This window comes from Lotus japonicus, chromosome 3 (assembly GCF_012489685.1).
Source record: "Lotus japonicus ecotype B-129 chromosome 3, LjGifu_v1.2".
Classification (NCBI taxonomy): domain Eukaryota; kingdom Viridiplantae; phylum Streptophyta; class Magnoliopsida; order Fabales; family Fabaceae; genus Lotus; species Lotus japonicus.
Genome location: NC_080043.1, coordinates 88,423,369 through 88,556,697, shown reverse-complemented (window position 1 = coordinate 88,556,697; position 133,329 = coordinate 88,423,369). Strand labels below are relative to the sequence as shown.

The 133,329-nt window shown below is 37.0% G+C and overlaps 16 protein-coding genes across 19 annotated transcripts; 7 read left to right on the top strand and 9 right to left on the bottom strand.

The window, feature by feature from the left end:
- Positions 1-12,263: 12,263 nt before the first annotated feature.
- Positions 12,264-12,587, bottom strand: LOC130744963 (uncharacterized mitochondrial protein AtMg00820-like). The gene has a single exon (XM_057597120.1). The coding sequence runs from the start codon at positions 12,585-12,587 to the stop codon at positions 12,264-12,266; it is 324 nt and encodes a 107-aa protein (XP_057453103.1).
- A 16,517-nt stretch (positions 12,588-29,104) lies between these two features.
- LOC130747065 (uncharacterized) lies at positions 29,105-30,136 on the bottom strand. The gene has a single exon (XM_057599884.1). The coding sequence runs from the start codon at positions 29,919-29,921 to the stop codon at positions 29,487-29,489; it is 435 nt and encodes a 144-aa protein (XP_057455867.1). The 5' UTR covers positions 29,922-30,136; the 3' UTR covers positions 29,105-29,486.
- Positions 30,137-41,196: 11,060 nt separating this feature from the next.
- LOC130747064 (ATP-dependent helicase rhp16-like) lies at positions 41,197-48,306 on the top strand. The gene is made up of 15 exons (XM_057599883.1): positions 41,197-41,338; positions 41,471-42,219; positions 42,542-42,664; positions 42,759-42,835; positions 43,467-43,527; positions 43,825-43,938; positions 44,059-44,144; positions 44,970-45,039; positions 45,980-46,108; positions 46,251-46,481; positions 46,982-47,086; positions 47,161-47,313; positions 47,442-47,530; positions 47,618-47,698; positions 47,938-48,306. Exons 1-15 carry the CDS (start codon positions 41,323-41,325, stop codon positions 48,008-48,010), a joined length of 2,157 nt encoding a protein of 718 aa, XP_057455866.1. The 5' UTR covers positions 41,197-41,322; the 3' UTR covers positions 48,011-48,306.
- Positions 48,307-50,119: 1,813 nt separating this feature from the next.
- LOC130747063 (outer envelope protein 61) lies at positions 50,120-55,198 on the bottom strand. The gene is made up of 11 exons (XM_057599882.1): positions 54,739-55,198; positions 54,156-54,386; positions 53,552-53,608; positions 53,285-53,413; positions 52,941-53,018; positions 52,783-52,853; positions 52,356-52,405; positions 52,045-52,243; positions 51,370-51,934; positions 50,936-51,079; positions 50,120-50,645 (listed from the first exon to the last, which is right to left on the bottom strand). Exons 1-11 carry the CDS (start codon positions 54,832-54,834, stop codon positions 50,499-50,501), a joined length of 1,767 nt encoding a protein of 588 aa, XP_057455865.1. The 5' UTR covers positions 54,835-55,198; the 3' UTR covers positions 50,120-50,498.
- A 1,261-nt stretch (positions 55,199-56,459) lies between these two features.
- On the top strand, positions 56,460-60,785 carry LOC130747062 (uncharacterized). The gene is made up of 5 exons (XM_057599880.1): positions 56,460-56,875; positions 57,370-57,526; positions 58,734-58,784; positions 58,924-59,016; positions 60,252-60,785. Exons 1-5 carry the CDS (start codon positions 56,727-56,729, stop codon positions 60,309-60,311), a joined length of 510 nt encoding a protein of 169 aa, XP_057455863.1. The 5' UTR covers positions 56,460-56,726; the 3' UTR covers positions 60,312-60,785.
- A 1,875-nt stretch (positions 60,786-62,660) lies between these two features.
- LOC130747061 (condensin complex subunit 2) lies at positions 62,661-67,212 on the top strand. Its single transcript, XM_057599879.1, has 14 exons — positions 62,661-63,036; positions 63,155-63,256; positions 63,423-63,540; positions 63,821-63,888; positions 63,975-64,035; positions 64,128-64,328; positions 64,424-64,710; positions 64,841-64,985; positions 65,070-65,326; positions 65,420-65,450; positions 65,576-65,721; positions 65,894-66,004; positions 66,308-66,573; positions 66,995-67,212. The coding sequence occupies exons 1-13, from the start codon at positions 62,767-62,769 to the stop codon at positions 66,524-66,526; spliced, it is 2,016 nt and encodes a 671-aa protein (XP_057455862.1). The 5' UTR covers positions 62,661-62,766; the 3' UTR covers positions 66,527-66,573; positions 66,995-67,212.
- Positions 67,213-68,460: 1,248 nt separating this feature from the next.
- LOC130747060 (uncharacterized) lies at positions 68,461-74,971 on the bottom strand. The gene is made up of 3 exons (XM_057599878.1): positions 74,592-74,971; positions 73,634-73,657; positions 68,461-69,159 (listed from the first exon to the last, which is right to left on the bottom strand). Exons 1-3 carry the CDS (start codon positions 74,785-74,787, stop codon positions 68,819-68,821), a joined length of 561 nt encoding a protein of 186 aa, XP_057455861.1. The 5' UTR covers positions 74,788-74,971; the 3' UTR covers positions 68,461-68,818.
- Positions 74,972-76,500: 1,529 nt separating this feature from the next.
- Positions 76,501-77,136, bottom strand: LOC130744962 (uncharacterized). Its single transcript, XM_057597118.1, has one exon. It carries the CDS (start codon positions 77,134-77,136, stop codon positions 76,501-76,503), a length of 636 nt encoding a protein of 211 aa, XP_057453101.1.
- Positions 77,137-81,123: 3,987 nt separating this feature from the next.
- On the bottom strand, positions 81,124-89,390 carry LOC130747058 (cellulose synthase-like protein H1). 2 transcript variants are annotated; one of them, XM_057599877.1, is made up of 10 exons: positions 89,096-89,390; positions 88,062-88,395; positions 87,665-87,784; positions 86,441-86,557; positions 85,939-86,151; positions 85,248-85,356; positions 83,434-83,621; positions 82,978-83,197; positions 82,847-82,908; positions 81,124-81,803 (listed from the first exon to the last, which is right to left on the bottom strand). In XM_057599877.1, exons 1-10 carry the CDS (start codon positions 89,350-89,352, stop codon positions 81,243-81,245), a joined length of 2,181 nt encoding a protein of 726 aa, XP_057455860.1. In that variant the 5' UTR covers positions 89,353-89,390; the 3' UTR covers positions 81,124-81,242. The 2 variants fall into 2 exon arrangements, with proteins under 2 accessions (XP_057455860.1, XP_057455859.1); XM_057599876.1 differs by having other exon boundaries at positions 81,153-81,803; positions 82,847-83,197.
- Positions 89,391-94,172: 4,782 nt separating this feature from the next.
- Positions 94,173-103,468, bottom strand: LOC130744961 (cellulose synthase-like protein H1; the record flags this gene model as incomplete). Its single annotated transcript, XM_057597117.1, has 9 exons — positions 94,173-94,778; positions 95,713-96,063; positions 96,226-96,413; positions 97,079-97,187; positions 97,374-97,586; positions 97,984-98,100; positions 100,016-100,135; positions 100,944-101,027; positions 103,439-103,468. Coding segments are annotated over 9 exons (1,767 nt in total), but the record flags the coding sequence as incomplete, so codon positions are not given.
- LOC130747056 (ribonuclease 2-like) lies at positions 101,813-102,943 on the top strand. Its single transcript, XM_057599874.1, has 2 exons — positions 101,813-102,338; positions 102,417-102,943. Exons 1-2 carry the CDS (start codon positions 102,039-102,041, stop codon positions 102,795-102,797), a joined length of 681 nt encoding a protein of 226 aa, XP_057455857.1. The 5' UTR covers positions 101,813-102,038; the 3' UTR covers positions 102,798-102,943.
- Positions 103,469-103,470: 2 nt separating the features above from the next.
- LOC130747057 (S-type anion channel SLAH4-like) lies at positions 103,471-104,997 on the top strand (the record flags this gene model as incomplete). The annotated part of the gene is made up of 2 exons (XM_057599875.1): positions 103,471-103,683; positions 104,507-104,997. Coding segments are annotated over 2 exons (477 nt in total), but the record flags the coding sequence as incomplete, so codon positions are not given.
- A 344-nt stretch (positions 104,998-105,341) lies between these two features.
- Positions 105,342-113,243, bottom strand: LOC130747055 (isoleucine--tRNA ligase, cytoplasmic-like). Of its 3 annotated transcripts, none has more exons than XM_057599873.1 (6): positions 112,367-113,243; positions 112,121-112,256; positions 111,640-111,818; positions 109,706-109,818; positions 109,545-109,608; positions 105,342-108,486 (listed from the first exon to the last, which is right to left on the bottom strand). In XM_057599873.1, exons 3-6 carry the CDS (start codon positions 111,808-111,810, stop codon positions 108,457-108,459), a joined length of 378 nt encoding a protein of 125 aa, XP_057455856.1. In that variant the 5' UTR covers positions 111,811-111,818; positions 112,121-112,256; positions 112,367-113,243; the 3' UTR covers positions 105,342-108,456. The 3 variants fall into 3 exon arrangements, with proteins under 3 accessions (XP_057455856.1, XP_057455855.1, XP_057455854.1); XM_057599872.1 differs by having other exon boundaries at positions 105,342-106,137; XM_057599871.1 differs by lacking the exon at positions 105,342-108,486 and adding an exon at positions 108,518-108,752.
- A 148-nt stretch (positions 113,244-113,391) lies between these two features.
- LOC130747054 (F-box/kelch-repeat protein At3g06240-like) lies at positions 113,392-114,903 on the bottom strand. The gene is made up of 2 exons (XM_057599870.1): positions 114,777-114,903; positions 113,392-114,663 (listed from the first exon to the last, which is right to left on the bottom strand). Exons 1-2 carry the CDS (start codon positions 114,780-114,782, stop codon positions 113,524-113,526), a joined length of 1,146 nt encoding a protein of 381 aa, XP_057455853.1. The 5' UTR covers positions 114,783-114,903; the 3' UTR covers positions 113,392-113,523.
- A 1,625-nt stretch (positions 114,904-116,528) lies between these two features.
- LOC130747053 (uncharacterized) lies at positions 116,529-119,698 on the top strand. Its single transcript, XM_057599868.1, has 5 exons — positions 116,529-116,696; positions 116,902-117,044; positions 117,140-117,269; positions 117,523-117,714; positions 119,288-119,698. The coding sequence occupies exons 2-5, from the start codon at positions 117,001-117,003 to the stop codon at positions 119,495-119,497; spliced, it is 576 nt and encodes a 191-aa protein (XP_057455851.1). The 5' UTR covers positions 116,529-116,696; positions 116,902-117,000; the 3' UTR covers positions 119,498-119,698.
- A 5,025-nt stretch (positions 119,699-124,723) lies between these two features.
- Positions 124,724-128,330, top strand: LOC130747052 (probable WRKY transcription factor 31). Its single transcript, XM_057599867.1, has 5 exons — positions 124,724-125,249; positions 125,374-125,484; positions 125,696-126,220; positions 126,448-126,561; positions 127,371-128,330. The coding sequence occupies exons 1-5, from the start codon at positions 124,908-124,910 to the stop codon at positions 128,025-128,027; spliced, it is 1,749 nt and encodes a 582-aa protein (XP_057455850.1). The 5' UTR covers positions 124,724-124,907; the 3' UTR covers positions 128,028-128,330.
- The last annotated feature ends 4,999 nt before the right edge of the window (positions 128,331-133,329 follow it).

The window sequence follows — 133,329 nt, the reverse complement described above, 5'->3', positions numbered from 1 at the left end:
TGTGAGTAGACTTGTGCCACCATTCTGTAATACAACTTAAAGCAGTGGTAGACAATTTTGATAATAATTAATTGTTGAATATATTTGAGCATGTGATACTATTTTGTAATATGGGCAAGTGACCATCACATTTTACCCTGAAACATATTGTTTTATATATCACTTCTTAGTGTTTTGAAACGTTAAAGCACAAAGATTATTTTCTGATATATTTGTAGCCAACAAAATTATTTTTTCTGAGGACAAATTCTTCCTAGGCCTTGCTCAGTGCACCCAAACCTCTCCAAGGACAACTGCAAGCAGTGCCTTAGAAGTGTTGTGTATCCAAGTTGTATCATTACTTTATTAGATATGATTTCCATTAGTCAGATATAGAGAGACAAACAAAAAGGACAGAGTCAAAGAGGGCATTCTTTGTAGGTAGGAAGAAATTCATGAATAATATTTTATTTTTTGTTGCAGCACCAAAATTTATCTTATTCTTTTTATATAGTCCAAATCCCCTGATATATCAAATGCATTTGGACTCAACTTCTACTCATCATTTCATTCTTTACTCAATTTTTCTTGCTGCGCAACGCGCGGGTCTAAGTCTAGTATAAATAGAATTCAGAATTTTCTACTGTTGTTTTGTCCTTCTCAATTAATGAATGTGAGTCATTGAAGAGTCACAAAATAAAGTGGCTCTGAAGGACAAATAAACAAAGATGACTGTGAAATGTGTTTTGGACATGGTATACCAAATTGTTATGATTCAATCACATCAAACCCAGTGGTAAGTTTTTCCACTTGATAAAAGTTACTTACAATATATCCCTTCAACATGATTTTAGTAATTCAATGTAATTTTATGGCATAGTTCATAAACTTAAATCTTATCTCAGTAGCAAATTACATCAACCACAACTTCGAACAATAAGTAAGACATGTCGAAGATTGATGGTGTTGATAACTCATTCATTAAAGATATGACTAAGATAATTTTTATTGGTGAAATGAAACTCTTACCTTGCTGGAATGGGAGCGAGATTGCAATGCCTTTTTGTTGATTTAGTTTCTCCTCCTGGAGATGTTTTACCTCTTTCTCATAAGGATTTAGCTGCCTTATAGTGTCGCTTTTAATTTTCCTATGTAATGAAAAAAAAACTAGTTTTTAAAGTAGAGTTAAGTCTCGCAAATTCTAATATAGTATAAGAACTTATCATTAATCCGTTAAGTGGAAGTCATGTGTTATGAGCCAAGCACATATATTTATTTTTACATATTTTACGTTTCAAATGTGCTGAGAAATCTTACATTATCTAAAGATAGGGTGAAAATAACTCTTAGATATAAAAAGACAATCATCACCACTAAACTATCTTTTGACTTTTGAGGTAGAATTAACTTTTTCACGTTCAAATAAATAGAAGGACAGGTGCAAGTGATTATTGAAACAGAGTTAAGTATTTTAAATTCTAATAAATAGTATAAATATGCCATGAAATAAAATGAGTGTGAACTGTGAAGGATGGCAATGGAACAACTGCCTTGCACTAATGAAGTCATACAAAATTGAATTGACTTTAGATTTGGCACATTAAAGAAGATTTTGCAAGTGATTATAGGAACGTGATTCTATAACCAGCATTCGGTGGGACTTGGGAGTGTGGTAGGAGAATCCATTATTGAAAATTTAATAAACAATGACTTTTGTCACAATATCAAATCGCTTTTAGGCCTTAAGACCAGAAGACCCTGATTTGCTTCCTATCCTTCGGAACGTTCCTCTTGGAATTTTGTCGGTAGCACTAATCATTTAGCTACAATTATTTTAGTTTTTGGTGTTCATAATTATATAAATCTTTGGCAATATCTTCTGGTAGGGAATAAGATCATACATGATTTAATTACTTGATTAATTTTTATTAATAAAGAAATTATACATTCATTTTTTCTCTAATATTATTTTGCTTAGTCGTTAGCTTTTTATACTAAAGTGCCATTTGCATCTTGTTAAAATAGTGTGCGGTTTCCTTTTGTTTTTGTCCACTTATAATTAAAAAAAAATCAACCTCTTATTTTCTTTGATATGTATTTTATATCTTTGTAAGAATGGACAACTAACTTATTTTATATATGGATTTGTTTAGGTGTGCTCTTCTTCCAAAATCTAAATCCGGTGCAACTCAGGTCCTCCGTTGCGGTGCAAGGCGGGTGAATGTGACTAAGAATACATTGAGCAATGAAAATCCACGACGAATGAGACACTGTAAAAAGCGTTTTAGCATTTTAATCATCTCAAGATCAGAGAGAAATTCAAAATTTAACAGAGCAATAAAAGAGTAAAATGAGTAAAGTTTAGCTTACAGTGTGGTCAAACTTGTATTTCTGGTGGTTAGTGGTCACATTGATTAACGATTGAGATCTACTATCGTTTTATTTACAGCTGATAGAATAGGATATTTAATATTTATTGTTAGTCAACTAGGTAAGTTGTATATATAGGGTATTTCATTATCAATAATACTCACGGAATTGATTTCCTTCATGGTATCAGAGCAGGTTCAGATCCTTTCCTATCTGACCTAATTATTTACTTTACTGTTATTTCCCTTTCTCCTTCCCTCCTTACAAGCCGACGCAGCCTATCTCACATAGTGCAGCCGCCGCCGCTCGTCCACCCGCGCCTCCTCCGTCGCGCCGCCGGACCTCGCCAGCCACCGCGCTACTCCTCCCAGCGCCGTCACTCTCTGCAGCACCACGGGTTTTCGTTCCCAAACGAACCTGTACCGCCGTCTCCCCTCGCGATCAGCCAGATCAGGCCGCTCACAACCGCGCCTGCCCCGTCGCTGACCGCCACCGCCTCGCGCGCGCTGCCCTTCGTTCAGAACAGCCAGCGCCGCCGCCGCACCTAGGGTTTGCACCATCCTTGCACCCACGGCCCAGGACCCGACCCGTGTCCTCCCCCGGACCGGTTCATCAGCAGCCAGCTCGACCGGACCGGTTCCCCCCAACCCGGTTCAACCGTATCTGTAAAAAAAAAAAAAAAAAAAAAAAAAAAATCAGTTTTTATTATTAGTCCATTCCTTTTTCTTTTGCAGATTCAATGGCTGATACTGATTCTACCACTGGCTCTCCCACCGGTGACACCACAATGGTTTCCACGCCCACGACGCCATCGTCCTCCTCTGCCAAGCCGGATTTTCATCCGGCCCTTGCCGTCACCAATATCAAAAACAACATTCCTTTCAAACTCGAGTTAGACAAGGATCATTATGCTATGTGGGCTGAATTGTTTGAAACTCATGCCCACGCCACCCAGGTGCTCCACCATATCATTCCTCAAGCTGGCTTGGAGCCTCCTGCGCGCACCGATGCTTCCTATGCCCGGTGGGCCACTCTTGACTCTACTGTCAAACAGTGGATTTATTCCACCATATCCTTTGATCTTCTCGCCACTGTTATGGAGAAAGGTTCTACTGCTATGGCTACTTGGAACCGTATAGCTTCTATGTTTGAGGACAATCAGAACTCCCGTGCTGTCGCCCTCGACCAGGATTTCATCTCCACTCGCATGGAGGATTTTCCTAATGTTTCGGCCTATTGTCAGCGTCTGAAACATAACTCTGATCAGTTGAGGAATGTTGGTGCCCCAGTCAGTGATCATCGTCTTGTTCTCCAGTTAGTCTCTGGTCTCACTGAGCCTTTCCGTGGTGTTGCCACCCTGATCCGTCAGAGCGAGCCTTTGCCTCCATTCCTCAAGGTCCGCTCCATGCTGATTTTAGAGGAATCCGGTCTCGCTAGGATGTCAGGTCCGGCCTCTCAGACTGCTTTGCACACCTCTGCTTCCCGTCCACAAGCCTCCGTTGACTCCTCTCAGCAGCGCCCCACCTACCGCAGCGATCAGGGTCACTCCAATCATCGTTATGGGTCAGGGCCCCATCGCAATTATCAGGGTGGTTCTGGTAAACCTAAGAAGAAAGGTGGCTCCCGTTATCCTGGATCATCTGGCTCCTCTGGTTCCTCTGCTGCATCTCCTCCACCCTGGCGCCCACCACCGCAGGCATCCTGGAATCTCTGGGGTTGGGCTCCTCCCCCTGGTTGGGCTCCTTCCCCTTGGGGCATGCCTCCTTGCCCTTACCCCACATCTCAGTGGTCGCGTCCCATGGGTGCTCCGCCGCAACCCGGCGTTTTAGGTCCGCGTCCTCAGGCCTACACCGCTACTGCTTCTCCAGCACCCACTGATATCGCTGCTGCCATGCACACCATGTCCTTGACTCCTCCAGACACCACGTGGTACATGGACACCGGCGCCTCATCCCATACTGCGGCATCTCAAGGTACTCTCACGTCTTATTCTAATTTACGTCATTTAAATCAGAAACTGATAGTTGGTAGTGGTCAGGGCATTCCAATTCAGGGTTCGGGACACACTTCTATTCCTACCCCTCACAAACCTTTAGCACTCAATCATGTCTTGCACACTCCGCGAATTATTAAAAACTTAATTTCTGTGCGACAACTCACTACTGACAATAATGTTTCTGTTTCTTTTGATCCATTTGGATTCTCGGTGTCTGACTTCCAGACGGGGATGCCTCTCCTGAGATGTAACAGCCTCGGCGACCTCTACCCAGTCACTCGTTCCTCTCCCTTTGCTGGTCTTGCTTCTAGTGTCTGGCACAATCGACTTGGTCATCCAGCTTCCTCAGCTTTAAACCATCTTAGGAATACTAAACTTATTTTTTGTGAACCTTCGTGTTCTAGTTCTGTTTGTGATTCTTGTGTTTTAGGCAAACATGTCCGGTTGCCTTTTAGTTCATCTGAAACTATTACTTTGAGACCATTTGATATTTTGCATAGTGATTTATGGACGTCTCCTGTTTTAAGTACTGCTGGTCATCGTTATTACGTTTTGTTTTTGGATGATCACACTGATTTTTTATGGACGTTTCCGATTAGCAAGAAATCTCAGGTTTATGAAATGTTTACTACTCTTGCTTCACTTATTAAAACCCAATTTTCAGCAAATATTAAATGTCTTCAATGTGATAATGGACGTGAATATGACAATGAATCCTTTCATCGGTATTGTGATGCTAATGGCCTTATTTTTCGCTTCTCTTGCCCTCACACTTCTTCTCAAAACGGCAAAGCAGAACGGAAGATTCGCACCATTAACAACATGATCCGCACCCTCCTAGCTCATTCGTCCGTTCCTCCTTCATTTTGGCATCATGCCCTTCAAATGGCAACGTACCTTCTGAACATTTTGCCCCGCAAGACTCTTCAGAATGATTCTCCTACTCAGCTGTTGTATCATTGCGACCCTTCCTACTCACACTTACGTGTCTTTGGTTGTCTATGTTTTCCTCTATTTCCTTCCGCTACAATAAACAAACTGCAACCACGATCGACTCCGTGTGTTTTTCTGGGGTATCCGATGAATCACAGAGGTTATAAATGTTATGATTTGTCACACAGAAAAATTATAATATCGCGGCATGTCATTTTTGATGAAACCCGATTCCCCTTTGCTGACCCATCCTTGACTCCTGCCCCTTCTTATGAGTGCTTCACCGAGGACCTTCCTCCTTCTTTGCTCCACCATTGGCAAACCGTATCATCCCGACCACCTGACCCTCCGGTCCCGCCGTCGAGTCCCACTGACTCTTCGCCTCCCTTCCCGGCTCCCGTCTCCCCTCCTGCTTCTCCCTCGCCTTTGCTTTTGCCTCCGGTCCCACCTGCCCCACCCATACGGACCATGACTACCCGTAGCATGCACGGCATCTCCAAACCTAAAAAGCCTTTTAGCCTTTCGGTCTCTATTGATGACCCGTCCATCTCCCCCTTGCCTCGTAACCCAAAACAAGCCTTATCCGATCCCAATTGGAAGTCCGCTATGCAGTCTGAATTTAATGCACTTATTAGAAATAATACGTGGGAGTTGGTTCCCCGTCCTTGTGATGATGTTAATGTTATTCGCTGTATGTGGATTTTTCGCCATAAAAAGCAGTCTAATGGTTTGTTTGAGCGTTATAAGGCTCGTCTTGTAGGTGATGGCAGGTCTCAGATTGCAGGTGTGGATTGTGACGAGACATTCAGCCCCGTGGTGAAACCGGCTACCATCCGGACAGTTCTCAGCATTGCTCTCTCCAGATCCTGGCCCATACATCAGTTGGATGTCCAGAATGCTTTCCTGCATGGTGATCTCCATGAGACTGTCTACATGCATCAGCCTTTGGGTTTCCGCGACCCTCACCACCCGGACTATGTCTGTCGTCTGAAGAAGTCCCTTTATGGTCTGAAACAGGCGCCTCGTGCTTGGTATCAGCGATTTGCTGATTATGTTTCCTCTATTGGATTCCGGCACAGCACTTCCGATCATTCTCTTTTCATCTTCCGGCAGGGTTCTGATATTGCCTACATACTTCTCTATGTTGATGACATCATCCTGGTTGCATCATCGCATGATCTCCGCAAATCCTTTATGGAACTTCTTGCATCCGAGTTTGCTATGAAGGATCTTGGTCCTCTGAGTTACTTTCTTGGCATCGCTGTCACTAGACATGCAGGTGGCCTTTTCCTCAGTCAGAGCACTTATGCTACTGAGATTATTGCTCGCGCCGGCATGACCTCATGCAACCCTTCTGCTACACCAGTTGACACCAAGCAGAAGCTCAGTTCTTCCTCTGGGACTCCTTGTGAGGATGCCACCCTATATCGGAGTCTTGCTGGTGCCCTACAGTACCTCACATTTACTCGTCCTGACATTTCCTATGCTGTTCAGCAGGTTTGCTTACATATGCATGCACCCCACACCGAGCACATGCTTGCCCTCAAGCGGGTTCTCCGCTATGTTCGTGGCACATTGACTTATGGGCTACATTTGTATCCCTCCCCGGTTGAAAAGCTTGTTTCTTACACTGATGCTGACTGGGGGGGCTGTCCTGACACCAGACGCTCCACTTCTGGTTACTGTGTTTTCCTCGGTGACAACCTCATATCTTGGTCCTCCAAGCGGCAACCCACTCTCTCTCGCTCTAGTGCTGAAGCTGAATATCGAGGTGTTGCTAATGTTGTCTCCGAGTCCTGCTGGATCCGCAATTTACTTCTGGAGCTTCATTTTCCTCTCTCTCTGGCAACATTGGTCCACTGTGACAATGTTAGTGCCATCTACCTCTCTGGGAATCCAGTGCATCATCAGCGTACCAAACATATTGAGATGGATATCCACTTTGTTCGGGAAAAGGTCGCGCGTGGCCAGGCTCGCGTCCTTCATGTTCCTTCCCGTCATCAGATTGCGGACATTTTTACCAAGGGCCTACCTCGGGTTCTTTTTGATGATTTTCGTTCCAGTCTCAGCGTCGGTGAACCTCCCGCTTCGACTGCGGGGGTGTGATAGAATAGGATATTATTTATTCTCTTTGTAATTACGCCTGTAATTAGGGTTTAATATTTATTGTTAGTCAACTAGGTAAGTTGTATATATAGGGTATTTCATTATCAATAATACTCACGGAATTGATTTCCTTCAACAGCATGTCATGCAGATGACATTAAGACTATGTTTAGATTGATAGAACATAATGGAATATAACAAAATACAATATACTGGAATTGATATAACATAATGCACGTGACACTATGATGTGGAATGCACTTGAAACTCCATGAATCTTTTAGTTATGTTGGATCTAGCACCTTGAATCTTCAAGAACAAGTAAGAGAATGTGAAATTTTCTGAAAAAACTAGAAGATGATGATGAAGGTGGCGCCAAACTGATAAGTCATATAGTGAAGAAGAGTCACAGGGAAGTATCTTTGATAATCTCCACGGGAATTCTCTTTGGAGAGAAACTTTTAGGAGACATACTTCTTCACAAAGTTCAAATACAATATTATGATTAAACATTGGAGGGATAATACCAAGCTCCACCCTTTTTTTTTGGTCAATAATGTTTGGAATTAAAACCCGAAGGATTGTCAAACGACACTTACAACATGTGAGACTAAATCTTAAGGAGTGCTATTAGCAATGTACAAAAACATAAGACCATGAAGATCAAACATGCACATTGTTGGAATTGATTATTTCAGAAAGCAAGAAAATGGAAGGAAAAGAGAGAGAGAATCAAAATTGGGGAAAACTCAATTCTTATTATTTCTGTAATCAATAGAGTCAATGCAGTTAATGACTCTCTCACCTATTTATACTATTACAACCAATCAAGGGTAATTAACCCCACTAACCATTTAGACAGTAGTTATTTCTAATCACACTTTAATTACATTACATTTAATACTCCCCCATAATGCAATTACCATGAGAAAACTATCAAAACCCAAATCGACCAAAAGTAGAACATGGGAAACAAAAAACCACATTATAATTGTGTAAAAAAAACTCCTAGGTCTTCAATTCAGTCAGGCTTGTAACTCCAATAAGTCTTCTCATTTCTTTGAACTTTTCAATCTTCAGTCCCTTGGTTAGTATATCAGCAAGTTGTGAATCAGTTGGACAGTACTCAATCTTGATCTTTCCAGAATCTACTTGCTGTCTCAAGTAGTGAAATTTGGTTTCTATATGTTTGCTCCTGCCGTGTGACACAGAATTTTTAGCCAAATCTATTGCAGATTTGTTGTCAACCAGAAGCTCAATCTTACTTCCAAAACCAGCCTTCAATTCTTCTAACAATGATGATAACCAAACTGCTTGGCAAGCAGCAAAACAAGCTGAAATATATTCAGCTTCACATGTAGACAAGGCTACCATAGGCTGTTTCTTACTACACCAGAACACTGGTGCATCACCAAGAAGGAAAATGTTTCCCATTGTACTCTTTATGTCCATGATGTCACTACACCAATCAGAATCTGAATAAGACACCAGCTTCATGTTGCAATTACTCTTCTGGTGAGGAAATAGAATACCAAGGTCTAGAGTACCTCTCGAATACCTCATAATCTTCTTGATGGCTAACAAGTGTGACTGTCTAGGGTCACTCATGAACCTGCTAACCACACCTACACTGAATGAGATTTCAGGTCTTGTGTGACAAATGTATCTAAGACTTCCCACCATTTTTCTGAACTGAGTACCATCAACTGCAAGTTCATCTTCACACTTGTCTAGCTTCAAATTAGATTCAGAAGGAGTTTCAGTAGCATTGCATCCCCACATGTTAAATCTTTTCAAAACTTCTGAGATATACTTCTTCTGTCTCATGAATAAACCTTTGTCAGTTTGGATTACTTCCAATCCAAGAAAATAGGATAAAGTGCCCAAGTCAGTCATTTCAAATTCACCTTTCAGCAGATTCTTCAGCTTCTCAATTTCACTCACATTACTTCCAGTTATGAGAAGATCATCTACATATAAGCATATGTAGAGTACAATGTTGTCAGCAAGGAACTTCACATATACTTGTTGAAAGAGTTTTTACCACATTACTCTTGAATCCCTTTCAAGACTCAATTGTAGTATAGTAAAGGGTTTTGTCGTATCCACTGGGAGGTGTAATACTTATGCCCTTCAATAGCTAACAAACTCAAATGATGGTTAACAGAGATATTAGGGGTTTGTTTAAGAACATGAAAATATAAAGAAAGCAGATAAAGTAATTGGATTCACCAAGGTAGATAGTTTTGCTGGGATTAGAGTTTCGTTGTTTGACCTCTATGTATTCTATTGATTCATATACAAATATCGTTCTATGCAATTGATTCCTCCCACCATTTCTTATCTTACTACCCAGTCCCCCGGTGTAGAAGATTATCAACTCCCTATATTAACCTTCAATCCCTTGATCGATTAACAATAGTGAGTAGCATTAAACATGGATGTTTGAATAGACTAATGATCTAACCCTATCCCTAGACCTTAGAATCATTAGATGATTTTACCTAATTCAGATTTAAATAGTTAGTTCCCACCATCCTATTAAATCTAAATTCATGTTCTAGGTGATCAATCCAAAACAAGCATGAAGCACAAGGTAAAAATCATTGAATCATGGAAAAGAAACATATGATTAACTCTAGTTCAGACTCAAGATCATGTGAGTTCCCTACACAAGTTTGAATCAATCAAAATACCCAAGGGGATCAACCTAAGATATAGCTTGAAGCATAAGAGAAAACCATTGATTCTTTAACATAGAAACATGAAATTTGCATGAAAGGAAATCAAATAGATTACATGAGCATTAAAACAACTAGTTCTAATCCCAACAAATGAGAAATTAGCTATCCATTTCCATGGATAGCTTTACAATCATAAAAGAGAAGAAGAACGATGAAAAACCGAATCTGTGACGGTTCCCCGACGATGAAATCGGCTCCAAAGCCTTCTCTCTAGCCTCCTAGGTCACCCTTGATGATCTCCTTTGAGTTCTCCCTTTCCCCAAGTGATGGGTTTGTGTATTTATCTCTGATTTTCGTGAACTCCTGTTTCTGTGCTGAACTTAGAGTTTTATAGCATTGCAGATCTGTTACAGGGTGCTTAGCACTCCACTTTTGGTGCTTAGCGCCTTGTTTCTTCATGCTAAAGGATTCCCCACCGCCAGATGATGCTTAGCATTCCATTTTAAACGCTTAGCACTCTGTTACTTCATGCTGAAGGAGTCTCCATTGCCAGATGATGCTTAGCACCCTTTGGCTGATGCTTAGCACCTTTGGACCAGAAACCTTGAAAACCCTCATTACCTCACCAAATCTTGCATATTTCTTTGGATATTCATCCCTACAACAAAACCCAAATATTCATCATGATTTAGACTATATTTAAAGCATAATACTAGTAAAATCTAAATATTTACAAACATATGAAAATGGAGATATTTGAATGATAATTCACATGTTTAGAATAGATAAGTGTCAATTATAATATGATAATTTAAGTAAATTTGACACTTATCAATACTCCATGTTCCACAGTACACCTTTTGAATCCAGAGCTAGCAAGGAAACCATCTATTCTCTTGTTCCATGCCCTTGGAGCTTGTTTAAGCCCATATAGAGCTTTCTTAAGTCTTAGAACTTTATCCTCTTGACCTTTGACTGCAAAACCAGGTGGTTGTGACACATAGACCTCATCCTCAAGAGGTCCATTTAGGAAAGCAGATTTAACATCTAATTGTGACACAAGATTTGTGAGAATAACACTTAACTCCATTCTTATCCAAAATATGCACTCCACCCCAATAATAATCTCACAATTACACTTAACTCATTTCTTCTCTAAATTCTACACTCCACCCCACCCCCTTTAACACCATCCAAAAGAGGCTAACAAAATATTCTTTTAACTCAAAATTAATTAATTTAAATATAAATACATTACATTATCTTCTAACTAAATAATAAATATACTTTTTTTTAAAAAAAAAAGTAGCACGAGATAATCATTGCTCATTCAAGTAAAAAAATCATTGTTATTTGGAGGGCAGCACAAATGATTTACAATAAAGCATGTTATGGCCTTTTTGGTGTAATTCCAAATTCATAGAACTAGAACATTTCTTAAACGAGAACAACTTCTGTTTTACTTCTTCCGGATCTGAGTTACGTAGCTTCCAGCTAAGTTTGAGATCATCCTCTTCAAGGCAACAACATTTTCCATCACAAATTTAGCAAAACTTAACTCAATGTGAGAACCATCAAAACTCAAAAACTTTACCACTAAGTTTACTAAAAAAATTTGTCAATAAGTTTACTAAACTTTCAAAATATAATTGTGTTATGACGATATGTGATTACCTTAGCTATTAGGTTGTATGAGCACTTAAACACATGGCATTTTAAGTTCTAAAATATAAGTTGTTTAAGGTTATACACAGGTATTATAACTCATCATTTGATAAATATTTTGACTGAAATACTCCATATTTAAATTTGAGTTATATTAGAGAGAGAAATATTTTGACCATAATAAACATCAAGTTTAATTATTATTTTTCATTTGGAGGTATTTAAAATATTTTATAAATATTTAGAATATTTACAAAATTATAGTACAATTATTATTTGGTTAGAGGATAATGTAATTTATTTATCATTTATATTTTAATTAATTAATTTGAGTTAAAAGAATATTCCGTTAGCATCTTTTGGATGGTGTTAAAGGGGTGGGGTGGAGTGAAGATTTCAGAGAAGAATTGAGCTAAGTGTAATTATGAGATTATTATTGGGGTGAAGTGTATATTTTGGATAAGAATGGAGTTAAGTGTTATTCTCACAAACCTTGAGGGGGGTGAGTGTATTTTACTCTTCCACTTATGCTAGCTAGCAATAGCTATGATGATCCTCACAGTCTCAAGTCTGGCCACAGGAGCAAAGACCTCTGAGTAGTCTAAGCCCTCTTTCTGCATGAAACCTTTGGCAACAAGCCTAGCTTTGTGCTTGGCAATTGTTCCATCAGGTTTAAGCTTCACCTTAAACACCCATTTAACTGCAATGGGAACCTTTTCAGGTGGCAAAACAGCAATCTCCCAAGTCTTATTCTTTTCTATGGAGCTAAGTTCTTCCTTCATTGCAAGCTTCCATATGTCATTGGTAATTGCTTCATCAAAGCTAACAGGTTCACTCTCAGCTAGAAGAGCCATATGCTGAACAATATCACCATCTTCTCCAATTATGTCATCTGAGAACAGTTGATAATCTCAGTCTTGGAGGCAAATTTCTAAGCCTTGAAGGCCTATTATTTGCTGTCTGTGGTGTGTATACCACTGGTGACCTCTCCCCCAGATTTCTGACTTGGTTTGGTTCGGTAGATGAGTCTTCAATTAACTCTAGATGCACTGAGTTAGGCTTTGAGGCTTTATCTTTCATTTCATGCCATGTGGAAGTCTCATCAAAGAAGACATCCCTACTGAATAAGACCTTCTGTAAGACCCAAGTTTTTCAGTTTATACCAAGTAAATAAATTCTATTCACGATTAGGGTTGATGTATCGTGAAGGGAAAACCTGAACGAGAGTTTACTAAATGAAATAAATTTGTGAAGGAGAAAGTTCAGGAAAAGTCTAAGGATTTCATCAAAGTCGATTAAAGGCATAGCACGATCGTTATACGCTTAAACCTAGGGCAGAAACCCTAGTAAATAGCTAGTTTTCACTTAAAGGCACGATGGAAGCTAATTCCAAAAATCTTCAGAGAACTGTTAGAACTTCTCTTAATCCATATATAACAAGCGTTTCAAGGCGAAACCCTAGGATCTACGAACGTCCGATTCCAATCCTCGGAAGTTTGCCGAAACTAAAACCCTGATAGTTCAAGAACCCTAGAATCAACCGACGATGAGGACTTTTTCTATTCGGAGCTTCTAATGAAGATTCCACACGCTTACACCCATTTCTCTTGATGATTTCAATCTTTCTTCAGAAGGAAGTTTTCTATTCCGACATCCACTGCAAAAAGTAACTTATCGGGTAAAATAGTTTTACACCGACTTTGTATTAGTCACCTAAAATACAAGGAAACCTCTTTTTAGTTTTGGAATTATGTCGCCAAAACCTATCTTAGAATTCACGGAGAATGAAGCCGGAAAAATCAGAATCGCGAAACTTTCATTTTCCCGCGTTTTTCCAACCTCTATATATAGCATGAAAATGAGAAAAAATCACAAAACTTACCCATTTTCATCCAAGAAGGCCGCGAGCTTCACAAGGGGAGGAGGAGAAGAGATTTTCTTCATTTCTTGCTTGATCGTTGATTCAACAGTTGCTGCTTGAAGGTATCGAGGTATAGTCGCTAATCATTACCTCTGATCGTCTTTTCCATAGATTTCACTATGTCTTTCTGTGCTCATAGTTTTGAGGTTTTTGCAAAACTATCCTGATAACTTCATTTTTCTATCTAAACATCTTCCCTACGTGCCCAAGAGCATGTTTAGCGAATAATACTGCGCCGATTCTCGAAAAACTACCGTCGAGTTTCAATTCTGCTTAAAATACCCATTTTGGGGCAAAGTTCTGTCATTTGGACTGAAAACTATCGCCTTAGCTTAGTGCTAGTAGGATTAGTCGTCATAAACGTCATTGGTGACGTCCCCATCCAATTTGCTTTTCGAAATTTCAGTTTTGAATTTCTGAGCTAAAAATAATGACCAAAATACCCCTGCGATAGTTTTTGATCCGATAATTTTTCCGAGTTTAGAATACCCTTAGTTACGACTAATGATAACCTAGGAACCAAGTTTGATCGAAGAAAAATCGACCCACCTTATTACCAATAGTGGCCGAGACTACCCTAGGAGGAGGAAGAAAATTCTTTTTCGAAAACTTGTCCTTTCGCGCTAGATTATCGTACCTCGGAGTATATGCTACTTCGTGTAACCTTAGTGAGTATTGATTGCTGAGTTTCTGATAGATTCTGATGGAATTCTGTGGTTTTACTCTAAAGGTTCTTTTGAAGAATTTCCTGAAGAACTAGGAGCGGATTGTGAAGGAACTCTCGAAGATAACCCTGGAGAATCTACAGGTGAGGGCTACTCACTGCATCCTTAGTTAATGCTTAGGTGTCGATGCTTTCGACTTGATTTACTGTTATGCACTTGTTTGTGTTTGATTGGAAAAATGTTTTCTGAGGCTTCGGCTGACAATGTAGATGATTCATCTACTGACTGCTTTTGAGATTGACTTACATGTTATGTGCTAAGTGGTTAATCTAGGATGTGTGATATCTGCTTATATGCTAAGTGCTAAGTGGTTATGTTAGGATGTGTTGATATATATGACATGTTGGTTGACTGTGCTGATTTAACTATGTCTTTTCTTATATATTTGGGATACTGAAGAGTGAGAATAACGGGCAGGTCATGCCGATTTTATTTTGAGAGTTTTGAGGAAGTTGATAGGACGAACGAGGATTCGGGCCTTGTATTGTTTTAGTGGATCGAGACATTCTCTGAAAGTTATTTGGGATTAGGAGATCCTTAAACTCATAAGATTTGCGATAAGACAAAGTGGAAACTGTTTTATAAGGAAAATTCATAAGACATTAACCAACCTCTAAACCTTTAATTAATGATAATAATCTTGTAGGAAAAGCTTAGGAGTCAAATCTTAGTTTTGGAAAAACGAGAAGTGTCGTCGGATCTAAGTGTTGAGAAAGTTAATAAGTTCTGAGTTTTTTGATACTCTTGTGCTCTGGGAGCAGTTGTGTTGTTGGGCTATCCGAGGGATAAGCCAGGAAACGGGTAGTTTCCGAGTATGTTGATACTCTTTGCTCGTTGAGCAGTTTTGACCATCGGATGGAGATGAGTCGGATGATTGGGAGATCATCATGAGATAATGAGTTCTTGTAAAGGATTGTCTTTTGTCGCAGAATCGACTTTACCTTAGGGTAAGCTTTTAGAGACATTAACTTAGCTAGAACACGTGGCGACGTGTCGAGTGAGGTCGGAGACGTTGTGTTGGCTAATCACTGCATTGCATGCACTCATTAAGTGGTTTAAACACGGTGAGATGCCGGACCATGGCGGATTCCAAAATGGTTATAAGACCCGGATTTCCGCGTAAGAGCGCTGTTAGGTGACTCTTAGTAGCAGACCGAAATGGCAGGCCTTCGGGTTTTATGCTGATCTGACTACCGTTGTTGTTGGTATAAGAGGCACGCGAGCCGAAATGGTCCCACCGTGGCTGGTGCTAGGGCTGATCCGTTGATGTCCATCCTTTCCGGAATGCATTTGGTTAACTGGGTTAACCGTCATTTGCATTTCATGCAACATGCATACTGACTTAATTGTTGAGTGTGTTTGATATCTGTTAATCCTATTTGATGTATGCTATTTGCTATTACTGTCGTTTATATTCATTGTGGGATATGCAACCCTAGGATGCTACCTTTAACTTATAAGCCTGAGTGGCTATCTTCTATCTGTACCTATTGGGTTTACTATTTACATAATTCTTTGGAGTTGACCCTCGCGTCTTCTGTGTGTGCTTTGGCGGACTACGCCCTTTGTCAGATGTCTTTGGCGGACTGGTTCACAATGGTCCACCCTTCGGGGGGGATTAGATACGAGATGATAGACCAGGATGACCCCGGTTCGTGGGTGGTTGACCCCGCTAGCCATCGAGCGACGTACTCGGGGCGGATCATAGAGGATCATGTAGATAGAGTAGGATACTTGACGGCAGGAGTACTGCGGAGATGCACTGTCAGTTTCAACTTGCCACCCGGTGTACATTGCGGACCAGGAGTGGGAGCACCACCACCACCGTCGTCTTCGGATGATGAGGACCCCTCAGAGGAGGAGCCTGTGGGAGGGACTTCTGCAGAGTCCAGTTCACCCACCGTTGCTGTTATAGATGATCATGGTTCGAGCCCTAAGCCCGAGAGACCAGCACCGGAGCGCATCGCGGTTGCGAGAGGAGGACGGGTAGTGTATATAGACTTGGTCGTTCTGGATTCAGATTCAGACGACGATCATGCTAGCATGTAGGTTTTAGTGCTGGTGTGAGCTCCTCGAGATAGGATTAGTGTAGGAGTAGAGTCTTAGCTCTGAACATCATTTGTTCTTTGGGGACAGGGTAGTTTCCCGCCTATAGCTTTTTGTGTGGTTTCTTTACGGGAATCACAGAGAGTTGGTTGGACTTAGGAGGTCTTCTTTTAGGCCGATTGGGCTAACTTATTCTCATTTTTGAGGTTTGTGTTGCGGACACTTAACCTTTACTTTTAGTCTGTACATATTGCCTACGGGCGTTACACTTCCTACTTTCCGTCACTGGAGGTTACTCGTGACGAGGTTGTTACTTACAGCGGGGGGGCTGTAATTTATATTGTATATTAGTTCTGATTATCTTTTATTGTTGAGTTTCTATTCTTTCAGTTTATAATTCTATTATCGATGTCAAAAAATATATATTTCACGTTTTCCGCTTTGAGTTTCTTTTTGGTTATTAAAGTGACGCCACCGAAATCGGGGTGTTACACCTTCTTAGTTTGGGGATTGTACAACTTATATGAACCAGTAGGATTGTAGCCTCTGAAGATCAACATCTCACTTTTGTCATCAAGTTTCTTCCTCTTCTGGTCAGAAATATGCCTATATGCACGTGAACCAAAAATTCTGAAGTGACTCACTGAAGGTTTATGCCCTAACCATGCTTCTTCTGGAACTTTCTGGTGGAGTCTCTTTGTAGGACATCTGTTTAACACATAGACATCAGTTGTGGCTGCCTCACCCCAGTAACAATGTGGTAGGTTCTTACTTTTGAGCATGCTTCGAACCATGTTAAGAATTGTCCTATTCCTTCTTTATGCCACTCCATTATGTTGTGGAGTGTAGGGCGCAGTCACCTCATGCATAATACCATGTTCAAGACAGTAGTTCTCAAACTCCGTGGAAGTAAACTCTCATCCACCATCAGTCCTTAATATCTTCATGAACTTTCCTGATTTCTTCTCTGCCAAGTTCTTGAAGATCTTAAACCTTGTAAAAGCTTCATCCTTGGTTTGTATCACATCAAGCCAGATTTTTCTACTAAAATCATCTATAAAGGTGATGAAATACTTGCCTCCACCTAAGGAAGGTACTTCAAAAGGACCACACACATCTGAATACACCATGTGAAGAATGTCCATTGCTTTGGAAGTTGTATAGGAACTGAAAGAGTTTCGAGGTTGCTTACTGACTAAGCAACTATCACAAATCTTCTGAGGAACAGAAATGGTTGGCAATCCTGTAACAAGACCTTTGGTCTTGAGCAGTGCAAGATCCTTGAAGTTCAAGTGGCCCATTCTGAGATGCCAAAGCCAAGTGTCTCTAGTCAAAACAGAAGCTGATAAACAATGGGATTCAAGTGCTTTGACATCAACCTGGAAAGTCTTGTTCCTTGATAAAGGAGATCTAATGATCTTCTTCATGTTTCTATCATACACATCTAGGTACTTGTCCTTTATGTCAATAGAAAAGCCATTTTCTACCAACTGTCCTAGACTTATTAGATTGTTCTCCATCTTAGGAACATACAAGACTTCAGTTATGATTGCATTAATACCATTTTTCCTTCTAACACATACATCACCAGTTCCTTCAGCATGTAATATTCTCCCATCAGCAAATCTCACTGAACTTTTTCTAGTGAAATCAAGATTAACAAGCCAATCCTTACTTCCAGTCATATGATTGCTACAGCCAGAATCTAAGTACCATCTTTTTATATTTCTATCACTATCATTGGTGAGCATCATGAAAGTAAGGGGTTGATCATCACTACTTACCTCAGATCCTTCCTTCACCATGTGTGCTTCTTCATGTTGACTACCTCTGTGATCAGCTTGCTGTGGTGGTGCTTTACACTCATTCGAAAAATGCCCAATTTTGTTACAATTGTAACATTTGAGCTTCTTCCTATCAATCTTCTTTCATGTACCGCGCCAGTTCTTTTTTCCACCTTTCTTAGTGTTGTCTTGATGATTTTGATCAGATTTCTCACCACCATCTTGTTGATAATTGCTTTGAATCCCTTTTGAGCTTCCACCCTTGTAGAACTCCTTGCCCTTGCCTCTACCTTTGTAACCACTATTTCCTCCATAGCCACCCTTCTTGAAGGTTTGTGCTTGTAATGCCTGGTCACCAGACTTCTCAGTGGTCCTCTCCATGAGCCTTTTCTCATGAGCTTCCAATGATCCTTGAAGATCATCTATTGTCAAGGTTTTAAGCTTCCTGGATTCCTCAATAGCAACTACAACATGATCGAATTTCTGTGTTAAGGTTCTCAAAACCTTCTCCATCTTAGATTGATCTGTGATAGTTTCACCACATGCCTTCATTGCATTTGTGTGGCTAACTACCCGATTGCAATAATGTGCTATCTTCTCATTAGCCTCCATTTGCATCAACTCATATTGACGCCTCAGTGTCTGCAATCGAACTTTCTTTAATTGTTCCGCTCCCTCATTGCATTTTTCCAAGATTCCCCAGGCTTCTTTCGAGGATTTTGTAACACCCCGATTTCGGTGGCGTCACTTTAGTAACCAAAAGTAAACTTAATGCGGAAAAACGTGAAATATTTTTTTTTTCGATAATAACTAAGACAAGACTGAATTAAATAAAACCCAAAAGCGAAAAGCAATAGAACTAATATACAATATATAAACAGCCCCCGCTGTAAGTAGCAACCTCGTCACGAGTGAACCTCCAGTGACGGGTAATAGAAGAGTAGCGCCCGTAGGCAAAAGTACAAACCAAAAGAAAAGGTTAAGTGTCCGCAACACTATCCCTCAAAACTGAGAATCAGCTGACCCAATGGCCTGAAAATAAGACCTCCTAAGTCCAATCAACTCTCTGTGATTCCCGTAAGGAAACCACACAAAAAGCTATAGGCGGATCTACCCTGTCCCCTAAGTAACAAATGAAGCAAGACTGTCAGAGCTAAAACTCTACTCCTACACTAATCCTAACTCGAGGAGCTCATACCAACACTCAAAACTATGTGCTAGCATGATCGTCGTCTGAATCAGAATCCAGAACGACCAAGTCTACTAACCCTATCCGTCCTCCCCTCGCAACCGCAGTGCGCTCCGACGCTGGACTCACGGGCTTAGGGCCCGAACCCTGATCATCAATGATCGCAACAGAGGGTGCACTAGACCCTGCCGAAGGCACTTCCACTGGAATCTCCTCTGAGGGATCCTCCTCCTCTGAAGATGACGGTGGCGGCGGTGCTCCTCCGAATCCTGGTCCGCAGTGAACGCCCGGTGGCAAGTTGAAGCTGATAGAGCATCGCCTCAACACTCCTGACCTCAAGAGTCCTCCACTGTCCACGTGGTCCTCCATGATACGCCCCGAATACGTCGCTCGGTGGCTCGCGGGGTCAACCACCCACGACCCGGGGCCGTCCTGATCGATCATCTCATACCTAATCCCCCCCGAAGGGTGGACCATGGTGAACCAATCCGCAATATTCATCTGACAAAAGGCGTTGTCCGCCAAAACACACACAGAAGACGCGAGGGTCAACTCTAAAGAACTATGTAGATAATAAACCCAATAGGTACAAATAATAGATAGCCACTTAGGCTTATAACTAGAGATATCATTCCTAGGGTTGCATGTTCCACAAAATCATAACGACAATAATAACAATTAGCATGTTCCAAGTAAGTTTATCAAATAGCAACCACACTCATCAACTAAGTCAGTATGCATGTTGCGTGATATGTATGCAGGTTAACCCAGTCAACCAATATGCAATCCGGAACGGATGGACATCATCGGATCAGCCCTTCACCAGCCATGGTGGTGCCATTTCGGCCCGTGATGTCTCTTACTCCAACAGGGGTAGTCAGATCAGCAGTAAACCCGTAGGTCTGCCATTTCGGTCTGCTACAAGAGACGTCTACAAACGCTCTTTCACGGCATTCCGGGTCTTATGACCATTTTGGAAACCGACGAGGTCCAGAGTACGTCCTGTGTTAATACCTCATTAATGTTGCATGTATGCAAAATGATTAGTCAAACAACGTCTCCGACCTCACTCGACACGTCGCCACGTGTTCTAGGGAAGTTAAAGTCTCTAAAAGCTTACCCTAAGGTAAAGTCGATTCTGCGACCAAAAGACACACTTCATAACGACACATAGCTGCTCCAACAGCACCACCACACACGCTGCTCCAACAGCACAATAACACACGCTGCTCCAACAGCACAACAATAAACGCTGCTCCAACAGCACAACATCAAACGCTGCTCCAACAGCACAACGACAACATACTCAACACTTGGATCCGACGACACTCCTCGTTTTCCAAAATTAAGATTTCACTTCCAATGCCTTCCTTCGAGGTTGTTATCATTACTTAAAGATTTAGAGGTTATTTAAGGTCTTATGAGTTTTCTTTATAAAATAGATTCCATTTTGTCTTATCGCAAGTCTTATACATTTGCAGGATCTCCCAATCCCAAGTCGCTTCCAGAGGAGGTCTCGATCCACTAAACAAAATCAAGGCCCGAACCTCGTTCGTCCTATCAAACTTTCTCAAAACTCTCAAAATAAAATCGGCATGACCTGCCCGCTATTCTCACCATTCAGAATCTCAGATTTCCAGTGTAAAGCATATTTAAATCATCACAATCAACAACATGTCATATATCAAGAAATCTCAACATTAACACTTAGCACTTAGCATGTAAAGCATGCACCACACATCCTAGATTACCCACATAGCACATAGCATGTAAGTCAATCTTCAAAAACATTCAGTAGATGAATCATCTACATTGTCAGCCGAAGCCTCAGAAAACATTTTCCAATCACACACAATCCAGTGCATAAACAATAAACAATGTCGAAAACATCGACCCTAAGCATTAACTAGAGATTCAGTGAGAAGCCCTCACCTGAAAGTTCTCCAGAATGATCAACTAGTGCTTCCTCGCACTCAAAGTGTTGCTCCTCGGGAAATTCCTCAAAAATTCCTTTAAAACAAAATCACAGAAATACTATCAGAATCTATCGAAAACTAAGTCATCGATACGTACTAAGGTTACTCGAAGTAATCTATACTCTAAGGTACGATAATCTAGCGCGAAAGACAAGTTTTCGGAAAAGGAAATTTCTTCCTCCCCCTTAATAGGGCTCGGCCACTTTGGCTAATTATGGGGCTCGATTTTTCTTCGATCAAACTTGGTTCCTATGCTTTCATAAGCCGTAACTAAGGGTATTCTGAACTCGGAAAAATTATCGGATCAAAAACTGTCGTAGGGGTATTTTGGTCATGATTTTTAACTTAGGATTTTCAAAACTGAAATCCCAAAAATAAAATTTTGCAGGGACGTCACCAACGACGTTTATGACAACTAATCCTACTAGCACTAAGCTAAGGCGATAGTTTTCAGCCTAAAGGTTGAAGCTTTACACCAAAAACTCCAAAAATGGGTATTTTAGGCTCAAATTGATTCCGGCGACATAACGGAAAATCTAACCCGGCAGAAGTGATCTTGGGCACATATAGAAGAGGTTTAGAATCAGAAATGAAAGATTCAGGATAGTTTTGCAAAAACCCATAAACTATCAGCTCAGAAAAGTCTACAGAAAAGCTATGGAAAAAGCGATCAGAGGTAAGGATTAGCGACTATACCTCGAAACCTTGAAGCAGCAACTGATTGATCGACGATCAAGCAAGAAATGAACAAAAGCTCTTCTTCCTTCTTCCTCTTAGCAAATTCGCAGGTTTTGGAGAGAAATGGTGGAAATTTGTGATATTTTCTCATTTCTTGGCTATATATAGAGGTTGGCAAAACGCGGTAAAATGAAAGTTTCGCGAATCTGATTTTTCCGGCTTCATTCTCCATGAATTCTAAGATAGGTTTTGGCGAAAGAATTCCAAAACTAAAATGAGGTCTCCTTATATTTTAGGTGACTAATGCAAAGTCGGTGTAAAACTATTTTACCCGATAAGTTACTTTTTGCATCGAATGTCGGAATGGAAAACTTCCTTCTGAAGAAAGATTGAAATCATCAAGAGAAATGGGTGTACGCGTGTAGAATCTTCATTTGAAGCTCTGAATAGAAAAAGTCTTCATTGACGGTTGATTCTAGGGTTTTGAAAAACCAGGGATTCGGTTTCGGCAAACTTCCGATGATTGGAATCGGACGTTCGTAGATCCTAGAGTTTCGCCTCGAAATGATTGTGATATATGGAAAAAGAGAAGTTCTAATATTTCTCTAAAGATTTTTGGACTAAATTCCTACAGTGTTCCAAAGCTGGAAGTTTGTTGGAAATTATATTCCTATAGTGTTCCAAAGCTGGAACATAGTTTTGTTTCCTAAGGTTCTTGTCCTAGGTTTTAAATGCGAATATTAGTCGTGCTATACTTAAATCGACTTCGATACAATCCTTAGACTTTTGCTGAACTTTCTCCTTCATAAATATATTCCATTCGATGAACTCTTGTTCAGGTTTTCCTTCACGATACATCAAGCCTAGTCGTAAATGGAAATCTCTTCCACTTATTCTAAGCTTAAAAACTTGGGTCTTACAGATTTCGCACTTGAGATTTTCTCAAAGTGTGCATCATCTACTCCTTGATGAAGCAAGCAGATAGCCTTGAAATCTTTCCTCTTTTGCTCTTTGTACAACGTTTTCGCAGCTTCAGTAGCACCCTCTACCAGCGCTGTGAACCCTTCTTCTACAATTTCCAGAACTTCTTGAAACCCCATTACAGCTTTCATCTTGACACCCCACTTGTTCCAATTCTTACCATCAAGAATTGGGATGTTCGCGGAGAACCCTGAACCTGAATTCCCTGTGGATGTCATCGCAAGAAGATGAGAAGTGAATGGCTTCAAGATCGAGAATCAATGTTGGCGAATGATGTCAACCACCGTGTGTGGTTTGCCGAAGAAGACGATATCGTCGCGAACTTGAATCGCACCGCCCTATCGCCACCGCGCAACCTTCTTCGCCGTCGCAACCCTCGTCGCCGCCGTCGTGACCCTTAGATCGAACAATAGCTCTCGATACCAGTTTGTTGGAATTGATTATTCCAGAAAGGAAGAAAACGGAAGGAAAAGAGAGAGAGAATCAAAATTGGGGAAAACTCAATTCTTATTATTTATGATCAATAGAGTCAATGCAGTTAATGACTCTCTCACCTATTTATACTATTACAGCCAATCAAGGGTAATTAACCCCACTAACCATTTAGACAGTAGTTATTTCTAATCACACTTTAATTGCATTACTTTTAATACACACCCTGCTGAATCAATCAGCATAAGTCATGAAGTAAAAATCCTTAAGGTCATACAAAAGCTCATAATCACCCTAAATTAACATAAAGCTAAAAGGCTTCTGAGCAGAGAAAATAAATCTCTTTTTAACCAGTGCTCCCTGAGAAACAACACCATCGACTTTGCCGAGGTTGCAAACGTGCTGCTATCCGAGAAGCCCAACATGAGAGACTTCAACAACATCCATAGGGGCCAAAATAGCTATCTGAAAACACCGAAGAGCAAACTTTTGCAGATCCCAAACATAACAGCAATAAAAGCTGCAGGGACAGTGGAAGCGGCAGGGGCAGAGAAGGATGGAGGTGACAACGACGGTCGAAAATGAATAGCTTTAATTTGGGTCAAGCTCAAGTGGCCCAATCCTAATTTGTCCACATTCATGCTCACAAACCTTCATATGGTAACCTATTTGGACCACACGTGTTAGGCCGAATTCTAAATTCTCATATGGGTCATGTTTCTAGAGCAATAGCCCAATAACAAGCTCATGTCATTAATATAATTGGCTCAAATACAAGCGCAACTTAAAATACAATAAAAAGTAAGTCCTATGAAGTCCAGTATACAAGCCCAAAACAAAGAATAAACTGAAATTTGAAAAATATTTATGCTTGAGGTAAGATGTTTTGTGTGGGTAAATGAAAAAACAGAAACATCATTATTCTTGCCAAAAACTGCTCTGCTAGGGTTTGAATTACAGAGAGCCGTTCTCCTCCCCTTGGGGGCTCCTCCCCCTTGGGGAACCTCTCCTCCTCTAGGGAGGCTTTTCTCTCCTGCTTGGTAGGCTTTCTCCCACAATAGGTGGGTTCTCCTCCACATTAGGTGGATTTGTTACCCATATAAGTGGGTTTTTCTCTTCTTTTTTGTGTTGGGCTTCCCCTTTGCCTTGGCCTCCACCGTCTCCGCCCTCACCGCCACTGCCTCCACCATGGCCGCCTCTGTCGCCTCCATCAACCACCGAGAGTTGTGTTGCTGTCGCCGCTGTCGTGGTAACCGCTGCAACCCAGATCTGAGGCTATCATCACCATCGTCCCTCTCTGGCAGGGATCTAGGTTGTTGAGTAATGGCTCTGGTTTGGAAGAAGCCTAGCCGTGCCGCCGTGCTACCGCCGCCGTCGTGCCTCAGCCGCGACCCTCTCTGCATCTGTATATACTTCCACTGCCCTCCCCTTCCCTTGTTTTACTTTGCTTCTGAACAGATCTTCAGATCCCCTTTCCCTCTCACTGGTGATGTCAACTAGAGTACCCGTTGTGCCGTTGAAGTTACTTTGGACTTCTTTGAAGGCAGTTTCAGAAGGCAACTTCGGCAGAGTCGATTGAGTTGCAAAGTTGAGTGGCTGAGTATAAATGGAAGACCTACACTGCTCTAAAAATCTTTTTGACGCTCTGGTGATTGTTCTCAGGATTGTTGGGTATCTGAAGGTTTTTAGTAACTTCTGGTTCTGGCTTGAGTGAGAATGCTCTGTTTTTATTGTATTATATGATTTGCATTGTTGTATCACTCCTTGATGTTGCAAGTGAATTATCTTGAGTTCCCCCTTTAGAGCCGTAATGGCATCAGGCTGGGCTCACTTGAGCGCATCGTGGTTATGTTCGACTTGTAATTTGTCTGGGCATTTTGCCCGTTATCAATGAATCTGGAAACTATCCTCCTTTGACCCAAAAAAAAATATTTATGCTTTTGACCAAAAAAAAAAAAGAAAAATATTTATGCTAGCAATAGAGAACAATGTTTCAGTTCTTTTGTTAAATAAGGAATCTAACAAGTCTTTAACATATTGTTTGGTTGGAGGAGAATGGAGGGGAGGGGAGGGGAGGGGAGGATTTTTAAAAGCGGATTTTGTTCGGTTTAAACTTTAGGAGGGGAGGAGAGGGAAATGGAAGGGAGCAAAATCCCTCTAACCTCAATTTTTTGTTCCCCCAGAAGTGGGGGAATTAGGAGGGGAAATAAATTTCGGACAAAAATAACCCTGCACAAATTTAAAAATTCCAATTTTCTTTCTCCCCACTCCCCACAACCTCCTCTCTCTCTCTCTTCTTTTTTCACAGTGATCCACCTCTTCCCCCGCACGCATACCCATCAAAAGAAAGAGCCTCTTCTAATCGTCGAAATCAGCAACGTATGGAAAACCGCAAACCCATTTTGAATTTTTCACAGTTCTCCTTGTTAATTGCTCTCTGTTTCGTTTTACCTGTATGTACCCCACCTGTTTGATAAAATGCTTCTGTGAATCATACAACTTTGTCTGTTGTTTCATGCTATATTTTAAAACCCATATATCAAATTGGTAACACTAACACCTCTTTTTCCCATTGCCATTTGATTGAAACAACTTTACCGGTTTTAAAATTTTGATTATAAAGTTTTGATTTGTTTGACTGTAAGGTTTATAAAGTTTGATTATAAAGTTTCTTTTCATTTTTTTTTATAAAGTTTGATTATAAAGTTTTCATTTGTCTTATATATGTTTTATCAGTATGCAAGGTCTAAAAATTTCTGGTTGAATTATAAAAATGCAGGGTATCAAAATGCAGGGTATCAAAATAATTTTAATTACAAAAGCTCTTCCCTCCCCTCATGAATCAAATAAAAATAAGTTATTTTCTCTCCCTTCCCCTCCTATGAACCAAACGTAATAAGTATTAAAATTCCTCCTCTTCCTTCCCCTTCATTAAAATCTCTCCCCTCTCCTCCCCTCCTTTGAACCAAACAATGCCTTACGATATTCGGCCATTGGTTTTCGGTCAATAAATCTATATTATTGATAGTTTTGAGTTGTTGTCGAAGACTTTCGACCGTCGATTATTAGCGCGATTATTGCCGTGAAAATGAATTTTAATTTGAAGTAGATTTACCAATACGCATATCAATAAATTTACTATTGCGCGATTATGATGTAATTAAATTTTCAGAAATCGTAAATTCCAAATACACTATTGTCGTGAAATCGTAAAATTCATTTTCACGGCAATAATTGCGCGATTATGATGTAATTAAATTTTCAGAAATCGTAAATTCCAAATGAATTTCAGTTTGAAGTAGATTTACTAATACGCATATTAATAAATTTAACTATTTTAAAGTATATTAGTTTTTCTAATTTAACCCTTTTGAAGTGTGTTTTTATCGTTTCTCATCTTTCTTATAAGAGTCTTTTATGGAAAAAAAAAACTTCAACAAATGGCCCATTAAATTTCTAAGTGGGCAGAGTTTTTCTCTGAGTAAATAATTATTTTGAAATTAATGAGTAATACTACCTCCGGTCTTATTTTTAAGAATTCAAGAGAAGAAAAATCTTGATCTTTTTTATTTTTTTTGAAAATCTTAATCCTTTTTATATGAACCAAATAAAAGTTTGTGTTATATTAATTATTTTTTTCTAATGATGTCTTTATTAATTCTAACTAGTAAAATATGTTTCATTAATTATTCTCTCTCGTTGTCACTCTCCAATACTAATAACAAAAAATAATTTTGAAAGTTTATTTTAATTTAAGATAAATTTAATGCATTTTAAATTGTTTAATTACATTTCTTAAATTATGGATTTTTTTTCTTATAAATAGAGTGGAGGTAATAATATGCACTTCATTTTATGCCAGGCACCGAATCGCAAAATGTTACTAACTCGCAACAATGCTAAACCTGCTTAAATAAATGTCTTCAAAATTAAATCATGTTTTGCAACGAAAAATCAAATTCAATTGTCAATTTTCTTTTATGCCATTAATGTCAAAGCTTTGGTCACCATATGAATTTTACATGTCCCATTTTTCTAGATCATGGGACCAAAGTCTGAATGACTTAGGGCCCGTTTGGTGCGACGTATAGTATTAGGCCTGATAGTATAAGACCTGATAGTATTAGGCCTGATAGTATAAGCCCTGATAACTTTCTTATACTATCCAGCGTTTGGTCATACTCTGTATAATTTACAATATCATTTAAATTAATGCAATTTTATGTTTAGTGAAATATTGAATAATGATATAATAAAAATCAAATATGGAGGTGATTATAACGGTGGTGGCGGTGGTGATGGAAGTGGTGGTAGGTTGGTGGTGGTGGTGGCAATGGTGGTAGATTGGTGTTGGTGGCGGTGGTGGTGACAGTGGAGATAAGTTGGTGGTGGTGGTGGCAGCGATGGTGGTTGTGGTGGTGGCGATGATAGGGTGGTGATGGTGGTGGTAAGGCGGTGGCGGCTGCGGTAGGTGGCGGCTATGGTGGAGGGTGGACGCAATGGTGGTGGTGGTGGTGATAGGGTGGTGGTTGTGGTGTCGGTGGTGGCGACGATTATGGTGGTGGTGGTGTCGGTGGTGACGGTAGGGCGGTGGTGGCGACGGTGGCAGCGATGGTGGTTGTGGTGTTGGCGACGATAGTGTGGTGGTGGTGATAAGGCGGTGGCGGCTGCAGTAGCGCGGCGACGACAGTGGAGGGTGGAGGCAATGGTGGTGGTGGTGGCGATAGGGTGGCGGTTGTGGTGTCGGTGGTGGCGACATTATGGTGGTGGTGGCGATAGGGTGGTGGTTGTGGTGTCGGTGGTGGTGGCGGCAACACCGGTGGTGGCGGCGGCGGTGGTGGCAGCGATGGTGGTTGTGGTGTTGGCGACGATAGGGTGGCGGTGGCGGCTGCAGTAGCGTGGCGGCAACGGTGGAGGGTGGAGGCAACAGTGATAGTGGTGGCGATAGGGTGGTGGTTGTGGTGTCGGTGGCGGCAATAGAGTGGTGGCGGCGATTATGGTGGTGGTGGCGATATGGTGGTGGTTGTGGTGTCGGTGGTGGCGGTAGGGCGGCGGTGGTGGTGGTGACGGTTGGGCGGCGGTGGTGATCGGGTGGTGGCGGCAACACCCGGTGGTGGTGCCAATGGTGGTGTAAGTTGGCAGCAATGGAGGTGGTAGTGATGGTGACTTATACGTCACAACCTTATCATGTCTTATCCATCACTCACATGATGGATTAAATAATACGTCATTTTAACGTATAAGGGGACTTTGATGGATAAGCTTATACAATACAATGTCATCACCAAACAATGGATAAACTCATAATGTATTGTATAAGCTTATACTATCATGCCTAATACGGCGTGCCAAACGAGCCCTTAGTAAACCATGACACTCATGTAGCCTCATAATTCCACATGATGAAGTGCTATGCTGCATGTATGCCAATTGCCAAGACATGGTCAATATATACCAACTACAAATAAATAAAAAATTCACCTTGCCGTCCCAGTTAGTATTAGTGACGAGTGCTCTTTTTAACTTTCAAAAAAGCCTTGTAGCACTCGATAACTTAATTTCATATCTAGTGTATCCTCGCAGTCGATAGCAATGAAATTAATCTCTTGCCCACAATCAGTACAATAAACAGTAGAAAATTGATTCAGGAGTTGCAATATTTTTATCAAGTAATGGTAAAACAAAAACAGTATAAGAGAAAACATGCATGCTTGAGAACATTGCCCTATGTATACACATTTTATGAGAAAATATACATTCAAATCCTAAGGGTTTCTAATTGTCAAAAAAAAATCCTAATTCCTAAGAGTTCTTAATTGATAAAATGAATCCTAACAACTCTAAAGAAACAAACATTTCAATTTCAATTTCAATTTCAATTTCAATTTCAATTTCATTGTCTCATTTGTCTTTTTCCCAACCCACACGAATGGAGCTTCTGCCGAATTCATGATTCCCATTTCCCACACAACAAAACGACACCGTGTTACCGGTCCAATCCTTCCCACCGGTTCGTTACATTTACGGTTCGCGCTGCGACTCGCTCCTCCAAAACCCGGTTCCATTAAACCGGGCCCACATCTCTCGCTCCAGTTCAACGGCCTCCGTCTTTTTCTCCTCCGCATCCCGATCGTTCGCCAGATGCTCCTCCAGGAGCGTGGGAGCCACCGCCTCGAAGTGTCCGCTGGACATCCGCGTCTGCAGCAGAACCGCCTCGTTCTCCCTCCCGCCACCGGATTTCTTCACCGTCAACCGTCGCCGTCTCCGTTCCACCGCCTTCCGGAATAGCCCTTTCGGCACGGTGTAGACCGCCAGGACCACGAAATTGATCACCGCGAAGGGGCAGCAGCAGCACACGGCCGCGCACTTACCCGTCGCGCCTCCGGCCACCTCCCCCACGCGTCGGCGATGCTGGCGCCTCACCGGATTCGAAGACACGATGATCTGTCGAGTCATTTAGGATTAATTGAATATGATTATCAAGAAATGAGGGTGGGATTGTTCATAGTGAATTGTCAAAATTGAGAGAGATTTGAAGAAGGGAGAAGAAGAAGATGATGAGAATTTGGAGAGAGATTGATTATTGATATTTAGGATTTTAGATGATATGCCAAATAAGGTGGAAGATGATTAAGGTGAGATTAAGATAGAGATTAATTAGAAAGATAGATGGTAACGTAAGACGTGTTCACACACTGCACTTGTGTGTGGTCGACGCGTTTCTTAATTAGGATTAAAGATTAATATATTCTAGTGTTTGTTATTCTCTATCAAATAATATATATTATTTAGGATTCGAACTCGTGTTGACCTTACTTAGTTATCAATATACAACACTTTGTTGGTATTGAATGTGAATTCAAGTCATGTTTTGCTTTCTATTTTCTCATTTTATTTTGTTTATTAGTTTGTGTTTGAATATATATGGAAAACCACAGTAAAATTGGAGCTTAACAACAACAAAAGTTCATGAAATGTTGCTTCTATTGACTTGTCGTGATTTTTCATCAGGAAAGCAAAGGTTCTATTGACTTACTGCATTACTTGTTTTTAAATATTTCTGTAGAATCAATTATAATAATTTTTTCTTTCACTAAAAACATTATGATAACTTTTTATTGATGACAAAATGCAGAATATTGATTCTTAAAATCAGATATTCTTCTGACTAGAAATTCTTTAACAATGTAATCCAGTTTGTGATTACTGGTTTTGTAAGTTCTTAACTAGAAGTGTGATTACTGGTTTTATAAGTTTGTAACTAAAAGTACTGGGTTTTCTTACCTGTTCAAGTTCAACTGTTGCACTATTATGTAGAAGACACAATTGTGAAATGGATAGAACTATAATAGATGAACTTCTTCCCCTTTTGAATAGGACTCAGACCCAAAATCCGTGCTTAATGATAAGATTAAGGTTAATTGACTATTAGAATGAACAAAATTGATGCAGGTTACATTTACTTTAATCAACAGCGGTCATCGGTTTTTTGTAGATAAATCTCCACAATTGACAGCCTTAAGTTGTTGCCAACGACTTGTAACCGTCAATAACTAACATGTTTTTTGTAGCGAGAATGAATTCTAGTTTGAAGTAGATTTACTTTCCATTTTCTTTATAGCTGTAATTTTTTTCTCTGCCATGTGACTCACTTAAGGAGTAATGATATATACACACCTCATCTTTTAAACACTTCATTTCCACCTATTTTTGTTTCTATCTCTCTCCTCTTATCATCTATCACATCTTATACTTTCTCTCTCATACTTTTTCTTTTCTTCCTATCTCTCTTCTCCTCCACCTCCTTCCACCTCAAAATGAGGTGTGAAGAAATGATAATTCCTCACTTAAGGGTAGTTATTTATTTTCATACTAATACTGCTTACACCCTCCGGTCACTATTATAAGAAAAAGTTTGTTTTTAGATTCATTGAATAGATGATGTATATGGTCCATATTAATGACCACATACATCATTTATTCAATGAATCTAAAAAGTTCATTTTTGCTTATAATTGTGACCAGAGGGTGTATGTTGCAAGCATTCAAACATAACCTTTGTCATAAATAACGGCTTAATCCAGTTTTTGGTCCCTAACCTTTGTTATAAATATGGTTTTAGTCCCTCGTCGGAGTAAAGGTGGGCATTGGTCCCCAATTTTTGGCAAAATGATTGGTTTTGGTCCTTATGACCGGTTGGGTCAACGTCGGAGCTCCGCCATCTGGTGTAGCCTTTGCCACGTCAATTAATGAGCCTCCTTGTATTTTTTTTTCTTTTTTCATTTAATTAAAATAAAATTAAGACACACAAATTAAAACATTAATTAACTCCCTAATTAACCTTATTTTTAATTAATTAAAACCCTCACCCAGATTTCTTCTTCATCATCATCAACCCCATCATCCTTCCTCATCTTCTTCTCCTTTACACTCCCTAACCCAGAAATTTACAGACACTCCATCCCCAACCCCAAACCCATCTTCACCACTGATTTTTCACGCTCTCTCTCTGCTTCGGTTACTGTTTCTCTCCTTCTCTTTTTTTCTCTGGAACCCTAGCCACCTCTCATGCGCCGCCGGCCTCTTCTCCGTGCGTGGCTTCGGTGGATGGCCCGGAATGTACCAGATTTGGGTTCTCATGCTTCAGGTTTTTCGAACTGGTTGGTGTGTTTCGTTCTCCTGCTCACGGTTTGTGATCTGTTTTGGAGTCATGACGGGGGGATTTGAAGAGATCGACGGTGTGGCTACATCAAAGTGGGGTTTTGAAGAGAAAAGAGCATGAATAAGAGAGAGCACGGAGGAACACGGCGACAAAGAGAGAAAGAGAGAACATGCCATTTCTGGAGATGGAGGAGGGATTGATAATTTTCTGATTTTTGTTGAATTTCTTGGTTAAAGATACTGAACTTTGTTGATTTTCTGGGTCGAAGCATGAGAGGACGTGGAAGAGAAGAAGCAGTAACATAATCCTTCTGCCAAAAGTCTATTTTCAGGGTCCTATGAGCCTTAGATTTGGTGGTGGTGAGGTGCAAACTTGCAAAACTCATCTTCTCTGTCATATAATTTCCCCATTTAATCCATTCAATTACATCAATCAATATTCCTAATTCCTAATTCGATTCAGATCTTCTCTGATATGTAATCATTGATTAATGGCTTAATACATCAGAAGGCCCCTGAAATTGTAAAGGGAATCAGTTTCAGGGCCTGTAAAATTTTCGCATCAAATTGGGTCCCTAAGAAAATTTTTTTAATTCAATTAAGGTCAAAGTGTGTCTGATGCTGAAGTGACTTCAATTTTAGCCTAGTCAGCTTTTCCACGTGGCATTTGGAATTATTTTTTAATTGAAAATTTTTAAAACTTAATTTTTTAATTCCAAACCCTCTCAAATTAACCCCAAATCATCTTCTCATAACTTAAAAAAAAATAAAAAACTTAATCTAACCTAATAACTTAAAATAACCTGATCTAATCAAATACTAATCCCTAATCTAATCTGAGAATCCCCAATTAAGCCCTGACTATTCATCTTCATTCTTTATCCCCAATTTCAACCCTAGAGTGGATGAAGATAGAACCATCTTGTCCCCACCTTCATCCCCATGTGGCCAACCTCCCACTGTTTGATTCCCCTGTCCACTCAACAACCCAGATCTGCAACCCTTCCCCTTCGTGGCATTAATTTTCGCTCTCATTAACCAGATCTACAACGCGATCAAAATACAGAGAGAGGGATGGAGGTTGTGATCAGTGAGAGGGAAAGAGATCAAGGAGAAGATGGCGGTGGTGGGAGGGAAGAAGAAACCTCATTCAAGCCCTGTATTGCTTCTTCATCTCCCGGCCAGCAGCCACGATTTCTTTAAATTGAAGAAGAAGCTTCTGTTTCATGACAGAGCAGAATCGAAGAACTCAGGGAGGTGACGAACCTCACATTGGTGAATTGAATCCATGAGAACCATCTGGAGTGGCTGGGGACCAGGATTACGTTAGCGTCTGGAGTGGCGGAGGGTTTGGGTTCTAACGGTGGGGCATCGGGTTTCGCCGGCTGTGGTTGGTGAAGAGGAGGAGGAAGAGGTGGTGGAGGTGTTCCGGCGGAGGAAGACGGAGGGGTTTTCTTCCCCTGAGTACAAAGTGAACAAACAAGCATAGAGCCCAGTGAAGATTTTTCCCCATTTTTCAAAGAAAATGAACTAGCAAGTAGCGATTTCACTGCTCTGATAGTTAGTCACCAACCATGTACTTTCCCATGTGCAATAACCTCGCAAGTTCTATTTTTTCCCCATCTTTTATGATTACTGGTATATATATCCATTTCAATACTGGGTTCGTGATTAATCTGAATGCAGTGAATTAGTTATTGGTCCTCTCTCTTGTTCTTATTCCCCTATTTTTTAATCCCTAAAAGTTTAGGTTTTGTATTAGGATTTTATTTTTAATTTAGGCTTTAATATATGAGTTGGAATTAAAAAATTAAGTTTTAAAAATTTTCAATTAAAAAATAATTCCAAATGCCACGTGGAAAAGCTGACTAGGCTAAAATTGAAGCCACTTCAGCATCAGACACACTTTGGCCTTAATTGAATTAAAAAAAATTTCTTAGGGACCCAATTTGATGCGAAAATTTTACAGGCCCTGAAACTGATTCCCTTTACAATTTCAGGGGCCTTCTGATGTATTAAGCCTTGATTAATTATCTAGTTTAACAATGTTTCCCTCTGGTTTTTCTCTTTCGTTGTTGTTCATTCCTTCTTCTTGGGTTTGTAATTTAGATATTGTAGATCTGGGTTGGATTTTTTCTTTTATGTTGGATTTTTTCTTTTATGATGATGGTGGATTGAAGATGATATTGATAATGATGAAGAAGATGCAATGAATGAAGATGTTGTTAACTAATTTAATAATTTGTGTTTTAATTTTTTTTAAATGAAAAAGAAAAAAATCCAAGCGGACTCATTAAATGACGTGGCAATGCCACATGGGATTCCTGGAGCTCCGGTGTTGACTCAACCGGCCGAAGGACCAAAGCCAATCATTTTGCAAAAAACTGGGGATTAATCCCCACCTTTACTCTGGCGAGGGACTAATGTCAAAATTTATGACAAAGGTTAGGGACCAAAAACTGGATTAAGCCTTTATTTTCATATTAATACTGCTTATGTTGCAAGCATTCAAACAAAGAGGCAAGGGATGGAGAATAATCAGATGGTGTCTCCCGAAGGCAATGAAAAAGTTCGAGCAAGAGAACTTGTGTGCCTCAATGGGAAGGGCCTAACAATGTTGTTAGCGTGAAGGTGAGATTCACATTTTGCAGTAAATATTTTAGGCTTAATCCAATTTTTGGTCCCTAACCGTTGCCATATATGACTTTAGTCCCTCGTCGGAGTAAAGGTGGGGATTGGTCCCCAGTTTTTGTCAAAATGATTGGTTCTGGTCCTTCCGGCCGGTTAGGTCAACGCCGGAGCTCCGCCAGCTGACGTGGCCCTGCCACGTCAATTAATCAGCCTCGTTGGAATTTTTTCTTTTCTAATTAAATTAAAATAAAATTAAGACACGCAAAAATTAAAACATTAATTAACTATCATTAATTAACCTCATTTCTAATTAATTAAAACCTTCACCCACCCAGATTTCTTCTTCATCATCAACACCATCATCCTTCCTCATCAACAACAGGAACGGCCTCCCGACGAATCTCCGGCCACCGCTGTTCTACCGGTGCTGGCTGGACTTCCAGTGAGAAAAGGTACTCCTCTTGTGTTGTTGTTGGTAACAGTGGAATTTTGCTTAACAGTACAAGGTTGTACCGGATCTGGGTATTGTGAAAAATATTGTAGCATTGGACCGCACTATAGTTGTGTCTTTGGAACAAATAGCTTCTGATGTAGACCAAAGCAGAGGAAAAAAAGTTGGCAACAGAGGCACTGCCCGCAGGCAACACACAAAGCTCCGTACTCCCTTTCCAGCGCCGCCGCAACCTCACCCAACCACCTCCAACCCAAATCGCGACCTTCTCCTCTTCCCCAGATCCAAATCGCGAAGCCACTGTAGTTTTAGATCTGGTTGTGGTGGCGTGGTGGCTGAAGACGCGACACGATGGAGCGTTGCGGTGGCTCTGATCTGGTTGTGGCCACAGTTTTGGATTGATGAATTCGGGGTCGTGTTTTGGCTATGGTTGTTGTTTTTGGTGATGTGGGTGTTGGGTTTGGTCGATTCGAGTGTTGTGGTTGTTTGAAGATATGGTGGTTTCTTGGACTAATGAGGCTTGAAGATGATGAAGGTCTCTTGGTTTAGTGTTTATGAAGTTCATGAACTTTGTATTAATTGGTTTTCATTCTAGTTTGGTTTGATTTCAAAAATGTTTTTGATTAATGTGAAATCAAGATGAAGAATGAAGTTAAAGTGTATGTTTTTGCTTCAAGTTCGATGAGTTAATTACTTTGGATATTTGAATATGCATCTGGTTGGGTTATTTTCATGATGATGATGGTTGAAGATGTTGTTCATAATGATGAAGAAAATGCAATGAATGAATGATATTGTTAACTAAATTAATAATTTCGGTTTTAATTTTTTTTTAAATGAAAATGAAAAAACAAGCCATGCAGACTCATTAAATGACGTGGAAATGCCACATGGGATTCCCGGAGCTCCGGCGTTGACCCAACTGGCCGGAAGGACTAAAGCCAATCATTTTGCCAAAAAACTGGGGACCAATCCCCACCTTTACTCCGGCGAGGGACTAAAGTCATAGGTTAGGGACCAAAAACTGGATTAAGCCAATATTTTATAAAAGTTAATTGATTTGTCCACATAACACTTTTAATAAATTCAAGGAATTGAAATGATGTAATTAAATTTTCACGAATCTTAAACTTCTAATACATTATCCAAACACACACTTACTTCTTTCACTCTTTCAATCACATATACCACAAGTTAACTTTGTTATAACTAATTGGAGCATTTTCTTTAGAAACTACAATCAAAAATTTCAAACAAATCTAAGTCTAATGGGGAACTCTTGTTTAGAGCCGGTGCCTAGGAACAAGAATATACATCATGATTAACAGTTTTCCCTCACCAATAAATAATGTTGATACAGATGTAAATGAAGCAGCAACTATAACCGAGTTTGTGATGTCCATGGAAGATAGATTGTGATATTTCGGTGCCAGTAGCAGCAATAATGGAGGGCTCGGCTTGGCATAAGGTCTCAGTCTCACCAGAACTGAAGTCTAACTCACAGGTGAGTTGGAAGACTCAAGCAACACACATTGATGGCAAAGTAACACAAGATTAGCTTTGTGTATGTAGCTCTGAGAGGGAGACGAGTCTCAATGGTCTCACCATGAGAACTGAAGCCTAACTCACAGGTAAGTTGGAAGATTCGAGCAACACGCACTGATGGTAAAGTAGCACAAGATTCTCTCTTATTCACCTTGGTGTGGCGATCCTCATTGCCTTTGAGAGGATGTAGCTTTGTGTTTGTAGCTTTGAGAGGGAGAGGGATCTCAGACATCATGTATTTAGGTTGGTTCGTTGAGAAAGTAGAAGAAGAACTTGAGAGAACCCTCTTGAGACTAGTTTTCTCTGAACTCATAATTTTTGTGATGTTTTACTCTTTTCTTTTCATTTAGCCCAAGTAGTAGGATAAAAATGTCTATATATATATATATAAACTTTCTAGTATTGGGTATACTCCACTAGGATGAGAATGATGACTCGATCCTAATAAATGGTTTTGACTAAATACGTTAAAACCATTAATGTCTCTTTCATAACGCACAGGTGAATTATAAAGCTGACGCAACATAAGCATCAGATGAAGTCTTTTAGTACTTAGTCCACTGGGTATTCAATTTGAAACGTAGTGTTATTCAAAGAAGACATTGTTATTAATTGGATGGTATTTAGTGCTGACTCGGTTACTTAAAAACAAGTGCAAAAGTCAGAACGATGACATAAACTTAATTAATAGTTTTGACTAAATATGCTAAAATCATTAATGTTAAATTTGATGTAGTAGGGGCAATATATACATATTAATTCGTAACAAAAAAAAATTAACATATACTATTAGAAGTGATGACATTTTTTACCAAATGAGACATAAGTGAAGACATTTTTTACTAAAGAGACCATTATAAACCACATACTTTTACTATTCAAGTGATGACATTTAACAATGTGGGACACAAGTGAGGACTTTTAGCAATGTGAGACATAAGTTAGGGCATTTTTTATCAAAGAGATCATAAAAAATCACATATTTTTACTACTCAAACTTTTTTTCTAATGTTTTTTTCAAAATTAAGTGAGGGCACTTGCCCTCATACCCTAAGACATAGATCTGTCCCTGGTTAGGTTTAGTTGGAGGGAGAGGAAAGGAAAGGGAAAGAAAACACGGAAATCGAGGAGGAATCCAAATTCATTCCTCGATTTCCGTGTTTTCTTTCTCTTTCTTTTCCCCTCCCTCCAACCAAACGAAGCATAAGTCTTCCATAACGCAAAGATGAATTATAAAGTTAACGCAACATAAGCATCAAATGAAATCTTCTACTCCCGCCAATCATTTTTATAAGAAAAACTTTGATAAAATCACACAAACCAAGGAAATTAATACTCCATTCGTTCCAAAACTATTGTAGTTTAAGGTTATGTACAAAGTTTAACAGTTCATTAATTGATGTTATAAATTGACTGAAACACCCTTATTTAATGAGTTATATGAAAGAGAAAGATGCAATTCATTGGTCAACTAATTGGTGAGAATTATGATTGATGGAAATAAGAGGTGGTAGTTGAGAGATACTATACGAAATGAGAGCATGAATGGAAGAGAATGTGATAAAATGCTTTGGATATATAAAACAACAATAGTTTTGAAATGAGTAAAATACACTCACCCCCCTCAAGATTTGCAAGAATGACACTCCACCCCATTCTTTTTAAAAATCTACACTCCACCCCATTTTTTATAAAGGCAAATTTTAGTGACGAAAACAAATTCCTCACTACTAAAAACTAATTACTAATTAGTAAAAATTTAAATAAATTTAATGCATATACACTATCATACATTAATTTATGAAAATAATTTTACTGAATTAAATTTAAAAAAACCATCCACTCTGTCTGTTAAGTCCACGTCCCATCTATCTCCAAATCATATTTCTCACCACAAACGGCCACCACCAAGCCTTTACTCCCTTTAACACGGCTCCACTGTCCCACAATGTGAAACCCCATGACACCTCCATGCCTCAAAGTTTTGTTGCGACCTGAACCCCAGAACGTGAATCGCACATCCCTAAAGCCACTTGTTCAACTACTTCTTGTGAATTTCACCCCTTTAAGTTGTGAGCGAACGCTCTGTTGGTCTTAGATATTGTTGGATTTTGTTAAAAACGATGCTCCACCGCCTCGTTGGGCTCTAATAACCTCAGATCCACTTCATATTTTCATAATTTTGTTTCTCTATTTTCTTCACCCATTTGTGTTGCTTTTTTGGCCTACAACCCAATTTTGAAAATTGGAGGTATAAAGAGATTATTTTGATTAAAATTGAATTATTACCAAATATGAAAACACAAGCATGTTTCACTATGTTCGAGATATGGTTTGTAAATCGGGCAGGTGTGCTATTGCATAATTTGCATTATGAATTTACGGAGGAAAAACGCGATTGAGAGAATGAGGAGGATTGTGATGTTTTCATTTTTAAATTTATTGGATTATATTGATTTTTTTTTTTGAAATTATTGATTAACAATTTAAATAATAACTAATTATTAATGAAAAATATTTTTCGTCACTAAATTTGCCTCTATATAAAATGGGGTGGGATGTAGATTTTAGATAAGAATGGGGTGGAGTGTAATTCTAACAAACCTTAAGGGGGGTGAGTGTACTTTACTCTTTTGAAATAAAATAAAAAGCTAAAACTACAATAGTTTTCGAACGGAGGGTGTATTGATTTTATATTATTATTTGTATCACGTCTCTTTACGCAAGAATATGTTTGGACTTGAAGCGTGGACAATGCACATGTTTACGTACCATTACTATCAAAATTATGAATTCAGAAGGTTAAAGTGAGTACTGATCTTGAGATGAAAGGATTGAAGATCAAACGTTGGCCAGTTCTAGGAGTCTCGGAGAATGGTGGTAGCATGGTATAACAGGGAACCGCGAGATCAACTAAGTACAAGTCCCGAATGACAACTTAGATCAAAAGGAAAGCACTCTTAAGGCGGTTTATTTCCCTTCTAGCTCAATTTTGGAGGCGAAAAAAGGATATAGACCTAGCTATGCATGGTCTAGTATCCTAAAAGCTGAAGCTAAAATTGTAGGGGGTTTGAGATGGAGAGTGGGCGATGGCTCCCATATTAAGTTGTTGCAAGTTAAATGGCTCTCGGATTGTTCATCATTGGTGTATAGACCTGATGCTATTTCATAATTGGGGCTGGAAAAGGTGGCAGACTTGTCGTACCATGCGCGTTGAAATTTAGAGTTGTTGGAGGAGGTTTTTAGTCCCACTACAGTGCAGAAGATTTTGGCCATCCCACTTTCAAATCAAGGTAACATAGATACTATCTATTGGTTTGATACCTCTGATGATTTGTATGTGTGTAAGTCAGGTTATAATTTCATCAGAGGTTTGGTGATTCGAGATGAGGCTTCGTCCTCTTCAGGACCTTTGCTGCATGTGAGTTAGTGGCACCATTTCTGGGCTAGTCCAGCTTTTCCTCGGTGCAAGGAATTGGCTTGGAGAGCGGTGCAAGGCTTTCTTCCAGTGAGAGGAGCGTTGGCTAAGCGGGGAATCCAGCTAGACCCTTGTTGCGTTTTTTGCGAGACAGAGGAGGAGACAAGTGAGCATTTATTTCTTCAATGCCAAGCAGCGGAGAGAATCTGGTTTGCATCTAATTTAGCTATAAGGATGGAGCATTTCAGCTCCATGTAGTCGTTTATGGCTGCGATTATTCATGAAGATGATCCAGATTTCACAACGGTAGTTCAGAGGATCTTGTACGCGACTTAGGAGGGTCGAAACTCTTTGGTTTTCAAGGGCCAGCGGCTGGATGTGGTTGAAGTTTTGCGTTGGGCTTCCATGCTGCAACCAAGGGACGATGAGAGCCATGATCAGCGCGTGGAGAGGGGCACCCGAGCTGCTGTTTGGAGAAGGTCGGAGGCTGGAATTATTAAGCTCAATGTGGATGCTTCAGTGAATGACGAAACGTGTGGCTATGGAATGGTGGCCAGAGATTCGAATGGTGATGTTATGGGGGCTGCTGCTCTTTACCCAGTAAACATGTTATCTCCATTACTAGGGGAAGCGACAAGTCTCCGTTGGGCGATGCTTTTAACCGTGGAGTTTGGGTTTTGTTCAGTGTGCTTTGAGACAGATTGTCTTCAACTCTTTCAGTGGTGGAAAAAAGGGACAACTGGCTTGTCATACTTGGATGCTATTGTTAGAGATTTTCGTTCTTTAGTTTCTGCTTTTAGTTATTTTGATTTTGTTTTTGTAAGACGTTCAGGTAATTTAGTTGCAGACTTTCTAGCTAAGAATGCTTATGATTTCCCCAACTCTATTTGGGTGGATGAGGTTCCTCATGCTGTAGATCACTTGGTGATCATAATGTTTTACCGAAGGATTTAAATATAACTTGCTTACAAAATTAGTAACTAATTTAATCATTACTCATTAAAAATCTATAGTTCATTTGGCTATTTCCATAACAGCTTCATACAAAGAAGGGGTCACTCAGTTCCCGCCATTTCTTGATCTTCGAAACCCTGCTCCAATCCGAAACCCTAACTCTCTCTCTCTCTCTCTGTTCCTCTCTGCGTTCATCAATGGAGGTTCCTCCTCGTGGGTGCTTTCTTTCTTTCATTCATTTCTCTTTCGATTTCTTTCTTTCTTTCTCGCATTTCCTTTCGGTTAACGCAGAATCTCTGTGTCCGTGAACGATTTGAAAACCCTGAATTGTGTTCTTGCAAACAGCGAATGATGACCAAAATCGACGAAGAGGGAGAAAGAAGATACCCAAGCCACTGTTGCTATGGCAACAGTGGGAAAGCGAGGACCGGAAATTCGTTGAAGAGAAGATGCGAGAAGAAGAACAAGATTCCGCCGGTAATGGGAAAGAAGAATTGACGGTGGAAACCGCCGAGCCTTCCTCTGATCTCACCGTACCTCTACTCAGGTACCAGAAGGAATGGCTAGCGTGGGGTTTGAATCAAGAAAATTCTCCTGTTAGAGGTGGAATTCTCGCAGATGAAATGGGGATGGGGAAGACTATTCAAGCAATTGCCCTTGTTCTTGCCAAACGTCAAGAATTGCGACAAACGGGTCGCGAAATTGAAGACGAATGGGTACCTTCAACCTCAGGTTCTTTTGCTACATGGTTGCCTGCGATCAAAGGAACGCTTGTTGTTTGTCCCCCGGTCGCTGTCTCTCAATGGGTCAACGAAATTGATCGCTTTACTGTCAAAGGAAGCACCAAGGTGCTGGTCTATCATGGAGCTAACAGAGTGAAGAGCCGCGACCAGTTCTCGGAGTTTGATTTTGTTATAACTACTTACTCTATTGTTCAGTCTCAGTACAAGAAGGCCATGAGTGAATGTCTCTGTTGTGGAAACATGTTTTTGGAGCCTAATTCTCGTCAAGACCATGTTTGTAGGCCTCATGTTAGAGCTGAAAATCCACCACTTCTACATGCTGTAATGTGGCAGCGGATCATATTGGATGAGGTCAGGACACTGTTTTACTATTGCTAGTAGTACTTATACTTTGAGAAAAATGAAGAAAGGATCAATGGATTATATAGCTCAAACTAGGTATTTCATAACTTAAATTCTCATACTGATTTCTGTTTTATTCAAGGCATTGGTTTGTGGCTTGTGAATTCTCATATCTATTTCATTGACCATGGATTATATAGCTCAAACTAAGTATTTGATAACTTCAATTCTCATACTGATTTCTGTTTCATTGAAGGCGTTGGTTTATGGCTTGTGAGTTCTCATATCTATTTTATTCATCATTTCTTCTTAATATGTTTTAAAAAATTAGGCGCACTATATAAAAGCTATACATGGCAGCACTACTAAAGCAGTTCTTGCTTTAGAGTCTTCCTACAAATGGGCATTAAGTGGCACTCCCCTTCAGAACAATGTCGGAGAGCTGTATTCTCTGGTAGGTTTGTCATGTTTTTTATTTTTTTATGTAAATCTGAAATATATCAGGTTTGTGTCTTGAAGATATTTTAATTGCAATTTCATGTATGTAGGTGCGGTTCCTGCAAGTTACTCCTTATGCCTACTTATTGTGCAAGGACTGTGATTGTAAGATTCTTGAGAAGAAAAGGTATGATAATTGATTATAGTCAATGAGCTTGGTGGATTAGCAGTCATTACTTATTTGTCATGTATACAGACTTGATATGTGAATTTATGACTTAGGGAGAGCTCAAGTATAAACTTGTTTGTTCTGTTTTTCCCTGTCTTGACTTGCTAAGAAATGAATATAACAATGTCTCCTTTTCTCATAGTATTTCATGTTGATTAATGACCGCTTCAATGAATTAAGGTACATCCTATTTTCTTGTGAGTACCACTCATGGAGCAACTGCTATTTTCTTGAGAGAACATTTTCTTATACCTAAGAGATTTTGGAGTTTCAACACTATTTTTATATTTCTTGTTACTGATTTCATTTATCTTATTATTATGCTAATGTGTTGTTTGTGTATGACTGTATGTGTTACTGGGGGCGTATTTTCTGCCTGCTGTGCTCTTATTTTTAAGTTCTGTTTTATAAGTTTGTAAAAGGAAGTTCTTGGCATGGATGGGTTACAAGTAGCTAGTAGCATCCATTGAATATAGTGAGTGAGTGATCGGTTTAATATCCTACATGCGCATGTCAATATACATGTTCATAATGCTTGATGTTCTTGAATTGTTAATTATGTGTTTGTTATCTTGATGTCTTTATACAGAAATGAAAAATGTTCGAAATGCAGCCATGGTACTTCAAGGCATTTCTCTTGGTGGATTAAAGTAAGTTCTGCAGTTTATTAGTCTTTTTTGTCTTTACCATCTTAAATAAAAAGACAGAGAAGCCATATCTTCAATTTTCAGAAATTGTTTGAGCTGACATATTGACTTGTTCTTTGTTGATTTTTTTTTTATCTTAGTACATTTCAAGAGAGCATTAAATGATGTTTTTCCAAGAAATGCCCTTACATAAACAATAAATGAGGAAAGATAAAAACACATTTTAAAGGGTGAAATAGGAAAACAAAGAATACATTTTAATTGCACTCCTTAATGTGTGTTTCTTCTCTTCCTTGACAGTTAAATAGGAACAGAGGTAGTATGTTATTGGTTAAACACAAAATTTTGAAGAACATAATGCTAAGGCGCACTAAAATAGGCAGGGCTGCTGATCTTGCGTTTCCAGAAAAAATTGTAAGCTGTTCCCTATGTTATGTGGTTAAGTGCAATTTTTTTTAAACAGAAAGATATACATATATATATATATATATATATATATATATATTTATTTATGATCTATATTTCTCCTCGCAGATTTCAGTGAGAAGAGTCTACCTGGACGTAAAGGAGCAAGACTATTACAAGTCAACATGTATTGAATGTCTGAAATCGGTTAATACGTATGTCACATTCTTTTCCTTATCATACAATAAAAATAGTGTAAGGCCTATTATTCATAAAACGTAATTTTCCTTTGACAACTAATAAAAAGCCTATAGGGATGGGATTCCAGGAGTTAATTACCAAGCTATTCATGAAATAATCCGGAAACAGAATTTAATTATCTTCAACAGTGCCTTTTTATTAACAACGGTAATCTGGTAGGTCAAAACTTTTAAGTCTTAAGACCAGCTGGATAATTGGAACAAACGTTGGATTTGTCTCCTACAATCGACTGAGATGATGTTGTAATCTGTTGTATATCTCTTTTTTTGCGTATTTAAAACTTGTTGCTTTTGGCTACTGAAGGAAATTGTTCCCAGTGTTTCCTCATTTTCCTGGACACATCTTCAGAAAAAAAATGGATGGAACAGAGCGAAGTGAGAGCTATTTTTGCTACCTATAACATTACTATTATTGCTTTATTTCCCTTTTCATTTGGTGGGTTTTCGCTTCTTTAACTGGCGCTGTTTGTTGTCTCAGTGCTCAGTTCCTCTTATATGAACGGTTGGGGGTTTTTGTTTTGTTTTCCCCATAGGAGACATTTTTGCCATGTCTCTGTAATCTTTTTTACTGTTTTGGGCTGAAGTCCGTATACTTCTTATCAATATATTTGGCTTTCCCAAAAAAAAATCTTGCTCTAATCAATTGGAGTTGAATTTCGGTAGGGAGGTCCATATCTTGCCCATGCATAATTCTAATAGTTGTGGACGGACATATCTTCAGTTTGGAAACAGATACATCATCCCTGGGTTGGCTGTATTGATATACTTTTTCCTTTACAGATATGTTGAAGCAAATATTGTGATGAATCATTATGCTGATATATTTGGTCTCCTCACGAAGCTGCGTCAGGTTTAATAAAAAAAAATTTATTATGCTTTTTTCATCTGTGATGCATATTTTATCCCTTCTTGTCTGGATGAATATTGATGAAGAATGATATACTTTATGATCATGGACATGTTGGAAGTATTGTCCCTGCATGACAGTGTGAGAGAGAGATGTGACAGTTATTATAACAGAAATCTGGACCTATTGACCAGAATAGAAGTTAGTTTTAACTGCCTGTGTATATATATAGGGTAGTCTGGAAAAAAGAGGCATCACTTGTTTTGTATAGGTGTGTATGAGCCTCTTGAATTACTTAATATTCTTAGAATTTGTGTTGTTCTCTTTATTGACCTACATTTGGTTAGTTCTGAGTTGATTCTTCAATAACAAATTGATTCTTTCTCTAAGTTCTGTTTACCAGTTATATCAATGCATATTCTTGAAAATTTGAAATTCTTAAAAGTTCCAACATTTTAACTTCGACCATGTCTCAAATGATCTACAATAGCATTTAACATTAAAATCTTGCACAGGAAACGCTTATATTACTACTACCATTAGTAAATTTTTGTACAAATGTCATGATGATAGACTAAAAGGCTATGTAATATCAAATTATCAACAACAAAAACCTTACCCACTATATTGTTATCACGGATTCTTGAAAAAATATGATTATATACTCTTTTATTTTTCGGTCCTTGTGTTCTATGTGGGTATAGCCGTATAGGTATTTGGAAGTTTCCCTTATTTACTATCTACAAGAATTATAAAACTTTACAGGAGGCTATACACCTGTCAATCTCTCCTTTAATGTTTTCCCGCCCATTAATCTGTTAAGTACAATGACTATTTTGAATTGGATGGTTTTTTGTTTTCTTTTCTTTGCAATGCACGACTGTGGTTAAGTTTGTTAAGAAAACTTTCAGACTTACATTTGTCCTCCTGCCTAAATGCACAGGCTGTTGATCACCCATACCTTGTGGTATATTCTAAACCTGAAGCGTTAAAAGGGGCAGGTGTGGCAGCAAGTGATGGTACTGTTGAACAAGTATGTGGCATTTGTGATGAGCCAGTGGAAGACCCTGTAGTAAGTTTGTGTTTTCTTTTTTGAAAAAAAATTGTGTTGTTTTGTTTCATTTAACCTTTTTACCTAGTCTTTCTTATAGTGTATTTAGACCAATAATTATAGCTAATTTTATCATGTTAAGGACATCTAGTCATTGTTTCAGGTTACCTCTTGTGAGCATGTATTTTGTAATGCATGCCTAGTAGACTTCTCTGCTTCCATGGATCCAGTGCTATGCCCCTCATGCTCTCTACCAATAACTGTTGAGATAACTTCCAGCAAGGATGTCAGTGGCAAGTCTAATGATACAGCAATTAAGGGTTTCAGATCATCAAGCATCTTATACAAAATTGAGCTTGAGAACTTTCAGACAAGCACTAAAATAGAGGCTTTGGTATGTATCACAAATTAGTTACATGAAAACTGTTTTATGGCTTATTCATGGCTTTTAAAGGTCTGAATAGTTCATGGCTTATAATCCATGGTTTTCCTTTTTTTTTTCTTATAGCATTGTTCTCAGTGGCAACAATGGGAACATATGGATAGATAAGTGTTATACAGGCTGCCAGATCGTTTGATATAAACTCGTAGTTGATAAATGGAGTTGACAATCTGAGAAGGATGGTCTGGATTATGCATCTTTTAAATTCAAATGTAGCATGCTTGTTAGAAGAAAATTGAATGTTTGTTAAAAGAGGATGTTGCTAGCCTTTCATTTTTTACAGACACACTAGCATTTGAGTAAACAGTGAAGCTGAAAGGATTCTTCTAAAATGGCTGTCGAAAAAAATAATGCTCTTATTATTTGTTTTATTCTTCTTTATCTTCTGTTCTTTTCCTTGCCTTTTACTATCTGGCCATTCTCTTGGATCTGAACGAGTTGAATAATTGTAGAGAGAAGAAATATATTTCATGATTCAAAGAGATGGTTCTGCCAAAGGGATTGTTTTTAGCCAATTCACATCATTCTTGGATCTTATAAATTACTCTTTGGTCAAGGTAAAATTTATTGCAACTTATTGTGTTATTAATACATGTAAAATACATCAGGATGATCACATTGTTCATTGCAGTCTGGAGTATCTTGTGTTCAATTGAATGGAAGCATGTCATTGACTGCTCGGGATGCTGCCATTAAAAGATTTAATGATGATCCAGACTGCAGAATTTTTCTCTTGAGTTTGAAGGCGGCTGGTGTTGCCCTCAATTTGACTGTAGCATCTCATGTAAGAATCTCTTTCTATCATTCCTTTCGTCATTGTTAAGCTGAACCTTCGTTTGAATTTTTATTGAACTTTTGTTAAACAAATCTTTTTATTGAATTTTTGTGGCTTCATTTGTTGGGTGTGTTCAGGTTTTCCTCATGGAGCCTTGGTGGAACCCAGGCGTAGAGCAACAGGCTCAGGATAGAATTCACCGAATAGGGCAAAATAAACCTATAAGGTTTTGTGCTCTTCAACATTCTCAAAAGTTAATATAGCAGCAGATAAGTTCGTCCTTTCTTCATGATCTGACCCCACCTTTTTGTAGAGTTGTGAAGTTTATCACAGAGAACACCATCGAGGAGAGGATTCTGAAGCTGCAGCAGCAGAAGGAAGCAGTGTCTGAAGGGTAAGTGTGAACAGGGTTGAGAGTTTCTGCACATTTTCGTTGAACTCAATGTGAATCCACATTGAACTCGAATTGCCAAAATCACGTTTCTCGATCCACATTGAACCTAATGTGGCAAATTTTAAATTTTCTGTTGATATATTGCAATATGTGAAATCATGTTGTCAAACAAAACACACACTTAGCCTTGTTGATTTCTGTTTTTTTTTTTTTAATTCTCTCTCCCTCTAAATTTACAGGCTAATAGACGGCTCTTCTGAAGCTTTGGGGAGATTGAAACTGTCCGAGATGATAAACCTGTTTGGATTTTAACTGAAAAGCCAGGCAAAAATGTAAAAGTAACTCCATGCTTCATTTTCCTTAACGTGATGCAATGCATCAAAATTTTGATATTATGTTGCAGCTGACATTTGGCGAAATGCACTTGCTCACGGTAAATAGGCAATGTAGGGGCTATGAGCCCACATCCACTTTTTTTAGTTTGTTTTGTTTTCATGGATTGAACAGTAAATACAAAATGTAATTTTGCTAGAACTCTAAGAACTAACTAGAAAAAAAAGAAGCCAACTTGTTCATGCCAGATATAAAGATGATCATGGTTAGCAAGACTTTTTTTTCCTTAATCGTTTTTAGTCTTTTTATATTAGTCCATACAGTTTTAATTGAGTGGTTTAATTCTATCAGGATGAAGTCCTTTCCTTGCATCTCCATCACATCTTCTATATATATATATATATATATATATATATATATATATATAATATCAATCATTGATTTCTTACTCTTTGTGCCACAACTTTAAACTATAAACTTTCTGGAATGGAGGGAGTAGTTCCATAATTTACAATAAATTTATGCCTAAATTTACAATGCAATACATATAAATATTTTACTTAAATAATTTGTAATTTTTTATTCAAATACAATTTCTATGAGTAAGCTTAAATTATATGATAATTTTATAAATATGTAAAGGAGTGAGATGATAATTTCATAAACGAAATCTGTTCATAAATAGAAGACCTATTCTAAAAAATTGCACTTATTAAGAAAACACTTAATGTGACTAATTAGTGTATTGGTTTTTTAAAAATGCATACATTCTTTCCCTATTTACCCTTTGTCATTTTCTCTCACTAATAATCATTGCATTTATACAAAAAGTCATATTTAGTTGGATTAGTAGTAATTAATGGTAGGTGATAACTTTGGAATTGAAAACATATAATTAATGTGAGAGGTAAATATGGAAGAGTACAAAACCTTTTACTAGATTATTGTAAGAGATCTTATATTTAGGAACATGAAAATTTTGAAACTATGTCTTATATAATTAGAAACGGAGGGAGTATAAAATAAACTACTATGCTTTAATTCCAATGATGTCTTTTCCTTTTGACAAGAATAATCATGTTAATTACCATAAATGTTGACAATACTTATTGGGTGTTTGCAATTTCCCTCCAAATTTTTGCATGGGGAATAGGTTTCTTTGCATTGGAATGAATTATTTGACTTAATGTTTTGAGAGTGTTTCAAAAAGAACCAAAAAATATTTTCAAAATGTTTATTATGACCGGAGTGAGTATTCAATTTGAAATTTAGTGTTATTCAAAAAAGACATGGATTTTTTGTGTGTGGTAATTAATGTTTACTCGGTCACTTGAAAAACAAGTGCATAAGTCCTAACAATGTGTTCAAGATATTAATGTTCTGAAGTGTTTAGTTGGGCATGTTTGTCTCTACTTATTTGGTCTAATAACCACTTATTTTTTAAAATAAACAATCATTCATATATATATTAAAAATTCCTACTTCCTAACCCATCTTAAGTGAAACTAAAACTCGCAATTCAAGACACCCCTTCACTCACCAGATCCATATTTCTTTGAAATTCATGCGTCGTAACATATAAAATAGAAAGAAAAATAGAGATAGCCAAAGTTTGTTAACACTGTGTTTGTTACAAATGAAATACCAAAGAGAGAAAGAGAACAAATAGAGATAGCAAAGAGAGATAGATATACTCTTGTTTGGTTTGACATTAGAAGCGAGAGAGAAATGCATGAACATGTGGGCTAAGTCATAGGCCACTGTCAGCCCTTAGCAGCTTAGCCCGCTTTCATCCCTAGCTAATCTGATCCGACTCACTTATGCAGTAAGCCAAAGTGAGTTCCAGCAGGGTTGGTTCACCCAATCCACTTTTATTTTATATATTACTTTAAAATATAAAATTAATTAATCCTGTGATTTTCTTTAATTTTATTATATTTTAGATCATGTTCTAAATTCATAAAGAAATCAAGTGAGCCAACAATCTAACCCGCCAACCTAAGCCGGGTGGAGCCGGGTTGCATTTCATAAATAATGTGGACAGCAGAAGATGAAATTCCAGGGGGAATAGCAAAAAAAAGTAGGAAAGAGTTAAGAGTCCAACCAAACCATGAAATATGGTGGCTGGCTGTTCCAAGCATTAAAACTAGCTTATAAGAATGACAAAGTTATGGATTAACTGAATGGTTAAGCCCTCTCAATGCTAAATGATCAACTCCTCAAAAACTACTATATTACAGAAAGAAAGAAAGAAAAAAGTGCAAATCACATTCTAAATTTGGACATATCTGATGAGATGCCATTTCAGCATTGCTTTTCAAATAAGCAATGGTATGTTATGTCCTCCCCTCCTATCTTTTGTTACTTGGCAGAGACAACATGTTCAATCATCTCACCACACTAGAAGATTATGCCTGATATATTTGGAACACTGAAGAATCTCTCATAATAATGCATGCCCCTTATTCTAGCTACCAATGAAGCCAAACCGGTGAAGAATGATAGCCAAAATGAGCATGAATATTGCTAAGATCATGCCTGGTTTCCCTAGCAGCCAGTTCTTTGTCTTCTTCGCACCTTCAAATCCTCTTTGAAGCCTGTCCGCCCAAAGCATCTGCAATGACAAAGTCGAGAGGCTCATCTTAGTACTACCACCATGACCCAATCAAAGCTTAGAGTATAAACCCTTCTATTTCAAGGAATAAAACACAAATTGATGGCCAAGTTAACCATGGAACTTTCTTGCATCCAAATGGTTTAAAACACACACACACACACTCCCTTTTGCATTTATCTATATTTCCTAGCATTGGGACATCTTAACATGCTCATCTTAGTTACAGAAATTTAATTACTGTGAATACAAAGAAAAATCATATATTTAGACTTTGGAAAAGAAGATACCATTTTATCCAAGCTTTCTGGTGAGAAGGACGACATGGTTTGCTGAGCTTTTGCTGCCTCTTCAGGTGAGAGCTTGACACCAAATTGTTCTCCCATGTTTGCCATCATTTCCGGGCTCATATTTTTAATCATTGATGTGAACATCTGCCAAAACAACATAAAAATTAATAGAAGGAAAAGTACACACAAATACTGAACATGGATGGAAAAGTACACACAAATACTGAACATGGATGTTTCAAGATGTAGAATATGTATTACACTATTACTTGCCAAAAGAAAAAACAATATTAACCAGGAGAGAAGTAATATCAGAGACAATGGAGATGACAACTAAAAAGTAACATGAGAAATAGACGAGGGACTTGATTTCATTTACATTAGCCCAGGTATGAATAAAGTTATTGATCGTTTCATATTCTTTAATAATGTACCTGCCGCATAGCTGGATCTTTCATCTGGTTTCTCATCTGTTCTTGTAAATCAGCACTTGAGGAAGGGAAATTTGGCGGAGAAGCATTTCTCATATTTGAAAACAAATTTTGAGAAGAACTTGATTCTCCAAAAGCATGAGTTCCGTTACTACTTGAGGATGGGAAGTTTGACTGGGAAACATTTCTTTCATTCCTGTCTACGGCTGCTGCTGATGGAATAGATTCCTTCCCCTTAAGTACGGATGCCATTTCAAACATCTTCTTAAGGTCATCTGCTGGCATTTTACTTATCATGTCACTCGCTGTTTTAAACATGTCAGGCGTCACATTGGGAGGAATAGATCCAGGGTTCAAAGGAGAATCAGTGGAACCTCCTCTGAAAAATGGGTTGTCCCCTTGAAACGAAGACGCCATGTCAAGCATTTTTTGAAGTTCCTCAGGTGACATCTTGCTAATCATATCTGAGGAAGCTTTAATCATATCTGGAGACACATTATTGGATTGTCCCATGTTCAAAGAAGCCAGAGTGGAAGGATCGGCACTTGAAATGAAGTTTTGGAATGATCTATAGAACAAAAAACAAGAATGTGAATCCATTATATAGACCAGTGATTAAAGTGAAAACAAAGATACATAACGTGCTTAGCACTTTCTACAAAAAAAAATGCTAACTACCTGATTGCTTCTGGATCTTTTTTCAATGCATCGATACTGTCTGTGTTTGTTTTTGGATTTCCACTGTTAGCAATACTGCCACTTTTAGAGGAGCCACCAGATTTTTTTGGTTGAACCACTGTTTGTTCCAAAGAAGAGCTTTTGTTGTTTCCAGAAGGCACATCCTCTACTTCTTCAGTTATTTCTTCAATTACTAATCCTACATGCATGATGCCAAATAGGTTAAACCTGACAGTAATTGTAACCATAAAGCTCTGGTAGCTGGGGACAAATCAAAGGGAGAAAATAAAATAATTGGGGGGAGCACATACTTCTAGGTGCACAATCACTACCTCCCTTTGTCAATTCTTCCTTGGTGTCCCTGAAATAAACATTTGATGACATTAAACAGGGACCAAATTCATCATAGAATAAAAATAATATAAGTCTAATTTCTAAATAATCATAGAAGAGGAATAGAAGGAGAATATCAGCTTACTTCTAACATGCCAATTTATTTTTTTATAGGTCACAAGATTTGATCAGAAAAGGAAAACCGTAAACACGTTACAGATATACTTAATACAGCATATACTCCATCCTTTACATTGATTTATAGTAGAATTTGACCAAAATCAGTCACAATTAGAGACTCATCAATTAAAGTACAACAGTCATAAGATGTACCATATATGTTATGAGTAGATGAAATGAATAACTCTGTTCCTAAGATTGGGGAGAGTATGTAGAAGATCATACCGTAAAAGCTCTGCAATTGTATCATCATCTGGGTATACTTCAAGTGCTTTGCTCAAATCAGTAACAGCATCCTGAACAAACCAGGAATGATATTAAACATAAATAAAAATACAATCACAACTTTACTGTCAAAATATTAAGAATCACTGGAAGCTCACATTTAGCAGGCCCAGTTCCTTGTATGCTTGACCTCTTCGATAAAGTGCCTTAAGGTTCTTCGCATCATATGCCAAGACCTAGCATAGTTAAAGCACATTAATGCAATGCTAGGATGAAACGGCCAAATTTCAAATAAAGAACTTGAAATAATGGAATGTTAGAATCTAAGACAATGTTTGCACTTTTATAATTTTTACATATTACAATAACAATTTAAGTTTCTTTCAAATCTTCTTGGCTGATGAATTTCCCCATGACATCACTACTTAAATATTGCAGTTGGCTACTTAAATTTACAATTAACATCAAATTGCAATGGTAAATGAACAGGAACTATGAATACCTCAGAACCTTCTTTTATGCATTCATCATACTGCCTTGTCTTCAAGTAACAAGACATCAAGTTAAGTGAGCACGCCAAAATAAGCTTTCCACTTTGAGAAGATGGAATGTCTTTAATGTTTTCCTTAGCCTAGAGTATAAAAATGAAAACAAGGTATTAGACCAAAAAACTGATAATTTCCTTTTAAATCTCAAAAAAGGGATAAACAAGAGAAAAAGGCGCCAGGGAAATAGGGAAATAGTAAGCAGTCTCAATAAGTCCACTTACAAGCTTATACTTCTGCAAAGCATCATTGAACCTTCCTTGATTGTGAAGATCATTTCCCTGCAAATTTAATTTGGTTCATCATAAAACAAACTAGACTAGACACCAGCTAGTTTTACAGAAATAAAAAATTGCAAACAGTTTTCAGGGCAGTACTAGAGTAAAGTTTCATGTCCCATGTCTTATTATGCAATGACAGCGAATATATTTGCTGATCAGACCATTCTAAATGTGTTTTTCAAATGTAAGCGATCTCTGGATACTTCTTGGAGCCTACGTAATTCTGAAAAAGGATTGTCCTGAGGGCGTCATAATTTGGTTTTTCTGCAGACAACTTGGGTTTTAAGGACCGAGCCAGTATATGCTTCCATCAGGAAAAAACTATAATTTAATTCTCAATGACTCTTCTAAACTACATATAGGACGAACTGCGGGAAGTAGGAATTTACACCAGACTTACATTTTGGCTTCAGCCTGGAATTACCTCATATCACACATTTTTCATCAATATAAGGGGAAAAAAATGCATGTCGTTGCAAGTCTGTTGACTCATGATTCATGTTTCACAAAGACACTACCGGTTGAAGTTTCTTGCTACACTACTCACCTGCTTCTTCAACATCTCAGCTGCATTCAATTGATATTTGATCTGAGCATCAACACGAGCACGCATAGCTGCTACTTCATCCGGTGTCGCACTGGCCATCTTCTCGCCAATCTCAGCCATTTCCTCGGGACGGGTATGCTTTAACTGCTCAGCAGCACGCTTCAAGTCTTCAGGGTTCATGTTATTCATGCTTTCAGATGCCATCCTCATCAACTCCGGATTGGACATCATCTGCAACACCACAATCAACAATGAAACCACATATCTATAGACATATCTATATCTATATCTAAAAAGAACTAATCCTACATACCAAGACTCATCATCTTCAAACATCACAAAAAAAGGGCTAAACCAAAATTATGAAAAGTTACAAAATTTTCAATCTGGAAACATAAAGAATCATGAAAATCGCCAACCCAGAAGACGATTTTGACCGATTGCGTTATTTCACGATTAAAATCAATGAAATTTTTCATCTTTTTTTTCTGGGCATCTGGGAATGTTGAATTCAACGATTGAAACATAATGCGATGAATCCACATGGGCAATGAGAGAGAAAGAGAAAGAAAGAGCAAGCAACCTGTTGTTGGATCCGAGCCAATTCAGCGGGTGACATGCGACTCATCTGTTCCTGAGCGATCCTCATCAACTCAGGATCCATCATACCGTTAAACATTCTCGATAGCCCAGATGATTCGATTTGAAATTCAGGCAATTGGAGCAAACCCCACCAGATCAAAATTGAGAATGTCTATTGGGGTGTGTGTGGTTTTTTTCTTCTTTCTTTATTGTTTGTTGGTTTCGAATCTTGGAAAGGTTAAGGAATGTTCTAGTTTGTTGTGTGTGTTTTGGGAAAGGAGATTGAGGTGGATTGAGAAATAGGGAATTGGAAAGTGAAAAACAAAAGAGGAGTCTGATTTGGAGGTAGCGCCTACCAAACCTGGAAAAGAAAAGTAGAGAGAGAGAGAGATGAAATGAGATGAGAACAGAACAGAACCCAAACAAACAACACAAGGGTGGGTTGAATATGAGTCTTGCTAAATTGCAATTTCACACGTCTCTTTGTACTTGTAACTTGTAACACTTTTTACACAATCTAAGTATCTAACTCTATAGACTCTATAATAGGGCTATTTTCATTTTCAAATTTGTGGATATATTTGTCTCACTAATATTATTAATTATCCATGCCAGCCCTTTTAATGGCACGCATGAACATCATTTATACCTCTTGCTTGGCCTAGTTTCATGCGCATAATATTTGGCTTGGGATTTGCGAACAAGTTGGTTCTTCTAATAGTGCGAAGTTTGAAGCTTGTCTTTGGGAAGCTTGAAAATGGAGGAATAATGTTATTTTGGATGAGAAGCACTGGAATGTGACAAAAGCTTAGAGACGTACGTGCCATGACCACGATAAGAGTAACAAGTTCCTATATTCTCATCTCATTCAGGCTGATAGGAACGACTTGAGTTGCAGATGGAGGCTTCCACCCAAGGACCATGTTAGGATGAATGTCGATGTTAGTTACCGCGATGATAAGATATCTTGCATGAGTTTTGGTTGCATGATGAGAGATGAGACTTGCGTTTGGATGTTTAGTTTGGTTGGGCATTAGATAAGGGAAATCCCTTTATGGCAGAGGCACTAACTTTGTTCCGTGACCTCTCCCAACCATGGAGTCATGGATTCAAGATGGTGGCCTGCTAGTCGAACTGCAAAGATTTGGTAAATGATATGAAGGAGACATATTGGGCGAGGTTGGTTGCCATAGTGAGAGATATCAAGCTTCTCCTTAGGCGTGGTTGGTCGGTCACTTTCCATTAGATTTCGAGTGAGTGTAGCTTAGTTGCTGTCTAATTGGCTAAAATTGATGTTAGACTTACTAGTTCTTCTAGTACCGTAGTAGATGTTCCGAATTTTGAGTTTGAAACTCTCTTCTTAAGAGATTTAGTGTTCATTTAGTACTTGAGTCTTTGTGGGTACCTTTTCCGACGAATCAAAAAAAGTAGTTACTATGTCCGTTGGCACAACTGACACATGTTTTAAGTTTAACTTTCATCTCCTCATAGGTTGAGAGTTCAGATCTCAAACGTACAGTAAAATCTCAGTTAGTGGACAACCCTTCTCAAGAAAACCCCTTAACACTCCTACTAGGAGTGAGTCACTGTTGATATTTCCAACATACCATTAGTGCTCTACCCTATAGTTTGGAAATGTTTTCTCTTTAATCTACCAATTTTTTTAAAGTAATTACTAAAGCTTAACCCTTAAGAAATGTGTGGCATATTTCACCCCTAATTGTTAATGAATAAACAAAAACAAAATATTCCACTCGAGTTTTCAGCAAATTGTAGATTTGGTGCATAAAATACCCAAAAGCAGCCAATAAATACATCAATTAGGCCCAATCACCTTATTGGTCAGACTCTGTGCCCATCATTCTCACTTCATTGCGATTGGTGAGAGAGAGAGAGAGAAGAGAGAGAGATTCACCGGAATGAGGAAGTGAAGCTGTTTTCAGTTGCAGTTGTTGTTGTTGTTGTTGTTGCAGTGATTGGTTGGCTTCCATGGACGAAGTTGTAACAATGGCTGATGTTACAGCAAGCACGCGCTCAGCGCCTTCATCTTCCTCTTCCACCCTTCCATTCAACGCTCCTCTTCTCTCAGCTTTCCTCGCCTTCGCTATCGCTCAGATCCTCAAGATCTTCACCACCTGGTGCGTCGTCCCTCTTCTTCATCTTCCCCAATTTCCTTTTGGTTTTTTAATCGATTCCTCTCATACCCTTTTCTTGAATTGTAGCTCAATGTATTTTTCTCTCATCAAAATTTGAAATTTCCTCATCAATTAGATCCAAGTGTTAGAAAGGAGTGTGCTTTTTCATCTGGGCTGTTATCAGTTTTACTTTTTAATTTGGTGAACTCAATTATACATATGATAATAGGTGTGGTGATTTAAGCTGTTGCTTGTTTGTAATGTGAAGTGAACTCTGATATTGTTATTAGGATTGAGAATTATACTCTTATTTTCTGACTTCATAGATTGAGCTTGATGAGTGCAATATGTCTTTTGGAATTTTTAAGAACCTAATATTGCATTTTAGACTCTTCTGAACTGATCAATCTTTGCAGTGCATGTCTATGTGTGATGTGTTTTGGGAAATGTTATTATGTGAGCTCATTGTTTCCAAAATCTTTCTCCTAGATACTCAGGTATAAGGAAAAGAGATGGGATTCCAAGAGGATGCTTGATTCTGGCGGAATGCCTTCATCACATTCTGCAACGGTGTCAGCTCTTGCACTGGCTATAGGTCTCCAAGAAGGAGCAGGGTCGCCGGCTTTTGCTATTGCTGTCGTCTTGTCATGTATTGTATGTACATCGTTTGTGATCAATTGTGCTTTCCTGATCCCTGGTTGCCTTGATTTGCAGCTTATTTCAGTTTCACGCATGTTGTGTTCTTTATTAGTTTTGTTAGAGCTGTTATATTTTTACACCCCATTTTATCTTACACTACCCCTACACCCCTCTCAGTAAGAGAAAAAAGGGTGTAAAAGAAACATTAGGATGATTATATTGAATAATTTCCATTTTTTGTTTTGATATGGCTGGAATTATATCATTTATATTGATCTTCTGTTTTTGATCTTAGTAAGTCTCGTAAGTTACCAGTTAGTGGGGTTTGCTCTTATAAGTTAAGAAGCCATCAATTATTCCATTAATGAGGATCAATATTGAGATTGGATTGGAGGAAAGTTTCATTTATCTGTGATGTGATCTCTTTTGGCCTCGTGTATGAATGTTCATTTTCTTGTTGTGTAGTGAATTTCTGCTATTCCACTTGGCTTTTTAAAACTTTAAATGATCTAACCCAAATTAGCACATATTCTCCAAACTTGCTCTTTACTAGCTGATCCAGTGCTTCCATCATTTTCTTCTTGGTGCTCCCATAGATTAAGTATCAGTGTATCACAGACTACAAAGAATCTAGGTTCAAATTAATCCCATATACTTACTTTATACAGAAGTAGGCTGTAGTAGTGTGTCAAAGAAAGTTTAGGCTTTTTTTTTGTAGAACTACACTCTGGAAGCTGATATAGCATGCTGATTACTATTCTCCTTATTTACTTAAAATCAAATTGAAAAGGAAATCCTTGACTAATGAAACATGATACCTTATCTTCGTATTATTGTCCGGGTTTAAATGTTGTTCACGTAGGCCTTGAAAGTGTCTTTGTCAGTCTTTTTCTTCTACTTGTGGGTTGACATTCTTGATCTTACTCCCTTTACGCAATGGATCACATGTTTATACTTTGTAGCCCCATTTAGTAGTTCAGCTCTTGACTTTTCAACGGGGTTGTTCTTACTATCATGCAGATATATTGGGCATCCTTGATACATTTTTGAGTCTTTACATGTTTTTGTAGGATCCACTTTTCCCCTTTTAGAGGATATCTTATCCTCTCACTTGTTGCATTGCCTTTTCCTCATTTCTTTCATTTTTTTCCATTAAGTGAAAAAGTATCTGTGTTTTTACTACAAAGGTGTGGATGATTAATTTTTTGTCAAACATTCATAGGTTATGTATGATGCCTCAGGAGTAAGACTTCATGCAGGTCGGCAAGCAGAAGTAAGTTCTCTTGATGGTAGTGTTGTTTTCTTGGTTTACCATGTGCCCTTAATTTTTTATTCATCTTGTTTGGAGACAGCTGATTTAATAAAGGTTTCATATTTTGCTTCCTGTCATGTGATTTCAATGTTAACTGCAGTTGCTGAATCAAATTGTGTGTGAGCTGCCTCCAGAACATCCTTTGTCTACTGTCAGACCTCTGCGCGATTCACTTGGTCACACTCCACTTCAGGTGCATTGGGCTACTTTCTGTGCTTACTATTATTACAGTGCTTCCTTTCTATGATTTATAGGTTTAGTTTTTTGAGTATCTAGAGTCACATAACTCAGGATTACTGATCTGTTTGGATTTGCGAAGCATTTTAACATGGGAGTAATAAATTGTAAGAGTAACTGGCCGACCAGAACTGATTATTGTGGATTTCTGCACATCAAAATAAGAAAAAGGGGTGATAAAGTTATCTTTTATTTTCTTTAATTAATTTTCAAGCAAACTTTGGCATGGAAATTTATGCCACAAGTTCATCTTGGAATTAGTACTACCCAAATTATGTCCTGTTCGTGTCTATCCTCTTTATTTTATCTTTTTGTAAACAATTAATCAAATTCAATGATTGTCCAAGGCTCCAAGGGTTCCCCTCTTATTCATCTCATCTGTTATTATTACCGTGATGCCCTTTCTAATTCCTTAATGTGTATTGTTTTCCTTAAATCCTGGAGTTATATCCTCTTGAATACTGAAGCTTATCAAGTGTACTTCATATAGATTACTAAAAAAATATTCATGCTTTATTGCTCTACATTCTAGACCAAGTGGTGTTCAGCTATTTATTGTTTTTATTTCAACCAATTAGTTGGATATGCTCATGCTGGTTGGTTGGCTGGTATTAAATGATGGCAAAAAGTTAATGAAAGAACGGTAGCTGTTTGGTGCAGCATTCCATTCATTTCAAATTTTCAATGTTCATTTATATGAAATTTGCTCTTGTTGGCGTTACCTCCCAAGATCCAATTGCAAACATAATTCATGTCAAGTAGGTCCTTTGCATCATTGGTCCATTACTACCCACAAGCATGTGGCACATCAGAGCATGCTCATTGGATCACAGAAACTGTTAACCTCTTTTTATGATGGAGACATTTAGAGTTCTCTGTTTCTGTATCTTAAATATGTTGACCTTATTTGAAAGAGCTTATTTAAGCTTATCTTATAGCATAAGCACATATACAAGTGTTTTAGAGAGCTTATTAAAATAACTTATGATCTACCTATAAATTGTTTTGAGTTTATTTTCGTAAGAGTCTCAGATTAGCTTATGAATAAGTGATCATGCTTATTTATAACTTATTTTGAGCTTATTCTGATATGTTTATCAAATTAGTTTATGAATAAGCGCGCTTATATGATAAACGCCTAATTAAGTTGTTTACCCAAAAACACCCATAATGACTATTTATTTTTTACAGGTTGTTGCCGGTGGCTTATTGGGATGCATTATAGCGTTTTTGATGAGGAGCTCCAATTAGAATACCATGTGATGTAGCTGATACAAATTCTTTTACCTTATCACAAACTTCACTGCAGGGCCCAATTGGGATCATCGTGGAAACAGCATAAAAACTTGCTGTTTTCGCTATCTTGTAAAGTGGTTTGAGGGTTCAACTTAGCCCTGGAAGATCCTGCGTCCTGATTACTGGACATTCTATCTTCTATTGTGCTCATTTATTCATGGGTCTGTTAAGTTTTAGCTTTAGCTAAATTGGTTGCTGAACACACTATGATATAGCTAGTCTGTCCATTGTCCAATTGAGAGGCTTCTTGGAGATTGCCTGTCATGTTAAAGTATTTTTAATATCTAAATTCTGAAAGCTGGTTAGCTAAGACAGTGAATGGAGATGAATGTCTCTCTTGGTTGGGAAAATCGAATTGTTTACACACAAAGCTATGATATATTTCTGTATGATTTTCCTTTATAATTATACTTTTCATTTGTGGACTTATACTATGGTAGCTATAGGAATCTAAGTAGTGATTAGATTTGAAGTTCAAGGGGTGACATAATTTTAGATCTGCCAAAATAAGAGTTCGATATTGGGTTGGAGGATGTGCCTGTTGCAGTTTTGATTGTGTCTGTCTGGGTCTAAATTCGTGGCTTGCCAATGGACAAGTTAAATGCACTTTCCCAAGTTCATCGTAGCAAGCACTCTTTCTTCCTCGTTTTGCTTCTGCATTATATAGTGTTTGTTGGTTTTCAAAATTAAAGAATTGTTTTTTTCTTATAAAAAAAACCGACTTTAAATAGAAGATAAAGAAAATGGTTGGAAATAAAACATGCTCGGCAGACCTTGAGGATGAGTTGCGTTGTCTAAGGGGCTGTCCTCACTCAAGGGAATTGTGGCTTCGCATGAGAGCTATGCCGTGGCCTCACTTCCAGGTGTCAATGATAAAAGAATGGATTAGGAGACTAGCTCGTAGCAATAACAGCTCCAAATTCATTGCGTGCTTGTGGGGTACTTGAAAATGGAGAAACAATATGATCTTTGAGGACCACCCTTGGCCCCTTGATGAGGCTTGGCACCGAATTTGCCACGACCATGATTTCTTTGCTCGGGTTTTTTCCTTGTAGCAAAACCAGGTAGGTGAGTTTGGGATGTCTACCACTTGGAAGCCTCCCCCGTCGGGCTTCATCAGAGTGAATACAGATGGTAGTTTTAGATAGCAGTTTAACTGTATGGGTTGGGACGGTGTGCTGCGTGATGTGAGGAAGAGGTGGTTGTGCGGGTTTTCTTCTCATGCGGTGGGAGGTAACGCTTTCTTGGTGGAAGCAAATGCATTATACACGGGCCTTAACCTAGCTTGGAACTGAGGCTATAGAAAGGTGGTGAGTGAAGTAGATTGTGCGGAGCTTTTTTTGTCCCGGTCCTAGTGGAGATCAAGAATCTTATGTGCCGGGATCGGGAGGTCAGGTTTGCGGAGGGTACCTTGGGAGGGGAATGCTCAGCGGATTTTCTTGCTAAGCTTGGCTCCTCTCTTTCTGCTTCTAAGACACAAGTTCATGAGCAGCCTCATTAGGACTTTATTGTTCAAGGACTCCTTATGAGTGCCTTAACTTTTCCGTTTTGCTTTGTTGTAATTTTCCGATGCATCGAAAAAAAAAAGTATAAAATGTCTAAATTTTTTTGGTTGCCTCTCCAATCCGCAGTTGCACTTATATCTTTTGACTCATGTATCCCTGCTCATTATTGTCTCTAATATGTTTTCGAGACATGTTTCTTCTATACTGATGCATGTGAGATACTTAACCACAAGGTATGTACCATATCTCTGCTCGGTTGTATGTACCCTAACATGACCAGGTGAGAGGGTACACAACCCTTTACACTTGGAGTCGAGAAGCAACAAACTCATGTTGTTCTAGAGCTTTATATGGACTTGAGATACTCTAACCTAAAGATATATTCCTTAGTCCAACCAAGTGGAATCATACAACAAATATTAAATTACCACACATAAGTAGCTAAATAAAAAAAAATGATAAGTGAGAAATTATTAACAATAGAATGAATTTAGAAAAATAAAATAGAAGTTGAGGAGAGACACACGATTATAGGGAGAACCTAATATGCACCATTTTTAGGTGGTGTAATTTTACACCACCTACTTTGACTGGGTATAGTAGGTCAACACATTATATTTTTTAAGAAAAAACATCATTAAAAATTTGTCATATATTAAATATCTTTAAAAGAAGATGTGTTGACCTATTATAGTAGGTTAAAAAAAGTGATCTAAAATTAGACCACTTTAAAAGTGGTCCACATTAGGGGTCACCACGATTATAATACTTTTTGAAAAGAAAAAAAGCTCAGAAGAAATTCAAATTACAAAAATGGAGGGAAACCACCCCATTCCCTTTTCTCACAAATCTTCTCTGTAATTCAATTCCATTCGAACGGTTCTCTCTTCTCTCTTCCAATTCCAATGGCGGAAACCCTAAGCCCTAACCCCGCTCTGGGCCAGAAGCAGAGACTCCCGGTTGCCGCTCGTATCCAATCCCCCACCAGCCCCTTCTTCTTAGGCTCCAACGACGACCAGCTCGAACGCGCCCAGGCTCGCGCTGCACGCGCCGCCGCCATCCGCCGCAAGGGACTCGCCGTCTCTCAATCCTTCAACTCCGACGCCGATCCCTGCCTCAACAAGCAGCAGATCCTCGATTTGTTCCAGAATTGCATCAAGCTCGCCAGCGAGAACGTAATCGAAAACCCGAATTCACTTCAATTTTTGTATTTTTCGTTTTATTCGACTTCAGAAGCCACTGAATTGCGTTTGAGATTTTCAATTTTTTTATTGGAAAATTGTTTTTGCGCAGAAAATTAATCAGAAGAACACGTGGGAGTTGAACTTGATTGACCACCTTACTGATATTATCAAGGCTGAAGATGAACCTGATGCGGAGACTAATTTCCAGAAGGTACTTTTCGTGCTTCGATTCGTGATGTTTGGATATGAATTTGTTTTGTTGTATAGAGTTTTCTTGTGTTTTGTGATGATATCTGTAACAATGGCACATATGAATTGAATTAATGGCACACACTAACACTAGAAGAAGGGGTTGATTGAAATTTTCATTTGGGCAGGCAAGTTGCACACTTGAAGCTGGAGTCAAAATTTATTCATTAAGGGTAGATTCTGTGCATTCCGAGGCGTATAAAGTCCTTGGTGGGATGAATAGAGCAGGCCAAGATGCTGAGGAAGGTTAGCATTATTACCCTATTATCAAACATAGCATGTTTTGATCCTTTCTTTGTTGCTTTAAATTTGTGTTTGCAGTGAGCTTTGTTGATGACTGCTTTTGTTAATGTGGGTTATAGGGATTGTTGTTTTTCGTTCTTATTGTATAGCAAGCTTTCTAAGTTTAATTAATGCTTGGTATCATATGAATGGATGAATGTCTATGGCTTCATAGTGGAGTGCCTTTGCTTTTGGTTTTGTAATATTTCACTCTATTAGTTCTAATTCTAAGTCATAATGTCAGACACTACTGCGGAGGGTGATAACATTGAAAGTGGACAAGAAGGAAACAGGAAAGAGACAGATAAAAAGGTCAGTAGTCTTTGGATCTGATCTCACTTGTTATTGGGACATTTTGGCATTTGCTGAGTCTTATTAAAAGTTGTTTGTTAATGCAGTTGTCGCCTTTGTCAACACTGGAACCATCTTTTGAGGCTCTTAATGTAAAGAAGTTTGACGGTGATCTCAAAACCTAATCTAGTTCTGTCAGTTGTTTGATGTGGGAGGTTGAGATTATATTGAAAATGTCTATGATATGATGTTTTTTTCAGCTGCATTTGTTGTGGATCCCCTCTATCGCCAGACTACAGCAAAATTTGATGAAGGTGGAGCTAAGGGTCTTTTAATGAACAATCTCGGTGTATATGGTGGATGTAGGGTACTCTTTGATTCACAAGAAGTTCCTGCAAAGTGTATGGAAGGCCAAAATCGACAGGATATTTCAGATACTATTGATCTTTCTTTTCTCAGAGGTGTGTTTCTTTCTGGAATGTCTGGTGGAATGTTGTTACAATTTCAGATAGAAACACATTCAACGTGGCCAGTTGGGACTAACTTTTCTTTATAGATTGTATTGAGCAGATGCTATTGGATATTCATGTGAAGGATGAAATCTCTCCAACTCTCAGCATTATAGTTAACCAATTTGATGAAAAAAATAGAAGGCCAACTGATTTTCAACTTCATGGCCAAAATTCAGCTGAAGAGTTTGACGCTGATGTTAATTGTGAAAATGGGGCTGACAGAGAAGAATATGAGAACTGCACGACCTGGAATGATGATCATGATGACCACGTAGATATGGCTGATCTAGGCTCTAATGATGCAGATCCAAGTTTTCCTAACTATCCTCAGGTTTTTTTTCATATTTCAACCATAAAAACATCTAAGGCAATGACTGCCATGGATGAACTTGAAAAAAAAACTTTTGGTATTTTAATATGTGAATGATGCAACTATCTAAATAACAGTCGAAACCTTGTAGGAAAATGAGCAATTTCCTTCCCCAGACTCTGATACGGATGAAAGATTGGAAAATGTTGATGGTTATCTATTCTTGAATCTGGGTTTTAGTTCAAAACAAAATGCATGGGCAGGTCCTGATCATTGGAAGTATCGAAAATCCAAAGGTAGGGTTTGAAGGCCGAATGAACATTGTAATGCTTTGTTTCTCGGAATTCAGTATGGTAATTGTTTCAGAATGTTTATTGTAGTCTCTGAGGTTCAACCTACTTCTGAAGATGGGCCAACCCTGAAAACTAAGCAGCCAAGGAGTAAGAAACAAGCCGAAGTTGATTTAGATTTCACGGGTTCTCTGGAGAAGAACTTATTAGATATATTTGCTCCGCCCAAGAATCCCAAATCGTTACTTCTCCCTGAAAGCAGAGTGCCTTGCAATACTAAACTTCCAGAGGACTGCCACTATCAGCCAGAGGATCTTGTCAAGTTATTTCTCCTGCCGAATGTGAAGGTATTCTTTGAAGAGATGGAAATTAGTTTCATAGTTCTTTGCTGGTCTGGAGTAATATTTATCTGTCTCTGATAATTTCTTTTCTTTCTTTAGTGTCTTGGAAGGAGGACAAAAAGGTTCTCAGGTAAAATATTGTGCAAAATTGTGGTTCTAACAAATTACATTTTCCAATTATAAGCTAATACTCTAGGCTTAATACAGTGAACAATTTAAAATATTTTCAGCTGTTTCTATTTGGTGTATTTGCAGATGGATCTAGAGAACAAAGCAATGAGTATGAATCATTCCCTTCCTGGGATAATGGAAGTGTTGGTGGTGGGGAGTCTGTTGACTATGAAGGTGATCATCATAGTGACATGGAGGACCCTGGCACTCTTATTAGTCAGCCTCGTCTGGTGGGTTTTATTGAATAACTTACACGGTTGCTCTTGATATGTTATTTTAAGCACTATGCATACTGATGAGATAAAGGATGAGGTCTTTAATCAATAGATATATTCCTTATCATTAAATTAGTCAAAATTATTGCAGTTAAAGCTCAACTATATACTTATTTTCAAATAACAGGTCAACAAAATTGAAGTCCAGTATGACAAAACGTCCAAACAAGTTGATGTTCAGGCACTAAAAGTTACACTTTGGGACCATGTTCAAGAATCTGTTAAACTTACTTCTGAGGTATGCAATGATTTCTCCATATATAGAAAAGTTCGTAGTACTAAATAATTGTTCTTTTGTCTTGTTATAAATTTTTCCCTTTTGGGTTCTCCCCCAAAATGAATTGCTTGCCACAGTAGTTTTCTTCATAACTGCTATCTAACTTATTTAGGATTATGTACCGTTGCTAAGGCTGTATGTTTTTACCTTACTGTTCTATGTCTAAATAGATAATCAATTTAAGTTACTCTTTACTTTGTGGTTCAATAGTGAGTTCTAACTCTTGCACTTGATTTGTTTTTCGACCCTTTCTTTATTCTAAAGGGTCAAAAAGAAATGATATCTTTCCGGAATATGCTGGCCAACTTTCCTAGCGAATGCAATGCAGCTTCAAACATTAGTGACATCTCTCCTCATTTGTGCTTCATATGTCTGTTGCATTTGGCAAATGAGAATGGGCTTAGCATTCAAAGCACCCCCAACTTGGATGATCTTGCAATATACCTTCCACAAGTTGGTGATACTATAAGTGAACCAGTTTAGATACTTCACTCCATTATTCTTCAATTCAGGAATTAGAAAACAGCTTGGTAAGCCTATTTTACGGTTTCTGTTGATACTTGATACTGTTCTTGTCAAATTGGGATTGATCAATGTTAGTTTCATTAACCTCTTGCTTCGATGTTTCTTTTGAAAAAAATCCCCTAAAAAGCCTTTCAATTTTTTTACTCCATTAAGAACTTTTTTTAACTATAAAATGAATTAAATCATTCACGCTTCAAGATTTTTACACTTTTGTTCATAGACATTGCCTAAATGATGATGAACTTTCTCAATCATATTTTTGAGTTAGTATATCAATAGAGGATTGTTGACAACAGGTTTGGCTGTAAAACATTGATAGAAAACTTAAAGTTACTCCACTTGTATCAACTAAATTATCAATTCATATTTTGGCGTTGATTCATTCCCTTTGGACAGTGATGCCTATGTTTGTGCTTCTATTTTCAGATGATGATTTTTTTGGTAAGACAAGTCTGAGAAAGCATCGAAGGGAGTAACAAGTGTCTTGTTGTTATGGTTTTGATGTGCATTTTCTCTCCTTGTGCATGACGTACTCAACGCATGTTATGCTCTCATTTGTACACCCCTACTCCAGAATGTTGTTGTATATTACTCAGGCTTTAACGAGAATTGCTAGTGTTAAATAACGCACAGATTGATGGTGAGTGACTGATAATTGAATTCATTCTCTATCCGAAAATTTCTTTTAAATAATTATCAAACTAAACACAAGTAATCATAAATTCATTAACTAGTCTAATGAATCAATCGTTTGCCAATCTGATAATCCCTTATAAAACTTAGTTAACCATTTCACATGTCAAATTATTTGGAGGAGGTATTCCTTCTATTTCATATTATTGCTAATTGCTATATTGTCCTTTTTAACGATAGAGTGGTTCGTTTTGTTTTATCCGATTTTGTCTTGTGAAAGTTGAAACAAAAATCTGCACAAGTTATATTGTATACGCAGTAAAAGGTAGGATTCTCCTTTTTCACAGTTCTCCGGTATATTGAAATAAGAGAATGGCTTACAGAGTCTATGCATCGTCACATTCTTTCAGAAAACCTCAATTCTGTATTCCTCTAAAACAAGGAATTTCTTACATAGTGGAACATTACACTTAATGTTTAAATCAATCTTAACCTGCTCCACATCACAGTTTGTTTAACCGTAAATATTAAAATTATTTTTCTGATGGCATTTTGGATATCATTGGTAGATCACCTTGGGTGTTTAGACACCCAAATATTAATAAGTGATATATTTGACGCTATAGGAAGAAAGAAATAGAGAGATAAAATGGGTGTATGTGATTATGTTTTTAGTATTGGTGGTTCATGTATCAAAGCTGTTTGGATAGTATTCCATCAATTGAGAATCACTTGAATAAAACCGAAAATGCTTGGTGAACACCCAAATAGTATAGATATTTAAAGTGAGATATGAAAAGAAAAAAGATAAATAATCAATATGATATATAATTTGACCGAAATAGAAAGCTAAAAAGAAAAATAGAGATGTATGTGGGTGTCAATCATATTTATTGGTGTAAATCATAACTCAATAGTCAATACAACTCGTAGAGTTAGGGAAATCATTGATGTGAGGACTGATAGGTGGATGGATAGATAAATATATACGTGAAGAGCCATTTTCAATTTTTCATTAACCAAGAATTGAAGTTATTCATGGATGATACAAAGAATGATTAACAAACTCTCCTTTTAAGATTATTACATAAAAACAGATAACTTTAAATAAATTATCAAAAATATTTTAAGAACTTCTTGAAATGCATCCTAACCAAACTCAACTAAAAATGATCATATGATTCTTCAAATTATTGACCAATATTAAATTTACTTAACACGAGAATCTCCTCAATCCCTGACAATTAATGCTAAAGTAATTGAGCAAAACAAAGAAAGCATTAATCTGAGTTCAATATTGAACCTTCAATCTACACTGGTGCATGTTTTGTTTTGTATTAGGATTTCACAAGACCATGGTTTTGGCAGATCTCCAACACAACCAACACACTCTATAAGATAAGCTAGCTTCTCATAACATATAACAATTTCTAGCTTTCAGCAGTGGTACCTGTGGAATCAATGCCCAAAAAAGGGCGTCAAAAATACAACAGCATTTGTATTACATTACACTTTAACTATCAATAACAAATTCGGGAGCTAAGATGATTTACTATTACCAGCAATTTAAATCACTTCTTTGAAAAGTAATATGCAACAAGTGGACATGCTATGCTTCTAAGAACTCTGTACTTTCCCTTGAGACTGAGATTTGGTAACCCCTTCTTTCCATCCTTTCTGGCGCGCTCTAAGTTCCCACAATGCAGATAGCTTCTTCTGTGCGACCAATGCCAACTCAGCTTTCTCCCTAGCCCCCTCACATGTCTCCATCCCTGAATTGCACTTGTCTGCTTCTTTCTGATACTGAGATGCAATCTTCTTTGCCTCGAGCAGAGCCATGTCAGCACGTCGTTGATTTTCCAAAGCTACATTTTCACGTAGCTTTAGCTCTTCAGACAACAGCTCTGCAAAATTCTTTTCAGTGTCTCCAGTCACTTCTGGATCAGGCTTTGCACAATCTGCATAGCAATTCAAATTAAGAAAAGAAAAAGAAGTTGGTTGGTGAAGTTGAGTATGAAAAACACCAGTAAAAACAACATCCTGTTATGAAATTTAATGTCATTTGCTAACAGAGGTGGGCTATCCAGTACCAGAATAAAGTCTCTTATTCATATTTAAAGTGGGCAACAACACATCTGAACTATGAAGCAACATATAAACCAAGAAAGTTTAGTACAACGCAAGAAAGATGCAGGTGTTCTTATTTCTTTGATACTTTTATTTGAGCAACAATAGATTATAAGTTGCCTTGCCTCAGGCTCAGAGCAATATTTTGCAAAAAAAGGTAAATACCAAAATTTTGTTTGAAGATTGATGTAAAACAAACAGCTACACTAGACATAATCCTTGATCAATAGATTTTCAAACATAAAAATATAGGCCAAGAATGAATATTTTCTTCTTCTTTTCAAACGGTAAAACAAACATAAGATGCATGAGATTTGTGATCCCAAAAGATCATCCTCAATCAGGACTAAGGAGAAATAACTAATTATCTAACTGCTTAAGTGACTTAACAATAATGCTACTTCAACTTCTACATGCCTACCATCATCAAGTGTGTAATAAGGTATCACAAAAACAAAATGGATTCTATTAGGAACTATGATCCAGCAGCTGGCCCAAGTGAGTCATTAGCCCATGTGGGGTCGAAGCCCAAAGAGTGGAAGGTATACTCTAGAAGGGGCAAAAGGGACAAAGGGAGTAGTAACTAACTAACAGCACAGCTGGTGAGCTGGCGAGAGAGAGGGGAGGTAGGATTGTAATCCATTCCATAATATAAGGAAGGTAGTGAGAGGTAGGGAGGGCATTCTGAAATCATTGAGCGTGTAGTAATGAGTAGGAAGCAATAGCTTCCTATAGGAGCTTGGCTCTGGTCAGTTTAGGAAAGGCTTTTCCTTCTCTGTAACGATTTCCAATTCATCAATAAACATCCCTGATTACTGTTTCATTCCTTCAGTTCTATTTTCTGTTTTGGGTTTCCATCAAATTGGTCCGACCTGCCGGATTGATTCGCCGGAACCAGTGAATGCCACCCAGAAAATCCAAACACACGACAAACTCGATGGAAGCAAAGCTTGATGCTCTTGAAGGCGAGCTCGCTGAGATGCGAACGTCGCTGGTAGCTGTTACGACGGCGATGAAGGATCTTCCTGCATCGTTGATTGCGATGATGGAACGATCGTTAGGAAAAATGTCACACAGGGAAGATGCAAGTGCAAACCGAGACAAGGGAGAAAGCTCAAGCGCTGAGGTTCCTGAGCAACCTGAAGCGAACGAAGGAGGACCACGAACGCAACCTCTACACGGCGATGCGTTGGCGGAGTTTCGCCAGTCAGTAAAGAAGGTAGAGTTGCCGACCTTCGACGGGAGAGACCCGGCGGGCTGGATCTCACGCGCGGAGGTGTATTTCCGTGTGCAAGAGACTTCACCGGAGGTCAAGGTGAGCCTCGCTCAGCTCAGCATGGATGGACCCACCATCCATTTTTACAACTCTTTGCTCGAATCAGAAGCTCCCCTGACGTGGGAGAAGTTGCGTCAAGCTCTTCTGGAGCGTTATGGCGGTCACGGCGACGGTGACGTGTACGAGCAATTGACTGAGTTGCGTCAGAAAGGTACGGTGGAGGAGTACATTACCGAGTTCGAATATTTGACGGCCCAAATCCCAAAATTACCTGAGAAGCAATACCAGGGATACTTCTTGCATGGTCTGAAAGAAGAGATACGGGGAAAGGCGAGGAGCTTGGTGGCGATGGGCGGAGTGAACCGCTCAAGATTGCTCTTGATCGCCCGGGCGGTGGAGAAGGAAGTAAGGGGTGAAGCCGGGTCGGGTTATAACCGTAGTTCGAGGATTGGTGGAGCGGGTTTTCGGACTGGCGATCGCCCGGGGCCGGGTCGCCCGGGAAGCACCGATTGGGTCTGGGTCAAAGGCGCTAAGGATAATGGGCCCGCGACTACTAATAAACCAGTTTTTGGTGGCCCAAAAGGAGACCCCAAGGCAACAACAGAAGCTAGGAGGGCCGGTCCACGTGACAGGGGATTCTCCCATCTCACTTATCATGAATTATTGGAGCGGAAACAAAAGGGTCAGTGCTTCAAATGTGGAGGCCCTTTCCACCCAATGCACAAATGCCCCGATCGCCAACTCCGAGTGCTGCTCGTCGAAGACGGCGACGACGACGCCGGCGATGGGAACATTCTCGCCGTAGAGATGAACGAGATGGAAGACGAGGTCGATGGTGAGCTAAGTATAATGAGTTTGTGCAATCTCGTCGACCATGGTGAGCCGCCACAAACCATGAGGCTACAAGGAAAAGTGCGAGGGGTGCCCGTGCTCGTGTTAGTCGACAGCGGAGCCACTCATAATTTCGTTGACCACAAGGTTGTGCAACGAATGAGCTGGGAAGTGGAAGACACTCCACGGATGTCCATCAAGTTGGGAGATGGTTTCCAGACTCACACCAGAGGTAAGTGTAAGGAGCTTGACCTGGAGATTGGGGATTACAAGTTCTCGTGCACACCCCATTTGTTTGATCTGGGAGGCCCTGATATTGTGCTAGGAATTGAATGGCTCAAGACGTTGGGAGATACAATTGCTAATTGGGGAAAGCATACTATGAGTTTCTGGCACGGCACACAGTGGGTAAGGCTACAGGGTCTTAGTGCTGGCGGAAGTTCCATGGGGGCGTTGCAAAGCATCCTGAGAAGGTCTGACCTTGACAGCAAGCTAGCGTTTGGACTCTTGGAGCACCGGCATGAGGTTCCCAAAGGTCAGCATCTAGAGGCAGCGCAACAGGAAAGCTTGCAGAAGTTGTTGCAAGAGTTTGTTCGTAGCTGTGATACATGCCAAAGACAAAAGTACATGGCCTCATCGCCCGCAGGCTTGCTGCAGCCTCTACCCATCCCAAATCAGGTGTGGGAAGATCTCTCGATTGATTTCATAACTGGCCTACCTAAATCCAGGGGATACGAGGCAGTGCTAGTGGTCGTGGATCGCCTATCCAAATTCTGTCACTTCATTCCGCTGAAGCACCCCTATACTGCGAAGAGCATCGCTGAATTGTTTGCCAAGGAAGTCATACGTTTGCATGGAGTTCCCTCAACCATTGTGAGCGACCGGGACCCAGTATTTATGAGTCATTTCTGGAAAGAGCTTTTCCGGTTGCAGGGCACACAGTTGAATATGAGTTCCGCGTACCACCCCGAATCGGATGGACAAACGGAAGTCGTAAATCGCTGTTTGGAAACGTATTTGCGTTGTTTTTCGGCTGATCAACCTAAAACGTGGGCAACTTGGATCCATTGGGCTGAGTATTGGTTCAATACATCTTACCACTCAGCCACACATATGACCCCGTTCGAGGTTGTTTATGGACGCAAACCCCCAGCAATCACACGTTGGGGACTCGGGGAGACCAGGGTTGACGCAGTGCAACGTGAATTGGTTGATCGAGATGAGGTTCTGCGCCAGTTGAAGGCACAACTCTTGCGAGCCCAGGGTCGAATGAAGTCACAAGCTGACACTAAGCGGGTTGAAAAATCATTTACTGTCGGGGAATGGGTCTTTGTGAAGCTTCGCGCACATCGTCAACAATCTGTAGTAACCCGGGTTCATGCAAAGCTGGCAGCCCGATACTATGGGCCTTATCCTATCGTGGCTCGTGTGGGTGCGGTGGCTTACAGGTTACGTTTACCAGAAGGATCGCGAGTTCATCCTGTGTTTCATGTGTCATTGCTCAAGAAGGCGATTGGGGACTACTCTGCAGAAGCAGATTTGCCAGATCAATTGGAGGGCGAGTGTGATGACAAGGACACACCCGACACTGTTTTAGCCACTCGCCTGGTGAAGTTGCAGGGTGACACCATTCAGCAGCTACTAATTAAATGGCAAGGCAAAACTGCTGAGGAGGCTACCTGGGAGGATGCCCTCACCATCATGAGTTTATACCCAAACTTCAACCTTGGGGACAAGGTTGTGAGTTCAGACGGCGGCATTATTAGGAACTATGATCCAGCAGCTGGCCCAAGTGAGTCATTAGCCCATGTGGGGTCGAAGCCCAAAGAGTGGAAGGTATACTCTAGAAGGGGCAAAAGGGACAAAGGGAGTAGTAACTAACTAACAGCACAGCTGGTGAGCTGGCGAGAGAGAGGGGAGGTAGGATTGTAATCCATTCCATAATATAAGGAAGGTAGTGAGAGGTAGGGAGGGCATTCTGAAATCATTGAGCGTGTAGTAATGAGTAGGAAGCAATAGCTTCCTATAGGAGCTTGGCTCTGGTCAGTTTAGGAAAGGCTTTTCCTTCTCTGTAACGATTTCCAATTCATCAATAAACATCCCTGATTACTGTTTCATTCCTTCAGTTCTATTTTCTGTTTTGGGTTTCCATCAGATTCTTTATGTATCAATGTAGTTGATCTAGGATATAAACTAACCTCCAAATGAAGTGTTGCTCAGCCCTGTAGAAACAGAGAACGAAACTAAAATAAGTATATACTCAACTTGCAATAAGATGAAGAGAAGAGAGCAGTAAATTATGACAACCTAGTTACGTAAAGAGCTTATTTGAATTTGAGAGAGTTTACGTAAATAGTTTCTGACCTACCTATAAGCCGTCTTGAACTTATTTTCACAAGTTACAAGGTTATATATACCCAATACCCATAACCTATTTTGATCTTATTTCAGTAATCTTCTGAACTTAACTTATGAATAAGCACTTATGCGATAAGCGCTTATTTGCCATAAGCATATTAAGGTTTTTACCCAAACATACCCTTAATAGTGTTCCAAGGTTGTAGTGCTTAGTTTCAAATTAGCTTGGGCTGATAATATCATTAGGCAATGTGAGGATAACTATGCCTCATCTATTAGGAAGTAAATGTGCATATACATATGGTTGCAGACTTGCAGAGCAATTTTTAACTGCTTTTAGTTAGATGAACAATTGGCAATTAGTTTATTAATAACTTCTCCTTAATATCAAATTAAAAACTTTGGTAAAATATAACATGAACAGAAGGGTGAAGGGATCTAGTTTCCTGGTAGGCACCGACATTCATTTCAAAATTCAATCAAAAAAAATTTCTCAGCAATTCAGTAAGACTTCTTAAACTCTATCATTTTGACTGCTCTAAGAACAGTGCTAACCAGTCCCCTCAAGCTGGATCTTGATTCAACTTCAATGCTTGAACTGATCCCAAGTTTGTACAGTTAAAAATAATCACATAGAGCCTAGATCTCAAACAGTAATTTCCTTTTTCTGATTCAAACACTGGATTGGACCACCCAATGAAGAAAAGATCAAAATTTTAACAAGATCTAGAAATGGGTAATTGAGTAAAATTAACACACAAAAAATGAAAAGACAAGAGAAGTTAGAGAACCAAGCACCTTGAGGAATCGAAAGGATGGGTTGTTGTGAGGAACAATCACAGAGGCAAGGGGCACATGAAGAAGAAGAGTGTTTGACTGCAGCCAAACCTTCTCTGAAATGCCAATAGAGAGGAGGAGCGAGTATGTAGCTAGCTATGCAGAGAGCCACCACCACCAAACCCACCCTCAAAACCGCAACCCCTGTCTGGTTCATAGCTATGGCTTTCTCTTTCTCTCTCTATTGGTGATCGATCGCACAGACAAGATTCAGAACACGAATGAATCTAGAGAGGGAAAGCAATGATGGGTGTGTGAAATTAAGGTTTAAGGTTGTATCTTTGTAGCTGTCGGCGATGTCAACCGGGACGAGTGTGAAAGAGAGGTTGTCACTGCTTCCACTTTGTTTTACTCTTATACTACTTTATTTTCTATTTTTAACCACAGTTTACTTTTTTTAATCTAATTTCTGGATAGTGGATTCTGTGGCTTTTTTTTCTGAATGGCGTGAAAGAAAATATTAATTGGAGAAAGGGGGTGAAAAAAAACAAAATTAGCTGTCTGGGGTAGTTTTCTTTTAGCATTCGAGAGATTCCATGCGAATCCTAATAGGACAAACAACTTTTCCAGAACTGAATGACATGAAGTCAGGTTGACCAGGTACCATTCGTAGGAAACCTTGCGAATCCTAATAAGACAAGGAGAATCAGGTGCACCAGGAGAGATTCTCCTCCTTCCCGATGCAGTTTGACTGAGGAACAAGGGGCATTCGCAACAAAGCTCGCGAATGACTGTCATTGGATGGGACGTAGCAGAGCTTGCAGGCATGCAGAGGCATGCAGAGGCTTTCGTAGCCTGCCACGCGAATAGCTTGTCGGCCACGATCAAAGCATGCACAGGCATTCGCACTTGACTTCGCGAATGGCTTGTTGGCTATGTTCTGCATTTCTGGCGGTCTGAAACCCCTATAAAAAGACCCCCAGAAATGTTGAAGCCTCATTTCTTTCAAGCCTCATTTCTCAACTTCACCTCTCCAACTCTCTCAATTCTCAACTTTCAAGCCTCATTTCTGAACTCTCAAGTGATAAGTTTGATACCTCTCAAGCTCTACCTACCCTCAAACTCTCTCAAGTGTAAAAGTCTCTATATTGTTGGTAATTATTTCTAACTCTATCTCTCATTCTAACCTTTCAAATATTATAGTTTATCATTTGTTTTTGAGTCTCAAACTTTCTTTGATGCCTAATTTTCGGTTGCATGTTATTACTTCATGAAGGTTTTGTAAATGGCGGATGAAGCAGTGCTAACTCTCGGTCCAAAAAATCCGACGTTGTTGGTGAAACAAAACAAACATGTGTCGGGATATGTTTGGAACCAAACAAGTAAGAAAGTCTTGAAGCTGAGATTACCCCACATTCCTTTGGATGGTGTCCCTCCACAAATCGAACAATACGTTCGATTGGCCGGATTTTACGAGGTCGCTCTATGTGGTTCTCTCAAACAAGACAAAGTGTTGATATCCGCATTGGTGGAGCGTTGGCGGCCCGACCATCATTCTGGAATGTTGCCAACCCAGATGCGATCAGCAATGCACAGGCTAGCTTTGTGTTTGACTTGAACCAAGCATCTGGAGTAGGAGACAATGAGTCCAACATCCAACATGGACTTTCTTATGGCCAAGGTAGCCAACATGAGAACCAAGCAGAACAGGAAGGTAGGCCATATCGAGTAGCGAGAGACACACCTTGGCCTGATTGCGGAACAGGATCCCATCGAACTCATCATTGATCTATTGTACTGCTTTTTGTTAATTAATGAATATGATGGAAAAACATTAGTTTAATTCAACAAACACACAACAAACACAAGCAACCCAAATATAAAAACAACCCTCAAACACAAGTACATCCCTCACACACAAGAACAACATCTATCTCTGTAGCGTAACAGATCTTCGACTCGATTGAGGCTCCGTCAAGTCCATCTCATTTCTTATTCGAGTTGACCTAGGACGACCCTTCGCCCTAGCCGTGGACGGATCTGGAACAATTCGATCCCCTTCCCTTGGTGGCATGTTCAGATCATTGCCAATTGGATACCACTGCCCTTGATACGCGTCCAATATGCTCTGAAGCGTATAAACAGGGTCCACCAAACTCCAATAGTCTAAACTTTGATGCATACAGGCAGCAATTGCGTGGTCACATGGATACTTGAATGTTTGAAAGCGCCCACATTCACATGTTCTATTGTCCAACCGCAGAGACCATACATACCCATTGCGATGCCTTCGCTGGTTAAAACCTTCCTCCACCTCAAACCTTGTCCTATCGATGCTGTACGTGCGCACGATATGAGCACTTGCGAGTAGAACATTCTTTTCTGTGGCTACAATGACCTTTTTACAGAATATGTGGCCAGCGGCCTTTTCACGAGCTGCTGCCTGACCTCTCTGAACAAAGTAATCCACCATCCTCCCGTACGTGCATTTCACCAATGCAGTTATAGGCATGTTTCTTGCCCCCTTCAACACTTTGTTAACGGCCTCAGATAAGTTTGTTGTCATATGGCCGTATCGACGCCCACCCTCATCGCATGCTCGACTCCATGTCTGATTGTCGATGCGGTCAATCCAATCTCTGATAGCTTGACTTATTCCTCGAAACCGGCGGAGTTGTCTCTGAAAAAGATATGGACAAGGCTCGTAACCTGCACATTTTAACACAAATACAATCAACTTGACATTTAACCAATTCAAGTTTGAATGAATGAAGATACGCATGTGGCTTACCCATATTGATCAGGTCAAGCTTGTGCTTCTGATTCTTGAATGTACGATTAAAATTGCTGGCAATGTGGCGGATGCAGTAAACATGATAAGCATTTGGTGGTTGCCACCCGTTAGCGGGATTGCGTACTGCCGCCTTGATGCCAGCGTGTCTGTCAGATATCAAATATATACCCTGTTTTTGGGTGACCTTCATACGTATCAAGCGTAAAAACCATGACCAGGAGCTCAGATTTTCCCCCTCGACAATTGCAAATGCAATTGGCAAAACATTGTTGTTCCCGTCCTGTGTTGTTGCGATGAGTAAAGTTCCACTATACTTGCCGTAGAGCCATGTCCCATCAATCTGTATCACAGGCTTGCAGTACTCGAAAGCATCACAACATTGTTTGAAGGTCCAAAACACACGTTTAAATGTCTTTGAACCAACAACTACATTACCATTACAATCGATAATGTCACTTGTGGATATTGCGTAATAGGACCCAGGGGAAAACCGAAGCATATAATTCAGCCATCTAGGGAGCAAGTCATATGACTCTTCCCAGTCACCAAAGATCTGTGCAACCGCTCTCTGCTTCGCTTTCCAGGCTTTAAAGTATGATACTTTATACTTGAGCACACCAGTGATCCTCTCTTGAATAAGAGAAACAGGTACAGTAGGATGGGTACGTACCATATCTGCTGCATTAGAAGAAAGTCATAAATTACTAAGTATTTTTAAGGGTAACAAAATAATAATCATGAGAAAATATTGTACCAAGAATGAATGAACAGATAAAGTCGGATGTCATCTTCTTATGGTCCTGCGACGCTATCGTATTGATGCATGTATGCTGACCGCCCCACCTAGTTACCGTCCACATTCCAGTTTTTTTAGAACACATGGCCCTCAACTTCCAAGAGCACCCATTCGGACATCTTGCCACAAAGTATGTGGGTTTGGATTCAGCCACAATATAAGTTATATTTAGCTTAAAACAATAATGCTTGAGGGCCATCTGGACATCTTTCTTGGTCTCAAAACACTGGTTTATATATAATTCATCGCCTAGCTGCCACGATGTCTGATCATCCCCTCCAGTATAGAAATCTGTCTCTTCATCGGGGTGTTCCCAGTTAATATATGAATAGTGTGGAGACTCATTCCAAAATGGGGCTGGGACGCCTGTAACAAAGAAGATTTATACAAGACACGATATATTGATAAATACAACACCTAAAGAGTTAAAGTGACTATACATACCATGCGTTTCGGGAGAAACATTCACCGGCGTCGGTAATCCAATAGGAGGTCCGGGATTGCCGTCAAAGCCACCCTCGTCCGAGTCGGACGAGTCACCTCTTTCACCCAATCTTTCATCTTCATCATGATCATCTGAAGATACAATCTCCTCACCATCCACATTATCAGTGTCATGGTAGTCATAATCATCATCCAAATTCACTGTGTCATCACCCAAATGAACAACCTCCTCAACGCCACGGCTACCACCGGCTTCATGAGCGAATGCCTGCTGCGCACTTATCGGATTGGTTGAGGCCGGTATTGATGAACTTCCAGCTTCAGCAATATCAACGTATAACTCTAGCGTTGTCATGAAAGACTGCTGACGAAATCCATCCATCATGACACTCACGTCTTGATTATCAACTAGCTCAAGAGGTGAAAAAAGGATCGGATTTGAGTTAGTCATAAATCTGCAAATGACTCTAGAAATTATTTGGTTTCTTTGGAGCTTCAACCTCTCATGGATTTTACTCTTCAAGCGGTCGAATGTGATGTTGCATTTGAGATGCATGGACCTTGCTTGACCTTCAAATATGACACCTTGATTGCCATTGAAAACTCTACCTCTAGAATACACAAGAGCAATGACCTTATCCATCTTTGGTGATTTTTGAGCTATTAAAACGTAGGAAGTTTAGGAGAAAATTTGCAAATGGTGCTGGGAAGAAATCTGATTCAGAGAGCTTGGTTTTATAACTGGGATTTGGAAAAAATTATATTTTTAATGCATTCGCAATAAAGCATTTGAAGGCCAGTGGACAAAGCATTCGCGAGCCTGCAAACGAATCCCTTGTCTCCCACGTGCACTTCTGAAACTCTAAATTCCATCTTGTCTTATTAGGTTTCGCGAGCCTGCAAACGAATCCCTTGTCTCTCCGTGCAGATTCCATGTCACAACACTGAAAAAGCACCATATTCCATCTTGTCTTATTAGGATTCGCAAGAATCCTTGCGAATGCCTACTGTACAACCTGACAAAGCTTCAATCATGTCATTCAGTTCTGGAAAAGTTGTTTGTCCTATTAGGATTCGCATGGAATCTCTCGAATGCTAAAAGAAAACTACCCCAGACAGCTAATTTTGTTTTTTTTCACCCCCTTTCTCCAATTAATATTTTCTTTCACGCCATTCAGAAAAAAAAGCCGGATTCTGTTACAAATCCAATATTAGATCAATGATGAGTGGACTATTAGATCAATATTTGATCTTGTGGCAGCTATAGAGGAGGTGAACACAGATAGATTTGATTAGGAGGTGATTGCTCGTTGGATCTCTAGAGACTTAAATTCCGTGACGGATTGTTTAGCTCGAGCAGGGGCTAGACTCTTCACTCTTGGTGTTAGAGTGCTTATGACGCCGCCGTATGAGTTAGAGTCTCTCATTTTGAGAGATCCATTGTTTATTTCTTAATTTTTTGTAGTAAGTAATTTTTTGATGAAGCAAAAAAAAAATGATGAGTGGACTAGTAACATTCACATTCTATTATTCTTTCTTGCTTTGAATATGTTTTTGTTTTTGTTTTCCCGTAATTATACACAATGATCTAAAATGGTACGTGATCACATTTACAATCGGATAAGAATTGAATTGAGAAGAATCCATTCGACACTCACAATAGAGAATTTGTTTGTTATCATGTTGGTTTAATTAAACATTAGAGTTATCGAAAAGGGAAAGTCAAAGACGATGAAAGTCTTCAAGATTCTGTTGTGGTGCAAAATTGTATATCACTAAAGGAGCAATTGAATTTGAGGAAAAATTGGGTGCTAAAACTTTTAGTAATCACCACAATCATGAGTTGTTAGATCCTAAAGAGGTCATGACTCTTCGTGCTTATTGCAATATCTCACCTGTTGATCAAAAGCGTATACTACTATTATCTAAAATTGTTTTCTATGTCAATCTTATAAGTGTGTGTTTGGAAAACTTTTACAGATCCACGTTTAGCCCGGATCCACGTTTGCAGAAGCAAGAAATAGTTGCTTTTGGATTTCTGGATCCACGTTTGGCCTCTCCAGATTTAAAACCAAACACACACATAATCAGAGTAGAGTGCTCGATATGCAATCTTGGAGAAAGATGTTAGAAATTTTCTTCAATCTCAAAGTGGTATTGGTAAAGAAAGTGACGCTTCACAATAGATGAAAGCAACAAATTAGAACATATTATTTGGAACATTATTTGTAAAAAAAAAGTAAAATACATTACTTTCTTCATACCTAATTATAAAACTTCATCGAAACAATTACGCTCATTGAGAAAACACGTAATGTTATTAATTAATGTATTGATTTTAGAAAAGCTAATATAATCTTCTCTTTTTAGTTTTTACCCTTAATTTATATTTTTTATAGGTAAATGTTAGTTGTTTGTATTGAGTATCATTGAAGATAATTAAATATAAGTGACAATCAACATTTTAGCATTATAAAACTTCAATAAAAGCAAGAATATATATGGAAAATGATAGTAAATGTTTCAAAAATTTAGTAGGGATCTTACATAAATGAACTTCAAAATGTTTTATATAAATAGGAATGGAGGGGTATTACAGATATGATCTAGTTTTTTTTCTTGTTTCTAGAGTACCACACTAGTAGTTAGTTGCCCTTCTAGAAAGGTGTACAAAGATAAATGTTATTGTTGCTGCTTTGCATACAGTGGATCGGGGAATCCTATACTTTCCTGTCTCAAATAGCCCTCTCAGAAATGGCCAAAAGCATATTATCAAATATGCACAACAGAACAACTCTCCCAATCCACATCCATTTTTCCCACTTTGACTTGGTGTTGATGATGGTTGCAATCCCAAAAGCTTGAAAGTCATTGCTGTTAGTTGCAGCAACAAGATGGTAGTTCCCGGCAAAAAAACTAGGGACTCATCAAAGGTAAACCTACCAGCATCCCTATCATCATTAACATCATTTGAATAGGGCTTGTCTTTCTTTGTTATCTCAAAAATTGTATCAGATATTCCCAACAACTTAAGTAGGACACTCAGAAATCCACAAAAACCAGCATTCATTGGTGTTATTCTTGACATCCTTTGATTGTTCCACCAAGCTCGAATTGACAGCTCTGATTCCAAGCATTCATACAGAGTATACACCATGTGAATTACAAAAATTGCAACATGGATACAGATGCCCAAGTCCTGTATTAAACAAAATATAATTATTCATTGAAAATAAATATAAACAAATATAAAAATGACCAAAGACACTAGAATTAAGGGTTTAATTTTGTGTACATACAATATTTTTTTACCCTTTCAACTAATCAAATTTAAAAAATGTGTCACGTCAACAAATTAAATTGAATAAATAATATATTTTAACATATCTTAAAAATTTGATTGACCGACAATGTTGAAAAAAAACTTTGCACAGTTAGTGTATGTTCACGTTGAATGAACGATAATGGAGGCCAAGACAAAACTCTACCGGAGGTTAGAGCTCTTAAGACCTAGCTGCCATTTAGTATTCAAGTGAACCTCATATATAAAAGTCATCCATTGTTTTATACAAGGATCTATGAATATGGGTCTTAGTGTAAAATGGTTCATGCAAACATAACCTACCAAAAAAAACAGGTCGAGTCGCCTAAAACTATCAATAATACATGAATCGCCAAAGAGGAAATGAATATGCAAACACAAGGAGGGACATAAGAAAGAGGTCGCTGCAGGACAAGGAGGTCACAACTAATGGCTCGCCAAAGAAGTCGCTCGCCAGATGGTGAGTCACTCAGCAAATGGTGGTGTTGCTTTTCCGATAGTGGACTCGCCAAAGAGTGGCTCGATCGCTCATGACCAGTTCAATGTATGTATTTCTCTCTCTCTATATATATATGTGTATATATGAAACAAAAGTTTTCATCACCTTCTCACATGTTCTGATTCATATTGAATAAAGCAGCTCATGAATTTATGGCCCTGGTGCTCTAAGAAAAAATTGCATTGGTCTCTGTTGAAGTTAATTTCATTATATCGATACATTTTAATTTAAAAAACTACACTTATCTCACTATTAAAAGGAATCGAAAATGAACCACTTAAATCAACTACCGATTATTAAAAGGATATTAATATTGTAAATATTCACTTCAAGGAAAATTGGTAAAATCACCATAAAAAAATTAACTAAAATTAGTAGTTGTGTGTGGTGTTTTTGTTATTGCTGTCTAGCTAATGCTTACCTGAGGTAGAAAACTGGAGTTGGTAATGACACAATAGGCAAGGAGACCAGCATAACTTACTTCTGCAACAGGCCACAAGCCCCAATTGATTATCCACATATATGCCAAACATTGCCTAAAATAGAGCTTACCAAAAAGGATCCCAAAAATTGGACAATGTTTGGTAAAGAAAATCTCAAGCAATCCTGTGGCCCATCTCTTTTGTTGGGCCATTGAACTTGGGCCACCAACCGGAGCACAGCCTATGAAGCCAACTGGGCTTGGAGCGCAATTTTCTGATCTCCAACCTTTTTCATGAATTGTAAGCCCAGTTAATACGTCCTCATTTATTGATCCATATATCCATCCTATCTGAAATTTCCGTAAAACCACATTAATATTGTTGATTCATAGATGAAAAATATCAAACCAATTAAATTTTGACATGTCAACTAAAAAAAGATACAATATATATGCATGAGACAGTCATACATTTAAATAGCCAGATTTTAACTGCCACAACACGCTTTAATCGAAAGTACATAAAATAAAATACCAATTGGGACCATAAATTTTTTACCCACGCAAATGCTTTGCCTTTTTTTTACCTGGTCACCCCAGCTAGTGCCGTATTCATATCCATGACCAGCAACTTGACTTGCTATCTCAATAGTCTTTGAAATGTTAATATCATGTGGTGAATATATCCACCCTTTCAAAGCATGAACAACTGATTTTATAAACTCCTTTGAAGTTCCAAATTTGTATTTTAACTCCTCTTCTAGTATGTTGTTTCCTGTAACATTATGCACATAGTATAAGAGGTCTTTTATTAATAAATAATAAATTAATATATTTATAAATGATCATTAAATTTGTTCTCTGTTCATAAGGGCTTAAGAGGCCTCTTAAACAATTTATAGATTAATAGTCATTGCCTTGAATGATTTAAAAATTTTGAGCATAGCTAATTTGGTACGATAAGAATTCCATGAAAACTCCCCCTAACCAATCACATGACTTAGACAGAATACAATAGCCCATGAAAGAGAAAAAAGTTTTGTCGCCAAATCACCGCAATGTGCATTCTTGCATTTTCGTCTTGCCTCCTTCGTAACAAATAGGGGTGGGAATAGGCCAGGCCGTTCGTAGGGGCCTATGGCCTAGCCTACCACAGGCCCAGGCCAGGCCAGACCAAAATGGTAAATAGGCAAGGCTTAGGCTTTTTGAAAAGCCTATTTAGTTAAAAAGGTCAGGCTCAGGCCATTCAACAAGCCTTGTAAGCCTTACAGACTAGCCTATTTAAGTAAATATGATTAGTATTTTTTTGGTAAATTGTAAATATGATAAGTATAAATATATTTTACCCTTGATGATGTCTATATATTAGAAATTTATTATAATATCTTGATATTATATACTTATTGAGATTTTTATATATTTAAGCAAATTGACTTATATAACGAGTCAAAGTTATAAGTCTTTTTAAAAATGAAGTGTGATTTTAAATTGCCTCTCCAACTCTAAGAAACCAACATAATCTCGTTTAGTTTCTTCACTACTTATTAGCTAATAATATTATAAGTCTGATCGTTGAAAGATTATTTTAGTATAATTTAACCCGTTAGCTTATAAGTTTGATAGCTTTTTACAGATAAATTTGTTAACAAACGTAAAACTGTTGTTGTGAAACGGGCCTTTAAACAGGCTACCAGGCCAAGCCAGGCTTTCGGAAGGTTCAGGCCAGGCTCGAAAAAAAGCCTTTGATAGGCCATAGGCCAGGCTCAGGCCTTAAGATTTTTAAATAGGCTAGGCCTATTTAAGCAAAGCCTACCTAGGCCCAGCCTATTCCCACCCCTACTAACAAAGCAGCAATTTCCAACAATATTTTAAAAAAGTTATATATATATTTATATATATATATATCTATATATATTAATTCAACTTTTAATTTTATATTTTGATTGAAAATTAAATTACCAATACATTGTACATAAAACTTTATAGTAAGAAATTAATTAATGGATATGCAATATAGATGTTTTATACTGATATTAAATAACATTATATGTCACAAAAGATTTAGAGTTTAATTTTAATGCACCGACGGTGTAAAGTTTTTTTACACCGTCAACCAATCAGATTTCAAGGATGTGAGAAAATCTCTCTTTTCATTTAATTTCATTAATTGACGTGGCATATCCTTGAAATCTGATTGGTTGACGGTGTTAAAAAACTTTACACCGTCGGTGCATCAAACTTTTTCTCAAAGATTTAATGGTTATATTTTTTAGTTTTAATTATAATAAAATAAATTTCAATGTAACTGAAATTAATTAAATCTGTGAGTAAAAAATGTTTACACTGACAATACATTAACTATTTTCTCATCAAAAAATTATATATGTTAATAAATAAGTACCTTTTTCTACGTAATTTGGAGAAAATCCATAAATAACCTTTCTTCTATGGAAGCAATTTGTTCCCCCGTAGAAAGGCCCTTGGAGTCCTGCGATTCCAGCCCCCAAATACTGCACATTTGCAAAACGAGTTTTTATTTTTTGAAAGTAATGAATTAATTACTTTAAAAATTACCTAATAACCAATAAATTTAGTATTAATTATTAATGTGAAAAGAGTGTTTTATTTAGAAGATATATTTCATAAGTTTAATAACTATACATTGAAATTTACCTAGACATCTATCTAATTAACTTCAAATTATTATTAAATAAAATAAAAATTACTAAAAGATCAGTAGACGAGGAAATGTATCTGGATGTGTACATGCAAATTGTTTACACAATCGATATATAGTTATATACTGATTAGAGTATGTATCTTATGATAATTATGTTTTTATATGAGAACATAAAAATAAATCACGGTCGTTACATATAATAATGAATAATCAATATTAAAGCATTACGAAATCTGACTTTTTAACCTTTTAAAGTGGTTACATGATTATTACTGACTATTAAATTGTTGTAATAATGATTGTTCATGATTAAATTAAACGGTCATAATTTATTCATATGTTCTCATATAATAACATCATTTTCATAAAATACATTCTGCATACTGATTATATCCATATTTAATATATTTACCTTAAATAAAATCACCATCTGATTTCCAAAAGGATCGTCTTTCAGTGTACCATAGAATTGTTGGGGAAATTGAGCAAATGCAACTTCTTTATCTCCCTTAGGATCAAGCAAAATGCACAGTGCATGCAGAACAATCTTTGGATTGTTTACATACATGTCACAGTCGACGTTCAGCATAAAAGGAGCATTTGTAATCAACCCGGAGACTCTTGTCTGAATAACATTAAGAATAATGAATACAAAACTAAAGAAGCAAAAACACTTTCAAAGATGATTTATAAAATTTGCTTGCAGTCGATGCTGGAAAATAAGGCAGAAATGAAAGAAATTAATGAGAAAATTCACAAATTAAATGTGCCAAGTAAAGTTTTTACAATAACCTAAATTTAATCATGTACTAAGTTTTATAGAACATGTGATTCTAGCAACTAGTTAACTAATGACTAATCAATTTCGTTAACACATTTGAAAAGTGCCAAGCAATTAAAGAATCAACACTTACCAACACATTCATTGCACCTGCTTTGAAATGGTGTGGCTGTTTTGGCCTCTTCTCTCTAGATATGTAGATCAAATGGGGCACTCCATCATCAATGCTTCCAGTGTTCTCCCATATAACCTTACAATTTGTTCATAATGTGAATAATATTTTGTCATATATGTTTTCTTTGTAATCCTTATAAGTTATAACCAAGTTTAATTAGAGTTGTCTTAATATTAACTAAAATTGTAAATAAGTTTTACAGCCATCCAATAAGTTCTACTATATATCTATTAGAATTCTTAAAGTGAAGAATTCTATTAGTATGTGTAATACTGATTACCAATATTTTAATTGGTAAATAAGTATTTTTTTTAGAAATCAGAAGACTATATTAATCACGGTTTTGATAACAAAGCTAAAAATGAGACAAAACAAACAAGGGTGGTTAGTAACATCAAAAAGCAGTCCCCAAGGAAAAAACATCCATACAGCTATACAACATACAATAATCCTACAACAAACCAAAAAGTAAGGAACTAAAGAAATAAGTATTTGAATATAATAATTTAGAGATATATTCTATTATATTTAATAATGATTAAGAAATAATATTAATTATTAAAATTAAAGAAATTTTTTTATAGCCAAAGAATTAAAATTAAAGAAAGTAAAAATATTAATTATTTGAATAATTGGATAAAAATATATTAGTACTGATTTGATTTATTCATAATACATGTCACAAGAAATGCACATGACTTCTGAAAGAGAAAGTCAAATTTATTCTAGGCGTTTTCATTGATGAAAGATGAAAATAATCAATTTCTTACAATTAATATATGGTTATAATTTCTTTAGTTTCAATTTAAAATGAAGATGCTCCGTATATTTTACTTTCGCAATTTATTTTATAAAATTTTAAACTTTTTATGAATTTAATGGTAATGCACCGCGTCAGGGTAAACATTTTTATACAGACATCCAATGATAGGTTGTCAAGTCATATAATAAGCTTTTAATTTAATTAAAATAAATAGGATATTAAATGCATTTGAATACGTGATATTCAGTTATTAGACGTCTGTGTAAAAATGTTTTACACTGACAGTGCACAATCATTAAACTCTTTTTTTATTCACTCTTTTATGGTCTAAATAATAAATTGAAGGGCAATAAACTCTCTAACAACACGGAGCAATATTTTCAATATAATTCTTTATACGTGAGATGAATATGAGTTACCTTAATTATGGTTGGATGATTTTTCCTCTCAGTGTTTAAGAAAACCTCAAATTCTTCCTTGCATGGAATTGTTCTCCGGGCCGCATCTTCTATTCTGCGACTGAGGCTGTCATACAAATCCTGCCAACATACACAACGAGACAAAACTTGATGGTAAGACACTTGCCAAACCTTTGTAGTTCATGGAAATGGATTTAGTCAAGTCGATCAGTGACACAGTCACGCAATCTAAATCGCTCGATTAAATCGGTCAACTCAAATTTTAAATTTATATATAGATATATAGACAATTTCAACGTGATATTAGAGGATTTTAATCTGGGTCCACACATGTTCAAAATTAATGCCTATCTCTAAATCTTATCACAAATTTATGGAACTCAATTTATTTACGTACCTTCATATGTGACCAATCTTGTCTGAATTCTGATGTTGAGTTTTGGATTGTGGTTGTGCTCTCATCACAGAAGTATCTGAATGGAGCTCTGACTTGCACGTTGTACTTCTTGCAGAAAGGTACCCAAAGTTTTGCAAATTTGGAGGCTTCCTGAAGAGCATAGAAGGTGAGAGGGGAACACCCATCATCAGAAACATAACAAGCTAGCTTCTGAGCTGGATAATCAAGTGCCAACAGAGACAACACAGTGTTCACTGTCAGAATTGGTGGTTCAAGGTCAGCATCTGCTGTTGTCACAAACATGTCCACTGGTGGAAGTTCTTCATGTTCCACCCTGCCAATTAAATCACATGCAACAATAATGAGCAACCAAACACTTTAAAGAAGTTCTATCACAAATTTATCAAACAAATTAAACAACCTCCCCCAAAAATCCGCCGAGGTAAAGCAGAAATTTTCCATTTTCATCCAAACATTGAGAATAATATTTTCCACTCAAAATCAGTGGTTGTAAAGAAAATGAAATTGTTCTTTTTCCCTTGCATTCATCGAGTAACAATTAGTATTACAAGTATATATTTACAATTTGTAATCAATGAGTTAAAAAAAAGGTAATTAAATCAAAATTTAAAATTTAAATAAATTCAATTAAATCAAATGAGAGAAATCAATGGAGAAATATATGGAAATTATTAATGCCTAAGTTAATACACCAACAAGTTTAACTCTGGGCCCCAACTCGTCAGCACACGAGTTTGTAACAGTTTTTAACTCTCTTAAATTTAAAAGTTCAGAAAAACAACATAAAACACGATTGTAACCGTCTTTGAGACTCATACAAATTACGAGTACAAAAGCATACACGAATGCATTAGATGTCCCCAAAATCACATTTTTTTAAAGTAAAGTTTCATGGAGATTAAAAATCAATACAAACTCTATGTTAATTGAATGTCCCTAAAACCCGAGGTTCACATCTCAGGACCAAATAACTAATAACTACTCTTGAGTGAAGGGAGTCAATAGTAAGATACCTTTGCAATAGGCGATCTGGGTAAGTTTGGACTTTTGCAGGATTCCATTGAATGGAGACAGTGACAATCCAAGAGATGGTGAACCATGATTCGCATGCGAAGGCAGCAAACCAAGGGAAAGAGTAGTAGTTCACAGAGATAAGTCGGTAACCTAGCAACAACAATAGAAGGATTAAAAGCAAACTATCAAGAACCCTTTTATGAGTGTGCTTGTACCAATGTTTTTCATAAAGGGGGAGAGAGTTCGGGTTGGCCATTGAATTGAGATAATTACAGGAGGATAAAAGGAAAAGCTACGAGTGTATAATGATTTGATTATGCCTTATTTATAACCAAAAAATGAGTTGCTTCATTGGCTGCCCCACATTTTTGTATTGTCCTATCAACCAGTAAGCTTCACTTGATCAATAAATTGATAAAAATATTAATTAGTTATTTATAATTTTTAATGTTATTTATTACTATACTAATTAATAATTTTAATTATTTTCAATTTTTATGTTTAAAAATAAAAACTGTCCCTATTTAAATTTTGTTAATCATGAGAATTTTTATTAAATATTAATGGTAATAATAAGTAAAAGTAAAATTGACTCAAATTAATTAATATCAATATTAATTAGTCATTAATAACCTTTAATATTATTCATTATATTAGTTACTAATTGAAACAAATTTTAATTTCTCATATTTAAAGTTAAATATTAATATTGTTTTAATTTTAATTATTAATCACAACATGACAAAAAAATTAAATAATAAAATTAATGAAGATAATAATAATATCTTAAATTGACTTGACCTGATCTTTACATCAAATGAAATATTAATTAGTAGTATGTAATAATATTTTGAACTTATATTATAACTAATTGTGAAACTTTTCAATTTCTTATATATTAAAATTAAAATTAATATTATATTAACTTTTTTTGTTGCATTGAAGAGATAAATTACATAATTTAAGGATTGATCCATGTACCTCTCCCTCCCCAATTCATATGTCTCTAACTCTTACCACTTGAGCTATCCTTATTAATCATAAGTTGAAGAATTTTTAAGAATATTAATTAATAAATAAATATTATTTATATATAAAAAGTGTATTAATTATTATAATTGGAATATAAAAAATTATTAAATTTAAGCATATCTAATACAAACACACACATTAAATTCACTTTACTTCATATCTATACATATATTTGGTTTTTTTTTAAATAATATTATTATTTATATATTAATTATAAAAATTCTCACACAAATAACTAAAAAATTAATTATCTACAAAATAAATAAGTGATTAATGATAGCTATTTTAGGTTATCAATTGTGTAAATTAATTCAAAACTTTTAGTTTATTATAAAATAAATAATTGATTAAGTACGTCAAAAATAATTTATTATGTATTAATTAAAAATAGTTAGAATATTAATTATCGATCATAAATTGGGGAAAAAATATAAAAAAAACTAAATAATATTTTTATAAAAAAATATGAAGAATCAAATAATTAAAAATAATATACTATTTATTAATAAATCATTTACAAAAAATTAAAATATCGCTACAAGTTATTTAAAATAAATTAGAACATATGTTTATTATTTGCAAAAAATTATTTAAATGTATTTTTTTTGAAAGCAAAAAGATATATATATATATATATATATATATATATATATATATATATATATATATATATATATATCAAATACTTGACGAGTTAAGTAAAGAGGAGTACAAAGGGAAAATAAGGTCAGTGCAACAAAAAAGCTAACCCGCAATCAGATAAAGACAACCCCTCGAAGAAAAAACGCAAACCCCCCAACGACAAACCAAAAAACTTAAGAGACAAATTTCCAACAAATAGCCAAAGCCAACCAAACCCAAAAAATCTATAGACAAATTTCCAGCAATTAGCCAAAACCAACCAAACCATCAGCTATGCACCAACCTACGTGACTAGGGATGACAATTTTGCCCAAACCCATGGGTACCCGCCCGATCCCGATCCGATTTGACGGGCAAAATCCGAGTTGACTGGATTTGGGTTTGGGTTTGGGTTTTGCCCATTACTGTAGCCATTTATGGGTTTGGGTTTGGTATTAGTTAAATCCGTGCCCATACCCGCCCAAACCCGAACCCAAAGATACCCGAAACATAAAATTACAAAAAAACCCTCATACATATATATATTTATAAACTTTGTTCTTAGTGTTTGATGATTAATTGTACTTTTGTATGTTTGAGAAAGTAAACTCTAAACTATTGTTGTCTCACTTTAGTGATGGATGAGGATGATGAATAGTATTTGTTTTTTTTTTTCTTTCTATGAATTTCACTTTTTTTTATATGAAAGTAAGTTCTGGATTGAGTTGCTACGTAACTAATGAGTTTGGGTTTGGGTTTCGGGTCCGAAACCCAATGGATTTGGGCATGGATTTCATTTTATCGCCCATAAGGTTTGTGTTTGGGTTTGGGTTTGGGTTCTAGGATTTGGGTTTGGGTTTGGTAATTGTAAAACCCGTGCCCGATCCTTCCCGTTGCCATCCCTATACGTGACCTAATGTTATCTGCTATGCCTTGAAGGGCAAACTCATCAGAACAGTCATAGGTCATCCCCAACCGTTTGCCTATAGTCAAAGCCGCCCTCGCCCTCGTCATAACCCCCGGAGGGCCAGGGGACTCAAAGAGCACCATCTGACTGCTCGGGGGGGCGGGGGGGGGGGGGTCCAGAACCTCCACTTCAACGCCTGAGGAAGAAACACTCCCAAGCTCCAGCTCTACACCCGAATTCTGCACCTATCTTGGCCGCCCACGAGGGCGGGGAGACACCGGTGTGAGGCCTTGATTGGTGGCAGAACCTTCCCCCATGTGTCCAGCAGCGCAAGGACCTCCATCAGCTTTCTTAGGACGACCGCGGGTCTTGGGCATCCTCCATTGCCAAGGGTTCTGCAACCTCCCGAATTCTGGGCAACCAAACAGAAATCGGAAAAGCATCGAGAGAAGAGAGCCTGAGCACAGGGCTTTGGCCAAAAGGCCATGCAGAACAACCCTGACTTTCCTGAACAAACCCACACATCTGAGTAGAGCTCCTAGGAAAACGAAGAGGAAAATAATGACTAAATAATATTTTGAAATAAAAATGACTTGAGGCGGTATAATAGAGGAAAATAATTATGACCAAAGTTGAATAAATTAAAATTTTCTAAATAATATTTTACACTATTAAATTTTTAATTTATTATACATATAAAAAAATGTTACTATAACTTATTTGATGATATTAAAAACTTATTACTGGATTTAAAAGGTTTAAAATTAATTTCCACAAAAGGAATTTGGTCCTTACCCACATGAGCTTAGTTTACTCCCCTCCAGGCCTCCAAAAAGCAATGACTTATTAGTTAAATTTGAGTACTCTTAGTCTTAACTATTTACATAAATAGAACTCTAATTACTATTTATTAAAATGTTTCAACAAAATTATTATTTATTTTAATTTATAATTAATTTTTTTAATAATTTTTATATAATGTTAAAAATAGTGTAAATAAACTTGTTTAGTGCATGAGTATTGTATCTAGTGATTGTCACATTTAAGCCTAGAAGCTTCTTTGATGTTACTATGTATGCTCAATTATTATGAAGGTTTATATAATTATATGCAACCACTTTTATTCAGATCAGATCTTGGAATTGGCTTTCTGTTAAGCTTCATGGCTTTAATTTTTCCCTGCTTTATGAATGGATTGTCAACCTCATTCACTGTCTAAAAAATCTGTAATCTTTTTCGGGGGGTTGGAGGATCGGCCACTGGTGTTATCTTTCTGTGGCTGTTGCTTTACTTGTTGGGGTGTTGAAGTGTTGGTGGCAGATGGAATTTATAGGGTGGGGGACCTTCAACTAAGAGCAACAATATGCTGATTTATGCAGGATCGACCTTGACATCATTTTGGATTTGCTAGCCCTTGTAAATACTTGGTTTTGCTGTCCTAAGTTGTGTATAAGGAATGGATTTACTCTAGACACTCTCTGTCTCCTCTGCTAGCTCAAGGGTTGGATGATTAATGTTGGTCTTGGATCTTTTCATGTACTGTGCTATCTATTTAGTCTTGTTAAACTTCTAGTTGCTGCTTCTTTTTTCTTTTCCCTGCTTGTATTTGTTCCAGGTTGAGATGCCTCTTATGCTCCATTTTTTATATATTTTGACTTATTAAAAAAATTACCGCACTCCTTTTAATACTAAAAAAGGTAAGGCTTGGGTAGCATCTTTAGACCTACCAAATAGGATGTTAATGACATGTTGGAGATCTCCTATGGAGGAAGATTGTCTCCTCATTAACCCCTGTGAAGGCCAACATGTGCTCACTCCAGTGACATGCTGAAGTGCTAGGATTTTCCCAGAGAATGCTCCCCAAACCTGCTGAATAGGGTGTCAATGATATATATTGGGGATCTCTTATGGGGGAAGATGTGAAATTCAACAAATGCTCACTCTAGTGGCATGCTGCAGCGCTTGGGGATCTCTTGAGTAAGAATGTTTACTTGTAAACAACTTGCAAATTAGATATAGAAGTTTTAGTATATAATTAAGACTTTGACAACTGTGAACATAGCATATCTAGGGAGGGGTACACAGGGTGCCCCTAAAAAAAATTTGCCGACTATATATAGATATATACAAAACTTTTTTTATTCTTAGCTAGTCCGACCCTAATGATTTTGTAGATTCTCTAAAATGTAAGTATGTTTATTATATTCATTGTTACGCTTATTCACTTCAACTATTACTTCTTACAGCAGCTAGAGAAGTGGATGAAGTTTATCATATTATAAAAAAAATGATCGATATAATCAATGTGGTTGTGCTTCACCAAAGCGTCATGATGAGTTATAAGAGCAGCAAGCAGTCAAGATAATTGAATATACCTCTTTGGATGAGTTACATCCTGATACTGGAACAGATTTGAATCAAATCAATACTTTACAATGTCCCAGTGAAACTAGATGGAGTTCACATTTCAAATCAATATCAAGTTTGATAAGCATGTTTGGTACAACTACAAGTTTGAGTTTGATCAAGCTTTTCTTCTTTTTCTTGTTACTAGAGTACCACATCACCTAGTAAGTAGTTGTCTTTCTAGAAAGGTGTACAAAGATAAATGTTATGGTTGCTGCTTTGCATACAGTGGAAAAAGGAATCCTATATTTTCCTGTCTCAAATAGTCCTCTCAGAAATGGCCAATAGCATATTATCAAATATGCACAACACAACATCTCTCCCAAACCACATTCCTTCCCATCTTGACTTGGTGCTGATGATTGCAATCCTAAAAACTTGAAAGTCATTGCTGTTAGTTGCAACAACAAGATGGTAGTTCCTGGCAAAAAAACTAGGGACTCATCGAAGGTAAACCTACTAGCATCCTTGTCATCCTTAACATCACTTGAAGAGGGTACATCTTTCTTTGTTATCTCAAAAACAGTATCTGATATTCCCAACAACTTAAGTAGGACACTCAGAAATCCACAAAAACCAGCATTTATTGGTGTTATTCTTGACATCCTTTGATTGTTCCACCAAGCACGGATTGACAGCTCTGATGCCAAGCATTCGAATAGAGTATACGCCGTGTAAATTACAAAAATTGCTACAGGTATACATGTGCCCGAGCCCTGTATTAAACAAATACAGTTATTTACTGGAAATAAATTAATATAAACAGATATAAAATTCACCTAAGACATTGGAATTAAGAGTTTAATTTTGATGTAGAAACAGTATAAATATTTTTTTACACTCCCAACCAACTAAATTTAAAAAATATATCACGTCAATCAATTAAATTGAATAAACAAACTGCTTTAATACATCTTTAAAATTTGATTGACGGAATGAGAGAGTTGTTCTCATGGTTTTTTATCATCCATCAATAATATTGTTCTGTTTTAGAGAAAGTGTAGTTCTGTACTTTTTTCTCACTAAATATATATATATATATATATATATATATATATATGTATGTATGTAATTGTAAAAACAAAAGCTTCCATCATCTCATCCTACTCACATGTTTTGATACTCAGGGTACGCAACTATTATTGCTCTGTCCATTTCTAATTCGGACCAAGTCATGTGTGGTGGGATCCGTAAGGGATTCTTAGTTTTTTTGCTGTGTTCCTAATGTTGACAGGAGCTGTGTCTGCTATTGATTTATGTAGTTTCTAATTTCTGCCTATTTTAAATTTTCCGATATAACTTTCTTTTGCATTGGATTGAAGTACCTTTTATACTTTCATTCAATATATAATTGGTTTATTAAGAAAATAAACCCCACTTAAAAGGAATTAAACATGAACCACTTGATATGCAATCGTTTTCTGAACGAGTAGTAACATTCATCAAAAAAGAAAAAGAAAAAAACCTCTTAAACAAATTTACTACCCATTATTAAAAGGATATTAATATGATAAATATTCACTTCAAGGAAAATTGGTAAAAAACTCCATAAAAATGAACAAAAAGCAGTAGTTCTTTTTTTTGTCAATACAAAAAGTAGTAGTTGTGTGTGGTGTTATTGTTATTCTGGTTGTCTATTTAATTTCTTACCTGAGGTAGGAAATTGGAGTTGGTAATGACACAATAGGCAAGGAGACCAGCATAGCTTACTTCTGCAACAGGCCACAAGCCCCAATTGACTATCCACATATATGCCAAACACTGCCTAAAATATAGCTCACCAAAAAGGGTCCTAAATATTGGGTTGTGTTTGGTGAAGAAAATCTCAAGCAATCCTGTGGCCCATCTCTTTTGTTGAGCCATTGAACTTGATCCACCAACTGGAGCACAACCTTTGAAGGCAATTGGGTCTGGTGTGCACAATTCTGATCTCCAACCTTTTTCATGAATTGTAAGCCCAGTAAGCACGTCTTCGGTTATTGATCCATATATCCAACCTACCTAGAAGAAATGCGAAATAAAAGTATGAGGCAATCACACATTTAGATAGTTGGTTTTCAACCAACAACCAACATAACACGATTTAATCGGAAGACTAGAAAATAGGACACCAATGGAAAACACAAGATTTTATCCGCACATACATGTTTTGGCTTTTTTTACCTGCTCACCCCAACTAGTGCCATATTCATATCCATAACTAGCAACTTGACTTCCTATCTCAATAGTCTTTGAAATGTCAATATCATGAGGCGAATATATCTTCCCTTTCAAAGCGTGAACAACTGATCTTATAAGCTTCTTTGAAGTTCCAAATTTGTATTTTAACTCCTCTTCCCGTATGTTGTTTCCTGCAACATTAGCTAGAAGGAGTAAGTTAACCAAAATTATTAAAAGTAATGTATTTTCAACTTTTTTTTTGAACTAAAAATGTACGTTTTTATCAAACTATTACTTTTATCGGCCAATTAGGGGTGACAATTAATCACATATTCATTAGGCACTAGTAAAATAAAAAAAAATTATCGAACAAGTTTTTCCTCTAGGAGTTGATCATCAGACCTTCACCTCCCTAACTCAAATGTTTTGAGCTCTTATCATTTGAGCAATTCTTTGGGGACACCAGTAAAAAAAATGTTTGTCATTTATCTCAATTACATAAAAGAAATTAAAATCAATTGTATCTCAATTATGTAACCCCACTCCAAAATATTTTTTATTCGAGGTTATGCATATAGTTTAAATGGTTTTTGGATAAATAATAGATTAATATATTTTATAATTGATTACTAAAATGATACTTTTTTTCTTCATCGAAAACTTCCTAATAATTTTCTTAATTCCTAATTGAACTTTGCCATGAAGGATCTTCTTAGCCGAACTTAATATTAAATATATATATATACGATTTTTTTTAAAAGAAAATATGCATGTTAATCCTTGACAAAAAAATAGAAATATGTCATATACTAAACATAATATAATAAGTGAAATATATATGTTCATTAATAATTACCTTTTTGTACGTTATTGGGAGAAAGACCATAAAGGACTTTTCTTCTATGAAAGCAGTTTGTTCCTCCGTAGAAAGGTCCTTGGAGTCCTGCTAATCCAGCCGCGAGATACTGCATATTTGAAAAACGAAAAAATTTAAAAGTAATGAATTAATTAACTTAAAAAACTACTCTTCCGAGAAGACATAGAAATACACTTTAAATAATAAATTAGAAGAGAAAATGTAACTGGATATGTACGATTGTTTACACAGTCAATCAATGTATACTAATTAAATCCATATTTAGTATATTTACCTTAAATAAAACCACCATCTGATTTCCGAAAGGATCGTCTTTCAGTGTAGCATAGAATTGTTGGGGAAATTGAGCAAATGCAACTTCTTTTGCTCCCTTAGGATCAAGCAAAATACAGAGTGCATGCAGAGCAATCTTTGGATTGTTTACAAACATGTCACAATCAACGTTCAGGATAAATGGAGCATTTGTAATCAACCCGGAGACTCTTGTCTGAATAACAATTAAGGAAGTTGAATAAAATTAAAAAGCAAAAATGTCAAAGAATGATTGAAAAGTTGCTTGGAGTTTGAGGAGTAAAATATGTTAATGACAAAATTCACAAGCTGAATGTACAAATCAAAGTGTTCATAATAACCTAATTAATCAAGTTTTTTAAAGCAAAATTTTAATCAGAACAATCACAAATTAACTTTGAGAAACAACACACTAGTTAACTAACAATTAATCATGTAAGTTTTATAGAACATGACTTTAGTAATAAGTTAACTAAAATTAAATCAAATTAATTAACTTTTAACAAAACTAACCACTCTAAATATGATGATTTGGTTGATGTGTGGGATTCAAATTTGAAAAATGCCAAGAAATTAAAGAATCAATATCTTACCAATACATTCATGGCACCTGCTTTGAAATGATGTGGTTGTTTTGGCCTCTTCTCTCTAGCTATGTAGATCAAATGAGGCACTCCATCAACAAGGCTTTCTTTGTTCTCCCATATAACCTTAGAAATTCATTCATAATGTGCACAATATTTTGTTGTCAGATGGTTACTTTTGTAGTCCTTACTCCCTATAGCCAAGTTTGCCGTAAAAAAAACAAATTCAGTAAATATAAACTGAAACTGTAAATAAGTTTTACCGTCATCCAATTACCATTTACCATTTTATTATAATGTCATAATTAAGTTCAAATTAAAATTTATTAAAAAGAAAAGTGAAGAATTCTTATTGTATGTGTAAATCTGATTACCCCATTGTATATTTTTTTGGTACAGAGAGCAAAAGAAAAGAAAACTAAATCCTCAAGGAAGAAATTCTCAAAGAATCTCTACGAATTGAAGCAACTACACATTGAGGGGGCCTATCATGAACAACATATTCCAAAGGGGGGAGATGATCCAAGTGCATTGGAGTCCCAAGGCTTTTCAATCATGTTTCTCTATCTAAATATATTATCTGCTTGTTTGTGTGCTCCCTTCACCACAATCAACCCAACTATTGAATCACTTAAATTATAAATCACCCCCAAGGCTAAGTGTCCACATGGTTCTTTGGGTTCGATAGCTGAGACTTACAATTCTATATTACTTCAGCAATAGAATATACTTGCTATTAAAGTGTGTGTTGTTTTAGAGCAACAATGGTGCATTTGGATAGCAACAGTGTGGCTTCTATAGAACCCGAGAAATAAGGTGATTTTCAGAGTAAGGGAGATGGATTTCTCTAGAGCTATTGACATGATTCAATTTAGATCCTAGATATTGATCAAGGCTAAGGTTGTGGATTTTAAATTTTCACGCTTTGATTGGTCATTGAACCCTCTGTCTTGCTTGGAGATTCTGTGATTCTGTTCTATGTTTATGCCTCGGCTAAGCCTATGAGTAATGGAGGCCAGGTGGTTTCCACTTTCCACAACTCATGGAGTTTCAATTTCAAGAGATGAAAACCAATCGTCTTTTTGAGTAACTGTTTTCCAATCATAACATGATACATGCGTCAACTTCAATGAAGATTTCCGTTCACTCAATTCCTACCTTTTCCACCTAATAAACAGACAATTACACTAGACATGATGAAGCACTTCAACGTGGATCGTGAAAGGTCTTTTCATCAGTGTTTGCTTGTGATCTAATTTACCCCATTGTATTATTAATATGTAGATTTAAATTATATACATATATAATTTATAGTTCTTCATTCAGTACGTGAAGGGGAAGAGTTTATAGAGGTATAATAATAACTCATAAATTAAGCGAATGGGCATTTTAAAATAAATTATACTATGTATCATATATCCATCCTATTTTATTTAATCATCAAAGAAATAAATGTAAAGAAAATTAATCACTATTCTTGTATAAAACACACATATGTTTTGCTTAAGTGGCTAAAAAAATAATGACTTGCACTTCATATTCTATAAGACCACCCATTTACATAACTTAGACTTTCCCTCACACTAAAATAGGTCTATTTTTAGGCATAAAAACAAAAAAGAAAAATTTCAGATTAAAATCAATTAGTTATATTTTGAAGTATTAAGTTTTTTTTGGGAACATTGGAAAGTTAAATTAGACCCGTCAGAGATTGATCGATCTCTTAATCTTTCCCTCCCCAACTCATATTCACCAAACTCTTACTACTTGAGGTATCTTTCAAGTATTAAGTTTAAATAAATATTGTAGGTGACGCGAATGAGTTACTTTAAAAATAAGAAAAATGATAGGTAAACATATACTTACGATAAATATAAATATCTATTAGACATACACATTTGTGATAAATTTTAACTTCACATCACTTTTTTACATTTCAAAACCCCACAAATATATATATATATATATATATATATATATATATATATATATATAATAAATGTCTCCCACAAAATGCATCTCTATCAATCATCATTGTTACCTTAATTATGGTTGGATGATTAGTCCTCTCCGTGTTTGAGAAAACCTCAAATTCTTCCTTGCATGGAATTGTTTTCCGGGCCGCATCTTCTATTCTGCGACTTAGGTTGTCATACATATCCTGCCAAGACGTGCAAATGCAACGTGACAAAACTTTAAGGTTGACGATACTTTACAATCTTTGCAGATTTTGGAGTGAGATATAGACAACTTATTTACCTAGCAATAACAAATATTCAATCTCTATTTCAATAAAATAAAATCAATCTCTATCTTCAAAACTTTTAATCCAATTATATATATATATATATATAAGTTTTTTTTTAAAAAATGATAATCCTGTTAAATTGATTTTCACCAAATCAGTAATTACATTTTTCATTTTAATTAAAATTAAAATGAAATGTTACTATTGGTCATATGTGACGTAGTATGACTGTGTGATGTTTTTACACTAACCGTGCATAGAATTTGAACATTTTTGAAATTTATGAAATCAAATATTTACCATAAAAAATGTGCCTTTCTCACATAAATTTTTTTGTATGTATAATAGGTTTTTATATTAAATTAAATCAAAATAAACCAAATTACTTTTTAAAAATTATTATCTCCTTGCATTTTCACTCAATCAACAATACTATTTAATTAATCAATAAATCTTAAGAAAATTAACATTAACTTCTTAATAAATGTATATATGATTATTTTTTAAGTGGTTAATTATATTTTTAATTTTTAATTAATAGATATTAAATTTCAATTGCTTAAACCCATCATTAAAATGATTATCTCTCAATAAAAATAATCTAAAATTAAAAGGCTAAATTTTATATTTTAATTTAGTTTTTACACATAACATAAAAAATCCTGAATTGCACATATATAATTTACTAGTTCTCGAAAATTTGTTAAACCCTATTAAATACCTTCATATGTAACCATTGTTGTATGAATTCTGGTGTTGAGTTTTGGGTGGTGGTCGTGCTCTCATCACAGAAGTATCTGAATGGCTCTCCATGTGACTCTCTCTCACTCCCCAGTGTCGTCCACGTCAGATTATTAATCCACCCCAGCCTCCTTCCGTTAGCAAATTGACAAAATGACTAACGTTGCTCACAGAGTGTTAGGTGAGGGACGATTTATGTAATTAAATTAGGTGAGGGACCAAAATCATGGCTTTTGTAAACGTCAGGGACCAAAGTTGCAATTAAGCCTAAGAACTAAGAACCTTCCATTGGAGATGCTCTTAGATGGGCTCACATGAAGTTCTTAGTTCTTAAAAATAAGAACTCAGTTCTTATATAAGGAGTTTTACTTTTGAGTTCTTAGCATAAAAAAATATTTTCTCTCATCCAAATTTCTTTATTACTTTATGAGTTTTATTTTATTGCTTTATGAAAATAAAAAGTATAAATAATGTGGTTTGTGGGACCAAATGAATAATACTAAGAACTAAGAATTATGGTTGAAGCAAAATTGCTTGAGAGTTGCTTAAGCACATGTGGCAGTACGGGCCCACATGAATAATGCTAATTAAAAACTAAGAACTAAGAACCTAACATTAAAAATGCTCTAAGATAACACAAGAGATACTATAACCCATATTCAACAATGATCACTTCTTATTACATATGTTCTTTCTCTTTCTTTCTTTTTATGGATGTCTATACCGAATTGATGTGTATGAGTCATTTTTGGTCCACAAATATTCAATCTCTTGATGTTTTTCAAATGAACAAATTTAAGGATTTAGACAAATATGCATCACAAAGTAGATTTTTCTGCTTCCCACCTCACTTTTCATTGAATCTTCCTGAAGGAGAAATGCTAACAAGTAACAACATTCTCTTTTGCCTTCTCTACTTAATTGATATTTTATGTTTTTTTAGTTAAATATTAGTTGTTATTAATGTTAGTAAACTAGTTCTTTCACCAGAGTTTGAATTCTAACCATTTCACCCTTCCTCAAACTCTTATGTCTCATAACTCTTACCACTATTGTAAATCCTTTACTGTTGGTGATGGTAATTATCTATAGATCCAGCCAATCGATGAAAGGAAGTGGCAGAATTGGGCAGGGTATCTTAATAATTTCTTTCATGTTACTATTTGTCCAATCCCATGGACAATTCCAGTTCGACTACTTCAAACTTGCATTGCAGTGGACACCGACCACGTGCGCTGTGTCAACATGTAATCAAACAAAATTTTCCCAATTTCCACAAGAATTTACAATTCATGGCCTCTGGCCCTCCACATATGCTTATCCACAACCGAACTGGTGCCAACCGCGGTTACTCTATGATACCAATAACACACAGGTATATTGATTTATTTTTAGGATAACTTTTCCCTACATTTTCGTTCCAAACTTAATTTAAATTTATTTTTGTTTACAGTTTATTCCACTGAAAAATCAACTTAATGCTAATTGGCCGGATATGATCAAACCCACTAATGATATATTCTGGGGTCATGAATTTGAGAAGCACGGAACATGCATGACCAGCAATCAGGCAGACTACTTCATCACTACTTTAAATCTGAAGTCACAACTCATTCCAAACGTGAAAGCTGCGATTGGATATGCTCCCAGCCGTATGACGCGAAACATTCAAGATTTTATGACATCTCTCATAAGAGCTTATCGGTTTCAACCAGTCATTGTGTGCGATGCTTTGGCAGAAGTTTGGCTTTGCTTTGATAATAATAGGAGACTCAGAAATTGTCCGCGACCTTGGAAGATTAATTGTAACACATTTATATCTTTGTTAGCATGACAAAAATGTATCAAGTATTGAACATCCATGGAAACCACAGAATAAAATAAGATCTATTATCATATTACTTTAGTGTTAATTGACATGGGCTAAAGTGATTCTCGTGGGATAATTAAGTGAATAAAATTTTGGCAATAATTTGAAGGTATCATATTATCATTTTAGTTCTTTGAGTTTGGTTAGAAATTAGGATTCTTAAAATGTGTTATATAATTTTATTTTAAGTTATCTGTTTTTATGGTGGCGCTACACAGTGAATTTTTTAGAAGCTTCATTGAAATAAAGCAACCCTATAAGGCTATAAATACTTCACTCTGTTCCCAGAGTCCGCACAAGAAGTGTGCTTGCATTGCACCATCTTCTACCATGGTTGAAATGAGCAACTCTGAGAAACAACCACAACCTCATATAGCATTTCCAATAGTTTTAGACATTCCAGTCACCAAAACTCAATCCCATAATCACAACAAGTCTCAAATCCATGTCCAATATTCTCTATCTCCAATTCTACCACAAATCCATGCAGGGTATTTCAGAATCAGCTTATCCCTCTCAAGTCAAGCCTTGTTGTGGAAGATCCTCATTGAACAAATCAAAGATGCACTCGCTCTTAGAAAAATATTTTCATCCATACCCTCCACTGCTTTCACTCTCCTATGGTATCTAGCCTTGTTCTCATTACTTGGTGCTTTTTGTGACTCTGTATCAGAGGTTACCAGGGTATGATAATAGCCTCCCTCCTCTGCTGCGTCCTGTGTTCTTCTTGTTCTTTGCGGGGCCAAGCGTAGCGAGCTTGGCTTGGCGCTCCATCTGTGGCGAGTTTGATACCGCTTCCAAGATGCTGTTCTTCTTCCTCTTTCCTTCTTCCTTTCTTTTCATGCCCCTGGTATTTTTCTGTCCCTCATTGATTCTACCTTCATAATTGATTAGATTGTAGAAGAATTTCTAAACATGACAGAAAAGAAAAATAAAATAGTATACTATTTTGCTTAGAAGTCTTAAAGAAAGCTACCTAAAATGTACCTAATGTTATTTCCTAGTGGCCGGTGGATCCAAGTTCACCAAAAAAAAAAAAACATAATGGCAGTGCACACAAAAGATAAAAACTTCAAAGTGATGTGGTAAAATTGTTTACGTTTCTTTCTACAATAGCATCATGATTTTCTATCTTCAAGTGTATCAGTTTGTTGTTCCACTTCCACTGATGAAATTTCGATATATAACAATTGAAAAACACATGAGTTTGTTATAAGGTGATTTTTAATCATATGTCAAAATTTTATTAATGAATAAGAAAATTGAGAACATTTTAGTACAAAATATTTCAACGGTGCACTATCATTCTTGATTTGTTTTGTTCATCATTTGGAAGTATGTAAGTTGAAGTCCACTAGTAAAGTGGTCCACTATTTAAGAAGTTGACTATGACCCTTGTTTCAATATACTAGTAGATAACTTTTACAATTTCACGTCACTTTGTTTATCTGAAAATGATAATCTTACAAGTTCTATTTGGTTGTCCCCATTTAGTGTCAATGCCAACTCAAAGCTTATGATTGTGTAGTCATAAACTTAACCATTTATAGTTCACTGTACTTGGACAATATAGCTTGTAATCTATGATAGATAGCTAAAATTGTTCAACTTTTCCTATTGATAAAAAAAAAGTTTATAAGTGCTTACTTTCTTTTGTATTTTGGGACAATCAGGTTTCAAGGCCTCTGCTATTTAAGAAGTCCATGAAGAAATTCAATGTGGCATGGTGGGCTTATTCTTTTCCTCTGACGGCTTTGGCACTTGCTTCAGCAGAGTATGCACATCAAGTTAAGGGAATGATCACTGCTCATGCTGTTATGTTGGTCTTATCTTTGGTCTTATCTTTAATCTCAGTTGTGGTGTCTGTGGTATTGATGATTGTCACTGCTTTGAACACTAGCATGTCCTTACCAGCTAACAACTTCGACTCAAATTAGAAAAGCAATTGCACAGCAACGTGATTAATATTAATGTGTGTGGATACCAACTTAATATCACGCGAATGGACTTTTTATCGTAATTTATAAAAATAGTTCATTCCCTTTCTAAGTTTGAAGTGAGGTAACCAAACACACTCTTAGTTATTAATGGGAATGGGAATGGGAATAGGAATGATCAGCATTTGTAATTGTAAATCATATATAAAATGTCTTTACAATTTGATATATTCACACTCACTTTTATTTATGGAGTTAAGTTTCGTGCACTCATAACAATTCTGAATTCACACAATCACAAAATCTAAACTGCTTGGTTAAAATAAGTTGGCTCATATATTTTATCATGGTCGGACGGTAAAAATAAGCATAAAGTTTAAGTCGTCTGATCATAATCGAACAACTCAATTCTTCTGCGAATTTAGAAATTTCATCTTTCTAGTTGGAGCTGAAATTTGGGTGTGTATGAATTATTTTGCAATGTCTTGAAGTGTAATTATGTACCACACCAAGAAATTTTGGATTACTAGAGTAACGAAACCATATATATACAGGAACTGCACCTACTCAGTTCAAATAAAAATATGTTGTTTAACATATGATAATTCTTAACTAGAACCAAAGGTCATATCATTTCAACTTTGTATTATTTTAGCTTACAATCGCATATTTGGATATCTGTATGTGTCTCTATGCCTTGTATTTTTGCGACACTATGCTATGGAAAAGTATAGCAACAGTGGGAATCAATAGAAGACATTATGTGTCTTTTGTCTTATAGGGAAGGGAGGTTCTAACTTGCTTCCTCATCTTCAGTTGTGTTATTAAAATAACAAATATCATATACCCAGAATTTTATAAGGAAAATATTGAGTAAACGACAATGAGGATACCGACAGACGTTGCTTTCTAACTCCTGCTAACCTCATTTCATCAAAGGCATAAAGAGCATGGGATGTTTGTCCATTTGATACCAATCCTGATATCAAACCGTTCCATGAAACTTCATCTGGCTCAGTTATCTCTTTAAAACCTCTGTTTGCATCGCGCCTACTACCGCACTTGCTGTGCAAGTGTACTAAGCTGTTTGAAACTGAGTTACATCTCTCAAAACCTGATTTGACAGAATAGCTTTTCAGTTTCCATAGTTCCTAAGCCAGCTGCAGCTGATAGAAAACTCGCCAAGCTGAATTCATCCATCTTAACCTCATCATTGCACATGCGAGTCACTACTTATAATGCCATGCCATGATCTCCCCTCTGGTTTAACCTTGCAGCTAAACTTGTGTATGTCACGGGATCTCTATGATTCATCATGCCAATAACAGACCATGCTTCCTCCGCCATTCCCCCTCCAGCATAAGCATCTACAAGAGACAGCTATATCAATGTCTGTTTTTGATTTTATGATATGTGCATGGAGTTTCATAGTTTGAACAAGAGACTTTATATTGCTGCAAGCTACAAGGACAGTAGATAGAGTAAAGGAATTTGGTTGCATTCCAGCTGCTTGCATCTCAGCAAACAATTCAAAAGATTATTTTTCAAATCCATGTTCTGCTAAAGCAGCAATCAAAGAAGTCCAAGAGATAACATTTGGTGAGGCTATCGCTCTAAAAGCTTTCATAGCACCTTTTTGATGTTGGAGCATTTCATGTACATATCCACCAGTGCATTTCCCACATATATATATCATCCTCCAGTCCAATTATGATGACCCGTGAATGAAATTGTTCCCCCAGGCCCAATGATAAGATTGAGGAGCTAGCATTCAATAAACTAGCATATGTAAAATTATTTGGTAGGATTCGAGACAATTCCGTATCAAGAAATGCATTGATAGCCTCTCTAACCTGCAAAGTAAATCCAGAGATAATGGCGGTCCACAAGCACACATCATATTGAGCATTCATATGTTGGTGTTGATTGATTGGTGTTGATTAATTGACTTTGAAATAAACAAACAACAAAAGATTAATTTTTATGCTATTATTTAGGAAAATAACAGTCTTATTGACTGATAAGATAGAGTTGTTTCAGCTTCTATTTTTTAGGCTTTCATCTAGCAGTTGTTATGTTTTTGAATTTGAATTTTATGTTGGTGATTCTGCTGTATAAAACCAGTTGCTATGCTGCTGAATAAAAATATGCTTTATGCTCCCAATTCTCTGCTATCGTTCTTCTCTTCTACCCATACTATATTTTTAAAATAACCAACAAAGATAAGGTTTATCGATTAAAGAAGGCATTGTATGGCTTAAAACAAGCACCAAGGTCTTGGTACAGCAGAATTGATACACATTTAGAAAGCTTAGGCTTCGTGAAAAGTCTAAGTGAGTCTACCTTATATGTTAAAAAGGTGGATGAAGATATACTTGTGTTATCTATATATGTTGATGATATATTTGTTACAGGAAGTAGCAAGAAGATGATTGACAAGTTTAAAAAAGAAATGGAAGATGTCTTTGAAATGACCGATCTTGGAAAGATGACATTCTTTCTTAGTATGCAAGTGCAGCAAAAGCAACATGAAATATTTGTGTGTCAGGAAAAGTATGCAAAGGAAGTCCTCAAGAAGTTCAACATGGAAGAGTGCCATCCAACAGCTACTCCAATGAATCAAAAGGAGAAGTTTTGCAAAGAAGATGGAGCTGAAAAGATTGATGAAAAGTTGTACAGAAGCTTAATAGGATGCTTGATGTATTTAACAAGTACATCAAGGTACATGCATTGTCCAAGTGAAATTCATTTTCAAGCAGCAAAAAGAATTCTTAGATATGTTAGAGGAACCACTGATTATGGAATAAGATACAGGCAAGTAAAAAGCTTCAGCTTTCATGGTTATTCTGATAGTGATTGGGCAAGATGTGTTGATGACATGAGAAGCACCTCTGGTTATTGTTTTACTCTTGGTTCTGGAGTTTTTTCATGGTGTTCTAAAATGCAAGAAATTATAGCTCAGTCTACAGCGGAAGCCGAGTATGTAGTTGTTGCTGCTGCTGTGAATCAAACTCTTTGGATTAGGAAAATCATGGCAGATTTGCATATGGAACAACATGATAGCACTCAGATTTTGGTGGACAATCAGGCTGCAATTGCAATATCCAATGATCCAGTGTTTCATGGAAAAATAAAGCACTTCAAGATAAAGCTTTATTTTCTAAGAGAGGTTCAAAGGGAAGGAGAAGTGGAGCTAATCTACTGCAAGACAGAAAATCAAGTAGCTGATATCCTAACCAAGGCACTTCCAAAATCCATATTTGAGTTCTTGAGGCAAAAGCTTGGTGTTTGCAGTTCCAAAGTCAAGGAGGAGTGTTGATTGATTGACTTTGAAATAAACAAACAGCAGAAGATTAATTTTTATGCTATTATTTAGGAAAATAACAGTCTTATTGACTGATAAGATAGAGCTGTTTCAGCTTCTATTTTTTAGGCTTTCATCTAGTAGTTGTTATGTTTTTGAATTTGAATTTTATGTTGGTGAATGGTGATTCTGCTGTATAAAACCAGTTGCTATGCTGCAGAATAAAAATATGTTTTATGCTCCCAATTCTCTGCTATCGTTCTTCTCTTCTACCCATACTATATTTTTAAAATAACCAACAGTTGGAGACCTTAGTTGCATCTTCCATCCGTCTGCATTTGGAATACATGTCAACAATGGCTGTCTTCAATACCAAATCTGATTAACTGTGCATGCAGTAGCTTCCCATAACCTAAACCAAGAAAATAAGATAAGCTTCATCTTGACATAGATTTCTAGAGCTTCACTCCATTTACTAGTTTCAATTAAAGAAGAAATCATCGTTGTCCATGATACATCACCACCCTTGACAAATTAGCAATTTGTATGCTTCTACAAACTTGGTGTATAAATCAATCAAAGAAGTGCCAAGAACAGGATTCACCTCTAACCCAAGCTTGCATCATCAAGCATTTCTTGAATGAGAAACAAAGCGATTGAAAACAGTTGAAACGTAAACTTCATGACAAAACAAAAACAAAATTAGAAGAAAGAGAGAAACAGCGAATGTAAAGACCAACAAAGGTTTTACAACTTTCAACAAGCTTTGAAGAATATAAAATTGAATCTCAGTGCCTAACCATAGTTTTCGAAGGCAAAAAGGCAGATGGAACCAACAAACTCTAATTGAATCTATGACAAATAATTTTGTATTTCTACTAAAATAACCATAGTCCAATTAGAAATGTAGTACAACGAAATATTGAATTACTAAATTGCCTCTAGGCCGCAAAACCAGCTTCTTTATTTTAAATATATATAGATTTCACCCACTAACATCAGGGAGCGAAAGCATAGACTCTGTATACAAAGGCACTGATTCATCGACAAGACCAAAATGGTCGAAATTCTCTAGTTGATCTCCTTGTAGTCCTTCATCACCACAGTTTGTGAGATTTATTCCAGAACACACAACAATATCACAACCTTTTGTAGAGCATAATGGGTAAAGGAGCTTCGAAGATAGAACAACAAGAGTCTTGGTCCAAGATGATAGAAACTTAATAAAAAGTCAAAAAATTTAGAAAGGTTTCTGTGTGTTTTTAGAAAACACGCATAAATAATATCATCACAAAGAAAAAACACAGTCAGTTTAGTTACCTCTTAGAGACTTTATATAATGTACAGGAAACAGGGTGACAGACTATAAGCATCAGGGAGAAAACTATTATCATATGCATCCAATGACAACAAAAACTGCTGAATAAATGCTAAAAAGCAGAGGGTAAAACAGTGACATCATGCAAGTACCTCCCTCAACTTTCCACTTATATCATCAAGAAAGTCTGCATCAGGATGCACTATCGCCATTTCCCTACGGTAGCAAGAAGATATGAGTGTATTTATTATATGAAACGCAAAATATGAGTCTACAAACATCTAAATTTGAGCATCCTTGCATATTAATCTACCTGAGTGGAGTCTTAAGAGGCTTGTTATGACGCTCACGAATGTTTCGGGCAAGATCAATTATTGTCATCATCCTTGAAACACTTTGCTCAATCCGTTCCCCCCTCTGGTAAAACTATGCAGCCAAACAGAAGGAGAGTATATTAGGTGGAAGCAATATATCTCAAACATAACTAAAGCTTGAACCTGAGATCATATTAAGCTGCAAGAATCTCAAAGACAGTCTTTCCACTACAAAATGCAATCATGATTTCTGGAGTGGGTAAGGTGGAGGAAGAAAGCATATTGGAGAATATGTCCTGAAAGTTTTCTTTCAACTCTATAAGATATATTTGAAAAAAAGAACGTGCTAGAAAAAAATATAATTGCACTGATCCAACCAACTATATCTATCCAAAGGGTTATCAGGAAAGACAAAATACAAAGAAAATGGATAAGAAATCATTTGAACAAAGTAACAAAGATAAAATAGTACAATAAAGGATAATGCTAGAACAACACAGCACAGACATAGCACTTGGACCATAATCGGACGAGTATCATTGATGTAACCCACACAGATCCAAAGGTTAACCAAATCATGCACGAACCTTGAGGACTAATTTACTAAAATTTCTAACAACTAACATTTGCCTATCAAAAAAAGAAACAAATCATGCACAATGCAAGAATCATACCACTACAAACACAAATGAACCAACTGAATTCTGTATTTCTATTTGGATACTAAAAACAAGAATAGCTTTGCAAAATGCATACACATGACACATTATACTATTAAACATTGTACTAAAAAATAGGTTGCCAAGCAGTAAGCATACTAAAGAGTAAAGACTACAATCTATTGGTTTTTTTTCCAATTATTTATCAGTACTTAACGTATGCGGGGAAATGGGACAATTTATTATAAAAGCTTAAAGACTTCCTGCACTCTACTTAGCGTATGCTTTGCTTGGTATTGAAGGTGAATAATAAGATGAAAAGTACAGAAAGAAGAATGAAAATAACAAGGATAAGAAGGTTATAATTTCAGTTGCTGAAGGTTGTAGAGAAGATGGATCTGCATGGTTGAAAATTAATTTTGTTTGTGATACTAATGTTGGTCTAAATGAAACTAATATAGAATATTGAAAGATGCGTGCAAACGCCGGACAAATGTGTAAAAGAAAAAAGTAGAATGCAACTAGTGTCTAGTGGTCACTCCGTTTTCATATTTTACCTCTTTAATTTCTTATCAAGGTCCAGAAAAGCATACAATAATATTAACTTCTCATTTTCACCCCTCTTCTATTTAGTTTTTTACCTCATGCCCATATGGTTACGCCAACTTGTTTAGCAAATTGCTATGGAATCACGCTGGGATGACTTAATGTGTTTCTATGCTTCAAAAACAGAAGCAAAACTTTCTTATGTAGTAAAAAATTGAGTATGAGTGCACATTGATTCTACACATACCCTTATCTTAACAGGGGGGGAATAAATTGGCAGTCCCAAATATATCCCTTCATTTAAGTTCAATTGATTTTAATTTACATAATCACTCACATACTGACCACTTTAAATCAATGTTACTACAGACTAAGATGCCAAACAATCATTAGGCTCTGAAGTGCTTTGTACATATTCTCTTGCCAAGAGAACTAATAATATTCACTTCTCGTTCCCAAACCTCCATCATTAGCTTTTTTTCTTACCAAACACACCTTCGGAATTAGAAAAAGAGACCTTTTCCACACCAATCCTCACCAAAAGGAACTGGAAGGAACCTGAACTAGTAGGCTTTTAACTATCTCAAACTAGACTAAACTAAACTCTGCAACAGTGAGATTGAATTGGATAATGCATTAGCTATAATATAAGTAAATGAACTGACTAAAGGAAATTCAAGTAAGACAAAAAATGACCAGCAATGTGTGTTGCAAACATATTCTCATACCGTAACATTCGAAAAGCCAACAAAATCGTCCAGCTCGCCAAAGTGAGCCTGAACAGGAGACTTGGCTTGGGCAGGGTCTGCAAGCTCAGCAGAAGGAACACCATAAAAAGCTACAACACCATCAACATCTGGAACCAAGACAGAGCTGGCAATAGCGAGAGCACCCCCCATACAAAAGCCTGTTACAATGAAAGATCAATTCACATTTTTGTTCAACCAATGACTTACTAATAGCTATCCAAACACATCGCCATGCCTAATAAGGTGTACCAAACTGGCCCCCATACTAACTCACTAAATCTTAAGCCAAGGCCCAAGGCCAGTTCATGTCTTCGAAGAATCTTCTGCAGCCGTGGAATGATGATAAAAACAAAATAACTCTTGAGACACGGGTATATAAATTAACAAGGATGGTGTAGTTGACAGGAAATTTTGACAAATAATCAATTTTCATCTTGACAACTCATGAAAAGAGACAAACCTTCCTCGAACCATTTGTTTTACTTTTAAGCCAGTTAACTGAAGAACAAACATCCTTCACAGCACCTTGCCAATCAAGACCGTCAAACAAATGCTACGCTTCTGCAACATCTAGACCAACCTTTCCTTTGTACAGACTGGTGAAAAAGATAAAAACTCATCAGTGATCCAAATACATAATATGACAACACTACATGATACATAAAGAACAAATATTAAGAAAATTTAGGTAGTGCCGTAATCCTACTCTGGAATAAGAGCCTTAAATCCACAACCAAGCTGAGAAATCATGACAGCATGATTTTTGATTTCATAATCCACACCCCACCACTCCTGAAGCACAAAAATTCCAGGAGCATCGTGCTTGCCAACAACATATGCATCAAATGTCTAATCATAGAAAACATCAAAAACATAAAAAAAGATTAGCAATGAAACCCCACTGACATTATCATTGTAAGTTCAATGGGTCCCTCTAATATGCACAAGGATTTGCTTGTGTAACCTTGCACAACTAAAAGAGTGCTGAAAAAGTAGTCAAAACAGAAGTAACAAAGAGAAAGAACATCTAACAAAGAGCTAAGTAAGACTCCAAAAATATCATTGAATCAGTTTATTCAAAACAGAAATAACAAAACTGAGACAGCAAAAAAACCTTCAGGAGAAAAGTCTCTAGCCTCCTATACATGTCAATAATGGCTGTCTTCAATACCAAATTCATTTCAATACTAAATCTGATTAACTGTGCATGCAGTAGCTTCCCATAAGTCATAACCCAAACCAAGAAAATAAGACAAGCCTAAGAGTTTAACAAATGTGAACTCGTTTGGACAAACACCTGTTTCAATCATCTTGACATAGATTTCTAGTAGAGCTTCACTCCATTTACTAGTTTTAATTAATGAAGAAATCATCGTTATCCATGACATAATATCACCACCCTTGACAAATTCAAGCAATTTGTATGCTTCTACAAACTTGGGTGTATAAATCAATCAAAGAAGTGCCTAGAACAGGATTCACCTCTAACCCAAGCTTGCATCATCGAGCATTTCTTGAATGAGAAACAAAGCGATTGAAAACAATTGAAACGTCAACGACATGACGAAACAAAAACTAAAATCAGAAGAAAGAGAGAAATAGTGAATGAAAAGACCTACAAAGGTTTTACAACTTTCAACATGCTTTGAAGAATATAAAATTGAATCTCAGTGCCTAACCATAGTTTTCGAAGGCAAAAAGGCAGATGGAACCAACGACTCTAATTGAATATATGACAAATAATTTTGTATTTCTACTAAAATAACCATAGTCCAATTAGGAATGTAGTACAACGAAATATTGAATTACTAAATTGCCTCTAGGCCGCAAAACCAGCTTCTTTATTTTAAATATATATAGATTTCACCCACTAACATCAGGGAGCGAAAGCATAGACTCTGTATACAAGGGCACTGATTCATTGACAAGACCAAAATGGTCGAAATTCTCTAGTTGATCTCCTTGTAGTCCTTCATCACTATACTTTGTGAGATTTATTCCAGAACACATAACAATATCACCACCTTTTGTAGAACATAATGGGTAAAGGAGCTTCGAAGACAGAACAACAAGAGTCTTGGTCCAAGATGATTGTACTTTGTATTTCTTCATAACCCATATTTCAATTGTATCTTGCTGGAAAGCCGTTAGACTAAAAAATCTTCCATGCACCCACAATCTATAAAACAGAAAACCCTGGGGAAATAGATCATCAGGCTGGGGCAATAGATCATCAGGCTTGGGCTGGGGTATCTCTAAAAGTCTCTTTTCCATTAAATCAAAGGCAATGATAAAATGCGTCACACGACCAGCCACGAAGTTCTGAGCCACCCAGTGAATGGCCTCGTTGAAGAGCAACCCAACACTATGATCTGGAACAGTGGTAAAGGTAGGTAAATCAGCACCCTTAGTAGAGGCCAAGGAAGAAGGCAAATCAACACTCTCAGTATATTTCCAAATATTAGTTCTCAATGAGAAAAACTGCACATCTGCAAAATTAGTAGATGAGCCTGGTTTTACACCAGGGACTCGAACCACGAGGTAGTCATCTTTTGATGAATCGTAACCAAATCCATATTCATATGGATACATATGATCATATTCATAAGCATTGGCGTCAACAGGTAATGGTTTGTGGACATGTGTGGATGGATTCCATATAGAGAGACTTCTACCTCGATCATAGCCAATTAGCAGAAAGCCTCTACACGAACCTACAATATAGGGAACAGTATATGGAAAGTCATAATCAATTAGTTCAGAAATACGATCAGGGTGAAGTGATTCCTCCAAGTCCATGGTTCGAATGCCATGATCGGTACGGATCAAGAGTCTAGGAGCAGCACGTTCAAAATGTGATGTTGCAAAGTGGGGATCGGATATGAGAGACCGCCAGAACTTGCACACAGCCTTGAAGCGTACAAGAGACTTCACCGGCAACCTCAACAGGATTTCAGTGATCAAACCTTCATCCCTTTGCATCATTTGCTTATGGTTTTCAATCTGAATCAATCAAAATATATACAACAGAAAATGCGCAATTCTTAGGGTTTAGGTTTACAAGTGTGATCAAATCAAATAATTACGTATCAACGAACAAGATTCATTCGATTTACCTCCATGACACAGACGCGGCTGCCGGCGGAGTGAACTGGAGGAGAACGGCGGCGGAAGCAGCAGGGAAAACCACACGCTGCGTTGCAGGGGAACGAGTCTGACTTGACCTATATATAACAAAAATACACCATTTTTTTTAATGCATATTCTTATCCATATAATTGACTTGACCTATGAATTAGTCATAATAATAATTATTTGTTTATACCCTTTTATGTTATTTATTATATTATATTTATATTAATTACTAATTGTGAAACCATTCAAAATATTTAAAAATTAATACTTTTCAAAAGAAGTTAATTTTATTAAAAAGAAAAACTAAAGTTGGAATTGACTTTCTTATCAATAACAAATATTAATTAGTTGTTAATAACATTTATATTATTCATTCTATTAATTAGTTTTTTTTTAAACTTATTAATTAGTTAATATTACTTAATTTTTAATTATTATTCAAAATATGAGGAAACATTTAAATCTAATAATAACACTTATCTATATAAGTGAAATTGACTTGACCTTAAATTATTTAAAATATTAATTAGTATTTTATTTTAATATAATTTATTTTAAATTTGTAATCATTTTAGGAATTTTCTAAAAAAAATATTAAAAAAAATCACTTACTCTTTTTATATATAACAAAAAATAAATAAAATATATATATTAAGTATTAGTGTTAACTATGTCTATATCAATCTTTTCATAAGGGGGTTTATCTTATCTTATAAGAATTATCATTTTAAATGAAAATATAAGAATAAACCATAACAATCAGATCTAATCATGAAGAGGAGTTAAAATACAAATTTGGAACTAACCTTTAACTTATGGAAAGTTTTCACAAAAAGATGAAAATGATCACACGTGTCAATATAAGAATGGAAGGAGTAGGTACCACAAGATTGCAACCATATGGAGTGAGTAATATGATCGGTGTCTATCTAAGTGAAATCGCGTGGAGTGAGATCAAACACCCAAAAGAGGTGTGGGTTCTTTCACGGACACTTACATAATATATTTCTCTCTATTCATGAGGCTATAAAATCTTCTCTACCTCCTTTTGGTTCATTTAGATATGTCTCAGTACTGTTCATCATGACTCTCTTGTTTAAAATTTCACTTTCAACTCCCCCAAAATGCCTCCAATAGCAAAATACATCGTTCTCCCTCGACTAGACCTGGCCAACGTGGCCACAAATGTCAAGTATCAAGGGGTCAAGAAGAGACTATGAGGCTGTTACACAACTGAGATTCGTGACTCATAGCAGAAGGTGCCGGTTTGGCTCGACACCTTCGACACCGTTGAGGAAGCGGCACATGCCTATGACTGTGCGCAGTCCCATTCAGGGCTGCACCATGGAGGTTTCCTCTCCACTACTGTTGGATCTCTCGCAGTTGGTGATGATACCTATGTGGTTTCCTACATTGTTGTTGCTAACTCTACGACGATGGTCGTCCTAGTTGTTCGCCCTCTTGCATTCTTTGATGCCTTCGCTCATACTGCCGCTCCGACAAACGTTCCATCTCACCCATCCATTTGAAGAAGCATTCCTCTCCCTCAGGTAGGGGTGAAAATAGGTTAGACTACACTTTGCATGGTCTAAGCATGACCTGCATTATAATTTGGCGGCCCAAATCTAGTATGTAGCTTGTTATAGCCCAAATTTTAACGTCTAACCTGACTTACTAGCCCAGTTTTTAGCGTGTATACATCAACATAAACCCAAAAATAATTAAACGCTCAAGTGAGAGAGTGAGGAATGTTGAGAGTTGTGAGATCATCCGTTCCCAGATTCTTCACCACAACCCCTCTTCCCACCTTTTCACCCTTTGCTTCTTCTCGTTTCTCAGTTCGTTCCATCGCTGATTCTGCTGCTCCTTTCCAGAAAATCCAGATTCAAAGGGAAGACACTGTGAGTTTCCCTCTTTGCCACAACCCCTTTTCATACCTTTTCTGATTCCCCATTTCCAGAACTTGTTTTTTTAGCATCAATGTGTTAGTTAAACGTTATCTTGATCCTTTCTGTCTGGAAAAAGTGAATTAGATTATTGAACTTACAATGATCATGAGAGTCAGTGGGGTTTCATAGCTAATTTTTTTATGTTTTCAATGATTAGACATTTGATGCATATGTTGTTGGCAAGCACGATGCTCCTGGAATTGTTGTGCTTCAGGAGTGGTGGGGTGTGGATTATTAAATCAAAAATCATGCTGTCATGATTTCTCAGCTTGGTCGTGGATTTAAGGCTCTTATTCCAGAGTAGGATTTTTAGTATTTGCTCTTTTTTGTATCATGTAGTGTTGTCATATTATTATGTATTTGGATCACTGATGGGTTTTTACCATTTTCACCAGTCTGTACAGAGGAAAGGTTGGTCTAGATGTTGCCGAAGCGCAGCATTTGTTTGATGGTCTTGATTGGCAAGGTGCGGTGAAGGATGTCCGCGCTTCAGTTGACTGGCTTAAAACAAATGGTTCGAGGAAGGTTTGTCTCTTTTCATGTGTTGTCAAGATGAAAAATTGATTGTTTTTCAAAATTTCCTGTCACCTACTTCATCCTGGTTAATTTGTATACCTGTGTCTCAAGAGTCATTTTGTTTTTATCATCATTCCACGGCTGCAGAAGATTCTTCTGAGTGCCAGTTTGGTACACCTTATTAGGCATGGCGATATGTTAGGATAGTAATTAGTAAGTCGTTGGTTGAACAAAAATGTGAGTTGATCTTTCATTGTAACAGGCTGGTGTAACTGGCTTTTGTATGGGGGGTGCTCTCGCTATTGCCAGCTCTGTCTTGGTTCCAGATGTTGATGCTGCTGTAGCTTTCTATGGTTTTCCTTCGTCTGAGCTTGCAGACCCTGCCCAAGCCAAGGCTCCTGTTCAGGCTCACTTTGGAGAGCTGGATGATTTTGTTGGCTTTTCGGATGTTACGGTATGAGAATATGTTTGCAACACACATTGCGGGTCATTTTTGTCCCTTACTTGAATTCCCTTTGGTCAGTTTATTTATATTAGCTTGTACATTATCCAATTCAATATTACTGTTGCAGAGTTTAGTTTAGTCTAGTTTATTTATATTAGCTTGTACATTATCCAATTCAATATAGCTGCCTGCTAGTTCAGTTCCCTTCCAGTTTATTTTAGTGAGGATTGGTACTGAAAATATCTCTTTTTCTAATTCAGAAGGTGTGTTGGGTAAAATAAATAAGCAACTAATGATCGAGGTTTGGGAATGAGAAGTGAAAATTATTAGTTTTCTTGGTAAGAGAATGTGCACAAAGGACTTCAGAGCCTAATGATTGTTTGGCGTCTTAGACTGTAGTAACATTGATTTTAAAGTGGTCAGTATGCGAGTGATCGTGTAAATTAAAATCAATTGAACCTTAATTGAAGGGATATATTTGGGATTGGAAAGTTATTGGCCCCCTTGTTTAGATAAAGGGCAATGTACACTCAAAGTCAATTTTTTTTACTACATAAGAAAGTTTTGCTTCTGTGGTTGAAGCATAGAAACACAATAAGTCATCCCAGCGTGATTCCATAGCAATTTGCTAAACATGTTGGCGTAACCAAATGGCATGAGGTAAAGAACTTAATAGAAGAGGGGTGAAAATGAGAAGTTAATATTCTTGTATGCGTTTTTGGACCTTGATAAGAAATTGAAGAAAACTAATGAAAATGGAGTGACCACTAGACACTAGCTGCATTCTACTTTTTCTTTTTACACATTTGTCCGGCGTTTGCACGCATCTTTCAATATTCTATATTAGTTTCATTTAGACCAACATTAGTATCACAAACAAAATAAATTTTCAACCATGCAGATCCATCTTCTCTACAACCTTCAGCAACTGAAATTATACCCTTCTTATCCTTATTATTTCCATTCTTCTTTCTGTACTTTTCATCTTATTATTCACCTTCAATAGCAAGCAAGCATACGCTAAGCAGAGTGCAGGAAGCTTGAAGCTTTTACAATAATAGTCCAATTTCCCTGAAGAGATATCTTTGAACAGGAAACCTGTGAGCAGGGCCAAGAGTTCCTTCACCCTGTGAACCAATAATTTTTCTTCTTAAGGAAACAAAACCTCAATACTTTTGTGCACAAATATTCATTTCTCCTATGTGTTTCATTAGTTTCGACAACAATGTAAGTTTTTTCTCTTTGCAAAGATGTTTTGCTAGCTTGTTGAAAATAGAATCTCCTTTATAAACACACACACACATAAGCGTACCTGTACATACCTTAATATTTTTTTAAATGTCTTACTTGTATCCGTGCAATATATCCCAATAGGTTCTAACCTTTCTACCGCTCCTACTCTACTGATGCATATAGGATGTGAAATACTATAAATTTTGATTCCAGTGCTTTTGATGATAATTAATCTCTTAATTATGTGCAGTTTTATAATATCTGACTACAGAGAACGCATGTTGATGTTCTGAGCCTAAAATTCTTTGATTCAAGAAACATCATCTCATAACATTGTTTGATGTCTCAGGCTGCGAAGGCCTTGGAGGAGAAATTGAAGGCATCTGGAGTTCCACACGAGGTACACATATATCCCGGCAACAGACATGCATTTATGAACAGATCTCCAGAAGGAATCAATAGGAGGAAGAGCATGGGAATGCCTGATGAAGATGAAGCTGCAGTTCAGCTCGCCTGGTCTCGCTTCCAGTCATGGATGACACATTACTTGTCTAGTTAGTTAATTTATCACTAGCTGAAGTATGATATAATGCTATACTCTATCTTAGGTAGAAAAGTAACATGACTGCTGTAATCTCTAACTAAATGTGTTGCTTCCGTACTTGTGATAAAATTGACTTGGAGGATAATTTAAAAACTCTTCTGGTTTTTCTGTATTAAGAAAATATGGTCTTTGACTGGTGGTGCTATTGTTCATCAATTCCGACCATGATGTTCTTCCTATAACAACAATCAAATTCGTCCATGGAAAGTGTAAGAGTGAGCCTCATCATTTTTTTTTTCATATTGTAAAAACTCCATTTTTGTTTATAAGAATCACATATATAAAATGTTTATCCACTTTAGGTGTTTTTCCCTCTCCTCTATGAGAGCTGCTTTTTCCCTCCTTTGAGAACAGAGCTACAGGTCATCAAATTAAAATTATACAGTTATAAATTTATAATAGTGCTGGTACCATGGTATGTTAATGGAGCCAATTATATAATCCTACATATATGAAAAACCCATAGCATGTTAGGTGCGTTTTTTTCTTTTGGCTTGCGACCCGAAAAGAAAAATCCATACTCATGGATGCATCTCAGTGACTTCATGTTAAACTTATGTGATTGTCTCTTCTTGTACCCTCTTGTTTCTTTAACCTTATCTATATGAATCTAATTAATGGGGGAAGAGTTAAAAGAATTTAAACTTATTTTTAAAAGGTTAATAAATATTTAAAAAATTAAAACCAAATAAACAAGTGCATAGAATAATTTAGGCTTAATTCCAGTTTGGGTCCCTGATGTTTCAGAAATGTGTGGTTTGCACCCCCCGTGTTTAAAACGTGCGGTCAAGGTCCCTCATCTATCTAAAACGTGCTAACGAAGCCCTTCCGTTAACTTCCGTCAGTTGACCAAACGGAAATGGCTTTCATTAACTGACATGGCGCTCACGTGTAATTTGTGTTATTATAAAATATTTTTTACCCAAAAAAATTTCTCCCCAACAGTTAAACCTAAACAAGCTGACATCAGAATGGATGGAAGGCTTTGAGCTTCTATTTCTGAGTGTGCTCATCTCACTCTCATTCTAACTCTCTCTCAAGTCTCAACCAAGAGGGTCTCTTCCTTCTCCAGGCCAAGTCTCAACTCTCAGACCCTTCCAATTCCTCTCCAATTGGAACCCAACCACCCCACCCCCTGCAACTGGAATGGCGTATCCTGCCACCGCCGTCACCTCCCTCCGCCAGAGGTCGCACGCGGTTTGGGCACGATGCTAGTGGGTGGTGACACGCGGATTTGTACGCGATTTAGGGAAGAAATCGCGGATCTGGGCGCGGGTTGGGGTGTGGTGCTTGGATCTGCAACTCTGAACAGAGAGGGCGCGCGGTGCAGAGAGTGGAGAAGCAGAGGCGCACGGAGATGGAACAGAGAGGGCGCGTGGTGCGAGGTAGAGGTGCACGAAGATGGAGGGAAAGATGAAACCAGTAGCTTTTCGAAAGATGGAGGGAACGAAGATGACCATAAGCTTCTCATAATCCTACTATGTTCTTGTTCTGATTTTTCTGAATATGGGGGTTTAATTTTGTGGAAAACCAGAACTTGAAAAAGCTCTCTCATCGAGCTCTTCACAAATACAACTCGTTGGGGTCCAGGTTTGTAGTGGTGAAGAGGGAGAAGAGGAGGAGGGATTGGAGTTGGGGCTTTTGTGGTTGAAGATGAAGGGAGTGAAGACCTAGGAGAGGATGAGACATTGATGATTGTGAGGTTTTCAATTTGGATTTCTGGGTTGATGTTCAACTGGGGAGAGATGAAGGTTGAAGAAGGAGATGGATGGAGGTTGAAGGAGATGGATGGAAAAAAAATGGGGGGTAATTGGGTTTGTTGGGGTCTAAATTGGGTGAAATTAGGGTTAGATTTGGGGGGAATCGGGTTTGTTGATTTTGGGGGAAAGGGAAAAAAAATTTTAATTAAATAGAAAATCCACGTCAGTTAATGAAAGCCATTTCTGTTTGGTCAACTGACGGAAGTTAACGGAAGGGCTTCGTTAGCACGTTTTAGATAGATGAGGGACCTTGACCGCACGTTTTAAACATGGGGGGTGCAAACCGCACATTTCTAAAACATCAGGGACCCAAACTGGAATTAAGCCAATAATTTAAGAAAAACAAAACCAAACCTCCAGAGTGACCGTTGCAATAGAAGTCAAGGTTGCAACATGAGTCCCCCACCGAATCGTGTGTGTGTGAGGTCCACAATTGTTACGGCTGTCACCATCATAAGCGTTGACTGAGACTAGTACACTTTTCACATGCCTCATGCACCGGGCCAATAGGGCACTGAATTCTGGGAACGGGCCGGGTCAATCTCCTTCCTTCATCCACACAAATTCAACACCTCACTCATCAATTTTCAATTAAATGTTAAAAAACAGTTAATTATGGCCAACAAAAAATTATACAATTTTTCTTATAAGCCAAAAAAAATCATACAAATAGTTATGTGAATTCATTTTATGAATAAAATCATTTTGCAAATAGATGGGATGGACTCAAATTCATATCAAATTCATATTACTCACAACCACAAGAGCTACTAGAGATAGAAATAGAAATATAAATAGAAGAGAAAAATGAGAGATATGATGTGTTATTTGGTAAAAAACTAAAGAAGAGAGGTATGAAGAAAATTAATGTGATCTTTGAGTCTCGAGGGAATTAGTTGATTGTCCGAGATGATATAGAAAATTTATATCAATACTGGAAAAAATATAAATTTTAATTCATGGTATTCCCGTTGGTTAGTCGAATAAAATTATTTTTTCAGATAAAAAAGAGGTTCAATTTAGAAAAAGAAAAAAAAAATCAAAACCATTCATTTTTTTGTTATGTTTCGGAAGGTATCCTACGACTGGCTATAATGTGACTAATTTATTTATTTTAAGATCATGTTAAGTGAGATGTACACATGATTGATGCTTAAGTACACTTTGTTGGTAATCATCTATTTTCCTTCATTGTTCACGGACTAGTTTAATCATATTTTTTACTTTAAAAAAATTGATAACAATAATTTTTAAAAAATTAAAATCAGTGGCCTATATTATTTTTTGGAAGAGGTCTATATTTTTACGGATTGAAATAAATATTTGTTTGTCCCGGCATGATAGTTTAAGTAGTAAGAGCTAAATGACATATATGTTGAATTTTTTATAGACAAATATTAGTTGTTAGTAAATTAGTACAAAATATCCTTCCTTAGGTTTCGAACCCTGACTCTTCACCTGCAATTACCCTTAGCTCAACCATGTGAGCTACCAACGTTGAGTGAGGAAGGTCCAGAAATCAATCCATGCATGCCAGATGTAATTTATCTTTCTGATGTATAAAAAAATAAAATTTGTCCATTTTAAAAAATGTTTATGGAAGCTTTTAAAATCTTAATGTTGACAAATTTCTTTTCCCCATAGATTGGGTGGAATTGGTTGCATATGATTTGGTCAACTAATTAACCAATGGTTTGGGAGATGTGGCCTATGATCTAAAGTTTTATTTATTTATTTATTTTTTAGATTAAATCCTTGATTTTATTCATTCAAAGAAACACTAACATCAAATGAAAGAATACCCTCCAAACCCGGAGGATATTCCTCACTCCACACATTACAAGGATAAGTAAGAGCGAATTTAGCCATAATATTCCTCTAACTTTTTTTTGAGCTTAAATCCTTGATTCATTCAAAGAAACACCAACATCAGATGAAAGAATACCCTCCAAATCGGTAGGATATTCCTCAATCCACACGTTACGATATTCCTCAATCCACACGTTACGCGAGGATCTAAAGTTTTTTTTTTAAATTAAAACTTGTATAAATAAAAGTCTAATTCTAAAATGAAACTCATTTAATTAAGAATGAGCTATCCTCCATATAATACATTTATTTAGATTTAAAAATAATATTATCATTCAATATTTTCATGATGTTGTTTACGGAAATATTTGTGACACGTGATGGTGACCGAAGCCAAACTTATCCATACATTTTATTAAAAAAAATGGTTATCTACTATGTATTTCGAGTTTTCTCCCTTCTAATATTATTCAACGTTTCATTAAGAACTTGCTAGTGTAGATTTTGGGGTTATTTTCATATGTTAAAAAAACTAGTATTTATTGAAATTCTTACAAAAATGAAAAATGATATATACTCTATCAATTTACAAAATTATCTAGATATAAATATAGTTATTAAGAAATGTAATTAACATTGTTGAATTTTAAAATATATTATTTATTTTCTTATTTTATCATTTAAAGTGTATTTTTATTATTTCTCATTTATTATTCTCATAGGATAATATATAAAAAAAAGTCAAAACACCACTTAATACTCTGTTGAAATTCTTAAATGGATAATTATAATGAAATAATTTTTTCTAAGTGAATAATTATTTTTAAATAGAGAGTAACTAATACAAATATATGATATTTTTCAAGATCTTTCCTATTTTTTTATTAAATTTTACAATTTTATGTATTTTTTTTTAGTACATGGGAAAATTAAAAGAGAGGCTAAACCGCTAAAGAATCTCTAGCTAAGAAGGGAACTACAAAACTAGGTGGAGTTCCAAACTCCATGAGAGCACTATATGTGAATAAAACAATTTCCTCGAAAATAAACACATTTATTTATATTTACAAAAAAACAGCTGTGCTTTAGTTAGATGAGGGTCTAATGACACGCAAGCAAAGGGTTGCGTGGTGCTGTTGACGAAAATTTTGGGAACTCCCTAACTATATACAAGGTCAAATTTGATTAGATTTGTTTTTTTTTTTTGAGTAAATTGTTCAATTGTATTTTTCTTGCCAGAATTCTTTGCATTAAAAATAAATGAATTTAATATATATACACCATAAAGAATTTTACACATTTATCTAATCCCATTTCTTAATTTACTATTTTAATTTTTTTAACTTTAAATTTAATTATGACATGATAATGTGTAGATTCTGATTAGATGAAAGTGTAAAATCTCATTTTGACTGTGTAATTAAACTAAAGACTATTTCACTTTAAAAAATCATGTTTTAAAAGGAAAAAATATTAAACCATATTTACTTTTTCAATTTAAAATTTAAAATGTAACAGACCGGAAAAATATAACTGAATAAAAAAAAAAACTATTACTAAAACAATAGAATAGATACGTATCAACATGGAGAACTCTGCATTCAAAGCAGACACCTCCTCAATTTCACACCAACACAGTAGTACTCATCTTCTCAAGTGAGTTTCAAGCTGACCCATTTTATTGCCGAGTCCATTGCATCAATATATATAAACACTTCACTCTCTCCCTTCTCTCTCTTTCTCTCTCTCTTGGAATTTATGGTTACTTAGAAGTGGTGGACTGAATCTTCATCTTTATGGATGATTCAGATCCAAGTGGTACATCCTCCTTTCTTCACAACAATCCAATTGTTCTCAACTCTTTCACCATGGAGGCTAAAGGGTCTTCTTCTTCTCCTTCTTCTTCACCCACACCAACCACCACCAACACCACCATCCCCTTCCAAGTCAACCTCACCTCTCCTATAACAACAACATCATCTCATGAGAATAACATCATCAGAACAGAGGTGGACTTCTTCAAAGACAACAACAGCAATAAGGTTGTTGTCTCTGCTTCTGCCTCTGTCCCAGAAAACAACAACAACAATGATCATCATCATTTGCCCACCCCTTCTTTGTTGGAATTCAAAGTAAACGTGAGTAACCCATCATTATATTTTGTCTATATTATAACATGGTTCTATGAAGTTCAATTTTTTTTAATGATCATCTTGTGGGTGTGTGTGCTTGCTTATGAATCTGTAATCTTTTTGTTAATAGACTGGTCTGAATCTTCTCACTACCAACACTAGCAGTGATCAATCCATGGTGGACGATGGCAATGGCAATGGCATATCACCTAATTCAGATGACAAAAGAACTAAAAATGAGGTAAACGTAGAGAGTAAGAGTAGGGACCTTAGCTAGTTCAATTTGATGAAATTAAATTTTCTGTAATGGGGTGGTTCAAAATTGAGCATTTTTTATGTCATGTTTTTAATTTGAATCCGTTTTCCATGGGGTGGTTCAAAATTGAGCATTTTGAATTCATGTTGTTTGAAATTCAAACTTTGAGTCCATTTGCTATGAACTGTTTTTTCAGTTGGCTGTTCTTCAAGCTGAGCTAGAGCGAATGAAGGTGGAGAATCACCGGTTAAAGAACACGCTTGAGGAGATGAATACCAATTACAATGCCCTGCAGATGCATTTGGTGAGCATGATGCAGGACCAGAAAACTGAGGATGCTGAAAAACAGGAAGTGTTTGATGGGAAGTTGGAAGAGAAGAAGCAAGGTGCAGCGAATGGTGGTGGGGTTTTGGTTCCAAGGCAGTTTATGGATCTTGGGTTGGCTTCTAATGTTGAGAATGATGAACCCTCTTCTTCATCATTGGGAAGAAGCCAGGATCAATCAGGATCAGCAGGGAATAACATGGAAGTGGGTTCCAAGGAATTGGCTACAATTAAGAATGGGAATGCTAGTGATGAAAGGGAGGATAGTCCTTCAGGTCAAGGTTGTGGTGCTGATAAAGTTCCAAGGTCCAGTCTTCCAAAAAATAATGTTGATCAGGCTGAGGCTACCATGAGGAAGGCTAGAGTTTCTGTTAGAGCTCGATCAGAGGCACCCATGGTATGTCAGCGTACTAAAACTTACTGCATATTCGAAAACTCATTTGAAAAACAAGATGAAACCAAAATCATGGTAGACAAAAGCAAAAGTTAAGAGAAATTGTTTCAATCCATCATGATTTTGACTTGACGGTGTTTTTTAAACAGTTCCCAAACATGCACTTCATTTTTCTCATGATAAATGTTTGCTCTGTTTAGCTGATACAAAAAACCATTTAATTGTCTTAGATCACTGATGGGTGTCAATGGAGAAAGTATGGGCAGAAGATGGCCAAAGGAAATCCATGTCCTCGAGCTTATTATCGATGCACCATGGCTGCTGGTTGCCCAGTTAGAAAACAGGTAATATACATGTGATGCCATGTCCACAATAAAGCTTAATCAATTAGAAAATAATTGGCATCAGGAATAGAGTTTAGACATCCAAATTAGAAGAGTGAGAAACAGTAGAAAAGAGATAATTGATTTGATAGGAAAAGAGAGGATTAGAGAAAAATGAGGTATATAAGATGACATTAATGATACTTTAGATATATAAATCAGGGACACACCCAACATATATCCTATTTTCTCTCTCTCTAATCTCTATATCTCTCTATTTATCACATCCATTACTCCTTTCTTTTTCTTTTTTATCTCACACTAGATATATATTGGATGTCTGCACATGTTTGATGTTTTTACAACAATTTTCCATAAGATGGTGGTAATGTTGGCCTGTTTAAATATTAGAATTGTAATCAATCTCCTGCTTTGAAGTCATCAACATATCTGTCCTTAGTGGTGAGCTCTATGTATTGGCTCAACTAAGTATTAAATAAGTCTTCATCCACAGACAGTAAACATATTAATGATTTTGCTTTAATAATAGATTGAAGGATGTTTCATCTTTCAAGGCTTATTTTTAAGGGATTGAAATCTTCTCCAAATTGTGTCTCATTTCTGGTCTCATCAGTAAAATTTTGTCATGTCAATTAAAAATCACCGTGTGAGTTTGTAGAAGAAAGAAATTAATGAGACAGGAAATTGAAACACCAATTGGATAAAGAAAGAAGATCTTAATCCCATTTTTAGTTCTTCATGATGATTGGTTTAAAACTCAAGTTGTTTAATTTCTAATCCAATATTTGATGCTTAACTAAACCTAACAGGTGCAAAGATGTGCTGAAGACAAAACAGTCCTCATCACAACCTATGAAGGCAACCACAACCACCCTCTCCCTCCAGCAGCAATGGCAATGGCACAGACCACTTCCTCAGCTGCAAGAATGCTTCTTTCAGGGTCAATGTCAAGCACTGACAACCTTATGAATGCAAACTTCCTGACAAGGACACTCCTTCCATGCTCTTCCAGCATGGCAACAATCTCAGCCTCAGCTCCATTCCCAACAGTCACACTTGACCTCACTCAATCACCAAATCCTCTTAACCCTCTTCAGTTCCCAAGGCCTCCAAACCAGTTGCAAATTCCCTTCCCAGGTGTGAATCCTCAGAATTTTGCAAACTCCCCTGCATCATTAATGCCTCAGATTTTTGGTCAAGCACTCTACAACCAGTCAAAGTTTTCTGGTCTTCAATTGTCACAAGATGCTGCAGCAGGAGCACCAAACCTTGCTGACACAGTTAGTGCTGCCATTGCTACTGACCCAAATTTCACTGCAGCTTTAGCAGCAGCTATCACTTCCATTATTGGTGGTGCTCAACCAAACAACAACAGTGGTGCTACTACTAACAATAATGGCAACATGAATGCCAGCAACAGCAACAGCAACATCACAAGTAGCAACAACAATAGCAATGGAAAGTAATAAAATCATCAATTTTCCTATCTCTCAGGGAGTTAGTTTACAAACCCATCATTTTTTTTGGTGAGATTAATTTTATTTTATTTATTTGTCCTTCTATTGGGCTCAACAGTTAAGTTGATTTCATGGATTTTTTAGGTTCATTTGTTTTTTGTTTGGGATTCAGGAAAGTTTTGATATTTGAGGTAGATCTCTCATTTCAGTTGGGGATTTTATGTTTTGTTGCTATTCTTCAGAAGTATACTGAAAATTGTATTCCAGAATAACTGAGATTTTATAGACAAGAGAATCAGATCAGTTTCTCAATTAATTATGTGCGGACATGAAAATAGATAGAAGAATTTTTTGATTTGTATGCTTTATTTTGCGTGTTTGGATCAGTGTTGTTGGGCCTGGCCAGAGGCTTCCTGATCGCGAGGATCGCCTGAGAGACGCTTAAGCCACGCAGCGGGCGAATTAATGAATGGCCATTAAGGTACACTTTACCTTCATGCTTCAGGCACGATGTCTTGTGTTCTGGTCAGCGGCTTCCTAGTCACGAGGCTTGCCCGAGTGACTCTCAAGTCGTGCCAAGAAAAGGGTCGTCCCATAAGACCATTCAGAAGTCTTTCTCAAGACAACCTACCTATTTGAAGGTTTTCATGTTGTCATATGGGCGGTTATGTGTATATTATAGGATTGCCTCGCCCAAATGGAGAGCACGCACATATAAAGGGTTTGTTTGAGTAAAGGACTTATAGTTTATTGCTTATCGTGTGTAGACTCTTAAGCCGATTCTTTTTAGGGCCCAAGAGTCCAATAGAGAATTAGGGTTTAGGCCTTTTCGACTATATAAGGGAAATGTTGGCTTGTAATGAAGGTTTTTTTCACTTTACTTAATATACAATGATAACTAGGGTTTAAAGGCCTTACTTTTGATAAGGGTTTTACCTTGGTCACGTACCGTCATAGTTTACTCGATGTGAACAATTGCAAGGATTGGTTATGATTTTAAAAAAAAAGAACAATTGCAAGGATTGGTTATGATTTAAAAAAAAGATTTATGCATGGTAATGCTGAAATGCAGTTGTAATATCCTACAATTGATTATGATACAATGTAGAAACTACGTTTTGTAGCTTCATCTCGTCACAGTTGATTTTGTGTTGAAATTTGATAGGAACCTCAAACACCACCAATACTCAAATAATATTTTTTTTTCTATCATGTGATTGGTCACAAGTTCTATTAATGGAATCAATCTTTTGCAAAAATGCAAGGTAAGATTATCTATATCATATCAACAAAGGAGATCCGATCGACCCCTACCTAAACCTCGCGTATAGTGAGAACTTTATAACACCATGTTTAACTTTTTCTCTTTTCCTAATCTCTCTGTGAAGAACGAACATGGCAGACGCGGCGGTTGATCAAAACTTTATATTATACTATATATATTACATTTATTACTAATCTCTCTACCCAACAATTTCCTTTATTTTTACAATGGATAATCAACTCCGGTGCCTATTGATCACATTTAATATTCCCATGGTAGAAGCCAAATCCTGGTGAGAAAAGAACAAGGGAGAAGAAGATAAAATTAGAAGAGGGCTAGTAGCAGTTTGGGTGTAGCAAATGGCATTATAGGGCATGGGAAAAAAAGAATTCAATGAAACCGTCTGAGAGTTGTTGAAGAGGATGTCACTCCATGGAAGCGTAAAGCTTTTTTTATTGTGAGAAAAAATAAACACCGACTTATAAGAGTCATGTTCTTCTAGTTGTCTTTTTATGTTTCTAAAGCACTGGTCAAGCAACAAGTTGAATTAATGGCCAAATACACACTACTAACATTTTGAATTACTCCTTTGGAATTCTATCTCAGTTTTTTCTCCATCTAACCATTATCTTCTCTTTTGGATGAAATTAAGATGGTACTTTTTGCAATGAAACAAAACTATTAATTAATCTTTCATTCACAAAAGAAATTACTCATAAATGGATACATTTTTTCAAGTGATGGCTTTCATCTTGGAGAGGTATTACACAAGCCAAACGTGCATGGTTACTAGACCTAATTATGCCTGTTGTTTTATCAACAAACACGAATGACTAGATACATCAATAAGTGAATGAATCTAATTTTTTTTTTTTTACTTATATATGGATCGGAGGGTGTACATTACACAGTACCTTTAGATCAAGTCATTGTGCATTGAAGGCCATTAATGAGATTACTATTGTTTAAGCATTTTAAGTACATTTGTTCATCACCCGAAAACCTAACATACCAAATATCCACTATAGTATGGAAATGGAACTAGATTTCAAGCATTTTAATTAGTTTCTTTTGGATCCAGTCTGTAACTAGGTTTGGTACTTGGAGTTAGCACTCAGCAGTGAAATGGTGTTGTGGGCTTCATCATTTATTTATTGCATGCCTTCTTCATTTCTAGCAATTTGAAAGTTCAAGTAATTAAGCAATAGGCTATCATTCTTGAATGGTCAAGCTAGTTGACCATTCCCATGCTTCTGACTAATTACTCAGAATCATAAAGTAAGCTTGCTCTTCAAAATTTTGTGCAATCATGAGTAGAAATTATAATTCTCCAATGCACGAGTACTCCATGATGGTTCAATAAAAGTTTGATTTGTCACGCTACCGTGGACTTCGAAAATTGTTGACTTCGTTTTTCCCAAATTTGCCATAAACCTGCTTACCACTCTAATGGCCAATGTCTGGTCTAGATTATCAAAACTTTTGTTGTTTGAAATTCTAGATTATCAAAACTTGACAATTTAGTTAAAGTTTTACTATGTCTCTTTTTTTTTTTTATACATGAGAAAGGTATTTGGTGCCTGCTGTGGTGCCTCCTCCCAGTTGTAGGTATGGTGCCTCCGCCTAGTTGGATCAGTAGAATAGAACCACATATTAATGAGGTGGTTTTTCTATTTTCATAATAATGTTTTTCTAAATATTTTTGTTTTTAAAAATAGAAGTTTTATTATTTGTTAAGTGATCCTTACTTTATTAGTTACTTTAGTAAAAATGAGTTTTTATCCTAGTAGTTCCTAATACATTAATAACCGTTTAAGTGTTGTTCTTCTTCGCCTGGTTTCTTCTTCATCTTCTTGAGAGAGAACCATGGAGAGGTCCGCCGCCGCCGACCTCTGTGAATCGACAAGGATGAATTACTTATCTGATAATATTAGACAGTCTACAAGAATTTAATGTTGATTGATATCGGGCGTATGAAAAAACTAGAAATACAACCCACAGAAAGGCAAGGAATGGAAAATCTGGAGAAAACGAATCGCCATCATCGCAGGGTTAGTTTCAGCATTGAAGAAATTAAAAACATTACTTTCTTCAACGAAACCCACCCAAGTGAAGTTTGTGATGGCGAAAGGGAAGGACTATGAGAAGTTTGTGTTGCTTTCGAAGATCTGTACGGGCTGAAGAGAGAGTTTTCATTCGCCATGAAGGCTCAATCAGAGTTTTCGATGACGACAAAGTTGTTACGACCTCCTGCAAGTCCGGCGAAGAACCATCTCACAGAGGATCTTACGGTGGTGGTGGAGTAGGCAAAACAGAGCTCCTCGACGAGGAAAGAAGAGAGAGACTAGAGAGGCTTGTCGAAGGCGACGGTGACGGTGACGAGATCGAGCTCGTGGAGGTGGCCATGGTCATCGGTTGTTCGCTGGGTTGGGATTTGGGTCGAGGAAGACCTCGTTTTGGACGGAGATTATCTGATTTAAGGGAACCCGTGGGGTTATATAGAAATTGATTCCTGTAGGTGCAATTGGATTCCTGAAGGTTCCTCTTTCTGAAAGATGAAGAAGTATGAAGTTAAGGTTCTTGGGGGTGTTGAAGATGAACACAAAGAATATGAACCAGCAATGTCTGTTTCAATGTTCAAAGTTCAAACTAAATCTCACTCATGGTAAAAATCAAACCAATCAGATATAACTTTCAATTATTTGCTAAAAAACCCTTCCTGAAATTAAAAACACAATTTATTTTTATTTATAAAAAACAAATGAAAAAGAAAAAATTGAAAAAAAAATACACATGTCGCTTTTCTATTTGGAAGATGGCATGGAGGCACCACACCCACAAAAAGTGAGAGGCACCACAGAATTCAACAAGGTATTTTACTAGTATGTCTCTATTCACTATTAATACTCCCTCCATCCCCTATTATAAGTAACTTTTTATGAGTTTTTCTTGTCCCAAAATATAAGTCATTTTATAATATTTATGCAACATTAATATTTTTTCTCCATGTTTACCCTTACAACATTCAAAGAATTTTCCTACTTTCCAATATGTTTCATTTATATACTCTAAAAAACACTCAAAATTCATTTTTTATTGGTAGAATGAGATTTTCAAGATAGTGAAACATTAATATGGAGAGAGAAGCAGATGAAATTAATTGAATTTTAAATGAGGGTAACTTAGGAAAAAAGATACGAATTTATTATTGCTAACTAATTCTAACCACTTTTCTTAATCCTTGAGAATTAGGTAAAAGTGACTTATAATAGGAGACGGAGGGAGTATAATTTAACTTAGTAAATTTATTAAACACAAAAGTTAATGATGAGATGGGAAACTTGACATTTTCAAGTTATTCACAATTGAGAGGATTATGTTCAGAGCATTGTGTACATCAAACTTCGAATGGCTAAACATACGAAATCTTAGCCATAAAGCCTTTTTCTTCCTCCATTTGGGGAAAAAAATCCTTGGATATAAGCAAAAATGACCGGCCAAAAGTGTTCTAATCGACTTGGTCTTGCCCATAATTTGCAAGAAAATTCCGTATATTCGTTTTCTTGAAAATTATAGCAGTGGTTTTTTGATAAGTCAATGAATTGTATTCAACCTTAGCACAAGGGGTGTCAAACCCAAATACAAAGGAGAAGAACGAGAGAGAAAAAAACAACAATCTAGAAGATCAAAACCATACAAATAACATGGTCAAAGACCACCATTTCAACACAACTAATGGATGAAACCAATACCACATAATCATCCCACCGACATGACAAAGCTAAATAAAAAGCCACCCCACAAGCTTCATTATAAACCTGATAGGCAAGCCACTGCATTTCCCTCCCATTTGAACAAAGAGTTCTGAAAGCCTCCCGCCTTTGCCTGAGTTAATTAAATGACCGTTCCCCAATTCTCCACCTTAAATATGATGACATTTTTCAGAATCCATAAAAACCAAACAATAGTACACCCACACCACCAACTCCCTCAAATTCTTCGATTTATTCCTGTTTTAAGTGGGAAATCGAATTTCTCCAAAAAATA

What these genes read in the sequence shown, in the direction of transcription:
- LOC130744963 (XM_057597120.1), bottom strand. Translation starts at nt 12,587, where the DNA reads ATGGCTCTTCTAGCTGAGAGTGAACCTGTTAGCTTTGATGAAGCAATT.
- LOC130747065 (XM_057599884.1), bottom strand. Translation starts at nt 29,921, where the DNA reads ATGACTCGACAGATCATCGTGTCTTCGAATCCGGTGAGGCGCCAGCAT.
- LOC130747064 (XM_057599883.1), top strand. An exon ending in AAGATTCTTGAGAAGAAAAG is followed by an intron (nt 42,836 to 43,466) that starts GTATGATAATTG and finishes GTCTTTATACAG; the next exon opens with AAATGAAAAATGTTCGAAAT. An exon ending in ATTTGACTGTAGCATCTCAT is followed by an intron (nt 47,314 to 47,441) that starts GTAAGAATCTCT and finishes GGGTGTGTTCAG; the next exon opens with GTTTTCCTCATGGAGCCTTG.
- LOC130747063 (XM_057599882.1), bottom strand. Translation starts at nt 54,834, where the DNA reads ATGTTTAACGGTATGATGGATCCTGAGTTGATGAGGATCGCTCAGGAA. An exon ending in TAGTGATTGTGCACCTAGAA is followed by an intron (nt 52,244 to 52,355) that starts GTATGTGCTCCC and finishes TCATGCATGTAG; the next exon opens with GATTAGTAATTGAAGAAATA. An exon ending in CAGAAAGCTTGGATAAAATG is followed by an intron (nt 50,646 to 50,935) that starts GTATCTTCTTTT and finishes TTGTCATTGCAG; the next exon opens with ATGCTTTGGGCGGACAGGCT.
- LOC130747062 (XM_057599880.1), top strand. Translation starts at nt 56,727, where the DNA reads ATGGACGAAGTTGTAACAATGGCTGATGTTACAGCAAGCACGCGCTCA. An exon ending in CTGTCGTCTTGTCATGTATT is followed by an intron (nt 57,527 to 58,733) that starts GTATGTACATCG and finishes AAACATTCATAG; the next exon opens with GTTATGTATGATGCCTCAGG. An exon ending in ATGCAGGTCGGCAAGCAGAA is followed by an intron (nt 58,785 to 58,923) that starts GTAAGTTCTCTT and finishes TGTTAACTGCAG; the next exon opens with TTGCTGAATCAAATTGTGTG.
- LOC130747061 (XM_057599879.1), top strand. Translation starts at nt 62,767, where the DNA reads ATGGCGGAAACCCTAAGCCCTAACCCCGCTCTGGGCCAGAAGCAGAGA. An exon ending in TAATGTAAAGAAGTTTGACG is followed by an intron (nt 64,036 to 64,127) that starts GTGATCTCAAAA and finishes TGTTTTTTTCAG; the next exon opens with CTGCATTTGTTGTGGATCCC. An exon ending in GTTTTCCTAACTATCCTCAG is followed by an intron (nt 64,711 to 64,840) that starts GTTTTTTTTCAT and finishes GAAACCTTGTAG; the next exon opens with GAAAATGAGCAATTTCCTTC.
- LOC130747060 (XM_057599878.1), bottom strand. Translation starts at nt 74,787, where the DNA reads ATGAACCAGACAGGGGTTGCGGTTTTGAGGGTGGGTTTGGTGGTGGTG. An exon ending in CATCCTTTCGATTCCTCAAG is followed by an intron (nt 73,658 to 74,591) that starts GTGCTTGGTTCT and finishes CTGTTTCTACAG; the next exon opens with GGCTGAGCAACACTTCATTT. An exon ending in GAGCAACACTTCATTTGGAG is followed by an intron (nt 69,160 to 73,633) that starts GTTAGTTTATAT and finishes ATTGCTATGCAG; the next exon opens with ATTGTGCAAAGCCTGATCCA.
- LOC130744962 (XM_057597118.1), bottom strand. Translation starts at nt 77,136, where the DNA reads ATGACAACAAACTTATCTGAGGCCGTTAACAAAGTGTTGAAGGGGGCA.
- LOC130747058 (XM_057599876.1), bottom strand. Translation starts at nt 89,352, where the DNA reads ATGGCCAACCCGAACTCTCTCCCCCTTTATGAAAAACATTGGTACAAG. An exon ending in GCACTAGCTGGGGTGACCAG is followed by an intron (nt 83,198 to 83,433) that starts GTAAAAAAAAGG and finishes CGGAAATTTCAG; the next exon opens with ATAGGATGGATATATGGATC. An exon ending in ACTCCAGTTTTCTACCTCAG is followed by an intron (nt 81,804 to 82,846) that starts GTAAGCATTAGC and finishes TGTTTAATACAG; the next exon opens with GACTTGGGCATCTGTATCCA.
- LOC130747056 (XM_057599874.1), top strand. Translation starts at nt 102,039, where the DNA reads ATGGTAATTATCTATAGATCCAGCCAATCGATGAAAGGAAGTGGCAGA. An exon ending in ATGATACCAATAACACACAG is followed by an intron (nt 102,339 to 102,416) that starts GTATATTGATTT and finishes TTTTGTTTACAG; the next exon opens with TTTATTCCACTGAAAAATCA.
- LOC130747055 (XM_057599871.1), bottom strand. Translation starts at nt 111,810, where the DNA reads ATGGGGGGTGCTCTCGCTATTGCCAGCTCTGTCTTGGTTCCAGATGTT. An exon ending in CCTCTTAAGACTCCACTCAG is followed by an intron (nt 109,609 to 109,705) that starts GTAGATTAATAT and finishes TTGCTACCGTAG; the next exon opens with GGAAATGGCGATAGTGCATC. An exon ending in TAAGTGGAAAGTTGAGGGAG is followed by an intron (nt 108,753 to 109,544) that starts GTACTTGCATGA and finishes TTTGTCATGAAG; the next exon opens with TTTACGTTTCAACTGTTTTC.
- LOC130747053 (XM_057599868.1), top strand. Translation starts at nt 117,001, where the DNA reads ATGATTTCTCAGCTTGGTCGTGGATTTAAGGCTCTTATTCCAGA. An exon ending in TTTAAGGCTCTTATTCCAGA is followed by an intron (nt 117,045 to 117,139) that starts GTAGGATTTTTA and finishes CATTTTCACCAG; the next exon opens with TCTGTACAGAGGAAAGGTTG. An exon ending in TTGGCTTTTCGGATGTTACG is followed by an intron (nt 117,715 to 119,287) that starts GTATGAGAATAT and finishes TTGATGTCTCAG; the next exon opens with GCTGCGAAGGCCTTGGAGGA.
- LOC130747052 (XM_057599867.1), top strand. Translation starts at nt 124,908, where the DNA reads ATGGATGATTCAGATCCAAGTGGTACATCCTCCTTTCTTCACAACAAT. An exon ending in TGTTGGAATTCAAAGTAAAC is followed by an intron (nt 125,250 to 125,373) that starts GTGAGTAACCCA and finishes TTTTGTTAATAG; the next exon opens with ACTGGTCTGAATCTTCTCAC. An exon ending in CTCGATCAGAGGCACCCATG is followed by an intron (nt 126,221 to 126,447) that starts GTATGTCAGCGT and finishes TAATTGTCTTAG; the next exon opens with ATCACTGATGGGTGTCAATG.